This window comes from Hermetia illucens, chromosome 2 (assembly GCF_905115235.1).
Source record: "Hermetia illucens chromosome 2, iHerIll2.2.curated.20191125, whole genome shotgun sequence".
In the NCBI taxonomy this organism is placed as follows: Eukaryota; Metazoa; Arthropoda; class Insecta; order Diptera; family Stratiomyidae; genus Hermetia; species Hermetia illucens.
Window position 1 is genome coordinate 63,643,418 of NC_051850.1, and position 144,179 is coordinate 63,787,596.

The 144,179-nt window shown below is 40.0% G+C and overlaps 4 protein-coding genes across 5 annotated transcripts in view; 2 read left to right on the plus strand and 2 right to left on the minus strand.

Annotated features, from left to right (window-relative positions):
• LOC119649998 (39S ribosomal protein L20, mitochondrial) overlaps window positions 1-3,570 on the plus strand; it is a 15,235-nt gene extending 11,665 nt beyond the window's left edge. The window contains 1 exon segment of the mRNA XM_038052460.1: window positions 3,340-3,570. Coding sequence (XP_037908388.1) covers window positions 3,340-3,496 — 157 coding nt within the window. The 3' untranslated portion in view covers window positions 3,497-3,570.
• Window positions 3,540-4,344, minus strand: LOC119649997 (10 kDa heat shock protein, mitochondrial). Its single transcript, XM_038052458.1, has 3 exons — window positions 4,144-4,344; window positions 3,836-3,997; window positions 3,540-3,775 (listed from the first exon to the last, which is right to left on the minus strand). The coding sequence occupies exons 1-3, from the start codon at window positions 4,327-4,329 to the stop codon at window positions 3,635-3,637; spliced, it is 489 nt and encodes a 162-aa protein (XP_037908386.1). The 5' UTR covers window positions 4,330-4,344; the 3' UTR covers window positions 3,540-3,634.
• Window positions 4,345-9,723: 5,379 nt separating this feature from the next.
• Window positions 9,724-63,443, plus strand: LOC119649239 (cyclin-C). 2 transcript variants are annotated; one of them, XM_038051303.1, is made up of 3 exons: window positions 9,724-10,939; window positions 11,005-11,271; window positions 63,313-63,443. In XM_038051303.1, exons 1-2 carry the CDS (start codon window positions 10,352-10,354, stop codon window positions 11,221-11,223), a joined length of 807 nt encoding a protein of 268 aa, XP_037907231.1. In that variant the 5' UTR covers window positions 9,724-10,351; the 3' UTR covers window positions 11,224-11,271; window positions 63,313-63,443. The 2 variants fall into 2 exon arrangements, with proteins under 2 accessions (XP_037907231.1, XP_037907230.1); XM_038051302.1 differs by lacking the exon at window positions 63,313-63,443 and having other exon boundaries at window positions 9,725-10,939; window positions 11,005-11,454.
• Window positions 63,444-92,565: 29,122 nt separating this feature from the next.
• On the minus strand, window positions 92,566-93,878 carry LOC119648438. The gene is made up of 2 exons (XM_038050191.1): window positions 92,641-93,878; window positions 92,566-92,584 (listed from the first exon to the last, which is right to left on the minus strand). Exons 1-2 carry the CDS (start codon window positions 93,876-93,878, stop codon window positions 92,566-92,568), a joined length of 1,257 nt encoding a protein of 418 aa, XP_037906119.1.
• Window positions 93,879-144,179: the final 50,301 nt, after the last annotated feature.

The window sequence follows — 144,179 nt, forward strand, 5'->3', positions numbered from 1 at the left end:
AAGGAGAAAGAGAAGACGACAATGTTCACAAGCAGCAAAAACTGGGTTCCTCAAAACACCAATTGTAAAAGAATGGGAAGAGTAGGATCTACAATATCGATTGCCCGGAATGCGAACAGGTCTAAGTGAGACAAACAAAAAGACTTGTGGCTGCCAGGATCTGAAAACATCTAGGGTAATCAAGGGTTGCCTTACAAAAAGGTAGAGCAGCGAGCGAAATAAAATCGTCAATAGTCAAGCACATGGTAAACAGCAACCGCAACATCACCATGGATAACTACGAGATGCTGCACGTGGTACGAGGAACAGAGACATTGTACATTCCGTAAAGTTTAGAAATCTCCAGACTACCTGAGGGAAAAAGGATGAGTGCTGATCTTCAGCTTAATTTTAAAATAATTAACCGTAGTTTGACTTCCTTATCAAAATTACAATTGCCATGCAGTTGAATCTGTTCAAATGAGGTTACTCGATACCATAACTTTAAAAAGAATCTTTACTACTGTAGTTAACCTGTCGCTTTCTTTAACCTGTCAGCTCTACAATCTTGAAGATATTTGATTGATTCATGTCTAGCTTGATGGACAGCTCGATTAACTCCGAAATACAACACAGTGACAAATCAAATAATGTTCGTACCATTAATGTTTTGAGGCGCTATTTGCGGAGCTCTTTTGCTACTTCAACGTCCTCTTGCTCAGAATGATACGCTACTATAATCGTTTATCACTAGCCCCATCGAAATTGATAAGACTGACTAGGTTGCGCTATCACGCGTCTTCTTTAACCTGGCCCTGGATAAAGTGATTCGCGATGCAGATGTAAGTACGAGAGGCACCATCCTCTTCAACTCTACCCAACTACTGGCCTAGGCTGACGATATTGGCATTATCTCAAAAACAACCCGAGATGTACAGGCTACCCTTATCTAGATCGAGCAGACGGCACGAGATCTCGGTCTGCACCATAATGAGGGCAAGATGAAGGACATGGTGGCACCGTCAGCGCCAAAAACCAAAGAACGAACAACATCGAATCGTTTTGGTCAAACGGAAACAATAAAGACTTTTAAACCGTTGAAAATGTTTCCTATCTAGGGTCGAAAAGCACAACCGATAACAGCTATTACGATGAAATTCGCACATGAGGATGGACGATGCCATGGCCTACATAACGACGAAATCTACAAACGATACAATGACCGTCTTGTGGATAAAATCCGGTTCAATAGATTGCGGTGGGCGGGTCACCTAATCCGTATGAATGAGGTTGATCCAGCCCGGAAAGTTTATAAGGGCAATATCTATGGTAGAAAAAGAGGACGAAGCAGATCCTGGCTGAGATGGAGCGATGGCGTAGGTCAAAACGCCAGACAGCTTTTAAGGATATCGAATTGGTAGACCTTGCTGCAAAACCGGGATGTCTGGAGTTCCTTATTAAGGCAGGCCTAGATCGGATTCCAGTTGTTGCGCCGTTAATGATGATGACTAGCCCCATCTCCCTCCCCCAATCACAAAAATAGCTTTATTGTCTCATATTTAATTTTTAATATACAATAAGTAATTGGACTATTCTCCCTTTATTGCAAATTAGATTAAACTAAGTTTTGATGGGCTAGTGTGAGTAGTTACCTCCAAAAGAATATCGAGATTATACAGATTTTTATTTTATTTTCTCAATTAATTCACAATTCGGGTTATTGGCAGCCTCGACTGTGCTCATCACACTTGAATGATATGTAGGTGATGCAAAAGAAGATTCATAGAGTTAATTGAGAGGCACCGACAAGTTGGGGCTTTGCTTGGTTTTTCGAGGATAGACAAAGCTCTTCTCTAATGTTGTGTGCCCTCTCCAAATGATCCCTTAGCCGTTTTTTATGCTTTAAGAGTCCTGAAAGTACTATAGCCAGGGTTGTCAGAGTCTTGAAATCACACCCTGTGAGGAGGATTCTAGTTGCTTTTCATGAGTTGCACAATTCATCGTTTAGCTACTTAGGCAGTTGAATAATTGATTTTTCATAAGTAGAGACAGAAAAGAAACATCAGGGCGACACCTCTCCCACTTCTTGTTTTTAAGGTTTTGTGTAAAACAAAACCTTATTAAAAATCGATTCAATGTCTGTCTGTGTCTGTCACACGCGTTTTTCTCCAAAACGGCTAAACCGTTCCGAACGAAATTTGGTGGACAGATGGGAACTATGGAACTCCACGCATATAGCGAGTGGCATAAATTAAGGTGGAGTTTGAAGGCGGGCTCCCCATACATACAAAGGTTGGGGATTTTTTTCACCGGATATAGTCGTGTAGGATATCAAATGAAAGGTCTCGATCAGTACTTTCCGAAACTGGCATACGTTTTGGCGTGAATTGCAAAGTGCGTGATAAGGGGTCAAAATGTACGCACTTAAAGTGAGACAGGACTCATTTTCGGAAACTACCCAACCTAAAAATCCGAAAAACAGGAAAGTGCGCTTAGATGAAAGGCCTCAAAATATGTCCCATTCCAATATCTGCTCAAATAAACTTACTAATAGTATATTACCACTTTTTAGAAATTTACTGGAAAACCCCCCCTCATCCTAGGAAGGTTTCGTGATCAATTTGCCACTTCAGATGAGTCCCCGTGCAGACTCGGGTCTGATCGCCCTAATTAGGCTTTTGGAGCATTCGCCTACTGCATCACGACCGGCAAACCAAAGTGAATACAGCGTCTCCCAGTGCCACCTATGGAAGTTCTCCTCGACCACTTGGTTTTGGTTTGGCCGACAGGGTTGCTGCCCCGTCTTCCTCACCGCCACCTCTGAGCACCTGTGGTGCTGACAGCTGGAATTTCTCTAAATGTCGGCAAAGATTGCGGGAGTGGTGGATAAGTAAATTCAAGGGTTGAAATTTGCTCGAAGTAGTCCCGCCATCTGCGCGTCGCGCCACCTCTGTCGAAAAAGAAAATGTCTTTCTTGCGGTCTTGAAAAGGATATACTGATTTGCTCTCCGTCCCGAGTGTCCAGTTTATTGTAAAATTGTGTGGACGTCCGCGTAACACCTTACACTTTCTTCACTTCCCGGTTGGCATCGTCGTCATAAAGTCGCCAAAGTTTGTCGGAAACATCCTCATCCTAAAGCCAATATCCCGGTTGATGAACCGCTTACCACGGTGGGCAGGCCGCTTTGGGGATTGTTAGTTAAAGCTCAAGTTTTACATCACTGGTTTCTTTCGTTAACACCCGATGAAAGCAAGTGGTCCAGATTTACCATTGAATTCCAAATTAATTAAAGTTACTGAAGTAATTAAGATCACGCCTTAACAACGAAACACAATCTAATAAGCACTTTTTTAACGCAGGAAAATCTTATCGGACTTGGCCATCTGGGAGCCTCGAACATTCGAAGCGCTCGCGAAAATAGCACGAGAACGTGCGGCAATGGAGGGCTACGGAACCTTGCGAGAGCAGTCGGTCGTGAACAAAGTCTTCGGGATGCATTTGTTGCTAAAACCATAGAAGAATTGTATAGAGTGTAACGTAGAATTAAAGGACAAATAAATGATTTTCTAAAAACAAAAATTTATTCACTAAATATCCGGAACGAATAACAGATCAACTAAATCTTCATAGGAGACATATTAACACAAAATCTTCTTATTCAACCTTAGCCAAGATATCCGACTCCCTGTAGAGATGGTATTCCTTCTTGTCCTCTAGCTCGACCTTAGTGCCGCCGTACTCGGGCAATAGGACTCGGTCACCAACTTGCACGCCCAGCGCGACATGTTCTCCCTTCTGCAAACCGAGAGAAATTGATTAGAACGAACTGCGCAACATATTACATCAGAGACTCACATTATTACGAGATCCAGGACCGACGGCCACCACAGTTCCTTGCAGGACTTTTGCCTGTGCCTTTTCAGGAAGGACGATTCCTCCTTTCGTTGTGGTTACAGCTTCAGCCTTTTGAATTAGTACACGGTCCAACAATGGGATTAGTCGCCTTGCAACGTTTGCCTGGAAAACACGAGAAATATTCAGTCGCCGGTAACCTATACTTCATGGAAAAATCTCGAACGAAACTTGAACTTTGACTTGACGCAAAAACCGAAGGATTTATTCACGAAATTTACATCAAATCTCAGGATAGCGATGCTACTCACCATTTCTAATTGGATGAATTTATAATGGAATGAATATGCGAAAGATGTAAAATATGATACGGAACCAACCGACCGCACGTGCAAATCCCACCAACAGATTAGATGAAAGTCTGACAGCGATGTGTTCGCCCTGATATGAAATTTTTCCCGAGCACCCCAGTAGCCGAGGCTCAAACAAGACGGCATTGCCACTTGGGAGTAATAATTTATATTCACCACAGGGAATGGTGGTTTCGAAAGATATTAATTGTTTGACTAGTGAGAATCCAGAATCCAATTCCTTTTCTTATGTGCAATTCTAGTTGAACTGGTATAAATTGTAAATTATTTGGTTTGTGTTTATTTCCTTTTTATTAAAACGTACGGAGAAAGGAATATTATTCCATCGATCGTTTTCGAGAACAGAGCGTGTGACATGTCAACAGATAGTAAACAATTTTAATAAGGTTTTTCTTTATATTAATGAATAATTTTCGATGAAAACAGTCTAACAAATATAGATCCAAATAAAACAAAAGCAATTGAATTCGATGGACTGGTTTTCGAGAAATTGACGTCAGGGTGGACTATTAAATGTACATATTCCAAATGCCCTAAAATGCTATCGCTGTTCGTGAATAAGAATTCCTATTTGAATGAAGAATTAGACTTTAGAATATGCATATGCCCACAGAAAATTATTTCATTGTTAAAGGATGAAATGCCTGTAACCATTCTAAAAATTAAGAATATTTATTCCATCTAAAAATGTCGGCAATCTTCTTTATAATAAACCCTGGAAATTTCAAATCGAAATTATAAATGATTTTGGAGTTATAGCCTTTGAAGTATCCGTGCCTGTACAGGAGGGGAGCGCCAGACGCTTCATTCTCTCTCGCACCCTGATGTGTTTTGGACGCTGAACTGCTGTGTATATAGATATAGGTTTTTTTTTTTGCTCATACATGAAAGTCATGAAAGCAGAGTATGTACGTGTGGGATTCGCACCCACTAAAAACCACTCCTGGTTTCTCCAGCTCCATCTACCACCATATTGGTATTACTTCGCGGGGTGGGTATGCTTCTAAGTATTCGTCCTTCTGCTCCTTTCTGATTTCCTTCTTCAGCAACTCCTGCTGTATTTTTAACGTTTGCGGGGAAAACCGTAAGCCAGTTCTCTTTCAACCTCAGCATCTCCACAACTATATTCTCCGGGCTCACGCTCTCGTCCAACCCTTGGTTCAGATTTCTCCTCCCCGTTGCGAACCATGGGAGTGAAACCTCACACACACATCAAGGACAATTCGGTAAATCATCCAACCCAAAGTGGTGCAGATACTGCCTGTGGCAACCACTGTGTTCTGTGAGGAACTGGGCAACTCTGGGTTGTTCTCGCCCGGCTTCTGCTCAAACCACACCTTTATGTTGAGAATGAACCTGTGTGTTCACCGTCCCATCTACGTTGCCAGAACGACTCTGATCTTGCCGTATTCCTGCTTTCTGCGTAACCCTCATGCCCCATCTGATATGGTTCTAAAAGTACTGCAGACTCTCAAAGCCATCGGCCAGTAAATCGGATTCACCTGCTTCCGTCTCTGAGAGCTTGCAAGTGCCTTTGCACCCACAGGTGACGAGTAAAATAGAATGGGTCGCATAACTCCGGCTAGAAGCAACCTTCGACATTGTTTCGGCCTGTGGGTGGGACTGGCTGCCTTTTGACATTGCACATTCTAGGTGTTCCCTAAAGCTCAGTTTGGGGTCAATTATTATCCTCAGGTATTTGATAGTTGCCTTTAACTCGACTGTATATCCACTGACTTCTACTTTCATAGAATTTTTCTTTCTACGTTTGATTATTAAGACCACTTCCATATTCTCATTTGCCAAGATCAGCTCGGCTCTTTCTAGCCAAGATTTTACTGTTCTCAACCTACGCATCCTCTGGGTACTTTGATGTAACAACCACGTGATCTGCAAATAATACAATAATCGTGGTATCCTTTGGGACGTGAAGACAAGAAACCTATTCTACATGACATTCCACAACTGGGGACACAATACCGAGCCCTGAGGTACCCTCGCTATGGTAATGTATTCTTTGGAGCCTTCATCGGCCCCCTACTAGAGATTCCTCTTTGAGTTGAAGGTACTTTTGACATCCAATGCCAACACGGCACAGCAACTACCAGAAACCATACTCTTTGTCTGGCTGCCCCATTTAAGAGTCCACGCATTAAGGGGCGAAACCACATTAGGATACCTTTTCACTTACTTTTTTAGTGAGAAGAATTTTTCGGAATTCAATCAAATTTGGACACTATATTAGTCATATTCCGAACAACTTTGAGAATTTCTTCGAAAAGTTGAAGCTAAAAATAGAAGAGGTAGGCGACAATATTCCGCTGAAGGTCGTAACTGGAGTTCTCCAAATGCGGCGCGTGTAGCGACTCCAATTTTTATCTGAAACCAAAAAGCTCTAAATTTACATCACTAACTTAATTTCTTAGAATATGAACCTCAACCTCATGGATCATAACTTTTTTTTAAATAATTATACTAAAAAAAGTACCCTTAAAATAATGATTTTATTCCAAACATATGTTCATATTCTTGGAAATTTTGCAAACAGTTGTGCCTCCGAATTTCATAACGATCGGTTTATTACTTTTTGATCTGAAATTCCCGCAAATGTGAAAAACGTCGTTTGGAGAAAAACGCGTTTGAAAAGTTCCTTTTCGGATATGAAGACATTTATCGCTCTTAATTAACAAAATGCAGTTACAACTAGTATAAATGAATTCGTACAGGGGCTGACGTTGAGTATTTACATAATGCTACCAGATTTCGTAAGGATATAGAACTACTTCCTGGATTGGGGATCCTGTACCCGAGAATGGCTCGCTTCTAACCCCATAAAATCTAAAGCACGAATCTCGCTTTGAAATTTCTGCAGCGTATTTTAGCATAGTTAGGCTAACATTCTGGGCAATAAAAAAGGGGATTGTGGTAACTTTTTCATTATGGGGTACAGGTTCCGATTAAAACTGGAGTTGCTATACCTCCCGAATTTGGACAACTCTAGTTACGACCTTCAGCGGAATATTGTTGTGTTTATTTTATATGCAATTACAGCCGAATTGGTTAAATATGGAGGCGACCAACTACACCAAGTGGTTCATCAACTAATGCTCAAGATGTCGGACAGCGAATCAATGCCTGACGATTGGCAGAGACGCATTATCCGTCTCATACATAAAAAGGGGGATATCACGCAATGCAGCAATTATAGATATCACGTTGCTGAGTACCATCTATAAGATATTCCCTGCTATCTTGTTAGGCCGGATAGCCCCACAAGCCAAGAACATCATTGGCCCATACCAAAGAGGCTTCACTCCAGGCAAATCAGCAACAGATCAGATTTTATCTCCGCGGTAAGCAATGGAAAACAATATGGACATCAGTTGCACCATCTTTTTATCGATTTTAAAGCCGCTTATAACAGCATAGCCATGGTAAAACTGTACACGGCCATGAGAAAATTCGCTGAATAGCTTTAAGCTCTTGCAATTATCAACTTTTCGTTATTGAAACTTAAAACTCTTTTTCTGCAAACAAGACCAGTGCGATTCGGTGTTGTTAGTTCTTTGTTCTTTGGTGCTGATGTGGCCACCATGTACTTCGTCTTGCCTTCATTAATGTGCAGCCCGAGATCTTTCGCCGCCTGCTCGATCTGGTTGAAGGTAGAATGCACGTCTCGGGTTGTTCTTCCCATAATGTCAATATCGTGACTGTAGTTGGGTGGGCTTGAAGAGGATGGTGCCTCTCGCATTTACGTCTGCATCGCGAATCACTTTCTCCAGAGCCAGGTTGAAGAGGACGCATGATAGGGTATCCCCTTGCCTTAGACTGTTATTGATGTTGAATGTTCGCGAGAATGATCCTGTTGCTTCTGTCTGGTCTTCCACATTGGTCAGGATTATCCTAGTCAGTCTTATCAATTTATCCGGGAGTTTGAATTCTCTATATGGCCGTGTACAGTTTTACCATGGCTATGCTGTCGTAGGCGGCCTTTAGGTCGATTCAAAGATGGTGCAGCTGATGTCCATATTCCAAGTTTTTCCATTGCTTGCCGCAAAGAGAAAATCTGAAGTGTTGCTGATTTTCAAGGAGCTTTCTTCCGTTCCGTTCCTACCTTACATTCATCGTCGAACCAACGGTTCCAAATTTTCTTGCGGCTGGCATCAAGTATATTCGTAGCCGTATCAATGATAACGCCTTTCAGGTGGTTGTGAAGATCATTTGTTGATGCTTCATCTCCAGGACATCTGTTAGCTGCGGTTATTGCGGTGTCCATTTAGTGTTATGGACTGCTGTGTTGTGTTCAGTATTCACTCTCACCTGATTGTCAGAGGGGATTGGAGGCGGTGATGTAATTCGAGCCCGGATCACTATACCAACGAGATAATGATCTGAGTCTATATTGGCCTTGGCCTTGGATATGGTGCATTCCCGCTGGAACCGAACTTGTGTGATTATTTTGATTGAAAAAACAAATGCTGTTGAAAATCTTTTCATTGCTTGTCCATCAAATAAAATATCCGGAAAATTACTTTACACGACTTGAAAATCGGGGATTCATTCGGTCTTTATGCTGCCTCGCTTCGGGATAGTACTACTGCTACGTACCAAAAGCGCTTGAAAGTTTTTGACGTGGACTTTTTATATCATCATTGTCCGGATAGCTCAGTGGTTAGAGCACTGGGTTGTCATACGGAAGGCCGCGGTTCAAATCTCGCTGGTGGCAGTAGGATTTGTATCATGACTTGACGCCGGATACCAGTCGACTCAGCTGTGAATGAGTACCTGAGTCAAATCAGGATAATAATCTCGGGCTAGCGCAATGCTGACCACATTGCCTCCTACAGTATACTGTAGTGTACCGTTTCGGTCTTGAATGAAGTGCTCTAACACACTTCAAGACCCTGATCCAATATGGATTGTTGCGCCAACGATTATTATTATTATTATTTTATATCATAACAATTTTTTGTGAGGGTAATTGAAAGAAATAATCTATAGGAACACCATGAGGTATTAGAAAGAGTTCCTCTTAAAAAAAAGTTAAGCTACTGCAAAGATATCAACTAGAATGTTATTAAAAGCAATACGCAATTTCAGTAACTAACTCTCCTCTTGTTTAACAATGGAGGGTGGTTACTTCGAACATTTATAAAACAAGTCGGGAAACCGCAAGCTGAGCGCTTCAGGTATGAAAGGTTTTGTTTGCCTCTTCTGTGAGTCTATTTCAGTGTAGAACTATTTCATTTGTACGTAGCCCGTTATTTTTATGCATTTAGCATGTCTGACTACTCTACTTTAGTGTGATATTGATATTTAGTTGCAGTAAATTTACACGGTAAAGTCAATTTTGAGCTATTGTAACTTTGTTACTAATAGAGTGATTTAGAGCATGAATCACGTTACTGATATCGGTGACAAAAATGTAATTTTGGTGGACTCCGCTTTAAAACTGAATTAAAATTTATTTGTAATGTTTACAGAAAGACATTTATTTGTAATGTTTACAGAAATTTCGATGGACACACGATAATTTTTATTAGATTTAGCGCATAAAAAACATTAGAAGGAATCCTCAGAAAAGAAAGCAAATCGGTTTCTTGATTAAAAGACTCCAGCCCTTTGCACAAAAATTTTAATATGATCGAAAAGGGCACATTTGTGATTAGCGGTTAAACCTTTATCAAATTCTTTCTCGAACTTCTAGGCCATTTTACTACAATAGTGTGTGGCATCATTGCTCACAAAACTTGATTGCGTTTTGGAAGTCTACATTCTTTCATTTGTTTATATGTCGCAGTTAAAATGGGAGTTGCAGGCAATATTTCTACTTTGATGCCAGAGAAAAATGAGAATTGATTTGTCGAGCGAACTATAACCTGTTAATTGCTAGCAATCATGTGCAGCAGAAATAATTTAATAAATAATGCACAATGAACCGTTAACTGTCGAACTGATGGTGGGAAACGCTCGAATGTCTCCGGCGTGAAGTTAGTTGCTTCTCACCATCTGAGATAACCGGTCGGCGGTCGGTGGCCTGTCATTCGCGGTGTCAACAAAATTGTGCTGAAGTGATAACTGTACTGAGGACCGGCTAGTTGTTCGTGGGAATATCCGTGTTGCCTTGCCTTTTAAATAAGAACCAGTCATGGCGGGCAACTTTTGGCAGAGTTCGCATGCTCAGCAATGGATCCTTGACAAGCAGGATTTAATCCGCGAACGGCAATATGACTTGCAATCCCTGACCGAAGATGAGTACCAGAAAGTCTTCATCTTCTTCGCAAACGTTATTCAAGTCCTTGGAGAGCAACTGAAATTACGGCAGCAAGTTATCGCGACGGCAACGGTTTATTTTAAACGTTTCTATGCGAGGAATTCACTAAAGACAATAGACCCGCTACTCCTGGCTCCGACGTGTATACTGCTTGCATCGAAAGTGGAAGAGTTCGGCGTTATTTCGAATTCCCGGTTGATATCCACCTGCCAGACAGTGATCAAGAATAAATTCAGTTACGCGTACCAGCAAGAGTTTCCGTACCGCACGAATCACATTCTGGAATGTGAGTTCTATTTGCTGGAGAACTTGGACTGCTGCCTCATTGTCTACCAGCCTTACAGGCCACTCTTGCAACTAATTCAAGATATCGGGCAGGAGGATCAATTGCTAACGCTAACATGGCGGATAATCAACGATTCGCTGAGGACGGACGTTTGCCTGCTATATCCGCCATATCAGGTAAGGATTCTGCCTTTACGTCTAGGAAAAAGCTCTCACTTTGCGGCTGGATCTGCTTATTTCAGATCGCTATTGGCTGCCTACAAATAGCAGCCGTGATTCTGGGAAAGGAAAATTCCATGAAATCTTGGTTCGCGGAATTGAACGTTGATATGGACAAAGTGCAGGAAATTGCTCGTGCTATCATTACCTTGTTTGAACTTTGGAAAGACTGGAAGGAGAAGGATGAGATCCAGTCGCTGCTCGGAAAAATTCCAAAGCCTAAGCCAGCCCCGCAGCGGTAACATCATTCCATCTGAAAGGAGACCCGATGAGCGCCGAATCATCACCAGGTTTAGTTTTTTATTTTAATTTTAATTTTAAATATTGTATCGGATAAACCTTGTGGCGTTCGTACACGTCGAATCAATGGTTCATAGTTTAAGAGAGATTAGGCTGCATTTAGACTGAAGCTGTCCAATAGAACCCATTTGTATGTCAAGTCCTTCCATTAAATTAGTGTTTTTACAAGTTCAGTTATTCTTTTATGTATGCTAAGAAATATTGTATCATTACCGATGGGGTCAATAGCTTCCGAGCAATTACAACTTTGGATATTTGAATAAGCCTCGTTGGTCTATTGTGTTGTCTACATCTGGCTAGGAGTTATTGCGTAGGTAATGTCGGTAGAGATCGGGTTTTCACTCCTACTTCGGCAAACATGTTATTTATTGTTATCTTTAAGGCAAAGCAATGATCAGTTTATCCTTACAATAAGTATTCCATAGTAAAGACGAGTTTTGCGGAACGTCTGTGGTTTTATAAAGATTTTATTTTTGGCGTTAGTATTTCGTAGATGCAAATGAAAAAATATTTAAGATTTATGAACGACTACGGATTATCAGAATTGAAGTAGATCCAGCTTCAAACAAAACAGTTAATTTTGCAATACATGAAGGAAGATGTCAAATTCGTCGATAGCACTTTGTTCGAATAGGTTTTTGTCATCAGGTTTTCGGGTCGAAAAAAATTCCTCTTTCCCAACATGGTGTTTGTAGAATATTTTATTCTCGCCCTTTTTTCTATTTTTTGTGATACAGTGAAATGAGATTTTGCTGCTTATAGAGTAACTAATTGTCTTTTGTCATTCATACTCTGTCAAAAAAGTCTCCTTAAGTTTTCGTTTGTTATCAGATTGATTGAGGTGTTGGAAAACACTTAATTTTTTTGTTTTTTTAAATAAGGTTTTTCTTGGATTTTCTCCTGATTAGGGGGTCTGAGCCTCCTTAATAGAAAAGTTCCACAAATGTTAAGAAAAATCAAAAAATTTTTTATTAGCTTAAAAAAATCTTCAAACTGTTCTGAATCTAGTGGTTTTGGGTTCGGCCATGAACACACTTTCGTAACAAGTCAAGGTGGGCCAGTTGTCGAAATATAGGCTTTATTTCATCCATCACTGTCCTGCTCAGGTGAAACTGTTTTGAATGATCATACACCGTATTTTCATTTGAGAAATTTGTACCAAGATGGATTGCATAGGCTATGAATGGGGTCTTCATTAGACGATACAATGTGGAAAAATATTGCCTTTTGGCCCCAGCAACTTCCATCATCCCACTGGAGCCAATGAAATTTGCCTGGCAGTCGGCATCATGTTAATTTTTCAGTTTACCAAAAGAATGGCAAAAGTTTGACATTACTACTACGTCAATGACCTAAAATCAAATACAGTATAAAATTCTGACTTAAATAACTGGTTTTGTGTTTCCCTTACCTTACAAGTATCAATGGAGGTCTCACTGACAACACAATTCAGGGAAGTGCGGCCTCTCTGTTATGTCCCTACAATTGTCGTTTGTTTCCATGGCTTCATTACTGGATTCGCCATTGATTCCTTGGCCATCTCTTTGGCAGCAGAAGCCAAGATGCTGTCGTATGTGGCATGTTTGGTGATGGGAGGAGGCAGGTTCATAAGGCCGCATAAAATTTTGCCTGCAGTAGGACCTTTACCGATTGCCCTGAGGGCATAGGCGAACCTGACATTCAAAGTGTCAAAGTCGGTTTGACCACCTAAAAATATATATAAATACCATAAAAAAACAAAGTCAAAGAATAAGCGACACTTCCACAATAACATTATATATACCTTTTTCCGTGTCATATGTAATTGTAGAACAATTCCAGAAATTGTCAAATTTTGCATAATTTTTGCACAGCAATTGAAGTTTCGCAGCAAGACCACGTCTAAAAGTTACTGACACCTCGAGCTTACCATGGCAAGTTATACAACAAGATTTATTGAGAATTTCTATTCGAAACACAATGAACGCATTGATAAGTAAATAAAAGTAATCAGAAAAATTGCAAGAAATATTACTTACAAAATTTATAAAATTGTAATTTTAATTTCCCTCGAAGCTGTCGTACTCCTCTAAATGGTGACTCACTTTCGAGGAGGAAGAGGAAAACGATTTTCCTGAAAGGGAAGATTCCGGGGTGTTTACCTTTTGATGTACTTCCTGTACAGACCCTGTAATGGAAGGTCCGGGTGTTGGCTCTGGGGTAGAAGGTTTTTTTGATTTCTTATTTGTATATTGTACGTCAATTAAAAAGTGACAGAAAACGAGTTTTTAGATCATTTTAGATCGTAAGATATACGTGAACACAATCTTATTAAGATAGTCTTCAGGACACAATGTTGATTTTAGAATTGGCTGACTCTTGGCCGCCCGCGCTCTTTCTGCCTCTTCTGCCCCCAGCTGAAACCATTGGGTTTCGGCGAGGGAACATGTGGCGGGGCTACTCGACCATGGTCGACTGGCGGATGTCAAAGCGAACGCGGCGCTCTCGCTTCCTTCCAGTGCCCACTGTTTCTCGGAAGAAAGGCTTCAGCTTGACCAAGGAGATCGTCTTTGGCTTGACATCGATGTCCAGCCTGAACGTCTGCTTCCTACGCTCGAGGACCTAATAGAAGCCATCGTATGGTGACTGCAGCGGTTTCCGGATGGGATCAGTCGCTAGAACGTGTATATAAATTTTGAGTTTTTTAGGAGTGTGAGCCGTTGACTGCGTTTCACGAGATAGGGAAGGTGGCTTTAATTTGGGAACAGCTCCTCGAACTAAGCGCAACAACCCGGTCTCTCCGCTGGAGAGTCGTAGGTTCTCCCCGTACAAGAGCTCAGCAGGGCTGCAAACTCCTCGCGGATGGCTGTCCGGATGTCAAGCTGAACGAACAGCCAGACCTGCGACCAGGACGGCTCCCCGCGCGAGTTAGGTAGCGTTCTATCTCTATCTTGGAAAAAATATAATTTTTACACAGAAAAGAAAACACACTAATTTGTTTCACTGTAACTATAATTTATTAAAATACTATGTAAGGGTACGTAGGCAACAAAAACGGGTTTCAGAATGTTATACGGCGGACTAAGGAAATAAGCCATGCATCAGGTGGTTTATATTGCAACAATTTGCTGATACAACTATTTTGCTTAGCCCACAGGTTTTGCAAAGAATGTACTGAGCCAGATAAAATTTGTAATGTAGTCTGGTATGGAAACTGATACATTACTCGTGCCATAACGGCTGCTTTCAGCGCCCGAAGCCGACGTTCCGGCATTCCCTTGGACTGAGGGTTTGAATCTCAAGAACTGTCCGAGCTCCGAGAAAAAACGAGAACAACAAAGCCCGGAATCCATTCTCGACAGACGGACTCAGCACGTGACTGTGCTGTTACGTCCTTCAGAGGAATTGCCTCAGACCACCGCGTAAATCGAGCAATGGTGAGAGTATTTGTAGCCGTGCAAGTCTCGCAAAGGGTCTATAATGTCGAGGTGTATGGTGTGAAAGCGCTTCGTGGACTTTGAGAATACAACTGCTTCGTTCCTAACATGCCTAGAGACTTTAGACGTTTGGCATGCGATGCATCCTTTGGACCACGAATTCACGTCTTTGGTCATGGACGGCCAGAAATATTTGCTGGAGACTAACCGGTTCGTTGTCCGAATGCTAGGAGGCCTAGGTCCTTTTTCATAAATCTCACAATAAACAGCGGATTTTGAGCCGAAGATGGCGGAATCCTTGGACTTCTGTTGAAAAATTTACTGCGACTGGGATGTTGATCCCGGAGATCCGTCATAAAGCGTCGTCTTTACCGGGCATATGTTGAATGTCCGATGTTAACTGGCTGATGTAGGCCAAATGATATGAGGCTTTTGCGTTGAGGTAAAAGTTAGATGGTAATGGTCCGTGAACAAGGTGAACGGCCTGCCTGCAAAGAGAAAAAGGGATGTACTTGATGCTCAGATAATATCTTTGAGCGTGATCCTTTCGGAACTGGCAAAACGCGATGTTAATATTCTGCAATGCAAACCTAATAAACGTTGATGGTATTGAGCCACTGTTTCACTATGATATTGTTTAAAGTTGAATAATTCACGTTGCAAATGCAACATAGAATGCGATTTATCGTAAACTTGTTTAAGTTTCACCTTAAGTGTATTCCAGTTACCGAATTTCTCGTTCAAAATTATAATTTGCGCATTATCACGCACATTTATACATATGTACCTAAACAAAAGAATTTGTAAGGCTCCTCGAGCCAATGCCATAACTTCTTCATGTGTATATAAAAATTAAACGCACCGCTTTACCCTTGAACACAGGGATAACATTTTTCAAATCGTTGAAATTCACGTTACACCGTACGCTTTCTGTGCTACTTGTAGCCATTTCTGTAGAAGAATTCTGATCTAACCGAAGATCCTCTAAAACCGGATTAAATTCGAATTTATAGGTAATCCTATCACTCAATTCAGAGTCGGAGTCGAAATTGTCGCCTCGTTAAAGGATGACAATTTTCACAAATTGAATTTCTATCGTTGGGCAGATCTGCTTCGCACAGACTAAAGGTGTATTGCCTGATGGCTTCTAGCTTTCTGGACGGCAACTTTCTCCAAATTTCCAACGTTGAAGGCGATTTTATCATCTTTTCAAATAATTGGGAGCCTAGTTCGCTCCAAAAATACTCACGGTTGAAGTTTACTCCCAATTTCACGTCGCAAAACTCGCGACTACCCCACCGCTGCCACCAGATACTATTGGGACATGCGCGTGCTAGTACTCACTAATTATGCACTTGAATCTGTTTTTACAACAATGTTAGCCCGGAATATATGCCGGAGTTGACCAACACAATACCAGAAACAATTAACCAGATCAGATATAAAGGATATGCTCTGTAGTTTATTTAATGAAGTAACACGGACAAAAGGAAAGCTTAAATCTATTGAACTTAATGTATAATCTTTAGTTGCTTAGTTCATTATTGACACCTGCGCTTGTTTGCTTATTATGATGAACTGATTGTATGTTCTTCATTGTTATGAGAAACTTAATGTTTATACTTCTTTGCTACGGGAAGAAGGTACAGTTAATATGTGGAGAACTTAATTTTCCCACAGTGGTAATGCATGCGCCTAACAAGTACCATTTTCTTTTACCATATTAAGAATTAACAGAAAATAAGCGGTATTTCTCCAATCTGTGTGTTTAACGTGTGCTTGCTAGTGTAAAAATGTAAAAAAAAATAATAAATTGCAATGAGTGAAATCCTCGGCATTCTATTGACTAATTTTCGAGTTTCCCGTGTTAGATTACCTCAAGTTACTTTGAGGTAATCAAACATCGATTTTTCAGTGGTTGGACACGCCATTCTTACTTGGCATACGAGCTCCCCCAATAAAAGCTCAATTGGATTGGGATCTGACGATTACGGTAGCCATTTAATCGCTCGCAGCACAATTTTGTCTTTTCAATTGCAAATAGTTTGCAGAAATCCCACTGTCAACAATGAGATTTGAACCGTGACCTTCCGTACGATAGCCTCGTGCGAGTTTTGAATATGTCAGGATGCAGAGAAAATCCAAATTAATTTGTTCATAACGAAGAATACCCGAACAGAGCTGTAGTGTATAGTTGTAAACTACGGTATTAAAAAACCTACAACATAAATTGGACCTTTTTGCAACAACCCAACACATTGCACAGGTTTTAAGATCAAAAAACCACCTTTTTATGTAAAAAGGAAAAAAATCCGAGTATAAGTCGTTTCTCAAAAAGCACATGAGTTGGACTGCGAAGTGGAAAAAAATGTGGAAAATGAAAATAAATGAATTTAGTTGGTCTTGACCAGTGTTGAGTTTTTAGTACCAAACGTTAAGTAATTCATAGAAAAGTCCGTTCACGTGCTACGACATTATAGGAAGATATCGCGACATCCACGGGCGGACAAGTTCACGTTAAAGCGACGTATTGTGGGTAGCGACATTTCATCCTCGAAAATATCCAGGAAAACACTTTGTGTATGTGTTCAGTCGTCTGCCAAAAGTAAATACAACCCATTTGGATTTAGTAAAAAACATTATGTCTATAGGTAAGCCAATACGGTGTTTAAAACTCGCGACATACTTGCAGTCGTCAAGCACTTAACTTGAGGCTCAAAGTGACCAGAGTGTTGCTCATTCTTTGGTACTGGCACTGATTGAGTAGATCATGACAAGGAAGTATACTTTAATGTGCTGTACTTTAATCTGGTGCCATGCCAACTCTTATGCTCCGTATGCATTCCGCATCTGCGAACCTTAGCCTGGGTGAACATCTGTAGCATTTGTTCGACCTCCAGGTATGGACCTGCTTATGGAAGCAGCACATCTAAAAAAATCTTCCGAATTGCATACATAAACATTCAAATTTGAAATTCGTGTTTTGGTTTTCAATTAGAATCCGTCCGTTTTTCTTGTTGTGCAAATATTTCTGTTGCATTTTGTTATTTTCATTTTCTTTGCTTCCCTTGTGTGATCTGTATTGCGTGGGGATAAATGTTTTGGTGTTTTCATTTTATCCTCAGATACACGTTAAGATGTGCGTTCTTTAACGTTCTTTTTCCTAGAACAAATTTTGCAGTGTATGACGGTATATATGGACATGGCATAAAATACACCAGCAACAGAGGTGAACTTTTTCTCTATCATTTGTGTGCGAGGAGCTACGTGGTTAGAGCATAAAGCTGTTGTACCCACGCTCTCGGTTCGAATGTCACTGGTGACAGTGGAATTTGTATCGTGATTTGACGTCGGATACCAGTCGAATCAGCTGTGAATGAGTACCTGAGTCAAATCAGGGTAATAATCTCGGGCGAGCGCAATGCTGACCACATTGCCTCCTACAGGGTACTGTAATCTTGTAGTGTACCGTTATGGGCTCGAATGAAGTGCTCTAACACACTTCGAAGCCCTGATCCAATATGAATTGTTGCGCCAACGATTATTATTATTATTAAAAATACCATTTAGTATCGTGTCGTCACGATACCATAATTTTTCGCTTCCTGACTCTTTCGCCTGTTATTGGCATGAAAAAATTCATACATCAAAAATACATTTCTGAGAGTCTTTCAATTTGTGATAGAGCGACGCATTGCTTTATTCCTTCAAAAAATGAATTCCATCATGTAAAATGAAAGCTGGAAGTTGCTCTTATAGTTTTTATGGATAAAAACTGTTTTTTTCAGTAAGATGATGCTTCAATACATCTGAGTGTAATTATGCGCTGTTTCCAACGATTAATGATCTAAAATAATAAAAAACTTGTTGTTTCTTTTTCGTTGGTGTGGATATTTATTCTTGCGAATACCGATATTTCGAACCACTTGTTCCCTTCATCAGTGCTAACAAGTTTGCTCATCTGTAGGCTTATTAGTTGTATTTACACTAGTCTAAATCTATACTATATACTATAATATTATAATTATGGTTAAATTAGAATTTTTAAGAAAAAACTTATATCTAGGCCCTGTAAAAGAAAAAATGTTTAATTACATTCTAATGGCTAATTTATCTATCCTGAAACGAGAAGAGGTTTATTTAATTAGTTTTTTTCGGTAGTCTTCCTCTGTGAGAGGAATTATTAGGAGGCGGTGGATCATCGTGCCATAGGCAGCCATTTTGTGCTGGTAGCTGTGGAACGATGTGGCCGGGATCGTACGCTGAGTGCTGGTCGGTTTCCTGAAAATAGAAAAAGAAAATTGTCCGTTTTGACGTTTGATTAATAAATCTAAGAAAGGCAATCTCATGAGTGAAGGTTATTTTAGGGTGTAGCGTGTTGATTTTATCCAGGCTATTTTGGATACTTGGTTGAGGAATGCCAAAAATTGTGATCTATTAACGGAAACCAATCCGTTAAAAATTCGAAAGATTGAGTGCAGTAGGGGCTTTGGCGGATAATGAACGCCTAATGTCTCTATTTCCCAGTACGCCTGTAAAAGAGGCAATCACAAAACTTGAAGAGTGGCTACTACGTTTTGGTTCGACACCAGAATGGAGGAGAAAGGCGAAACAACATGCGAGGTTGGCTTCCCTCTGCATGAATGAAAATTATTTCACATTCAGGGGAAAATACTTCAAGACAACCTCTTTATGGCATCACGGGAGGAGAAAATGGAGCAGGATGGATTATTGCCAAGTATATGGTTGAGGTACGTGGATGACATTTTGACAGTGATCCCGGACACAAGTATCCAAAATATGCTGGATAAAATCAACACGCTACACCCTAAAATAACCTTCACTCATGAGGCTGAAGTCAACAACCAATTACCTTTCTTAGATTTATTAATCAAACGCCAAAACGGACAATTTTCTTTTTCTATTTTCAGGAAACCAACCAGCACTCAGTGTACTATCAATTAGAATGTCATTAAATATTTTTTTCTTTTGCAGGACCTATTATAGATATAACTTTTCTTTTTAATTCTAATTTAGCCATAATTATAATATTATAGTATGCAGTATAGATTTAGACTAGGATAAATGCAACTAATAAGCCTACAGATGAGCAAACTTGTTAGCACTGATGAAGGGAACAAGTGGTTCCCGAAATATCGGTATTTGCAAGAATAAATATCCACACCAACTACCAAGAAACAATTTTTTTATTATTAAGGTTTTGTGTAAAACAAAACCTTATTAAAATCGATTCAATGTCTGTCTGTCTGTCTGTCACACGCATTTTTCTCCCAAACGGCTAAACCGATCCAAACGAAATTTGGTGGACAGATGGGAACTAACGCATACAGCGAGTGGCATAAATTTAGGTGGAGTTTAAAGGGAGGCTCCCCATACATGCAAAGGGGGGATTCAAAAATTTTTTTCACCGGATATAGTTGTGTAGGGTATCAAATGAAAGGTCTCGATTTGTACTTTCCGAAACTGACATTAGTTTTGGCATAAACTGCAAAGTGCGTGGGTGAGGAGTCAAAATGTATGCACTTGAAGTGAGACAGGACTCATTTTCGGAAACTACCCAACCTAAAAATCCGAAAAAAATCAAGGTGGTGCGCCTAGATGAAGTCTAGGCCTCAAAATACGTCCCATTCCGATATCTGCTCAAATAAAGTTACTAATAGTATATTACTACTTTTTAGAAATTTACTGAAAAACCCTCCTTAAATTCATCCTAGGACTTCTGAATTTTGTACCAGCATAGGGGATAATATTTCGTATATATGTGCTAAATTTCATGGAAATCAGGCAATTAACGCCAAAGTTATAGCAGTTCAAACTTAGCAATTTCGCGCGAGTTTACTGCTTCCAAAGCCATGCAAATCAGATGCTGACGTCATAATTATCCGGAATAATTGACATTCGCGTGGAATATTAAAGTCACATTTATGAAGAATCTATTTATCTGCAGCCCTTTTTAAGGTTTTGTGTAAAACACTTATATGAAATCTAATCTTCGAGAGATGTCCCATTCCGGTATCTGCTCAAAAAATTTACTAATAATGTATTATCAACTTTTAGAAATAGACTAAAAAGCTCCCCTTAAGTTCATCCTAAGTGTACTAAATTTTGCACCGACATAGAGGACAGCCTTGTGCATACACATGCCAGGTTTCATGAAAATCCAACGATTAGTGGGAAAGTTATAGCAGTTCAAACTTATCAATTTCGTGCTAATTAACAGTATTCTAAGCCATACAAATAAGATGCTGACGTCATAATTAACGAGAATAATTGAAATTCGAGTGAAATATTAAAATTCCATTCAAGAAGAATCTAATTCTCCCTAGCCCTTTTTTATATTTGATGTTGGTTAAATTGTTTTCATTCGCTAATAATATTAAACTGAGAGCGTGACGCGTATGAGGTTGACCATTATCAACATAGGGCTTTCCATCAAATGATTTATTTAAATCTCTTTCTAGAAAATGAGAGCAATGGAATTTTTAGCTATATTACACGGAGCTGTCGTGCACTCGTCGCTCCTCACATCTTTTTCTTTTTCTGCAGCCTTCAGTTCACAAGCGGGGTCGGCTCGTGATGATCGGTTTCGTCATTTTATTTTATCAAATGCCTGATCAGGATGTAATCTTGAGACCTTTAAATCCCCATCCAGCGTATCAAGCCACCATTGTTTTGGCCGGCTTTTTAGTTGCTTACCATTGCTTTCGGTGTTCTGATCAATACTGGTTGTTGAATTCTCGTTAGCGTGAATTACGTGGCCACACCATCGAAAACGCCTCTCTTGCAGTTTTTCCACGATCGATGCAAACCCATATCGATCGCGGATATTCTCATTTCAGACGTAATCAAAACGTGTCACGCCACCAGTGCAATGCAACATCTTCGTCCCCATTATCGCAAAACGGCGTTCATTGTCCTTTATAGTCGGTCAACACTCAGAACTGTAGAGAGTGGCAGACGGACGACATTGCAGTAAATTTTAGATTTGGGACGTGCGCTGATACGTCGATCACAAAGAACACCAGTTGGAGAATGCCACTTCATCTAGGTTGCATTAATGCGTGAAACAATTTCATTACGCAGTTCTCCATTGGCTGATAGCGTTGACTCGAGATTTTTAAATCGCTGAGTTCTGGCAATGGCAGTAACCAATGGAGAACTACGTTATGCTCCTCACATAGGGAAACACAAAACCTTTTATACCTGAAGAGTCAAGCTTCCGGTTTCCCGACTTGTTTCAGCTTCAATACATGTTTCTAAAGCATCAATTCGAAAGCACAAAATATTAGTATAGGATCCCATGGAAAATCTGTGGGGTTACATTGTATTTCTCTTGTTCACTCTTTTGTGAAATATAGAACTGTGCGGTACAGTCAAGACAGGAACCATCCACTTTATCGCCGGCAGTGTGGACGCCTCCACTGGTGCATTGAGCTACCGCCGGCAGATCTGGCGGTCTGAACCGAGGCAGGTACGTTACGGTTCTTCTTTCTTGTCATAACGGTCGTAGAGAGCGGTTGGTTTATACATTCACAAAACAATCGAATTCATAACGCACTTTGTTCTCGTTTGAAAAGTGTTTATTGGCAACAATCATGATTAAAGTTAATATCTGCAATATAATAACTTATATTTTTGAAACTGTATATATAAAGGGTGATATCCATATTTAATTAGTGAGGGCTACCCAGAGGGCATCTACACAACAGTGTCGTGCAGCGGAAATTGTTCATAGTCAAGCAGCTGATCATATCAAAGCCAATTTGATATAAACAAAGTTAATAATCAAAAGTATAGTATCATAAGCACCATTAAACCATTGAACATTATAAAGGAAACCAGGAACACACAAAAATAAAATGTTTTCACATATTTTATATTTACGAAGAACAGAAAATATGGACTGTAAACAGTCCAATATAAATAAATCGATTAATTAAATAAATAAATGTACATACGTGTAGATAATCAAGCATTCTAAGTTTATGCGCTGTTCTTTATGAAAAAAATCCTTAATGTATCAAAAAATCGTTCTCTTCACATATTTATGAGAATCTCCTTTTCAATGGAACTTAAAGGAAAGTCGTCTTTGGGATTGGTGATTTCTCGACAATATTTGTTCACGTTTTAATGTTGAAAATGACCTTTCACCACTACCCACAGTAACTGAAACTGGAAAATAAGTATTTATTTAAAACCACTCGCGACATAAGGTCGAATTTGTAAATATTGTAGAATTTGATTTGCATTTGCTTTTTGGAATTCATCTGACGAATAAAATAGTTTTAGTTCATTTCTTGTTGTTGTTTCTCATTGTAATGTTCAACAAGCGATTCAAAGGTTTTCTCCGGAAAATTAAATTGAAATTTGGAAAAATATTATAATTCGTTTCAAGCAATTCCAAGAACAACGGATCTTTAAAGATATTGAATCGCTCACAAATTAATTATCTCTCGATTATCCAGCGAGCAAAATAGAACAAGTCAGGTTTTCAAAAAAAGAGATTTGCGGGTTTTTCTTTTTTTTCTTTCTTTTATTTAGTTCACTAATCTGGTTTAGCTTTCCGGAAATTTGTAGTCGGTCTGATTCTATTACATTCTTTATGAGATTAAAGGTTCTATTAAATTTATCATGTATCTTAGTTTGTTTGTTCGATAATGTCAAGATTGTTTTTGTCAATAACTAGTAAGTGACTTTCGATCAACGACCATTGTTCCGAATACCCAATTCATCATATTACCACCAAGATTAAGTAAACCTCTTTTCACTTTACGTGGGATTAACGTTCCAACGGAATTTCTAATATTTTCGATCTGGTGAAGTGTTGATTCTTCTTAATATTGGGTTCTATTGATTTTATTATCGATTTCAAACTATCAACAACTTCTAATATTTCTGTGGAATACATAATATGTAAAAATATGTCGCATTTGGTTACTAGCTCTGCTTCGTCTGTTTTTATTTGTGTTTCTGAATTGATTTTCTCGATAATTATCGTTTGCTGCGTAAAAGGAATTATCAGGCTCAATAATGCTAATACCTGAAAGTTGAAGACTATTAAGTGTGTTGTAAAATAATGATAGTGTTTATTCGAGTAGTTTCCCTTGGATGATTTCCAGGATAATCTTTTGTCGGAAAAAGTGCATATTTTCCTGGGAAAAGGTAATCTTTCTGTTTCTTGATATACAGTTACTCAAAAAAGTATCCGGACATGACCGTTGTATAGATATTTTCAAAGAAATATAAACAATTGTGGCACATTTGCTTAATGATTATTTGTTATATTTATCTTTGATTGGTTTATAATAAATTCCCAAAAAAAAAAATTTCTCAGTTTCCGCTTTAAAAAAAAAATAGCTCCGCTGTTAAGAACGCTACAAAAAATAAAGTCAAAAAAGTATCCGGACAGAAAGCGTTTGAAGGAAACTTACCCCTTTAATGTTAAATTTAATATCTTGTTGGACCTCCTCGATTTTTTATTACTTCCCTTAGTCGACTAGGCATCGATTTGACAAGTTTCTCACAAAATTGTGGACTGATCGTCGCCCACTCTTCCTTCAAAGCTTTTCTAAGTGTAATTAGACTTGAAATTTCGCAGTTTTGAATTTTTCTTTTCAAATGTTCCCACAAATGCTCTATTGGATTTAGATCCGGACTTTGCGCCGGAGTATCTATCACTTTTGGGCAATTGTACAGCCGCCAAAGTCTACAAACGTAGGAGTTATGTTTGGGATCATTGTCCTCATAATAACAAAAATGCTCCATTTGCATTTTCCTTGCGCTTTGAAGTAAGTTTTCCTTAAGGACTGTGAGATGCTGATATTTGTCATATTTCCCATTTATAAACTTTAAATTGCCAACTCCCGCTGCTGACATACAGCCCCATACCAACTGAGAACCACCGCCATGTTTCACCGTGCACTTTAAATTTTTCAAATTCAGCTCCGTATTTGGCTGCCGCCATACAAAATTACTTCCATCTGATCCAAATATGTTATATTTGCTTTCGTCGGCAAATATAACGGTTTTCCAAAAATCGTAAGACTTATTTATATGTGCAATAGCAAACCGTAGCCTTTTTTGCCGATTTTGCTTACTTATATAGGGCTTTTTTCTGGGAACTCTACCGTGGAAATTATTCTTTCGAAGAATATTTCTAATTGTTTCGACACTTGTAACTTTACCAAACCTCTTTTCCGCCTGAGCTCTCAACTTAACTGCACTTAGTTTGGGGTTTCTTTTCATTTTCCGCACGATCCATCTTTCTTCTCGGTCATTAAACTTTCGTGGACGGCCTGATCGCCCTTTCTTATCGATGAAACCCGTTTTTTTAAAGCGTGTAATTATTTCATGAACCGTCGATTTTTTCACTTTCACGATTTCCGCGATCGCTCGTATCGGTTTATTGTCCTTGAAAAGATCAATAATAACTTTTCTAACATCACTACTAATCTCCCGCGTTTTCCGACCCATCTTTATTAAACGTGTGTATACACAGAAGAATTAAATGCGCTACTAATCAATGTTTAATCACCATGTTAAATCAAAAGACAACTCAGTTGCAATATTGTGCATTTTCCAAGAATTCATCGCTGTCCGGATACTTTTTTGACTTTCATAACAAGCATGTATACATAAATTCTCAGAAAAACAACTGTACTAAAACAAAATGATGATTTTTTTTCGCTCATTCGAAAGTGTTGCTATAAAATATTATTATCGTGGAAAACGAAATTATGTTACTATTTTACAAATCTATGTTTTTCGCATTACAATTCTAAATTAACCATTGTCCGGATACTTTTTTGAGTAACTGTATATTCGGGGAACATGCAGCTGAATATGCCATAATCGTTCCGTTTGATTATTGAGGTATATCTTCAATACATTGTTTTACAAAATCTGATGTATTAAAGGGTTTTTTTTGTTTGTCTATTGATTCTGATATTAGATGTTCGTCTAAGACTTTTAATACCTTTAGATTCGGTTTACCCATTGAATCAGTATTGAATTCTCTTTTCCCCAAGGTGTATAATAGCCATCCATCAATGTGACTGGTTGGGATACACGGGGATCAATATTATGTCAAAAGAGAAGATATCCACTTCCGTGTCCATCACTTGACTTTTTCGTAACCCGATTCTAAAAGATTTGATACGAAAAATGTATTCATTGCATATATGATATTTTAGCTAAGTTTCTAATCTCACTGGTGGCAGGGAGATTTGTTATCGTGGCTGTATGTCGTATACCAGTCGACTTAACTGTGAATGAGTACCTGAGTCAAATCAGGGTAATAATCTCGGGCGAGCGCAATGCTGACCACATTGCCTCCTACACTGCACTTTAGTGTACCATTAAGGCCTTGAATGAAGTGCTCTAACACACTTCAAGGCCCTGATCCAATATGGATTGTTGCGCCAACGATTATTATTATTAATTTCAGAAAAACAAGTTGCTATTTGGGAAATTTCGGTGAAATGGAATTCCAAAGCAGTTAGTTCACTTTTGGAGTTAATTAGTCAAAATGATAACAACTACGAAAAGCGACACCGGGAGACTCAATTAACATGTTAAAAAGCAATTGCAACGATGTCACCAAATAATTTCAAGAATAGAAATTTTGCATGCGCGGCAAGTCTAGTTTTCGGGATTTTACTCCGTGGAAAATTTTCGTTTTAGGAATGATGGGGTCCTAAGTCCGCATCAACTTAATGCTGGACCGGACCAAATGGGAAGCACCTTACTCCCTCTTTCCTCGTCCACGGACCCCTCGCTTAGGGCTTGCACCCAAACTTCTCAAAAAAGTGAAGCGATGGCGGCTTTACGGTTTCTCACTCAACATCTGCGAGCCGCTACGGTCACGCTGCTCCCAGGGCAGAGGTGAGGCAGCGTCTGACGATTTGCCTCTGCCCTGGTAAGAAACCGTAAAGCCGCCATCGCTTCACTTTTTTTCCGTGGAAAATGCTAAAACGACAAACTGTTTTTCCCAAATTTTCGGGGTACTTACTCAATGGAGTGCATGATAATGCGTGTTTGATCTAATCTGATGCTCTTCTTAGCCAGTCGAGTACAATACACTAATAATTGAGTGGTCAGAGGCGGCACTTTGCTTCTAGATATACGCACATAGTATACAATTAATTGAATTGGTTGAAAAAAGTAAGTATAAAAAATTTAATTAACATCGGATATTTCCTTGCACTCTGGAACACGATTGCATGCATACCTCGACTTAGAATACCTTGTCTTACGTTATTTGGATTAGAATACTTAAATTTGAAATGCACCTGCTACGAATTTTAATGGTATTTACACTACTATACGAAAAGCTTTTTAGAAAATAATATTTAAGTTTTTTGCTGCTCTCAGAGGTACCATGTATATGTATAACATTGGACTAAAAACGATGAATGTATTCAAAGATACAAATTCGGCCTGACGAAGCTTACTTACAAAAGTTGTTCCCGCAGGACTTTACCATGTTTATGTTTACCATTGCGAGCATCAACTTTCAGGAAAGGAGCTACATGCAATGTGAAATGACAATCTGGGTTTGGCCGATGATCTAAAGCCCATTTAAAGTGGCCGCAGATGACCAAGAGGCGAAATTGACCGTGAAGATCCGCTCGCAAATATTGAAGCTCCATCGAAGTGCTCCGCCAAACAATCAACCATTTACAAAAAAAGGAATCTTGATTACTGCTCCATCCCAAAATTTTTTCTGACCCTCCGCAAAACCCTCTGACCTCCGCAAAACTCACGGATGGTCAAAATTCCATTCCCAAAAATTTAGTTTTTAATATTTTTTAATAATCCTAGTTTGCGGACTATAGTTAAATCTTTACATTAAAATGCCATTTACTTTTTTCTTTAAGATGATCGCAGCGCCCTCTAGCGTGGCAGCAGAAAACACCTTTTTTGGAGGTGGGTGTATAAATTACTCTGTATTTCAATAACAAACTATGCGATCGGGATGGAAAAAATACTATGCACGCTCAAGATATTAATAAATCTATGGTGAAAAATTTGTATCTATATCTTTATCCAGTTCTTCACAACAAATTTCTAAAAAAAGCCAAAAAACGGCCCTCACACGGGATGACCCTCTTAATGTACAAATGTATCTATTTGAATTAGACACTACCCGCAAACTCCATTAGCACGCATATACCATATACCTACATACACACATATCTGTTTAGAGTAATTGATATTTATAAACAAATGACTAAAAATCTTAAAATAATTCTTTGAGACACCCCATTCATAAGAACTCATTTCGTTGTGGTATTGACGAAATTGTGAAATGTTATCCCTTATACCCATGCCAAGTTTTGTACGTCTAGGATGGACATAAGAGGGGTTGCCGGGCAAATTTCTAAAATGTGGAAATATACTATTATTAACCTTATTTGTGTAGATATCGGAACCGGATATATTTTGGAGGCCTAGATTTCGCAAAATCACAGTCGTGCATCTGACTGTGATTTTTTTTCAGAATTTTCGATTGGATAGGTTCTAAGAACGAGACCTGTTACACTTTTTGGTGGTCATATTTTGAGCCAGTTTCGAAAAGTACTAATTGAGCCCCTTCGTTTGATACACATGGCCACACTCTGTGAAAAAAAATGTTGCAGCCTCGATTCACATGCCCTCCTTAAACTTAACACAAAATGGCGCCACTTGCTGCATGTAAAGGGAACAACAGATCACATACTCTCAGCAATTTTCGTGACAATCGGTCCATCCCTTTCCAAATAAATCGGGTGTGACAGACAGACAGACACCGACTCGATTCTAGTAAGGTTTTGTTTCACACAAAACCTTAAAAAAGATCGCAAGAATTCGATCTTCTTCGTTTGGAATCAGAAAACAAAGTGAGGATGAATCAATGAGGACGGAATGGCATAGCCTTTAGTTGACTGCCTCTGCATCAAAGATTCATCTCACTCGTCACTGAATCCCGACGAAGAAGAAATAACATTCGAGTTTTCACTTACTGAAAAGAGGAGATAGCCGTTTTACACACTCCACAGAAGCTCTAACGGCAAGAAACGCCGAACAAGATTTAAGGATTCTCCAGATGACTAGGATATCCTTGATCTGATGCCAGACCGATCCCTACTATAAAGCTATGCGTTTGCTAGCCAATAGGCTAGAAAATTCCTTAACGGAAGGAAAATTGATTGAATTACTACGTCATGGGCTGAAACCCGATGTTTAGAGGCAACTCTCAATTTAGCCGGAACGGTTCGGGAGTTGCATTCTGCGTAAGGTAGTGCCGCAGAGTAAGTTAGAGGAGCGTCTGTCATGCAGGCTCTCTAATAAATTGCATAGCTATTCGGCTGAATTTGCGAAGCTTTCCGACATGAAGTCCAACTCAGGAAATTTCCAGTCTCAAGATTGTGATTATGATTGGGCATATATATGTAGGCGGACTGTTGGGAGGATCTTAAAGTCTTCTGCTACGGTTGTGGGCTCCCAAAGAGGCGTAAACCTTTGTGTCCAAAATGTCGAGTTACAGAGCCCAGCCCTAGTCATCAGGGCGCTCTTGCAGCCAACTCAATACAAATTCCAAATTTTTTAATCCCTCATTTTCTCAACCGCGAATCTCAACAGCCTTCTTCTAGATAATTATATATATCTTATATAAGTATGTACATATATATATTTCCACTCACATACATATATATTTCTGTTTTACACCAAAATTAGCTTTTGCATTCTTATTATATTATATAGTATGTACATACTTCCATCTTCATATTTATGTGTAAGAATTACTTGAGTTGAATACATAGTTGAGTTCATTTATTAGATTTATGCTGCTTTTTCAGGTCAGATAATAAAAGTTTCCGTCTCTATATCTGTGTAAACCATGGGAGTGATGTACGTGTAACATATTTGGGAAAATGCCCTCATAAAACTCAGACTTTTTATTACACAGATTCTAGTAAACGAAAAGGATCAGTTTTTGGTGAGGAAATGCTTAGGACTACGGCAACCATTCCACCACTTATTGAGAGAATGATTTAAATTTGTAGATGATTATCTACAATTGAAATTATGTATTACTTCCGTGCGTTGTCCAGACCTCTTCGAAAAATACACTCTCAAACGCCGATGGAAATAAAACTTACCTACATCCTTTTTATCACTATCATTTTCAGTAGCAATCTTATTTCCAATAGCTGCAATCAAACATTTGAGCCAACCGATTGGTCGTTAGTTGCATCTAGACATTTAGAATAAATCAATTGGGTTAGTTGTAACTCAAGCTAGTTAGCTTTGTACTGATGAAGGGGGTAAGTTGCTCTCGAAATATATAACTACACTGAAAAATAAAAATTGTAGTTTGGAGGAAGGTACTGGTCTATCAATTTTAGGCTAGACTGCAAATAGCAGAATTTAACAGATAAGACGGTATTCGTTTTTATATTTTTTTATTCACGAGGGCCAGAGTGCTTACGCTCTGCTAGTACTCGAGGAACTAATGATCTCCGTTTCTACATCTCCTTAAATACTACGTCTTACTTACTAATGAATCGATAGGGAAATATACAACACATATTTCCTTATGACCCATAGTTATTATCGTATAAGTTAAAGAAACATCAACGATTTTAAAGAAAATTTAATTATTATTCGAGATGTGTAATCTACAATATACTGCTAAAGACTAACTACAAAAATTCTTACTACTAAACATGAAAAGTAGCACGAATTATTGCAATTTGCCAATTATGCATTTGTTTTGATTTCACCTGTATCGATGACCGCTGACTCAGGTGATACCGCGCGTGCTGTCTTTCCGGTCGATATCGATGTCTATGCTGACGTTAACTCTTCCCCCTCTAGCTTCCTGATGTCCTCATCAGGATCAAAAGAATGGACTACTGTAGATTTTTGGCGTACTCGAAGGTGGCGGGATACTGATGGTTGCCGGATGTTGATGTCGCATCTTATCGGTTTCTGTGTTTTGCGTGATACTGATTGTTGATCGATTTCCTCCCAGGAATTTGTTAATTAGGAAGGCGATCACGATGATAATTATAACCATGGCGAAACCGCAGTTGGTAAGTTTGACGATCTTATTTTCGGTTTTCATTAGCTCAATCTCGTGGAAATTGTTAATATGAAGTTCTTTGATTGACTCCAATGAAAGTATCTCTTTGTACTGCTTCTCTCGTGGTGTTGGTTGGAAAATTGCAGGTAGAAGCTGTAAGTATGAAGCATCATTAGATGAGAATGACTGGCCATTCAGATTGATCGTTGCGTTTTCGAATTTTATGATAAAAGTGCCATTTAGCTCACGGGAAGTTTCATCGATATTTACGGGTCCCTCATAATCATTTACGAGAAGTATGCCGGATGTAATTTCTTCCAATGTCGGTACTTGCTGTCCGCTAATTTTATTGCAACTGGAATCAGAGCTCAATAATAATCTAGGAATACAAGAAGTGTTACTGATATCTATTAAGTTCATTTGATTACATATTGACAACCTGTTTATATTGTTACATTCTTTTACAATGCTATAAATTTTCTTTTCATTTTTCAGAATAAACTTACTAAAGATTTCTATTATTGCATTTCCTTTCTTGACCGGTTTTACTAAAATTTTGGCAAATGTTTCTTCAGAAGTTATCGGAACATTAACAATGTACAATAAAGTCAGATCATTGGAAATAACCTTCACCTTAGAAAATGCTAAAGCTTCCTCCGGTGTAGAGTAGGGAAGTTTTTCTTTATCTAATACATTGAGAGCTACTTCTATCTCCTTTGGGGTTAACATCATTGTATTAATGGTTCCACTTTTGGCAAAATTTACAGCGTATCTAATATTCACAAGTTCTTCCTTGATAAGTTTTAGTTTGTATTGCGTGGAACTTACAAATTCTTGCTTATAATCTTGGCTGGTCTTTACAAATTTCTCAATTTTGTTTGCAACATTCGTTAACTTGTTTAGCTGTTCATTAAGGGATTTATTTATAATGACCTGCTGGTTGTTGTTTTTAAGTAGATCATTAATTTTGTCTTGTATCGTAACGTAATCCTCATGATCGGGACTGCCCGCTACCCATTTCCACGCTGAACCCAAAAAATTTAACGAACGTTTTCCTACTCTAGGTTTAAGATTATCCAACAATTCCCGAGTTTGTTGCAATTCGTGTTCTAAATATGGGTGTAAGGGATTTTCAACGGTAATGTCTTGTCTTAAAGTTCCTTCGATTTCTAGTAGCAGTCTGTCGTATTGTTTAAGGTCCACATCATGGACGATTTTAAAGTTCCCCGTCTGTATCTTTGCCTGTCCATAGTTTATTGTCACAATCTTGGTGTAGTCGAGAATTTCTACGCTTCCAGCCACAATATGAAGAATAAACCTGTGAAAAACAATTACGTTTTAATATTACTTTTATGAACAGTCTTGCCTGATTCCGTAATAACAGTACTATTCCTATTTTCCTGGACAACTTCCCTTGTGTACCTAACCGTCAATTTCGAACCTATTCTTTTATTATGCTTAATGTAAATGATCTCCCCTGGCTGATAATTTTTGATTGGTTTTCTTCTTTTATTATGATAAGTAATATCTTTCTCCTGTCGCCGTTTGATCTTTTCTATATTAGATAAACGAGCTTGCTCAAAATCTTCTGGACTGACCCTGGGGTTTCTCCCGAAGAATAGCTCTACTGGTTTTTTCTTTGTTGCGGAATGAATGCTATGGTTGTACTCGTTCACGGCACGCGCAAGAAGTTCGTCAAAATCGCGATGGGGATCCTCACCTCATAATCTCTGAGAGGGTTGAATGGAAACGTTCCCCTGGCCGTTAACTTCACTCTTATATGGAGGAGTTTTAAAGATGTTAATGCGCAGTTCGTTTTCTAACATTGATTTTATGGAGGCAGCGTTCAATGCTTTCTCATTGTCGATAACAACAAATTCTTGAACGTAATAGTAGAATAAGATATCTATTAGAGGGCGTCTGATATCCTCTATGGAACGGGAGGGAATAATTTTTGCCTGAGCGAACTTAGTTAATTTGTCTATTGCGGTGAGTACTAATTTTTTTTCAGTCGAAAAGATGTCTATGTGCACAGTATGACCGGGATAATTCGGAATGGGAGTTGGATTCAAGAAGGGTTTACTAGGGTGTCGGTCATATTTATTTTCTTTACAAATTCTACATTTTTTTACCAAATTTTTAATTTTATAAGACATTTGGGGAAAATAAAAGTTTTCCAAAAGTTGGATTCTGTTCTCCTCCGCATTTCTGTGAGCTCGCTGGTGTACGCGAAGAATCCTCTCTTCTTGCTCCATCTCATTAGGGATATCCTCTACAATTCTTTGCGCATACCGGATTCTGTAATCCCTGAAATGGCTGGGGTAAATTTCTTGGATTCTGCCCATATTTTCCTGGCTAGTCTGTAGTCCATTAATGGTGTTAGGATTAAGATACCTCTTGAATATCTGTATAAAGTCTGTATCGTTATACTGGCGTTTAGTTATGATATGACGAGTGTAGTTATTAAAAGAATGAATGATTTGATAACTGTCCTCCTCTCCGATTTTAAGAACTAGCTGGTTTCTAAATACGTTAATCGGTACCTCTACCGTCGGAATTAAATTATGCGAGGAACTATCATCGCTGCGCGCAGAACAAGATACGGAGTTGATGGCGTTTGCCTGAGGAGGTCTCGACAAGGAATCAGCTACGATATTCTCTTTCCCTGGCTTGTACCTTAGCTCATAATTGTACTCCTCTAGTATCGCTTTCCATCTTTTCATCTTACAGTTGGTATTCTTATTGGACAGCGCGTATGTTAGCGGTTGATGATCAGTGAATATTTTCACATTCCTTGAGCCGTACAAATAGTTCCGCAACGAGCCTAGAGCCCATATGATGGCCAACATCTCTTTCTCGTTTGTGGCATAGTTCTCCTCAGTGTTGCTCAAAGTCCGGGACAGAAAGGTTATGGGTTTGTTATCTTGAGACAAAACCGCGCCAATAGCATGGTTTGAGGCGTCGTCAGCTCGAACTCTTTTTCAAAATCAGGGTGCATTAAAATAACGTCATTGGAAATGAGGCAATTCTTCAAGTTATTAAATGCTTTTATATAGGTCTCTGGAATGGTGACTGAATTTAGTTTCCTAAAGTCGACCACAAGTCTGTATTTCTTCTGGCCTGATGCGTCGGTTTTTTTTGGAAATATCCAGATGGGTGAATTGTATGGGGATTTAGATGGGCGAATGACGCCGTCTCTTAGAAGTTCGTTGATCTGCTTTTCAACCTCGTCCTTCAGAGCCCTAGGATAGGGATAGGATCTGGTGTAAACAGGATCTTTGGTGGTAGTTCGTATTTCCCCTTTAACGTTAGTGGTGCAGGTTAGCTTCTGGTCAGGGTCAGCAAAAATACTAGGACATTTTTTAAAGACGTTCATCAATTTGGATACTTGGCTTTCGGTCATATGCGAAGTCCGAAGATTCAAATTATTAACTGTTTCTGAGATATGCTGCTTAAGGGGTATGGATATGCCTGGACCGATTGTCATAAAATTATCCTGGGTATAAATTACCACGCCTAGTTGTTTCAGAGTGTCGTTTCCAATTATCCCATCAAATGCGATGAGAGTCGGAAGAATGAAGAATTTCAGTTTCCCTATTTCTGGTCCAAAAAGTGATATCAAAGAGTGGTGGCTAATTTTAACGTTCCCTCCGACCGAATTTGCATAAAAGTTTTTTTCATTGAGAATTGGGTATCTAATATGTCTCGGCTGCACATAATTTTTATTTGAGCCGGTATCTATAAGAAATTTTAATATCTCTCCGCTCCTTGTAACGTGTTCGAAATAAGGTAGCGAAGAGGACCTTAGTCTAAAAAATAGACATCGTCCAAATGTTCTGGTTCGTCGAGTCCTTCTGTGTAGTCGGCGATGCTCTGTTCGTAATTGTCGTCCTCTTTGTCCATGTTTTCTTTGTAGTCTGTCAATGTTGGATCGGTTTCGTCCGTTTGTTCCGTATAGAATGTTCTCTGAAGTTTGTTCGGTTCATGATCCTGCTGTGGAACATTACGTTTCGGTGCAACGATCGGTGGTATGTTTCTCGGTCTGTTTTGATAGTTTACAGCCATTGACCTAATTGACCTATCCACGTTCATTGGTTCCGGGCGTGGTTGTGGTTTAGGAGGGAGTGGTTGGGGATTATGATATTGCGGTGGTCTCATCTGCAGATTATAAGAAGGGTTTTGATGCAGTCTTGCGTTTGGAAATGGCAGCTGCTGTTGCAAGGGTTGCCAGTTCATCCTACCATTAGAATTAAAAGATTGCGGATTATGTACTAATTCCGGATAATACCCTTGTCTGGGTGCAGGAACCGGTTGCGGATGAGAATTCATATTCCTTCTTGGAGGAACTGGTGGGGAATTTGAGAAATGTGGCTTTCGCGCCAAACCTTGTGAATTATTTGCATGTTGTGTACGATAGTCCATATTCTGCAATTTCAAGCAAAGGTGTAATGCCTGTGGCAGATCAGCAGGTCCCCTAACACTCAGTAACTTCGGTAGATCACCCTTTAAACCTCTGACAAACGTATCTAAGGCCTTATCCCTATAAGCCTGCGTCATGACGTTCATTGACTCTTGGCCGAGATCCATAGCAGAAAGCTTATTGAGAATCAGGGAGAGGTGATGGTAAACAAGTTGGTAAAATTCGGGAATATTATTTGTACCCTGAACCAAAGTAGTTAGTTGATATTCAAGGGTTCCTAAATCCCGTTTATCTGCATAATGAAGAGTAAGGCACTTGGATATCTTCTCCCAATTCAGGGGTGTATTGTAGGATTCCAGTGCTACGTCTGCATAACCCACTATCTTATTTCGTATTACGGAGAGAATGCCGTAATACTTGGGTGTTCCCTTAAGATGCTCATAAATCCTCAATATCCTGTCTACGCTTTTCTTCCATGAGCTAAATTCCCCTGCCTCTCCGGAAAACTGTCGCAAGCTCTTCACGACGTCCGGAATTTTATCCATGTCCGAAAGATCTCTATTATCGCCTATATTTATGGGAATATCTACCTCGTTATTTATATCGGAAGCTGGATTCATGAACGAGTGGAAAATTTGTCCTCCTTGAAGCTGCATAGCCTCCTAGTCTTGACGGTCTTATAAGATTATTTGGGTTCGACATAGAGCTGATTAATCGAGATTTTTTTTTTGTTTTTTTTTTTTAAATATCCGCGAGAAGAATTATTATCACCGATTTGCAATTCTAAATAACCGAAAATTCACACTGATTATAATCAATTTAACCGTTTGCGTATCCAAAAACCTTATTTAAAATCAACAACACCGCATTACAAACTGTCAATTAAAAGGGAAAAAAAATTTTACCAGCCACTGAAAATTTCAATTAAATTCAATAAAATCGTAAAAATCTACTTCAAAACAGAATATTACCTTCCACTATTTACTGTTTTAAAATTTCTCAATAAGTTTCCATAAAATCACAAAATATCTTTTTCATGCGGAATCTTTTTTCCACTTGTTGTGTTAATTGCTTGTTAATCTTTTTACACAATTGTAATGAGTTTCCTTTCCTTAATTTACTTTTCAATTTAATTATTATAGTTTTTGCTAAATTCAATTAATTTTAATAAGAGATAACTTACAGTAACCTTATCGTCGTTTCCATTTCCTAGTCTTGGAAATTTACTTATTTTTCGACAAAATCTCGTTGACTGGCTTACAATGATTATAAATTGGTTCGGACCACTACTTCGATCTGGATGGCTTGATCCTCTTCCTTCCTTTGGTTGTTAAAGTACTAAGGAGCCTGAATCCACGATGCTACACTGCAACTCGTGCGATTGGGTAATCACAGGTTAATTATTGGTTGCTTGGTTATCGCTTCCATACAATATTAAACTCGCGTTGGATTCCTTTGACATGGCTTGGTTATTGCTCGTAGAAAAGGATACCGAATGAAGGAAAAAAGTTAACACTTCAATTAGCGCGAGATAGTTATGTTGCTTGTGCAAGTGTGGTCCCTGCTCGGGCGCCAGTTAAAGAACCATCAACGATTTTAAAGAAAATTTAATTATTATTCGAGATGTGTAATCTACAATATACTGCTAAAGACTAACTACAAAAATTCTTACTACTAAACATGAAAAGTAGCACGAATTATTGCAATTTGCCAATTATGCATTTGTTTTGATTTCACCTGTATCGATGACCGCTGACTCAGGAGATACCGCGCGTGTTGTCTTTCCGGTCGATATCGATGTCTATGCTGAAGTTAATATGCTGACGTTAACTTATATCTTATCTTTAACACAGGGAAACTATACAAAACATGTTTCCCCATGACCTGCGATCTTTATTACTATATGGGTTAAGACTTTTATTACCCATGGTGATAATGTTCCAGGAAGGTCGGGGATTTGTTTACCCAATGTGATATTATTCCAGGGAGGACTACAGATATCGTTATCTATTGAATTGTTTGATGGTGGTCGCAGATGGTTGGCATCTGCTTCGTCGACTATGACTACTCCCCCTCTTAAGCAGATTCGTCCCGAATCTGCCGCAAGTTGCTATTGATGATTTTCAGGATGAGCTGCATTCTCTCGTCGTTTTGAATTGGACTGGGGGTATGATGACCTCATGATTCTCGCGGCGCTTGTACCTGCAGTAGCACACTGATCCCGTCATTGTCAACATTGTAAATCCGAAAATAGCAGTTGCAAGCCAGTAATTTGTTTTTTGCACTTCAAACTGGTCTGTCATTTGATCGATCTTTTGTAAATTCTTTAGGTTGAAACCGCTCGGTGTCTGTAGTTCCATTGTCGGCTTCTTGGATGTCACTGGATATAGCGTGCCATTTATGTGTACGTCATTCGAGTGAATAAGGAGGAAAGTTCCGTTAGTAGTCATCTCGCTACCGTTCTCGATGATCTTTGCATTGTTGTCGTTGATGAGTATTGTATTCTCGTCGATTTGTACAATTGGTGGAATGTGGTGGGCTGTCGTGGTGTTGCACGTGGCTGTGGCGTTACCGAAAATCTGCACTAAACAGTGATCGAAGGGATCCTTCTGGCAGATAGATAAACTTAAGACTTCTTTGCAATTTTTTAATGCTGGACTCACACGTAGAGATATGCTAATTAAGCAGATTTAGAATAGTATTATTATGAACTACGGGGAAAACTTTTACTAATGGACAAATTTCCTCAATTTTTGGAATTTTAATTAAATATTTTAATATGCTTTCGTCGGAATAGACTTTAACTTGTGAGGCTGTCATTAAATCATTTGGACTAATAGTAAACTTTGAATTAATCAAATCTCTTATTTCGTAATTTGCTAAAATAATAGGATTTACAATGTTTAAGCGTGCAAAAGTAACCGAGTAGACGACATTATCTATTAGACCTATTGCTCTTTTATTTCTTATTGAAATTAGTTGAAATAGGTTGGATCTTGCAGAATTTCCACCCTAATGGAATTAGGTTGAATCGTATTAATTTGAGTGGTTAATTCGTTAATTTTTGCAGTGAGTTCTGTATCGATCTCAATTTGTTGATTTTCCGCTATAAGCAATCTAGATTGTTTTTCTTGAAGTATTGTCCAGTCACTATGATCAGGAGTGTCAGTAATAAATTTCAATGCAGAGCCTATGAAATCAATTGATGTTTTTTGTTTGTGGAATCGCAAGGAGTTTAGTAATTTCGTTAAAATCAGCTTCAAGAGATGCTTTCTCTTCTTTAACTTTAAATAGCTTTTCAAAGTTCTGAATATTTTCTGCGATTACTTCGAATTCGGTTAGGTTCACGGTGTGTATTAAATAAATAAATTCTTGGTAAATCGCGACGTTACCCTTCCGGAAAGGTATATACATAACCGTTGAGAAGTCCAATAGTCATGCGTTGGTTGTGGTGAAGACTAGTAATCCGAAAAGATTTTTATTGAATATTATCTTTGTGAATCTTTTTGCCATCAACTAATACAGTTGTCCCTAAATCTTCTTGAACAATCTTCTTTACGTATCTCCTAGTCAGTTTTGTTCCTCGCCGTTTGTCTATTCTAACAAATATTTCTTGACTGGCGTGGAATTCACGGGATACTCGTTTCATATTCTGGATTTGACATTGTTTCTCTTGAGCTTTCTGGAGGAGAAATCTTACTTCCTTAATTTCCTTTTCAGGTAGGGAGAATAAGACGTCTACAGGTCTTTTTTTAATTACGGAGTGAATTGAACCATTATATTTGATGGCGGCTGTTAATATTATTTCCTCAGTGTCATCGGTGTGGTTCTCCATATTCAAAGTTCTCGAAATTTCAACAAGTGTTGAATGGAATCTCTCTATTTGACCATTACTTACGCTAAGCATTGCAGGTACGCTATAGTGCGATAAGTTGAACTTGTTTTTAATCAGAGATTCGATAGTTTGAGAACAGAATGAAGGTTCATTGTCAGTCACCAGTATTCTTGGTTTCCTAAAAAATCCAATAATCTTGAGTAGAGCATTCTTTATGTCGACTATGCATCGAGAGGATATACGTTCTACAATGGCAAACTTAGAGAACTTGTCGATACATGTGATAAAGTAAAGACCATTTGTGTTAAAAATATCCACGTGCAAGATCTCACCAGGGTAATTGGGGATTGGAGTAGGAGTCAACATCTCTTTCCTCGGATGTCTTGCATACTTTCCTTGCGCACATTTTCCCACGAAAGCCTAAATTTTCTGCCTAAGCTTGGGAAAGAAATAGCTATCTAAAATTTGCTGGTAGTTCTCGTTTGCTGAACGGTGTGCTCTTTCATGCTCTATAGCTATGGTTTCCACTTGATCGTTACTATTGAGAAGATCAATAACGAATTTAGTAGTGTGCCTAAATCGGACTGATGGAAATAGTTCCACTAATTCGTTTTGGATTTTTCCGAGCACATCAAGCGGACAATAAATTCCGTTTACAATATTATAGTTAATTACATTTTTAAGAACCATATATAATGAATGAAAATCCTTAAATTGAATATCGTGTCGGAGATAGCCGGCGAACGGTGCTGTTGTTTTTATTTCGGTTGATTCTGCCAGTGATAAAAATATTTGGTTTCTGAAACTATTTATCGGTTCAGACACGGTCCGAATGTACTGAGTAAAAGATGCTTCACTGTTTGTGCAAGTTCTGCTTGAACTTTATCAACAGATGTTTCCAATCCGTCCTGAGATACTGTGAAACTATGAAACTCTATACTGCTTTTAAAGAATGTTGATCTTTCCACTGCGATTTTCATATTAGCGTTAAGCAATTTTTTAAAAATAATTTCAATATCTTCAAGGTGTTTTTCCGCATTTTCCGAGAAGATTATAACATCATCGATATAAACGTGACAACGTACACCTATTTCACCACGTAATATATCATCAATTGCTCTTTGGAATATTGCAGGAGCCTTTTTCAATCCAAATGGAAGTCGGCAAAATTCATACTTCCCGTTGTTGACTGAAAAAGCTGTTTTCTCACGAACTTTTTCTGCTAAGGTATTTGATGAAATTTAGATTTCAAATCTTCAGTAGTGAAATATTTAGCCTTTTCAAGGTTAGCTAGAATTACTGAAATATCTGGTATTGGGTATCGATCAGAAATAGTTTTATCGTTCAGCTTACGAAAGTCGATAACTAACCATTGTTTCTGATTTCCTGATTCGTCGAGACCTTTTTTACATACAGGGCTCTTATAGGGTGATCGGCTTTTGCGTATGATACCAGCTTGTAACATGGAGTCAATTTCGTTCTCAACAAATTGTTTTGCGGACATTTGATATGGGTATGTTCGACAATAAATGGGTTCACTAATCATAGTTCTAATGGTAGCCACTACTGCCGTATTGTATGGTATAGCTTCGTTTGGATCAGCAAAAACGTTAGAATTACATCTCAAGATTGATCTGAATTCCGAACGAACCTCTTCAGGAATTTTACTACAAACCATCCTCAAGGTATTTACCTGAGCACACTTCATAAAGGAAAGAGGTTCCACGCCATTTTGGTGTCTAATACAGCTTGAACCTGTATCAACAGTAGCGCTGATTTCCTTAAGGAAGTCATAACCCAATATTCCGTCAAAGTCAACCAGGTTCGGTAGAATGAAAAATTCGGATTTCTGTCCTAGAATGTGAATGGTGCGTTTTTTTGAAATTTTGGTTGACCCATTAATTGATGAAACATAAAATGGATTCTGTACCGGTCTAATAAATTTGAAAAATGAAAGTTCCTTGATGTAATTCTTTGCAGCTCCAGTATCAATAAGTACCTTCAACTTTTTTCCATTAGCTGCTGTTTTCACAATAAAAGGTAGTCGAGGGCTAGTGTTCAATAAATGAAGTTGGTCAGTAACATCTGAATGTTGTTCATCATCTGAAACATTAAGATAATTCTGAGCTGAATTTGATCCATATTTCTGTGCACTTTGCCTTGTCGGGAAAAATTTGTCACTTGGTTTTGGTGAAACACTATTTGGTCCACTTGTATTAAAATTTGGTTGGTGAGTCGTCGAATACCTGTTCTGAGTTCTTTTAGAATTTAATACATTATTGAATCTCGAAAATGATGGATCTATATCCATAGGCTTGGGAGAAGGTAAAATCTGTTTCTTTGTTTGGGACTCTACCTTGTATTGTGGAAAATGTTTGCGAGGCATTGGATTGAAAGTTTTTCGTTCAGCGAATGCACTAGCAAAAGCTGACCTTTCTTGGTTCATTTCCAATTCTTGAGCCAACGCTAAAGCACTAGGAAGATCTACGGGTCTGGTGGAAAACAGTATATCGATTATTGGGCGATTCAATCCAGATACAAATACACGCAGTGTGTCGCTCCTGTATTTTTCATTTAGTAATTGCAATGCTTCCTGATTCTCGGAATATTGCATTAACGCTTTGTTTGTTATGAGTGTGAGCTGTTTTTCCACGGTATGGTAATACTTTACTATAGATAATTTACCCTGCCGGAGAGTTGAAAGTTCCTGCTCTAAGATCATGCAATGGTCCTTTATCACAATACGTATGGTCAAGTCTAACTAGAATAGCTTAAAAATTCAAAGGAGTGCCAATGGAAGACAAGACAGTGTCGGCTGCTCCCGTAATTTTATTACGAAGAATTGCAATCGCCTGATAATATCGATTTGATCCAACGTATCTCTCATAAGGCTTAATAGCCGCTTTGGCCGATTGTCGCCAAGAGGGGTATTTCTCAGTTATTTCTGAAAATTCTGGCACGGTTTTTACAACGTCCAGCAAAATTTCACATGGAATAGCGTCATTAATTTGTACATCTTCGTACTTTTTTACTTCTTTAGAAGGAATAGCAGAATGAAATTGGGAAGATAATTCATTTTTTTGCGATTGGAGTGCATACTGAAATCGCGTTTCTAAAGCGGCATCTGCTTCCGCTGAAATCTTTTGACTTTCAAAGGCAAATGCATTGATTTGCCCTTGCACTTCGAGTTGCATTTTAGATACAATCTCCGTAGTGATTCGGGTTATAAGGTCAGTAATGGTATCTGCGCTCAGTAGTATGGGTATGGGCGAATGATCTTATTGTGCTGGGTACTCGCTTTTCCAGTTGAGAGTTTAGGGAAAGTATAAGTTCAACTGCGAAGTGATCGGACATCCCTGGTAAAGTTTTGCATGTTAACACCTGCAGTGTGAGAATGGCGTCTGCGGACATTAGAAAATAGTCAAGTATTGGCAAGATCATCTCAAGCTGGTTTAATGGACTTTGATTATGGACCCATTTTTCGAGGGCAACCCCATTTCGGTTTTTTGCCAAACCGCCCCAGGAAGTGTGCCGTGAGTTAAAGTCCCCACCAAAAATTAGGTATTTAGATTTAGACTGGAGATCGCTCAAGATTTGTAAGTCTTGGTCCAGTTGTTCAGAGGGAGAGTTACATTACATGTAGACTGCAGCTATTAAGATGCGTCTATTGTCGTTAGTTTTAACTAAGGCCACTGCCGCGGAACAGGTCTGCAGGTTTTTGATGGAGACTTCCTCAAATGCATAGTCTTTTCTGACTAAAAGGGTGGTACCGCTGTTGGTGTCGTCCCGGGTAATGTTATATCCGGTAAAATTAACGTTGTGCCTGCTTTTTAAATGCGTCTCTGAAACACAGAAGAAGTCTGCTTTCAGGGAATCGACCAACTCTTGTGCGGTGGCACGTTGGGCGTGTGAGACCACGGACGCGGAGTTAAATGTGACGATTTTTAACTCCATAAACTCATCAAAAGTTGGATAGCGGCTAATTGTCGCTGTTCATTTGTTTGGGACGAAGCGAGAGTTTCGACCGCCTGTTTGGCTTTCATGGTCTCGCCATTTTTTTTTTGCCCTGCCAGCTCCCCTTCTGGCAACCATGTCCTTGTATGTCGGGCATCCGCGGTAGTGGGTGGGGTGTCCGGACTGGCCGCAATTGCAGCAAGTTGGTTTGTCTGTAGTGGGATTTGAGCATTCCCCTCGCACATGGGTTTTCGTACACCTCACGTACCGGTGTACGATGGAGCAATTGATGGCGATATGCCCGAAGTTTTGGCAGTTGTAGCACTGCACTTCTTGAATCGGCTTGACTTTCTCAAGCGAAATTTTCTGGTGAAGGATGTATTTCACCTGAAATGCTCCATTTAGATCTTGTTCTGGCTCGAAAGTAGCCATGAACAACCCCGATTGCTACTTCAACGGAAGCGCCGGGTTCAAGCTGTGAGGAAGTTTGTCGGTTCGCGTGACTAGATTTGACACGCTTTTCAACTTTAGGTGCGGGTACTCTTCGTTGAGTTCGCGCATTATGTCAGCCGTGTCAGTCTCTCTATGAAGACCATGGATGACTAAGGACTGAGTCCTTAAAGCCGGAGGGGTACTGGTCGTGGCATGCAATCCCTTTTCCTTAATAAGATTGAAGATCGCTGCATGATCCTCACGGCTTTGAGCAAAAATTAGGGTCCTATCGGTCCTCGTATTTTTAGGGTTGCTTTTAACCCTTTCTCTTTTAGTATCCTCAAGAATTGAGGAACATTAATTTTATACCCAGTGATGGGCGGAATTTTTGCTTTTTTTGGGCGGGTAGCCTGGGGGGACGAAGTTGAACTCGTCGCCTTCCTCTTCTTGGATGACGACGCACATCTCTCCATCTTGATGATGTTGTTGCTCCTTCAGTTATTGCTCGTGTTGTTGTTCATGTTGATGTTGCCGTTGTTCACGACGGTATTGTCGTTGTTCGTGTTCTCCATCTTGCAGATGTTGTCGTTGCTGCTGCTTCGGGGTTGCGATTGGCATCCTCCCTTCAAGGGATGCCAAGCGATCCTCTAACTGCTTTATAATTTTTTGCTGACAGTCCAGCTGCTAGACCATCGCAGCCTTTTCTTGCTTTAGCCCCTCGATTTTTTCGAGGAGGGTCGCGTTCATTGCTTGCAGCTCTGGGGAGCTGCGTTCTTCTTCTGATGTCCAGAACGTATACTTCCTTCTGGATTTTTGATCAGCTTCTGCTGTTCCGTTCGACCGTTCGTTTCGGGAGCTCGGAACGAACTGTTTATAATGTTTTATAGATGTACTATAAAACCGACAGGCTGAAAGGCTTCGAAAGTAACCGCCAGCTGCCGCAAACAAAGGACAGCTACCTGCCCGCTTCTAACTCTCGTCGGGCGGTCATATGTAACCCCTTAATATTTATTTTGAGATGATATTTAGTTTTGCAAGAATTACAGATTCAGCAATATTTAATATTTCGATATTTCGATAATATACTGTAGTTGTTGGAATATACTTTCTTCTCTTATTATTTGATTTTTTATAGAACCAACGGTTTTTTTCATATACTGTTGAATGATTTCTTCTTTCAAAGTGTTTTAGTGCCTCATATCCTGCCTGTGCTAGTACCGTAGGAATCAAGTCGCACAATGTGAAGTAAGTTATTGTGTGTCAGTATAAGTCTTGCTGGTCCTAATCAAATTGGTAAGAGTCCTTGATTGTTTCTCAGATCTTGAAGTTCCAGTCTCTGGCCGGTCAATATTCTGAAATTTTCGTCCGCATTCTTTGCTATATACTGTTCCGTTTTCTCCTATTTCTGGGAGATCTTCGCGATTAGCATTTCGTTTTTCTAGATTTATCAGCACTGTCTTGTCTAGTAGTTCTTTGATTTTCGGATATAGCTCAGATCTAAATTCATTTAATTTTCGGAGGCAATCATGTTTGTCATTGAAGGTAATGTCTCTGTCAACAATATGAGTCCTATCTTTAAACAGCTTATGAGTTTGGTAACAGAATGCCAGTGTGGTCTAAATCAAGGTGGTTTTCTTTCCGTTTTTGAAGAATGCTCCATAAACCTCCGTTAATGTTGAATGTAGTCTTTCAACATAGGAGTTACTACTGGTCTGTTGAAACAAAGCAAAATGGAGGTGGATTTTCCATTGACTGCAAAAGTCCTTAAAAATATTAGCGGTCATCTCTGAACCTTGATCGACGACCATTTTCTTAGGAATACCGTGGTGGCTTATAAAATCTCTTAATGGTTTTACTAAATTGAGAGCATTTTTAGCTTCGAGTGTGTAAGCTCAGGTGAATCTAGAAAAACGGTCAATGAGTGTTATAATTGGATGTCCGATATTTGTGTACACATCTACATGTACTACATCCAAAAGTTTGAGAGAACTTTCAGTTATTTGGGGTTTTATTTTGGGTGGTATTGTGACATATTTTTGAGTTTGATAGGTGTCATAACTGTTTATATTCTTCATTACTTTATTTGGAGGGATGGGAATTTATATGATCTTTTCAAGTGTAATACGGTTTCATTTATATCCCTGTGATTGTTATTTAGGTGGTACTCATTAATAAGTCTATTTTGTTCGTCTTCTTCTGTCATGTCTGTAAGAAAATGTGTAACTACTGAGTTTAAAGGTTCTGGAATTTGAGAAATGTCTGGAGTATACTTGTTGGGTCCATCTGAATGTATCATTATCACACATAGTTGCTGTAGCTTTGTTTGGAGGTAAATACTCTTTGAAGATCTTCTTTATTTATTTATTTAATGAGGACAATACACAGAAAACAAATTTCTTATTATGATATATATTGTCCTCAGGGGGAGGAGCAAGTGAATGGCTTATTTTACGCTTAAAATTAGAGAAGGAAATAGATTCAAAGGACCCAAGCTGTAGGGCCTTGTAGGACCGGCATAGCCTCGTGATCGGAGAGTGGAAGTAAATCTCGAGCTCCGCAAAGGGCACATAAAAAATGTCCGCACTACGTGTGTTATGAGACGAAGCGATATGGAATGTAATATCCGAGTTGGCGGAGCAGTCCATCAGACAATTGCAGAGTTTGAAAAGAGTACACATATCAAGGAAGATACGGCGTTGCTGTAGGGAGGGTAGATTGAGGGTGCGGAGTCGTGATGGATGATCAACCCGTGGAAGGTTCTTTTTGTAAAAGAGGGTCTTTGTGAATTTGCGTTGTACAACTTCAAGAGCGCGCAGTCACGAATGCGGAAGGGGGACCAGACTACACAGCAATATTCAAGAATGTTTATGACGAGGGTATTGAAGAGTTTTATGGAAGGCTGGGTTGATGTAAACTTTGAGGAGGACGATAAAAAACAGGAAGAGTAGCGTAACCTTGAAAAGAAACTTTGCAGGAACGGTATGGGAGATAGGAGGAAAGCCAGGAGATGACTGAGGGAGGGAAGTCTAGTAATGAAAGTTTAGAGAGGAGAATGTTATGGTCAACGGTATCAAAGGCTTTGGAAAAATCGGTATAAATAGCATATACCTCCTGTCGTGAATTCAAGCTTTTAGCAACAAAGTTGGCAAAGACCAGAAGGTTTGAAGCCGTAGATCTATGTTTCACGAAACCATGCTGCTCTTTGACAATGAGGATTACGAGAATTACGAGCGTGAGACCAAAAGGGTTTTAAGTTACCGCGAGCAAGGGCGGCTTCGACTCTCAATAAGTACCTTTTACGCGCTTTTCTGACCATTGATTCCACAGTAGAGCGTATAGCCTTAAAGTGAGCAAGGTCGGATCATTCTTAGAAGCCCGAAACTTTTTAAGAACTTTTATAATTCTTTATTCATTACATTTATTAAAAGTCGTAGACCGAACTTCAATTATTAATTTTCTTTTTGATCTGACGGCTGACAATGTATTCATTTTTAAACAATACAAACATTCATATGTCAAACAAATTAAATAAATAATAACCAATTATGAAAAGTGTTAACTTATTTAAGTTACTAGTTACGCTTTTCGGACGCTAAATACTTTTATCTTTTTTTTAAATCACAACAATAACATCTTAACATATGTACCCAGTTGAAAGACGCTAAAGCTGAGTTCAGACCGTTTGCGGAAGTTGAACTTAATGAATTTACGCTTGGTTTTGGGTTTAAACGAGGGAGCTTCGCTTCAAATTCAGCCACGGGGTGGTGAGCGTCAGTTTTGACATACGACATACGAGAGCAAGTGTTCATAAAGGAAGAAAGTGGAGGGGAAGAATGGGAGAGGTAGTTGAAAGGAATTGGAAGCCTAGAATGATTAGGCGAGCGGAGCATGGGGAGGTTAAAATCTCTGCAAATGAAGAAAGGGAGGGAAGGGAATCTAACAGGAAGGAGTTCAGACAAACTGCCAAATAATTCTTCATACAGATGAGAAGGGCAAGCACAGGGGACATAAACACAAGATACAATGAACGGGAGGAAGTTGGACGGGGAGACACGAAGAGCAACACAATCAAAAGGAAAGCCAGAGGAGGAGAAGACGAGTTCGACGGGAAGTGTCTTTTATTGCAATTAGGACCGCACCGCTGATGGACTTACGAGATATATCCCGGTCCCTGTGACAACGGAAAGTGGAGTACCCTTCAGGGAGCTCGGAGTTCAATATGGCATCGTCCAGCCAGGTTTCGGAGATACAGATGGCATGGTGTTGCTGAGCCAGCGCGAATAAATTGAAGGCCCCCAGCTTGGTTGGACAGTAAAGATGGATCCCGTTATATAGCTCGGCGAGGCAGGCGGGTTGCGCTGAAATTTACCCCCGAATTGGGGCGCTTGTATGGCTTGATGAATACACCTTCAGGCCAGAAAGAAGGGTTGCCGAGGACGTCACCTTCGTGTGGATAAGTCACCTTGAAAGATGCAATCACCCGGTCGGTGTTGTTGTCTTTTGTCAGTTTAACCCAGGACAGAGGAGAAAGTAAACCAACTTTGCTCTTTATATACTATAGAATAACGTCCGTAGAAGTTGCGAACACTAGCCTGGAGATAAAGCGCTATTTAGGTGGGGACGCCACCTTTAGCTTGGGGTCACTGGTATGTGTGGATGAAGTGCCAGGATATATGGCAGGGACGGGAAGTGGAGCTTCGTTGACGACAGGAACGATGTCAAAAAGTGGGGCGACTGTGTTCCGATTCGTGACTTGCTAAGGAGGCTGTGGATATTGTCCCGTTGTAGGCGTGATGGACCGAGACAGGATCGGAGGCTCGGTGGACCGTAATTCGTTGCATAGGGACCACTGAATCAGGGGTGTAGAGCCAGTGGAAGCAAGCCTGATGTAGGAAGGCATTGCAGATGAAATTAACTCAGATTGATAGGTCTGCTGCATAGAGTGCTGAGATGATGTTGGGGCTACACTGTTAGGCACAGTAAGAAGCGCCTTTTCGGAAGTCAAAATCTCGTCTAAGGAATTCCTAACTCGCCGGGAACACGTAGATAACGACGACTTTGTAGATCGCTGCATTTTTGGCATTGCACCAGAATTGCGGAATTCAGTGATTGTGCTGAATCGGGGGGGCTTGGTATGGTCATCCTTGGTAGAAGGAGAAATAGACACAGCTGAAGATACAGTAGAAGCCGCCGGTAGAGGGAATCCCTTCGACTTCGGTATCAAAGCAGAAGCCTCAATGGCGCGCTGAATGGCTACCAAGATCGCGGACTGTTTATTAAGCTGTATTGCATCTGACAGCGACGGCTTCGCGATTAAAAGGCAGACGCTCTTGCACTGAGCTGTATACAATTCGTTAAGGCTTTGCTGCACTATAAAGATATCTATACGCAAGATGAAGAATCCAAAACAGTAAGTTAAAGTGAGACCGTTATTGCCACTATCCCGGCTGTAATTTTCAAATTGAAGTCACCAAAAGAATCATTAAAAAAACACCAGTCACGAGGAGGGTAATGAAAAAGTAGTTAAATGTAAATGATAATTTCAGAGGCAATCGGTAATAATTGGGAAAAATTATGGAAGAAAGCAAAATCACAAGCACTCAGTTCACAGTCGATCGATGATGTTTGGTAATGTTTTCCTCAATATACATGGGTAATCAAAATGTGCGTCGTTTGTTACGAAAGATTGTGACTAAGGATATTGGAGGTATTTTATCTGTTTTCTCCAAGACCATTTAGTGGTTAAATTCGTTTAGTCGTCTTCATTGGCAGAATGGACGGTTGAGTTTGAATCTATGGTAGTGTTATTCGGGACATTATAGTTTATCTCCACATTGTGATTCTGCTTCCTTTGGTAGTTTGATTCGACTGAGAGCGTCAACATTTGTGTTTTAGGTGCCTTTTTTGTAGATTATTTGATATTTGTATTCTGATTTATTGATATTTGTATTCTGCCAATTTCATTTGCCATCGAACTAGCTTGGAATTTGGGTTTTTAAGACTCATAAGCCATGTAAGAAGGCTTGTGATCGGTTACGATTTGAAATTTCCGTCCAAATAGATACGGTCTGAAATGTTTTGTACCCTATACAATTGCCAGTAGTTTTTTTTCTATTATTGAATAATTGACCTCTGGATCACTTAACGTGCGGCTAGCAAAACATCGCTACCAACTGTCCCTTGTGATAATATAGCGCCGATTGCAAAATGGCTGACGTTTGTAGTCAGGATAAATGGTTTCGTGAAGTCGGGGTAATGAAGAATGGGATCATTTGCCATTTCCTTCCCCGCGGGACCGCCGCAAAGCATTACTGCGCGGGGTGGACTGCGCTTTACGCGACCACGCCTTCCGTTCTTCGCGTCCTCCTTGCGCGCTCCGCTCTTGCCAGTTCCTCTTGTATTTGTTTGATGGCGGTGTTCACCGCACACCAGTTTCCCTCCGATTTCAACATTTCCCTGACGATATTCTGCGGGCTTAGAGTGGTTTTCAGGGAGTTTTCCAGACTCCTCCTTTCTGAGAGAAATCGTGGACAGTGGAACATAACATGCTCCGGGTCCTCAGGTGTGCAACCACATTCAGGACACAAGGGAGAATCATCCAGCCTGAATTGGTGCAGGTACTTCCTGTAACCACCATGTCCTGACAGCAATTGCGTCAGATGGTAGTTAATCTCACCGTGTCGTCGCTGGATCCACTCTTCAATACGGGGAATCAAAGTGTGGGTTCAGCGACCCCGTTGCGAGTCATCCCACCGTTTCTGCCACTTTTCTAGCGACTCTCGCCTTGCCGCCTTTCGGCATTCTGCATCCTTTTCAAGAGGATTCATCTTCCTTGCCTCGTACAGGCAGCGTGTCTCACTTGCCAGAATGTCTATCGGGATCATTCCCGCAATAACACACGCTGCCTCGCCTGATATTGTTCTGAAGGCGCTGCACACCCTTAGCGCCACTAAGCGGTAAGTCATATTCACTCTCCTATGATTACTCTCACACGCTAATGCTTTCTCCCAAACTGGTGCCGCGTATAATAGTGTGGAGCGAACCACTCCGGCTACAAGTAATCTGCGACTGTACCTTGGACCTCCAATGTTAGGCATCATCCGCGCTAATGATACGCTGGTATTTGCCGCTTTCTCACAGGCATAGTCCAGATGTCTCCTGAAATTGATCTTAGCGTCAATCATCACCCCCAGGTATTTGATAACCGGCTTCGAAGTGATGACGTGACCACCAACGCGAATATTAATCGTATTCCTCTTCCTACGATTGGTAATCAAGACCGCCTCCGTCTTTTGTTCCGCAAGGTCAAGCTGAACCATCTCCAGCCACGCTTTTATGGCGCTAATGGTTTCGTTAGCGTACATTTCGACGTCTTCAGGTTCTTTCGCGACGACAACCACAGCTAGATCATCTGCGAAACCGATTATCGTGGCCTCCTTTGGCACGGGAAGGACAAGGACCCCATTGTACATGACGTTCCACAGGAGAGGACCCAACACTGAGCCCTGTGGTACTCCTGCGGTGACGGTGTACTGCTTGGATCCCTCATCCGTGTCGTACCACAGTGTCCTCTCCGAAAGGTAACTGTTGAGGAGCTTAGTCAAATAACTAGGGACACCCGTGTTAGCCAGTGAACTTTTTATCCACTCCCAGCTTGCGGAATTGAACGCATTTTTGATGTCCAACGTCACTACGGCACAGCATTTTTTAGACGACATCGCGTCTCGAGCCAGCTTCAAAACAACGTCTACGGCGTCGATCGTTGAGTGGGCTTGACGAAATCCAAATTGTCGCTCCGATAGTCCATCCTTGTATTCGATGATAGGGAGCAGTCTGTTGTAGATGACCCTTTCGAGCATCTTTCCTGCCGTGTCGATAAGGCAAATCGGTCGATATGATGATGGGTGTCCTGGGTGTTTATTCGGCTTCGGGAGCAAAACTAGTTTTTGCCTCTTCCACCGATTGGGGAAAATTCCTTCTATCATGCATGTCTCAAACACGCTGATAAACCAGTCGGGTCTGGTCTTAACAGCGAGTTTAAGGGCTCTATTGGGAACAGCATCCAGACCGGGTGCTTTGTTATCACCAATTCTCCGGCAAATTTGCATAAGTTCCTCCTCAGTTACCGCAGGTATGATGTAGACGTCGAGTGCTCGCTTGTGTTGTTTGCGCTCCCCTTTATCCGGGGGGGAGAGCGCCGTCACGATATCGAGCAGAAGATGCGGGCAGGTCAATTGTGGTGTTCGCCCTCTCATCTTCTTCATAACTATCCTGTACGCTGTTCCCCAGGGGCTTTGGTCTGCCTCTGTGCAAAGCTGCTTGAAGCATTCTCGCTTGCTGGTCCGTATAGCCTGCTTAAGCCTACCTCGAAGGTTCACATATGCTAGCCGTTTCTCGTCGAAGTCTGGTCTTGCTCTAGATCGTTGGCAGATCCTTCTAGCACGAAAACATGCATTCCGTAACACCGCGATCTCTTCATTCCACCAATAGTTTGAGCGCCTTTTTGCGAGAACTCGTCGCCTCGGCATAGCAGCGTCGCATGCTCTTGTTATGCGTCCCATCATTTGCTCTACCTTTTCCGTAGCCGCACCACCGGGACATTGGCCTCCCAATAGCATCTCTATGAATGCATCCTCCTCAAGCCCCTTCACGGACCCGCTCCGGTTTCCAGCCTCACGGGGACACGCATCGACGCATGGCCCATATTCGATCTGGAGGAAAATCGCCTGGTGGTCGCTGTGAGTATAATGCTCACTGACAAACCATGTCATTCTCCTCTCCAATGTGGTACTCACATATGTCAGATCGACTATTGAGCCCGACCCTGTTCCACGAAAAGTGGAAACGTTTCCCGTGTTGGCAAGCACCAAATCTAGCTCCGCGAAAGCCTCGAGCAGGATACGGCCCCTGGTGTTCGTAGTGCGACTGCCCCAATCCACGGCCCACGCGTTGAAATCACCAGCTATGATCTTGGGGTTTCGACTTCTTGCATCCGAGACTAGCATACCTAGCATTCCTTCGAATTCTGTTATCGTCGCGCTTGGTGGAGCATAGCAACTATATATATAGATGCCAGCTATTTTTGCCCTGACGAATCCAACTTCTGGAAACTCCATCACTTCTTGAATGGCCTGATTTCCACACGCCCATATTGCCGCCTTGCCAGTTTCATCTGCAGTCCAGGCACCGCTCTTATTGTTGCGATAGGGCTCGCTGATTATGGCAGCTTCGATTCCCTTCTCATAGATGGTCTGCGAGAGAAGGTCTTGCGCTGCCTCGCAGTGGTTGAGGTTGATTTGTATCAACCTCATTTTTTTACTGCATTCAAGGCTCGCCTAAACAATGGGCATCTGCTGCTGCCTGCAACGTGCCGACAGTCGACGCCCTTTTTTTCCTTGCAGAGCATGCATTCAGGCTCAGCTTTGCATTCCCTGAACATATGGCTCCCCCACATTTTCTGCAACATTTTGACCTGTCACAGTCACCGGTGCATTTCGCCGCTATGTGGCCGAATTCCAGGCATACAAAGCAGCGCTTAAGGGATACCTGCTCCCTGAGTCGGCAAACGACCCAACCTATTTTTACTTTCCCAGCCGCCAGCAGTTTGAACGCTGCTTCAGTTGGTAAGCTTATAGTTGCCGTTTGCGTGCCTCCGTACGCCTTCCTCAGTCCCCTGATTGCGGAATCTTGCAAGCCAAGTGGTCCGAACTGCTTTTCTAGGGCGTCACGGATATCCTCCTTGGTCGTAATTTCGTCAATGTCCTTACATTCTATGACAAGCTCCTGCTTTCTGGCCCGTACTTGAGCTTCTTCTCCTAAGGACTTCTCCACCTTGCCGAGGAAATTTTCTGCCGTTTTGCCCGGAGACTTCTTCAGCTCCAGCATCAAGTCTCCTTTCTGGGAGCGTCTGATTCGGCTAACGTTTTCTCCAAGGTCCATCAGCTCAGGATCGGATTTGACCTTCCTAAGGATATCGGCGTAAGTCATATCCCCTTTTTTGGAGATGATGATTAATTCGGGCCGTAATCTTCTTTTCTGCGCCGTATTTTTCCTTCCACCAACCTTGGTCTATGCTTCCTTGGTCCCTTTTTGAGGCTTTGCCTCCCTTGGGTCAATTGGAGCCGGCGCCACAGTTTCCACGATGTTGGTAACTTTGTTTCCCTTGCCTTTTGCCGGTGAGAGGCCTTTTTGCCTTTTCGCGTCCTGTGAGGATCCGAAAGAATCGTTCGCGCACTCTCTACTCCTCTTTTCAAGTTTACCGCCCTTTGGATGTTGAGGGGGTGTCACTTGTGTTGCCTGGGTGACGCTTGATTTCTTCGAGGCGTTTTTTTCTTCCTTGGCACCATTGTATAGTACCCGAATGGTACGGACCATGTTTTTGATGGCCTGGTGCACGTTGTGTTTGTCCTTAATAAATTCCGACAACTCTACTATTTTTCCTCCGAGTAGGGCAAACGATGATTCTTGCGGACTCTGAGATAGCTCCTCCGCTTGGTTTTCACATTGGGCGCTTACGTACTTATTAGCTTTCCGAATGCTTCCCTGATTTCCTTCCTTCATCAAGGTTGATTTCGGAGGAGATCGCGCTATCGTCGAGCTTCTCTTAAATGGATCAACCACTAAGTCCTGCGACATATTTCGACCAGGTGTAGTTACCCCGCTATGGGCTAATAACTGACCAGTTTGTGCCCCATCTTTTCTTGGGTTTTGAACAGGCGTTCTCGGGAGTGATGTACTCCTTTTAAATGCCTCTTTCTCCAGGCTACTTGTAGTATTTGATGGTGGCCAAGTAATCCACCACCGAGGCACTGCAGTCGAGGGATATCGACGGCCGGGAGCCTGCTTGCCCACTCCCAAAAGCCGCCGGTACTGGGTTTCCGAAGCCCTGCACCGTAACTTTATTCTCCTTCTGTTCCTCCATGTTTGGTTTTATTTCTGGGTATCCTTCCCATAGCCAATTTTTATCCACGGGCGGGCGTTTACTTCCCACCTACCCGGCCTGCGCATAAGCATGCCCATACACGCACACCTGCAAATGCGTATATGTGCATATTCCTACGCATCCACCGAGCATTCCCTTATCCGCACGAAGGGACGCGCCTGATGGGAGATTTGGCAACTCCGCACAGGTCTGTCTGTCTGTCTGTCCGTCACACGCATTTTTCTCGGAGACGGTTATAGCGATTGACACCAAATTTGGTGGAAAGGTGGGAACTGTGAACGCTCACACATACAGTGAGTTACATCCTTTTACGTTGCAGTTAAGGGGGGGTCCCCATACATGCAAAAGGGGGGTGTAAAATTTTTTTTCATAAAATATGGTCATGTGGGGTATCAAATTAAAGGTCTCGATTAGTACTTTTCGAAGCCGGTCTTAGTTTTGACATTTCTTGGAAACGTGGGGAGTGCGGGGGAACTACCAAACCGAAAAATCTGAAAAAAATCAGCAGGCTGCCACTATATGGTGCCTTAGCTCCGAAATACCTTTCATACCGATATCTGTTCAAAGAAAGTTAATAATAGTATATTACTATAATTTTTTCTAATTGGCTGGAAACCCCCCTTCAATTCATCCTAGCCGCACGAAATTCTGCAGTGATGTAGGCTATAATGTAGAGCATGATCATACCAAGTTTGATGGAAATCGCACTATTACTAACAAATTTATAATACGTCGAAGTTGTTGCTTCTTTGAAAATTGAAGACTATCAATGTCATATGCATATATTACGTGCTACGTACTAAGAAATACACAAAACCTTTCGTGCCTGAAGCGTCCAGCGTCCGGTTTCCCGACTTGTTTAAGCATTCCGTTAGGGGTTTCGTAAGTCTCGCAAAATTCTGGATGAATTTACGATAGTACCGTAAGAGACCAAGGAATCTTTTAATTTCCTTCCTGGTTCTTTGGATGGGGGATTCTCTGATTGCTTTAATTTTATCGAGATTGGGCTTAACTCCCTCGTGTGCCCTAAGAAAACTATTTCCTTGTGAAGAAATTTAGGTTTCAGATTTCCGCGCTTTAGTGAGTCTTCCATGCTGGACAAATATTGGTGTCTGGACTTACGTATTAAAGATTTGACCGAGGAACGAAGGGATTTGAAAAAAAACTAAGTCAGCAACGTTTCTAGAAGACAGGAACTTCTTTCTCGCAGTCTGTTTTTGACGTAGTTTTTTGTGAATTTCAGTGGTGAACCAGACGGGGTAAGAGCGTAAGCACTTAGGAGAGGAGGGAACGTAACAAGGAAGAAGATCAGATAAAATGGTATAGAAAGTGTTGAGTGCTTGGTCACATGTAAATGGAGAGAGCAGGGGGACCCAGTTGATTGACGCCAGGGCTGAGTTCAGACCTTCGAAGTTCGCCTTACGAAAGTTGAACTTGGTAGGCTTGCGAGCGACCGGAGAGTGGAGTCGGGATATCTGAACATCAAACTCGAGAGCAGGATGATGGGCGTCAGGGGCAACGTAAGACGGAGCATGAAGGGATTGGGAAAGATAACGTACAGGAAGGTTAGAGAGGACAAGGTCAAGAGTGCGATTTAAGTGGTTTCTAGAAAGGTTAAATTGGAGGGCCCCACAGGTGTACATGAAAGTGGATAGGGGAAGGGAAGGGTGGGTCGAGTTATTAGGGAGGGGGGGAAGGCCAGGTGTAACGGGCCAGGAGAGCATAGGAAGATTAAAGTCACCACAGAGGATGAAAAGAAGTGAGGGAAACAAAACGGTTAGGGCCTCTGATAATCTGTCGAAGAAATCCTCGTACAGAGAAGGCGGGCTTAGGCAGGGAAAATATACACACGATATGATAAAGGGACATACGTTTGGCGGAAGGACACGTATGGTAACAGAATCATAGGAGGAGGAGGAGGAGAAAAAGATGATTTCGGCACGGAGAGGGGACTTAACAGCTATTAGGGCACCTCCGCCAGTTGTCTTGCCAAGCGCAGCACAGTCTCTGTCACAACGAAAGACATAGTAACCTTCGAGGAGCTCAGAATCTAAAATCCTGTCATCCAGCCAGGTTTCAGAAATGCAGATGACATGATGTTGGAATGCTAAGGCAGGCAGTTTGAAATCCGACAGCTTGGTCCTTAGACCCCTTACATTTTGATAAAATAGCGTGTAGTTATTGGAATCATTCAAGTTCGGCGAGGCAGGCGGTCAGGCCGGAAATTTTCACGAATCTTAGACCTCTGATAAGGCTTAACGAAGACCCCCTGTGGCCAAAAGGAAGATTGGACGATAGCATCGAAGTCATGGGGATATGTCACTTTGAAGGAAGCTATCACTCGGTCAGGAGAGCCATCCTTCGTCAGCTTCACACAGGAAAGGGGTGACAAAGTTGAGTTGCTTTTGCTTCTGATATAGGCCAGAATTTCGTCGGGCGTAGTGGAGTACGCTAGCCTTGACACGAACAGCTGTTTCGGTGGCGAGGCGACGTTCAATTGGGGGCCGCTCGGACGACATGAGGTCGGAAGGGCCTGCGGTTCAGCGGTGGCGGGCGTCGATGATACGGAGGAAGCATGTGAAGTTCAATTGAGAATGAAATTACACGCACTCTGTAAAGATTCGGCAACAGTATAGTTTATTAGGGGAAAAAAAGTGTAAAGCGGGGTGTAGGAGGACCGAACTCAGTATCTAGCACACAATAGGCGAGCGTGTTGTCACAGTACCGCGTAACACTTTCTGTATCCTCGACAACAGGGAAACAGGAATTAGTAACGAAGATCGCCTAAAGATAGGCAAAAAAAGTCAGAGTTATTTACAAATCACTGCACTTCAAACAAAAGGTAATTGACCGGGGAACAGTAATTCCAAAATTAGATGCAAAATATTGTTTTCGGAAGAAAATTTTAAGTCTTCGAGGGCACACAAGAAGCGCGAGAATTAGTCGTTTCAACTGCGCGTGGTATTGACACAACGCACAGCACCAGGTTTCTCAGGGAAAGGCTCAGAGAATAAGGTAAAAGGAAACTGTAGAGTAATCGCGATAAAATGTCCGTTTAGCACGTCCGTTCGACTCAAGTTCTGTAGAGTTATCTGTTGATTGATTTTGTGTTTCGTGAGGATTGTCTTTATCGGTACGGGTTCCATTTGGACCACGTCACATCTTTAGGGACGTCCAAAAGGGGAGGATGTAAGTATATATGGAAGATCGCAACCCTGTTTATTGATTTCTAAATATCCAATTGGTTCCTCGAGGCTCTCAGTCATTCTGATCCAGCTTCGTGAATTTGGATATGATTGGTCAATATATCTATGATTTCACTATACAATTTTTCGATGGTTTTACTTTTTTGTTTTAATTCGTGGAGATCATGAATAAGGGATGTTTCATTCCTCTTCTCTGGGTAGTGAAGAGTTAAGTTTTTTTTATGTCGGACCACTTCAGCGGAATTCCCTACATATTTAGTACCCCTTCGGCTGGTCCAATGATTTTATTACGAATTACTCCTCAGTACAAGAAACACGAGAGAGAACTTCTTGTACGTTATTTATGAATTTGAATAAGAGTTTAAATTTGAATTCAAGTTGTGGCCAGTCCTTTATTACATCCGGTACACGAAGTGTATTGGCAATGTCAGCAATTTCAATGGGGACAATGTTTCCTTCGGCACTTGTCATTTTAATAAAGCGTAATAATTCGCTATCACCAAATAAAATTGTTTAACCAAATGCACTTTTATTCAATGAGATAAGTATTTTTTTTCCTTTTTCTTCAAATTATTTGTTTGAATTAAATTTACTTATATAAATCCTTATCCTTGGAATGGAAGGAAAGAAAGGAGTAAAAAAATATTAGAAAGGAGATATTCAACAAATGTCGACTTACGTAAAGTATGTTGCTAAGGTCAGGATTATGCTTTTCATATTATGTTTGTTTCTCTTCGGTTTTCCGATCACTTCCACTGAAATAAAGTTCGCACTGGTATTCTTTCTGCCCCTTCTTTTCACAATTCACTCAGTTCCTTTTACTATTTTTCCTAACTATTCGCTGATATTCCATCAGCGGTAAAATGAATTTTCGCTGATATTCCTTCAGCGCTAAACTATTCACTGATATTCCCTCAGTGGTAAAATTTCGAGTTTAGCTAAACTTTCACTATCTTTCCCTGGTATTTTTCTTGCACTTTCTTTGTCTCTAAAGTCACTTAAAAAATGTGTGTTTTTGCTCCCCATACATGTAAAGGGGGGATGTACATTTTTTTTTCATCGAATATAGTCATGTGGGGTCAATTAGTACTTTTCAAATCTGATATTAGTTTTGACGTGCATTGCAAAGTGCGCGAGTAAGAAATCAAAATGTACTGACTCAAAGTAGACAAACTATCCAATCCAACAATCCAAAAAAAAATCAGGGTAATGCGCTTAGATGAAATCTAGGCCTCAAAATATGTCCCATTCCGATATCTGCTCAAATAAACTTACTAATAGTATATTACCAACTTTTAGAAATTGACTGAAAAGCTCCCCTTAAATTCATCCTAAGATGAGGATTATATGGCAAGTTTTATGGAAATCCGACTATTAGCGTCAAAGTTATAGCAGTTCAAATTCATCCATTTCGTGCGAATTTACCGCATCCTAAGCCATACAAATAAGATGCTGACATCATAATTAACGAAAATAATTGACACTCGAATGAAATATTAAAATTCCATTAATGAAGAATCCTCTTCTCCCCAGCCTGTTCTGTTGTAAGTTAAATTCTTCGCGTTTGCTAATAATATTAAACTCAGAGTTTGAAGCGTATGAGGTTGATTATTATCAATACAGGGCTTTCCATCAAATCATTTATTTAAATCGCTTTTTAAAAAATAGGGGGCAATGGTATGTGACACGGAGCTGTCATGCACTCGCCGCTCCTCAGATCTTCTTTTTCTTCAGCCTTTGTCCCGTCCACAAGCGGGATTGGTTCGTCATGATTTGTTTCGCCATTTTATTTTATCAAATGTCTGATCTGGATGTAATCGTGAGGCTTTTAAATCCCCATTGAGCGTATCAAGCCATCGTTGTTTCGGCCGATCTTTTGGTCGCTTACCATTGACTTCGATGTTCAGACCAATATTGACAAGTGAATTCTCGTTAGCGCGAATTACGTGACCATACCATCGAAAGCGCCACACTCGCAGTTTGCCCACGATCGGTTCAACCCCATGTCGATCGCAGATATCCTCATTTCTGATGTGATCTAAACGTGTCACACCACTAGTCCAAAGCAACATCTTCGTCTCCATTACCGCAAGACGCCGTTCATTGTCTTTAATAATTGGCCAACACTCAGAACTATAGAAATCGGTAGACGGAAAGCATTTCGGTAAATTTTAGACGTTGGCTGATACGTCGATCACAAAGAACGTTAATGCGTGAAGCAATTTCATTACGCAGTTCTCCATTGGCTGATAGCATTGTCCCGCGATATTGGTCAATGGCAGTAACCTGCCCAGATCTGAGCGATTTAAATATCTCGAGTCATTGCTATCAGCGAGTGAAGAACTGCGTTAGGCTCCTCACATAGAGAAACACAAAACCTTTTATGCCTGAAACGTCAAGCTACCAGTTTCCCTTCCCTTCTTAAAGTTTCAAATTATTAAAATAAATGCATGTCGGGGATCAGAAAAAGGAAATTGGGAGAAGTATATTGGGAAAGGTAAGGGGTGTTCAAATGGGAGAAAAGGGGTGAATATTTTACGTTACCAAATACATTCCTTTTTAAGGTTGTGCTGGAGACGGCGAAAGAAGTAATGCACATGTAGCCGAAGGCGAGTAACTTACAGGTATTGAAGGAAATATGAAAAATGTACTATTTCTAATTTGAAAGTAATTAATCATGAACTCGAGGTTAGGTTTAAAGAAACCTCTTGATCCATAGGTTGAACGAGAGATGTCATATTGGATGGAAGATAATCAACTGATATGTAACCAGACACCATTTTTTTCTTATCTGGATGAGTTCTATGTTCAGTTGTCTAAGAACAAAATTACTCTGCTGTCTTCAGGCATTTTCAATTTTACGAAATTGTTCCTTACAATTGGCACAAAGTTTTTGAAGAACCTATTTCGAAACAATTCTTGATCTATCCATGCCCTTATTTGTGCTCCATAAATTACAAGCTATGATTTTAAGCCCTTCAAATCTCTAGGTTTCTTTGACTTTTCTATCAAAAAAGGATCTAGCTAATGAATGAATAAATTGGATGAATTGGAACAAAACAGTACTTAATAGTATCGATTTTTTATTTTTCTTAAAATGTTTAACAGTTTTTCATTCCCATCAGCTAGTGTTGAGTTTGGTAAACCATGCCACAGTAGGCAAGTCTCGTCGTTATTATAAACTTAACAAGATGTCTGCTCATTTTGAGACACTTTTGTTAAATTAAAATATTTTATTTTTATTTACAATATTTACAATTGCTTCCTTGAAATTCAAAAGTCAGAATCAACTTTCTAACTTTAATTTTCTCGACAAATCAAGGCCTTCTCCGCCACGGAGAACACCGGTGGTGGCAACTGTCAATCAAATTAACAACATTCGAAATAAAAAATTTAAATTTACTTACTTAACCTAGTTAAATATAACTTATCCTAACTTATTTTAACTTAACCTACCTTAACATAACGTACAATAAATACTTAACTAATATTTACAATAAGCACATTACAATTTCCTGTGCTTAACCTCTATCCACCCTTACCAGGCCAGGAGTGTCAAAAAGGGTGAGGATTTTGGGTTTAGGAGGTAGGGTAGGGATGAATTCACGATTTGGCAGGGCCTTAAGTATGTGGCCAATGGGGAGGTTTTACCCTATTGGTAGAGATGCCGAATTAATGAGTTGGGGTGGTCCTCCGTTCTTTCGAAGAACTTTTCCAATAGAGTGAGAACGTATCCTCGAAGTGGTTTCACTTGGCTCACCTATATGCTTCGGCGTTTTTGCCGACCTTTTTGGTCTTCCAATTGTATGACAAGCTTGTGCAGTCTCTAAGGATTCGGCATTCGAATGCCTCACATTTTGCCAAGGCATTGTTGGAGCATCGGATCCAAGCTGGTGCTCTGTAGCAGATAACGGGTCTTATACAGAATCAGTTTAGTTTTGGTGTTGAGACCTTCTGTCTTGCGAAGTAAGTAGTGGATGCCTAGCGAGCTGAAGGTGAGGTTTGAATTTGAGGAGTTCATGCAGTATTACCCCCAAGTATTTGATCGAGCTAGATCTGCTCCCTGTGGTGTTCCCGATTCTCATTTTCAAGCGTTTAGCTTTCCTGTGGATGCCTCTAGAACTTAAGTATCTAGATTTTTTCCTCGTTGATCTTGATTCTCCAACTACGGTAGTACCTGCAGAGATCTCCAATGTACTTCGCAACCGTTTTGGCTGCCCTGTTGGGGTGGAGGTTCGATGCGAAGATAAGCGTGTCGTCGTGAATCAGGTCAACGCCATTATCGGGGATTGGAACGTCAGCCGTGAAGAATTAGTGTGCGATACCAATCACCACTTTAACTTTTGTGTGAAATACTGATCACTACTTTTGCGTGAAATAAATTTCGAATGTTGTTAACCCTGCGGCATCACAAAGATATTGTAAAAGGTTGGCTCAGAAATGGATCCTTGCGATACTCCCGACGTTACCGGCAAGAGATCGGAGAATTCATTCCCCACGCTGACAAAAAGAAACTTAACGCAATTTTAGTTATTGGGACTGGGAATTCATTGTCTGTTAATTTATATAAAAGTCCGTTTACCCACACGGAGTTAAAGGCCTTTTCTCAATCTAACGCACATGCTACTATCGGGTTGTTGTTGACGTTAAGTCTTGAGACGACTGTGTCGTGCGTGCTGGGTTCCGTGTTTAGAGCGGAATCCAAACTGGCGGTCAGAGATAATGTTTTTGAGGTTACAATGCTGGACTAGCCCAATTGTCCATGCTTTCTCAAACAGTTTGCCAAGATTAGATAATAAGGAAATGGGCCTGAAATTCTTTGGCTCGTTGGAGGTGCCTTTTTTCCGGATCGCAATAATTTTTGCAACTAGTTTGAAGTAGCCGTTATTAATGCAGTTTTTGGAAACTGCTAATAAAAATTTCAAGGAGGCTCTGGGGAGGTTGTTGATTACGAAATTCGGGATTTCGTCAGGCCCGGCTGACTTTTTGGTTAAGTTGGTGAGTTGAGGTAAACTCAGAAAATGTTGCGAGTCCGATGGCTTAACTGATGTGTTGGTCGTGGTCAATTTATATATAGCCGGAGGGGAAGTGAGCTGAGTCTCAAAAGATTCCGCGAGAACTTGCGCTTTCTTGGCGTCACTGCAAATGTGCTCCCCGTTCTTGGAATGCAGTTGAGGAGCTTGAGAAGGGGTTGCCTGTTTGGGAGCGTTAACACTTCTAACACTAACTTAAGGCTTAGTCTACTTCTTCCTCCGGACGAAGTTGATTGGGTCGTCTTCGTCGATGATCAGTTCCGGATACGTTGCTGGCGGTCCCACGCTGCCCATATCACATGATTCTTGTCGGTGCTGCTGCACTGGTGTTTTTTCCGTCGGTTTTCCTGATGATCCGGCTCGCACTGTCTCTTGCAGTGCTGCTAGCTGCTGCTGGAGATAAATTATTATCTACTGTTGGCACTCCAGCTGGTGTGCCATGGCCGCCTTTTCTCCTCGGAGCTCGTCTAGCTCCTCAAGTCGTGATGGTCCATTTCTTCGAAGATAACTCTCCAGGGAGTATAACTTTTGACCTCTTGGCATGACGTCATGTGGGGTTTGACTGAACCTCCTGATTCAGAAGAATTTGGCTTTTCGGATTTTCATATTTAATTTGCTTTTTTTCCAATTTATCAAATTTTCTTGCAAGCTTTTCTGCGGATGCATTTACGTTTACGTTAACTGTTTTACTTTTTAATTTCAGGCAGAAATAGATTAAAACGAGAATCAAAATAATAAAAATTACAGTGGAAATGGAGCAAATAAGCATATTTCCTTTGTGATTGAAGTCTATTAATTTTATTTCTTCAAGTTTTTCCGAATTTTCTAACTTTATATCTTCAAATGTTCCTTCGTGTTTTGTATAATTTAGGAAATTTGGTGCTGTCATTATTATGTTCGAACTATACAAGTCCATTTGTATACAATTTTTGGTTTAAATTTACGGAGCAATTATGAAAACTTATTACAAATTTGCCATTGATTTTGAAAAGATTTTCGTTACAATTATGCTTTACTTCGCCAATAAAATTTTCTTCTACGGAAGTAATATTGCTTACTTTACTAAGTTTACAAGTGTGTTCGCAATTAATTGGGGGTTTTAATTCTTTAACATATTTGCTTTCAGGAAAGTATTGATCTTTGAATTTGATTACAATTTGGTTTGGTAAACCTAACTTAGCACAATTGTTAATAGGAATATTGCGCAAATAATAAGTAAATACAGGTGCCTTATAAAAGATAGGAAGTTAAAAACAATATACAAAATATTTTCGCGCTTTTTGCGGATATTGAAATAGATAGTTCTTGTAATTCATAGAAATCTATTGAATTTTGTTCGACTTCCATGCGGTCCAAAATTGAACGGGACATTATTTTAAAACATGCGGCGTTCACGTTATCAATAATTTTATCAATTTCGTACCTTAGATCAAATAAGGTGTTTTTATATTTTAAATAGTAAATTTGCAAGTTTACATTATTTAGATAATTTGTCGTCTAGGTGGAAAATTATTTGAGTTGATCCTGAATGAGGACAGTCCGGTTTTTAAGAAGTTCAAGGGTTTTCTCAAAACTGTCATTATTCTTGATTGATTGATCTGATTGGCGAATTTTCTCCCATTTTTGTCACCGACTTCTAAATGTTCTAAAATTTCCTGCCTGTCGTCATTATCTATAACTCCGAATAAAAATTTGTGCAACCCTCCAATGGGACCTACTAAACCTCGCTTTGTGCGCTTAAAATTAAAGTTGTAAATGTTATGTGCTTTTCCGAATCAATATTGTCGATTCGTTGTAATAAATTTACTTTTGCTAGTAAATCATTTATTTGTGGCTTTAAATCAGAGAAGTATTCGGTTATAAATTTATAGCCATTGTTCGAAATTTTGACTTGAATTTGGGATAGTGCCATTAGTGTATTTTATGCGATATTGAACCGCTATTAGACGTGTTTGTTGTCGTTTAATCAAAACAATTCCATGGTCGGACTCTAATTTTTCAACCGGGATGTCCTTTAAAATTAACCGTAATGGATTCCTTGTAGAAATTTGGAGATTGGTGTAATCTGCAATGACAAAACGTTTTGGACGATTTATGTTAATTAGTGCTACATTTTCCAAACCTCGTTTTTGTTTTTTAGGTAGATGTTGTTCTAGATTCGATATATCTTTCGCGAGCCTGATTTTGTTTTGAAATCGATTTTTAAGGTTTTGTGCAAAACAAAACCTTATTAAAATCGATTCAATATCTGTCTGTCACACGTACTTTCTTCCAAAACGGCTAAACCGATCCGAACGAAATTTGGTGGACAGATGGGAACTATGAAATCCCACGCATACAGCGAGTGGCATAAATTTAGGTGAAGTTTAAAGGGGGCTCCCCATACATGCAAAGGGGGGATTCAAAAAATTTTTTCATCGGATATAGCCGTGTAGGGTGAAAGGCCACGATTTGCACTTTCCGAAACTGGCATTAGTTTTGGCCTGAATTGCAAAGTGCGCGAGTAAGCAGTCAAAATGTACGTGTTAAAGTGAGGCAGGACTCATTTTCAGAAACTACCCAACCTAAAAATCCAAAAAAAAATCAGGGTGATGCACTTAGGTGAAATCTAGGCCTCAAAATATGTCCCATTCCGATATCTGCTCAAATAAGCTCACTAATAGTATATTACCAACTTTTAAAAATTTACTGAAAAACGCCCCCTAAATTCATCCGAGGACTTGATGGAAATCTGGCCATTAACGCCAAAGTTATGGCAGTTCAAACTTAGCAATTTCGCGCGAATTAATTGCTTCCAAAGCCATGCAAATAAGATGCTGACGCCATAATTAACGAGAATAATTGACATTCGCGTGAAATATTAAAATTCCATTCAAGAAGAATCTAATTCTCCCCAGTCTTTTTAAGGTTTTGTGTGAAACAAAAACTTATTAGAATTGAGACGGTGTCTGTCTGTCCGCCTGTCTGTCACACTCGATTTATTCGGAAATGGCTAGACCGATTGTCATGAAAATTGGTGCGAGTATGTAATCTGGTGTTCCCTTTATATACAGTACGTGACGCCATTTTGTGTTAAGTTTAAGGGGGCTCGCCATACATGTGAATGGAGGAGCAAATTTTTTTTCACAGAATGTAGCCATGTTGGGTATCAAATAAAAGGACTCAATTAGCACTTTTCGAAACTGGTTCAATTTTTGATATTGGGTGAAACATAGGGGAGTGAGAGCTCAAAATATGACCCCCAAAAAGTGCAACAGGTCTCGTTCTCAGAACCTATCCAACCGAAAAGTCTGAAAAAAATCACAGTGGTGCATTTCTATGATATCTGCACAAATAAAGTTAATAATAGTATATTTCCACATTTTAGACATTTACCCGCCACCCTCCTTATGTTCATCCCAGGAGTACAAAATTTAGCATGCGTCTAATGAAGAGCATAATGCACAGTTTGGTCAAGTTTGAAGAAAATCCAAATATTATTAACGAAGTTATAGGGGGTGAAACTTTACCATTTTTTGTGAATTTCGTGCACTCTATAACCTGCATGACGTCATCATCACATATCAATTCGTCAATACCACAACGAAATGAGTTCTTATGAATGGGGTCGGAAAGAATTATTTTGTTTTAGTTTTTTAGTCATTTGTATGTGAATATCAATTACTCCAACCAGACATGTATATAGTATATGCGTGCTAATGAACATTGTGGGTAGTGCCTAATTCAGATAGATATAAGAAGTAAATGGGAAATATGGGTACGATCAATTTATATACGTGCATATATGTGTACAGTATTCGGAAATAGGCAGTTTGTTTGTTTGGGGGAAGCGAAATATCTATGGCTGTAATATGTACGTATGCCTCGTAGTTTGGAAAAATATGAAGGAATAGGTTGGATTTGTAGCTATATACGGATAGAAAAAGGTGGGTTGAAATTTCTTACATAAGATGGACATAAAACCTTTATACTCGAAGCGCGAGTTTCCGGTATTCCGACTTGTATTATATTTGATGTATGGGGAGGTTACTGAAGCTGACAGCACTGAGCAATTTAAACATCTGGAGTCAATGCTGTCAGTCAATGGAGAACTACGGTGTGCTCCTGACAAAACACAAAACCTTTTATATCTGAAGCGTTAAGCTTCCGGTTTCCCGACTTGTTCTTTATTGTGCTCCATGGTTTCGAGAATCTTCATTTTGTCTGCGAAACCATGATGGATTTTGAAAGGTTCTTCATCAATCGATGAATGAATTTGGCGATTATAAAAGTATATAGAAGTAAATAAGCGTGATTTAGAGGACTTGATGCAATCGTTCGACATCGCTATTACCGGTATGAGAATGAGGTTTTGTAAAATGTTTTTCAATATTATGATTGTTACAAAGTTCTTTTATAAAGAAATTGTTGAACTTTTAGAGTTTGTGCACTATTTTTGATTATTATTCAACCAACAGACAAAGAAATTCTTCCGGAAAACCACACCCAAAAATATAGCAGTATCAGTGGAACACAACTCTCAAATAGTTATCAATGATTCTCCCATTGAAGTAAACGCTATATTATTATTAGACTTCCTCACAAAATTTAAGACAACAATCGACTATTACTTAAAAATAATTGAACATAATTTCTTAAGGTGTTCTTGACAAAAACGTTGGATGCAGAATGACAGCAATTGTTTTTCCTGTTATTCTGCCCCCAACTCATGGCACAGTTTCGCCGTCTGCCCTCCACTCCTGTGCCGAGTTTTAGAAATGTGTGGAGCGCCGGTGGCGTCGAAATAAATTTCGAATGCCGCGAATCCTGCCGCGAGTTATGTGTCTGATAGACACGTCGAGTAAAAAAATAAATGAAACAGAATTTTGTTCAGAAAAAGAACCGTTTATTCCCGTGCTAAAAAGACTAGTGTCTTTCATTTCATTCTTTACAATATTTTATAACATGATTATGCTGATTTTGATAATGCACATCTGGCATGTGCTACATAGAGTTTGTTAGCCGGAATGAATGTATTTTATTTCATTACTGTTAAAGTGCAATATTGCTTTTATTAGGTGCATTTGGTGTATTTGATTACATTTGATTGTGGGAAATTAGGTGTCTATGCGATTTGTTATGGGGACATAACTTCTCCCCCCCCTGGAAGAAAGCGATGGCCAAAGAAACTGGATCTTTGCAGGTTCGTTGGTCGGAGCTATGACAGGTAGAGTATGTTGGCCTGAGTTTTTGATAGTTCGTCTAGAAAAGGCATAATATATTATAAAAACGACGAGGATAATGCCTGTGGTTGCAGAGAGAGGTAGGTGCAGATCCATTAGTTCGAAGTCGGTTATCGAGTCCTTCTCTAGGCGCAAATTCGTGAACTGGTAGTCTCCTAGACGTTTGAATTGAAGGTGATTATTAGTGGGCGATGTAAAGTTTATGTTGTTAAATGCAGCTGGATGTATGCTGATCTCGTCCCAGAAGGTTTGTATTTTGGAGCTGTATGTAATGCTGTTGATCGAAATCTCGCAGTCCTTGAAGTGGATTAGGAGGGTTCCCTTCGCTTTAAAGTCGTTAGGTCCACAGGTAGTATTAACCATCGTTTCCGGAATACTGATCAGCAACAAGTGATTTGGCTCTGGTTCGAAAATCTCGATGTCGTTTTCGCGATCGTAGATGTGACATTCGGCAGGCTTGTGATTCAGGATGCTTGCTACGCATTTTGAATGAGAGACTTTTTCCAAATTAGTGGTTTCGAGGCAATAAAATGTCCCCTCGATATTCTGACATTTACTATCAAGTTCTTGGATATGTTCATGCCCAAGGATGGCATAGGGTTTTGTTAATATTGTTCGGGTTTTGTTAATAGGTAGGGGTATAAGGTGAAATAAGAAGTATGATTCTTTTGAGAGGACCGGGATTCTTATGTTGAAGATAATATTTGAGTTATTTAAGTAGGCTTGAAGACTTATTAATTCATATATGTGTTCATCGGATGTAATATTAATGTTTTGTTCTTCAAATAGGCGGTATAATTCCGTTAGTTCTTGAGGATTCAGTATCATTTTGGATATAATGTTAAATTTTGCTAGAATGATTGCTTCTGAAATCCCGTTTAAGTGGTTATCAAGTACGTCAATGTTAATATTAATTTGATTCATATACTGCGAATATTTTATGTTTCTATTATCATTTCGAATTTGGTTTTTGGAAATTTCATTAATATGTTTCAAATAGTCAGTTATTGTTTTTTGTTGTTGATTTATGTGTGCTGTAATGTTACCGAATCGTTCAATCATTTGCCCGTTTAGTTGGCTTTGTTGAGTTAATTTAGTTTCGAGTTGTCTTTCATTATCAAAGATTTTATTTATTTCGTTATTTATTCTTATCGCGTCGTTTGCATCCAAGTTCCCCGTAATACCTTTTATGATAGTACCTAGTCCGTCTATTAGTCCTCTTTTAGTCCGTTTGTGAGGCATCATTGCATCAAGTTTAGTTTTAACTTCGTCGACCTTTCTTTTTAATATTTCTACCATTCCTGTATATTCTGTAGTATTGTCGAAAATTGCTAGAGAGTCATGTATATTGTCAATATTTTCCTTGTATTTATCGAGTTGTACGATGTGTATCAAGTCTTTGTAGGATGTTATCAAACGTGCATTTCCCAAGTTTATTGGAAGTAGTCCATTCCTATGTGTCAGGTCCTGCAGGTTCATCGTCTGGCTGGTTACCATAGTCAGTAGGAAGAGTTCCCTGAAATTTTCGTTTTCTTTTAATTTTGGACTTATGTAATTTTTGGTTTTTGTCTGTAATAACTGTAACAAGATTATTCTTCTTAATTTTGTGTTTAGTAAATCTTCGATTCAATTTGTTTCGTCTACACTCTCTTCTAAACACTACCGATCCTTCATTGTAATTTTCTGGGTTTTCTCTATTTTTATTTAGTTTTGTTAATCGTCTATTGGTTTGATCAAGTAGTAAACGTTCTATTTCGGGATAGAGTTGTGTTTGAAATTGTCTAAGTTTTTCTAGATATTCATGATTACTAGTGTACTTCGCGTCTTTGTCAAACTTGTAGGTTCTGCCGTAGAATAATTCAAAGGGAGTGTATTTCGTAGCTGAATGGATAGCGTTGTTGTAAGTGATGATTACTTCATTAAGTATTCTTCTGGGTCCTTGGCTCGGTGTTTGTCGTGTATTATTCTGTAAGTTTCAGTGATAGTCGAGTTAAGTCTTTCTACAGGTCCGTTGCTGCTTGTCTGCTGGTAAGAAACTAAGTAATGATTTAATGTATATTGTTTACAGAAGTCTTTGAAGATAGAAGATGTAAATTCGGTTCCTTGATCGGTTACGATTGTGACTAGATTTCTGGGAATACCGTGTAGACTGATGAAATGTTTGAGTGATTTAATAATATTTAGGCTGTTTCGGGTTTCGAGAGTGTTGGCTGCCGCGAATTTCGAGAACTTATCAATGATGGTTAGTATGTAGCGTTTGTCTATTGTGTATATGTCCATATGGAGTACGTCTAAAGGTTTTTTTGGAGGATCTGGGGTTTGGTGCTTCGGTTTTTGAGGATTTCTCTCATATTTAAGTGTTTGGCATTTTTCGCAATTGTTGATTATTTGTGTGATTTTGTTCTTCATAAAAGGAAAGTAATATTCTCTCTTGAGATGACCAAGAGCCTCATTTATTCCTCGATGATTACTTTTTAGATGGTATTCAGTAATTAAAGCATTTGTTCATCGCTCTCACTTATTTCTTTTAGGATTTCCATGCATCTTACGACCTTAAAGTTTTTGGATTGAGAAAAATAGTTTGAATGAGTTTCCTGTATTATTCTGAAAATTTCTTCGGTGGTATATATTGCAGTTAGTCTATTGGGAGGAATAAATTTTTTGAAGATGTCGATAAGGTTTGTTTCTTGTATTCTTGCATTCGAATGATACGTCGCTGTTTATTTCTGAATGGCATTTCGAGAATCGTTTGGGGTCTATTGTTAGTTTTTTCAAGTACCAATTGAAGAGGGAATTCGTTTAAAGGGCGTTCAGAAATAGGGATTCCTGTATTAAGGTTTTCTTCTGCGGAATGCACAGTGGAACCCATAGTATTTTGTGCGGATGTACCTGGAGTACCATTAACATAAACTTCAGTTAAGTTTTTATTGTTCGTCTCTTTATTGATTTTTATTCGACTTAAGGCGTCTGCGTTACTGTTCTGGCTACCCTTTTTATAATGCAATTCATAATCGTACTCTTCTAGCTTGAGCCTCCAACGTATCAGTCTAGAATTTGGATCCTTTAGATTCATCATCCAGATAAGGGGTTTGTGATCTGTCACTATTGTAAACTTTCTACCGAAGAGGTATGGGCGGAAGTACTTAGTGGCCCATACAATTGCCAAGAGCTCCTTTTCGATTGTCGAATAGTTGATCTCGGTATCAGTCAAGGTCCTACTAGCATAGCAGATTGGTTTATCACTGCCGATTGGCCCTTGTGATAATACACCGCCAATTGCAAAGTTGCTCGCATCTGTTGTGAGCACAAAGGGTTTTTTGAAGTCCGGATGTTGAAGAAGGGGATCGTTGGTGAGAATATCTTTACAAGATTTAAAAGTTCTCAGATAGCGATCGTTTAGATCAATACGTCGTCCCTTCTTTAGACATTCTGTGAGTGGTTTGGTCAATTTTGCAAAATCCCGAATAAATTTACGGTAGTAGCCGAGTAACCCAAGAAGTGATTTGATTTCTTTCGGGGTTCTCGGAATGGGAAAGTCGGTGATAGCCTGGATTTTGCTAGGATTTGGTTTAATACCTTCTGTTGTGACCAAGTGGCCAAGAAAAGCTATTTCCTTTTTGAGAAACTCGGACTTATCGAGTTGAACCTTAAGGTTTGCTTGACGAAGTTTCTGGAATACCTTTCGAAGATTTTCTACGTGTTCCTGCAAGGAGGTAGAGAATATAATAATGTTATCTAGGTACACTAGACAGATTGTTCCTTGCAATTCCTTTAAAACGTTATCCATGACTCGTTGAAAAGTCGAAGGAGCATTTTTCAGCCCAAATGGTATGCGAACATACTCGTAATGGCCACCTTCGATCGTGAAGGCCGTTTTAGAAACGTCGCGTGGATCTTAAGTAATCCAATTAAGTAATTATGATTACTTATTATTTTTATTGAAATATTTAAGCGAACTCAATGCGAATTTTATACAGCAAACTCAACGCGAATTCTATACAGTAAACTCAACTCAAATTCTATTTTCAAAAAGGACTTCCATATTCTTTAGCAATTTTCAACTTAATAATTAAATTCAGTGACAGGTCTGAAAAAACATAATTACTGCGATCTTCCACTCCCTTGGTGTGCCACGCAAAGTGGATAGATCCGCGCCATCTATTCGCTCGTAACATTGGTGAAGTTCTATTAATGACAAAAATTCGTCCGAACAACACGGCAGAAATAGAACTTCCAAGGACTGAGAAATCCTTCCAAAACATCAGTAGACCGTACGGCAAGCGATTTTCACGCGTTCGCATCTACAGTTGAGTGTGGAGTGCCGTGGTAAACATCACGAAAACGTGTCACATCTCCACATCCCGAGTCGGAGCAGAGGCAAGAAAGAAAAACGCGAGAAAACCTTCTCTACACAGTGTACTGCGCGACACACGTCGGACCCTCACCAGAAGTGGATTTTCACGCGACTTCCCGTACGCACGCCCTCCTGCACAACACCTTTCACGCACCGAACTAGTCATCATTGCCACAACGATCAACAACGGCAACAAACGGACGTCCCCAGCACCGCCAACGCCGCAGCTACAGCCGACAAACAACGAGGAGTTATTCTTAAGAGAAGTTATTATTCATTTATATATAATATATTATTTATTCAGTTAAAAAAAAAAAATAGTAATAAAAAAATTGAAATCGCTGCAAGAGACGGCGTGCAGGTGTTTAGCATCGCGAGTCCTCCATTCTCATTGGTGGTGTTTTTGGTCTGCGCTGGATAGCGTCCGCTTCGTTTTTTCTCGTTTCGTGCGTGCATTTGTGGGTGCGGCCTGCCGTGTCGGTGTAAAGTTCACCGCGTTTCAGAATAAACTCACCGCGTTTGCATTTCAATCTCGTACTTTTCGTGAAACAAGATGTCTTTTGACAATAAAGACGCAGCAGGCCCATCGAACCCGCAAGTGACCGCCCTCGCCGTACGCGTTCCTCCGTTTTGGCGGCGGAACCCCGAACTGTGGTTCTTGCATCTGGAAGCACAGTTCCAAATGTCCGGCATCACATCGGACGCGACCCGTTTCAACTACGCGGTGATCGGCCTGGACGAAGAGTCCATACTTCTGGTGTCCGACGTGGTGAAGTCGACATCGTATGTGCAGCTCAAGAGCGAGTTGATCAGGCGCCTGTCGGCAAGCGAGTCGGCAAAATTAGACCACTTGCTGGCAGGTTTAACCTTAGGTGATCGAACTCCCAGCCAATTGCTTCGTGAAATGAGGCAATTGGGTGGGAGTAAGATCGGCGAAGACCTGATCAAGTCGCTCTGGCTGCGTCGGCTCCCGGAGGGCACCCAGGCGATCCTCGCTTGCGTCTCCGGTTCCTTGGAGGAACTGGCAGCGACGGCCGACCAGGTTCAGGAGGTGTACGTACGCCCAACCTTGGCGGCCGTTCAACCACCGTCGGATGAGGTGGGTGAATTGAGGCGCGAGATTGCTGCATTAACAGCCAGTATGGCCGAGATGCGGGCGACGTTGGACGCTCAGCGTTCGGGCGCCAGATCGCGAGCACGCTCGCGGTCTGCCATCCGAAAAGGGCGATCAGGTAGCAGGTCGTCAAGACAGTCCACGGACCCAGGGATTTGCTGGTACCACCGCAGATTCGGGGATAAAGCGACAAGATGTACGCTACCGTGTAGATTCTCTTCTACCGCAAAAAACTAGGTCCGCGGGGGGTTTTGGCGGCGGCCACCCAGAACGCAGCACCACGTCGCCTAACTATTTTTGACCCCCTCAGCAGGCGCAACTACCTCGTCGACACGGGTGCGGAGGTTTCGGTTCTTCCCGTACCCCAGCATCATCAACTTTTCCCTCAACCGCTCAAACTTGCGGCAGCAAATTCCTCTCGCATAAACACGTACGGGTATAGGCAAGTGGACGTGAGTCTTGGCTTGCGTAGGACGTTTTCGTGGCGTTTCATCCTGGCGGATGTCAGCTTCCCCATACTAGGCGCAGACTTCCTGTGTCACTATGGATTGCTGGTGGACTTGCAAAACAAGTCTCTTATAGATTCCACGACCAACCTTAATACGTCGGGACATATGGTATCTCACCCAGGCAATAATCTTTCCGTTCTTTTAGAAGACATTACCGACTCTCGTGTTCGGGCACTTCTCCAAAAGTTCAGCCAGATTACTACCAACTGTAGTCTCTCCAAACCAGTGAAGCACAATGTGCAGCACCACATTATCACTACTGGTTCCCCGATCTTCTCGAAGGTGCGTCCTCTACCATCTCAGAAACTGGCAATTGCACGGAAAGAGTTTGAACAACTCGTTCAACAGGGTATCTGCAGGCCCTCAAACAGCTGTTGGTCTTCCCCACTGCATATGGTCCCTAAGCCAAACGGCGAATGGCGCCCATGTGGGGATTACAGAAGGCTAAATGCACAGACTGTTCCTGACCGATATCCAATTCCACTCATCCACGACTTTGCGCATCACCTCGCGAATTGCCGCATCTTTTCGACCTTGGACTTAACCAAGGCTTATCACCAAATTCCAGTAGCTCCTGAAGACATTCCAAAGACGGCAATATGCACACCCTTTGGACTCTTCGAGTTCACCCGGATGACTTTCGGATTGTGCAACGCGGCGCAAACCTTTCAAAGGTTCATTCACTCAGTCCTGCGAAACCTCGAATTCTGTTTCGTATATTTGGATGATGTTTTGGTCGCTTCTTCCACTGAGTCTGAGCACTTAGCCCATCTCGAGTGCATTTTTCAACGTCTCCTTGAGGCCGGTTTAGTCCTAAACGTTGAGAAATGCAAATTCCTTCAACAACAGGTGAGATTCCTCGGCCATTTCATTTCCCCTGAAGGAATACAGCCCGACCCAGACAAGGTGCAAGCAATCACAAGCTTCCCGCGTCCAAAGACAGTGAGGGAGTTGAGGAGGTTCTTGGGCATGCTAAACTTCTACCGTCGTTTCCTGCCCAAGGCCGCCCATCTCCAGTCCATTTTGAACGCGTACTTGTCTGGCCCCAAAACTAAGGACACACGAGAGATCGTGTGGTCTGAAGAGGCTATCTGCGCGTTTGACAAATCTCGTCAACAACTGGCTGACGCTACACTCTTGGCATTCCCTCTGCAAGATGCACCCCTAGCCGTTTTTGTTGATGCCTCTGACATCGCAGTAGGTGCTGCCCTTCACCAAAAGGTGGACCAAGTTTGGCAGCCGTTGAGCTTCTTCTCGAAGCAGTTGAATCCCGCTCAACGGAACTACAGCACCTACGATCGCGAACTGCTCGCCGCATACCTGTCCATCAAATACTTCCGTTTCTCCCTAGAAGGCAGGCCGTTCACAGTGTTCACGGACCATAAGCCTCTCACGTTCGCTTTGAAACAGAAGCCCGACAAAGCGTCCCCTCGTCAGCTTCGACACCTGAGCTTCATAAGCCAGTTTACGTCGGACATCCAGCACGTGTCCGGGAAGGACAACATTGTTGCTGACGCTTTGTCTCGTGTCTCCGAAGTTAACACCCCCGCCTCACTCGATTTCTCGGCTATTGCCAAGGCGCAAGTGGATGACGCAGCACTTCAGAGCCTCAAGTCCAACCCCAAATACAAATTTCGGGAGTTGCCCATCTTCGGCTCAAACCTCTCGCTCTGCTGCGAAGACTCGGAAAAGGGACCTCGGCCATACATTCCGGCCACATTTCGTAAGGAAGTGTTCCACGCAGTTCACGACTTGGCGCACCCCGGCATCAGGACAACAAACCGGTTAGTCACCGGAAAATACTTCTGGCCCTCCATGAACAAGGATATTAATTCCTGGGCCAGAGAGTGCATCGCATGCCAAAAATGTAAGGTCTCCAGGCATGTTAGGAAAGAAGTGGGCTCATTCCCCCGCACTACCAAGCGTTTCCACACCATACACCTCGACATTATAGGGCCTTTGCGAGACTCGCATGGTTATAAGTATTGCCTCACAATCATCGACAGGTTCACGCGGTGGCCTGAGGCAATACCTCTGAAAGACATCACGGCGCAATCATGTGCTGAAGCCCTCTGTCGAGAGTGGATACCTCGCTTTGGCGTCCCTGCAGTGGTCATCACTGACCAGGGAATGCAATTTGAGTCCACCCTTTTCTCCGAGTTAGGCAAACTCCTTGGTTTTAAACGCCAGCGGACTACGGCATACCACCCACAATCCAATGGGATGTTGGAACGTTGGCACCGGACGCTGAAAGCCGCCATTATGGCACGCGACGACCCGTCCTGGACGCAAGTCTTGCCTCTCGTCCTACTCGGCCTTCGTACAACCCGCCGAGAGGAATTTGCTGCCAGCCCCGCGGAGCTGGTTTACGGGGAGAACCCAAGACTCCCAAGCGATCCGGTCTTCGACAAGAGATCGGGTCTCACGGAGTCGGGGTTGGTGCGTCTGCTGAGGGACAATCTCCGGCGCATCAAGGCGACACCACCCACTCGACACTCGTCCATACCTGCTTGTTCGCCCAAGGAACTGGACACATGCACGCATGTGCTGATCAGGACGGATGCCGTCCGGAAGCCGCTGCAGCCTCCATATGAGGGCCCGTACCGCGTTCTCGAGCGGGGAGAACATTTCTTCCAGCTCGAGATCGGTGGTCACAAAAAGGCGGTCTCTTTGTCCAGGCTGAAACCCGCGTGCGCCCCGAAGCAACGTCGTGTCCGCTTTGTGGATTAACGGCGAACGAAGTTCGGGGATCAGTCGCTGAAACCCCCTAGGTTTCATCTGGGGGCGGAGTGATGTGGCGCGGCAGGATTCGCCAATTAAGTAATCCAATTAAGTAATTATGATTACTTATTATTTTTATTGAAATATTTAAGCGAACTCAATGCGAATTTTATACAGCAAACTCAACGCGAATTCTATACAGTAAACTCAACTCAAATTCTATTTTCAAAAAGGACTTCCATATTCTTTAGCAATTTTCAACTTAATAATTAAATTCAGTGACAGGTCTGAAAAAACATAATTACTGCGATCTTCCACTCCCTTGGTGTGCCACGCAAAGTGGATAGATCCGCGCCATCTATTCGCTCGCAACATTCGAAATAAATTTCGAATGCTGCGAATCCTGCCGCGCCACAGATCCATCTCGATCTGATGGAACCCACTAGCGAGATCCAATGTCGAAAAGTACATAGACTTCCCTAGTTTGTCCAAAATGTCATTAATGTTTGGGAGTGGGTACCTGTCCCCTATTGTTTTCTCATTTAATTTCCTGTAGTCTATAACCAATCGCCATTTTTCTTACCACTCGCATGGAACTATCCAGACAGGGGAGCTCCATGGTGAGTAGCTGGGTCTAATTATGCCTTGGTTAAGCATTTCGGAGATTTGATTACGTACTTCAGGTTTGTGTATGAAAGAATATCTATAGGATTTTGTATAAATGGGTAGTTCATCGGTAGTTCTGATGCGATGTTTCACTTGGTTAGTGAAAGTCAAGTCTTGTCCTTCTCGGAGGAAGATGTCGTCAAATTCTCTACAAACTTTGAACAAGCCTTTCTGTTCTTCGGTATTTAAATGTGACACTCGAAGAAGGTTAATAATATCCTCATGTAGAGCCAGTGGTGACTGATCCCTGTCATAGCAGATGTTTAGGTTATTTATTTTTTCGTATCGGTTTGAGAGTTTTTCCGCCATAAGGGGATGTTCAATTAAAAGGATTTGTTCTTTTTGTGAATGGTTAGAAACCTCAATTGGTGCGTACCAATTAACCGCGCTGTAAATTCCTTCCGAGATTGCTAGGTTAGGGGAGATTTTAGTTGATTTAATATAAATATCTCCATTTTGTATGTCAACAGGAAGTTTTACGATTACTTTTGTTTCGGGTGAAATTACGTATTTGTTAGACATGAAGTTCGGTTTGAAGTTCAAAGGGAGTACGGCATTGTTAGTCGTTACCACCTGGTTGCCTAGGTCTACTTTAGCTCCGAGGTTACTCAAAATGTCTATCCCAAGTAGCCCATCAAAATAACCGTGAAATTTGAATATTAAGAAACGCGATTTACCGGGTTGGTTGAATTCAGTAAAATTTGGTAAGATAACTTCTTCTTTGACTTCGTGTTTAGAAAGAAGAGTGCTAATCGAAATAGGTTTAATTGATTCTATATCACTCGGATTGATATATTCGGGGTTGATGAATGACGAAGATGCTCCTGTGTCGATTAAAAATTTTAATGGACGTCCAAAAGGGGAGGAAATGTTAACATAGGGTAGTAGGTTACCGTGTGTGTTAATATCTAGGTATCCGATTGGGTTGAGGAGGCATTCGTACGAAAATTTTCCTCATCAATATTGTTTTCTTCGGAATTATTCTGGTTGTAGTTTTCGTAGGGATTAAGAAAATAAACGTCTTCCTCATCATAGTAATATTGGGAATAATATTGTTCGAGATTATAGGGTACGCTAGTTGGGTTACCTTCCTCACTATTAATGTTTAAGAGGGATTCCTTTTGGGTTTTAGAGTGTGAGCTAGACTCCTGTTCCCCGACATTGAACAATTCTTTAGATGTAAAATTAGCTGGTCCGGTTGACCGGAAGAAATTACTTCCTGGTTCTCTTTGCTGTGGATGGTTTCTTCGAATTGTACCTGAGCCTATTTCCATTGGTTCAGGTTTTGAAACCGGTCCATTACTTGGTCTATTAGGTATAGAAGGTCTTTGTTGGAAATGAGGATAGTTATTCTGAAATGGAGCTTGTCGTTGGAATTGCTGAGGATACTGCGGAGGTCTAAACTGTTGTTGCCTGACAAAAGGATTTTGAAGTTGCTGATACATGCCAAATGGTATTTGTTGAGGTAAAAAGTTAGGTCTGTATTGTTGATTGAACGGAGGATTCGAGAACCCTTGTGGGGGTATTAAAGGAAACAAAAGTTTAGGTTTAAACACATCCTTATTTTGTTGGGGAAACATGATGGGTTTCAGCGGGTTAACTGGCCTTGGGTTTAATAGACTCCGGTTCGAATCTGACTTAGTATAAAGTATATTCTGCTCTTGTATACAGCATGCGTAGGCTTCTGCTAGAGTTGTGGGTTTCATAGCCCGAACGGTGGACTCAAGTGGTTCTTTCAATCCTGATAAAAATGTGTTTAAGCACATCTCTGCGAAAAGAGATTTTTTTGCAGAGATCACATTTAGGTCACTTTCATGAATACATACATGATTATTCATACTACTAAGTATTTCGATAATTTCACTGTAAAATTTTTGCACCGAATCATTATTTTGTTTTAACCCATGCAAGTCCCTTATTAAGGAGGTCTCATTCCTTTTGTTTGCGTAGTGAAGGGTGAGGTTGGTTTTAATGAGATTCCAATCTAATGGTGTCCCATACATATTGAGAACTTCGTTCGCTTCTCCAACAATTTTGTTGCGAATGGCCCTCAATAATAACTTGCCATATGGAGTTCCATTTGTAACATCGATAAGGGAAAGTATTTCGTCGACGTTGCCAAGGAAATCAAACAGTAATCGCGGGTTACCCTCGAATCTTGGGAGATCCTTGATTGCGTCAGGTACCCGTAATGAATTGAAAATATCTATGGTTGTAACCTGAGGTTGCGAACTTGTACCTGGGTTAGCCATTATACTATATTCTATTTTGTTTTCTTCTTCACTTTCACTAACTAATATAGAGAAACTTCGTGATCTGAATAAATTGGTTAATTTCGAGATTGAGCCAACGATTGATTGATTTGGAACACTAAGATTATTTTCACTCGCGGGAGATTTTATATGACCACTATCGGATTTATATTTTCTTAATTTAGTAGGAGAGTTATTACGTCTAAATAGCCTAGGAAGCGTGTTATAGGGTTTTGAGGATGGGGATTTCGATTTGGATGGAGAGGCATATGACCAAGAACTTGTTCTCTTAACACAAAACAACTCGTAAGTTTTGCGTTTCAGAAAATTAATTTAAATAATTTTTATAAACAGCTTTGCTATGTTACATTAAAATTTAGTTAAAGAAATTGAATATCATAAAACTATTGTCTAGAAAAGTCACGTTTTAAATGGAATATTTTTAAACAATCTATGCCGAGCCAATCAATTGAATTTAATAACGAGTATTAAAACCTTATTCATAGTAAAGGTAAGTGAAAAAATCACTTTTTTTTTTAGGTGGTTACGTGTGTATGCCGCCGCGGTTTGGAACAGAAGAGACCGACTTATTTCCATGCGGTCCTTACTGTCCCAAACAACGGCATTTTTCCACCGCTAATTCTCCACTCCCCCGGTGCGTTCAGAAAATGAGTGAGTGGAGAGTTCCGCGCCATCTACCCGTCCGCATCCGCAACATTCGAAATAAATTCCGAATGCTGCAGATCCTGCCGTGCCACAAACTTACTTGACTCTCATAATCCTTGCTTTGTTTGCTCGAGTAGCGATATGCTTTCGCTGAGCCTGCTCTGCGCAACAATTATCCTTCGTCACTTGCACTTGCACAAATTAGCACACTGAACCGTAAGCGATCAACCGTCGCGAACCGATAATCCTTCGGAATGGTTTCTGCGTACTAGGAATCCTAAATCGTACCGTCCTCCGCCCTGACTTTTGCGACTGTGCCAGTTATGTGTCTGATAGACACGTCGAGTAAAAAAATAAATGAAACAGAATTTCATTCTTTACAATATTTTATAACATGATTATGCTGATTTTGATAATGCACATCCGGCATGTGCTACATAGAGTTTGTTAGCCGGAATGAATGTATTTTATTTCATTACTGTTAAAGTGCAATATTGCTTTTGCATTTGGTGTATTTGATTACATTTGATTGTGGGAAATTAGGTGTCTATGCGATTTGTTATGAGGACATAACTCGCGCCACAAACTCATTATCAGTAACAATCTTATTAGGTTTACCGAGTCTAGATAAAAAAAATAGTAACGCTTCCTTCAAGGGAGGTTTGGATTGATTAGGTATGATAATGGCTGATGCATACTTCGAAAACTTATCTATGCATGTTGCAATTTTCATACGGTCAATGAAAAATACATCAACATGAAAAATTCGGTTGATTTCTACTGGATTAGCAGAATGTTTGGCTTTATTACAAACATCACAATTATTAACATATCGAATAACTAAGTTTAGTAAGTCAGGGTAGTAGAAAAGTTGTCGGATTCTTCGATTCTAAAGGTTTCTTCGATTCCTCCGTGACCAACTTCTCTAGTGTGAGACGTATGTATTTGGTAAATTGCCTCGTCTTCTGATTGGAGATCTTGAAGCATTCGAGGTACTTTGATAAATTTATAGTAATTATCAAATACTTCTTTCAGTTTCAATTGCAGTATATTGTAATGATGATCATTAGGATCGGAATAGATAGCGATATTTTTATTTGGTGGTAATTTAGAGATTAGATCAGAAATGTATCCACCCAAGTGAAGATCTTGTTCTTTAATTTGAATGCGAGTCTTATTGACTGGATTAGGGTAACTGTTATTAGATAATATTAGTTGATATTTATATTTATTGACATACAGTGAGCGCAATTTCTATAGGCACACCCAATTTTTTTTCAATTTTGAGATGAAATTCATGTTAAAACAAAATATTATATTCAAAGTAAAGTGGACACATTTATTTTAAATTATAATACAAACAAAAAATAACGAAATAAATATTATTCTTAAAAAAATTAACAAAAAATAGCATTTCAGTGCGTAATTTCCATAGGTGCACTTTCATTGTAACACTTTTACCAATGGAATAAAAGACATCAATCAAACTTTAGTATTTTGTTTTTGCACCATTATTTCTTATTATTTGAAATATTCTGTTTGGCATTGAATTAATAAGGGTTTTTAGTACATTATCATCGATTTCCCCCCAGCACTCTAATATTTTCTTTTTTAATTCAGCGACTGAGCTAAACTGCCGCCCATTTGCATAAACCCTTCTGGATAGTATTCCCCAAAGGTTTTCGATTGGGTTTATGTCGGGACTACGGGAGGGCCACTCCATTATTTTTATGTTTTTAGAATCTAGGTAAGATTTTGTGAATCGGGAAGCATGGACGGCGGCGTTATCTTGTTGGAAAATAAAATCTATGTTATTTTTCTCGTCTAAATATGGGACAAGAATAACCTCTAACAAATCGGTGTAAATGGCTGAGTTCATTTTTGTGGGTACTATCCTAAGACGAAGTTTTCCATGATAGGAGAAAGCACCCCAAATCATTAAACTTCCACCACCAAAGTTTCTGCTCATACGCGGAGGGTTATCTTTTCGTAGGTCGTGCCAGTAACAACTAAACCCATCGGGGCCATCTAAATTGAATTTCTTTTCATCAGAAAAGATAACTGTTTTCCATTCATCTTCCCATTTCATATGTTTCCGTGCAAAATCTAACCGGGCGGTTTTATGGCACTGTGTTAGGTGCGGAGCTTTCGCGGGTTTCTTGTATTTTAAATTGATATCGGCCTGCAAAATTTGCTGAACACGCCTCTTTTTGATGGGAAGATTCAGTTTGGAAACAATTTCAGCCGGACTTAATTTATTTTTCGTCGCTTCATCCTTAATTTGTGTGATGAGCCTGTTTCCAACTTTTTTGTTTCCTTTCGGGTGCTTTCGGGCGGCGTATTTTTCCCCTAATTTGAAAAAATTTCGGATAACATTTAATGATCTGCCGATTTCCTTTGCTATAGCTCGCATACTGCATCCCAGATTCTTCATAGTGGCTGCTTTTACTCGTTCTGTTTCAGTTAATACTTTTCCACGTGGCATACTGTTGTTGCTACTGTGAGCGTCAAAAATAAGTAAACACTTAATTTTTTCGTATTTAAGCTTTAATTTCATAGCAGTTACTGATAAAAATTAACATGCTTCATCACCGGTTAAAAGTATTATATAATAGAAGTTTAAATCTGAAAAAAAGTTAAACAAAACAAAATACCGTTTCAAAAAATTATTAATGCTTCAAAATACTGCTGATTTTACGCGTCAAAAGAAAGTATACAGAATTTACTTCTCTAAGAAATAATATCCAATAATTAATTAGAAATAATTTTTAATATTTAGTTTGTTTTCCATGTGACTTTAGAACAGCATTCAGTCTTTTAAGCATTGATTTGACAAGATTTTTTGTAATATCTGGAGAAATGTTATTCCATTCTTCGATTAAAGCCCTTTTTAGGTCGTCCTTGTTGGAAATGCTTCTTTGTCTGATTTTCCTGTCAAGGTGCTCCCACAAATGCTCGATAGGATTAAGGTCTGGGGACTGCGGTGGATGATCAAGGGTTTTTGGCGTTCGGTATAACAACCATTCCTTAACAATGTGGGACGTATGTTTCGGATCGTTATCGTGCTGAAAGATCCAGTTTCCCGACAGCCCCAATTTGTCAGCACTAGGAGTGATATTGTCCCTCAGTATATTTAAATAGTCTATTTTAGTCATTTTAGACTCGATGAAAACTAGATTTCCAACTCCGGATGCCGCCATACATCCCCAGACCATAACTGAGCCTCCACCGTGCTTTATGGTGCTTGTAACGCACTTGTCGAGAAATGCTTCATTTTTCGCTCGCCATATTTTTGGTGGCTTTTTCGCCCTAAATATTTCAAATTTACTCTCATCGGAGTATAAAATGTTTTCCCAAAAGTTTGGAGCCTCATTTTGGTACTTTCTGGCGAATTTTATACGCTTCTTTTGATTCGCTTTAGAAATATAGGGTTTCTTACGTGGCACTCTGCCATGTAGACCATTTTTGTGGAGCGCTCTTCGAATTATGCTTGCACTCACTGATTTGCCTGAAGTCTCAGCTATTTTCTTTGATATGTTTACTGCACTTGAAACTGGATTATTCCTTACTTCTCGTACAATTGTCCGCACTTCGGAGTCAGTAAGCTTCTTAGGTCGCCCAGATCAATAGTATGACGAGTCGTATATTTATCTATAATTTTTTTTATCGTACAATGATTCCTTCTAACGATTTTTCCAATTTCACGCAAAGATTTCTTTTCTTTATGTAAATCTAAAATTATTTTTCGTGTTTCGTTTGTGGTTTGCTTACCCATTATCTTAAATGTTATACTTTTGCACTTATTCAAACAAAAACAAAGAAAATCTACGAAAAATATTAGTGCACTATATTTGCTTACTTCATTTATAAACAGTTTCAAAGAAATTTGTGTGATTCCCGGAAATAATTAAAAACAAAACGAGAAGTGTTGCCACTGTATACTTTCTTTTGACGCGTAAATTCATGAGTATTTTAAGACAAGATGAATTATTTTTGAAAATGTTTTGTTTTGTTTAAGTGTTTGTGCTGACATAAACTTCTATTATATGAGCCTTTCAAGCTATGATAAAACATTTTAATTTCTATCAATAAACATTGTGCAATAAAAGTTTAAATACAAAAAAGATGGGTGTTTACTTATTTTTGACGCTCACAGTATATAAAACAATAATATAAGACTATGGATTTTAATCATTAAACCATTAAACAATACTATTACTAATAACACACCGTTTTTTGTACGAAAAGCCCCCTCTAAACAACACACTATAAATTTTTTTTCGTATGCACTTATAGAAATTGCGCAGTTGAAAACGAATTTTCACCATAAAAACATAGAAATTAGCACAACTAATCAGTTGATCACATTGCAAATGTCAAAACGCCTTCCCAGCAAACCCGAGAACAGATATTAATGCAAGTGGTCATGATACAGCAAGCGTTCTTTGTGCCTTCCTTGAAAATTTTTAAAAATGCCATAGCACCTATAGAAATTGCGCTCACTGTAGTCATCCTTTGTTGAAATTAGGATGTTTTGGTTTTCGGGTTCTGAATGAATAGTAACACTATCGCTGCCTATTCAGGCCTCCAAATACCCTCCATATAGTATATTACAATATTTTCGGGAGAATTGAGTAAAACCCCCCTTGAGTTTATCCTAGTGTTGCAAAAGGTAGTAGCATAGAATATATGATAATATGAGTCATATTATCCCTAAGTTTGATCAAAATCATACTATCACTAACAAAGTTACAGTAGCTTAAAGTTGACTTCACGTGTAAATTCACTGCAACTAAATATCAATATCACACTGAAGTGAGTAGTCTAACATGCTAAATGCATATACATAACGGGCTACGGACAAATGGCATACTTCTGCACTTAAACATACACACAGAAGAAGCAAACAAAACCTTTCATACCTGAAGCGCCGAGCTTCCGGTTTCCCGACTTGTTTGTTTTTATTTTTAAGATGTTTAAAGTTTTATTATTATGAGAGTCAATTTTTTGGAACAATTTTAGGGCTTTATCTTTAATAAACTTATCTATAGGTTCTAATCTCAGATCGTTATGTATATTTATATTTCTTATGTAGTGCGGGACATTAAAGATTTTTCTTACAGCTATGTCCTGATATATTTGCAATTGTTTTTTATATGTCTTACATGTTTGGTAAAAGACACTGCTCCCGTATAGCAGGGATGGACGAATTCTTTGTTTATAAAGTAAAAGTCTTAAAATTTAGTTTCTTAGTTCTAATTAAAGGATAAAGAGAGTTTAACGTACCTGTGCACGCTTCGCGTTTCGACTTGATATGTTTTTTCCAGTTAAGTCGGTTGTTGAAAGTTAGTCCTAGGTATTTCGCGGTTGTCTTCCATTCGATGGGCTGATTGTCGATTTTGATGTTTCCCGGTTTCTGCTTTCTTTTTCTTGTGATGAAGATTGCCTGAGTCTTCTCCGGGTTTATTTTGATTTTCCACTTCTTGAAGTATTCCAACGTTGTGTTGGCCGCCTTCTTGAGATTGTCTGTGATGGAGCGTGTTTCGAAGTGTGGAAGGTGCATGTGTCGTCCGCGAATAAGGAGATCCCTGTGAGGCGGTTGAATAGGCTTGGAATGTCCGCCGTATATACTGTGTATAACAGCGGTGAAAGCGGTGATCCTTGGGGTACTCCTGTCTCTATCCTTCTTTCTGTTGATTGGTGCCGTTCCAATGCCACCCTAAAACTTCGATCTGTAATAAAGGATTCGATTAGTATTATCAGTGAATGAGATATTTTAAATTTCTTCAGTTTGGCTACGAGGCCTGCGTGCCAGACTTCGAAAACTTTCGATATGTCGAACATTATTAGTCCGGTCAATTTCCGCTTGTTTATTCCACTGCGAATGTGCTGGACCACTCTAGCCAGTTGTAGCTCGCATGAATGCTCTCGTTGAAATCTATATTGTTCCTCTGGGATGGTGTTGAGCGCGGTGAGTTGGTCCTGTAGTCTGCTCCATATTATCCTTTCTGCAATTTTTCATATTGCTGGAAGTAGGCTGCTGGGTCTCCAGGAGAGTGAGTCCGCAAAAGCTTCGGCCTTTCCCTCCTTGTGGAATTCAAGGCCGTTGGGACCATGAATTGTAGGTATTCGCCTTCTCGAGCCTCTTTTGAAGTATTTGGTGAGTGGCCAGAAGTTGTTGTTTCCTGGCTCTAAGTTTTGGAGGATGTATTCCCATTGTTCGTTCCGGAATCGGTCGATGTCTTCTCTGATGACGTTGGTGAGCCGATTCGCCCCTCTTTTCAGATTGGGATCTCCTGTGTTTCTTCCTTTTTTTCTGATACGGTTTCTCTCCCTTATTCTCTCTTTAATATTTCTTGGAAGCCGGTGGTATTGTTGGTCGTTTACTTCTGCCTCCGTTGTGCTCTCCTGTTTGGCTGAACTTATGTGGGCGGTTAGGTTTTGTATTTCTGTCCCTACCTGTTCCGATGTTTCCAGTTTTGTCGTTGTGGTGTATTGTGTTAGAATGTTGCGGTAGGTGTCCCAGTTGGTGCTTTTGATCATTGTCAGCGGATTTTCAATATATATGTTGTATATTGAAAATAGCACCGTTTTGTGGTCCGATAAGAGGTCGTCCAACACGTTGATTGTGATGTGGTTGTTGAAATTCTTTGTTAGAGCCACACCGAATATGGTGCCGGTTGTGCTGCGTCCATAATGTGTTGGTTCCTCTGGTGCGTGAAGAGTTGCTCCATTTGCGTTTAAGAAAGTGAGTAGTTCTCTCCCCGCTTTGGTGTTTTGTGTTGCTCCCCAGCCTCGATGACGCGCATTGAGATCCTCGGCGAGAAAAGTCGGTTTGTCCTTGTTGAGTAGCAGTAGAAGGTCCTCTGGAAAATTAACTGCTGATGGTGGTCGGTAGGCTGATATAATTTTTTCATCTCCGGTTCCTGCCCTTGCCTCGATGAATGTAGCTTTCATCCCTGTGATGGGTGGTGTTTCCAGGCGGCGATGCTCGATGTTTCTCTTGATGATGACTACGGTTCCTCCTCCACGGCCAGTAAGTGGTTAAGTTGTTTCTGTATATTTCGTAGTTGGGTATTTTAAGTGGGTCTGTTGATTTGAGGAACGTTTCTTGGACGAGTAGTATGTCTCCTTCTGCCTCGTAAAGAAATTCTTTCAATTCTCCCATTTTTCCTTTTACGGAATTTGCGTTCCACGAGAGAATGTTAAGCTTAATGCTTTCCATGCTGATTCTTGGTGGGGTCGCCTAGAGGGATCTGCGAGTTAAACAGATTTTGAATCATTTTTGGCATCATTGACTCCATCATATTTTGGATCTGTGTTTGTATGCTGCTCAGCACTTGATCCATTTGTACGGGCTTCGGGTTCGCTGTGGAAGAGGGAGTTTTTGATGCTGTTGTGTTTTTTCCTGTCGGCTTGTTGGTTGGTTGGGACGTGGGAAAGGGTTAGATTTTGCCATCTGGGCGAAGGTTTTCTTTATGTTCTTGGGATTTGTTGGTCATCCGTCGTAGGTGGCTAGATGTGCCCCCTTGCAGTTGGTGCAGGTTGCCTTCCGCTCCTGTTTCCTTTCGCATTTTGAGTAATGATGCGATCCCTCGCACTTTATATGGCGAAGCAGTTGTTCGCGATTGCGAAGTTCTCGGTTTTTGTGACTCGCATTGTAGATACCGGTTTCATTTTTCGACATTAAAACTTTCAGTAGCCTGAAGGGTCCGTTTTTCATTTTTATGAAAAAGCACTTGATTGGATGGAATCCCTGTTCCTCTTCTCCTCTTCTTCTTTCACATCCTCGGGCGCTATTCCCTCGAGCCCCCGGATTATTATATTAATATTCTTCTCTTCTGGGAGAAGGTATGTGTGGAATTGGATTCCACTTTCCCTGAAAAACTTTGTGAGCTTCCGGTGGTCACTCGGCTGCTCTAGAGTTATCCTTACTATAAGGTGGATTCTCCTAGCTTGAAGGATATTGATTTTCCTTTTCCTTAGCTCCTTTTCTATTGCGGGCCATTTTGACGGCTGCCGTAGAATTACGGGTACCGTACCTTTCTCCATTTCTTTTGCCTTAGGACTTTCCTGTCCTGTGGGCTTAGATTGTTTTTCTGGTGACTTCACTACTTTTTTTAATATGGGTGGCAGAGTCGGCACTGGTTTCGGTGGCGGCAGAGGTAGAAAGTCCACATCTTCCTCCTCCTCGGTGGCGGTGTTGTCCGTGTTGTCGGTCGACATTTCCTCTTCTGATGAGGAGTTACTCTCTGAGTCCGACACTTGTGGGCTCTCGATCCGTATTCTCTTCCCGTTTTCCCTCTTTTCGCGGTTTTGTAGGTCGAGCGACTTCTGCAAACTATTGATGAGGGCTGTCAGACTCTCGTTTTGCTTCCTCTGTTCTTCGATTTCTTTTTTAGCAGCGGCTAGCTGCTTCGTTATTTCATCCAGACTTCGCCGCAAGCTGGCGATCAAACTATTATCTTTGGTTTAGGCCGATAGTAATCAGACCTCTGGGGCTTTCTGGACCCTTGTCTCCATTCTGAATTTTGGTTCGGCTGAAAATTTTTTATTCTCAAAGAACTTATCACTGATCACACTTATCACTAGAAGTTATCCACTGCTGTAAGAAAGAAATAAATTTGTTATTTAAAAAATCTCGTAAAACTTTTACCAATTTGTTGCTGTCCAAATACGTCTGCTTCGCTCGGCTGCTCTCTCGAGATGAACTTTGTGGGTTCAATTCAATTCAATTCAATTTATTCAAATAGTGACTTACAACTAGACAATGGTTACTTAATGCTAGCTTATTAACGGCTAATTGATCTTAACTCTATCAAACGGGTGACTATTACATTGTTTGGCCAACCCGACCTTCTCTGTAATTTACTTTACTTAGTATATTATTCTTTATATACATGAATCTTGACAATTTTGTAGTATAATCTTGGCTTTTTCAAAACTGCGCCCGCACTAAAGGCGCGAGAAGGTTTAAATTTACTTACTTAACCTAGTTAAATATAACCTAACTTATTTTAACTTAACCTAGCTTAATCTAACATAATTAATCCTTAACTAATATTTACAATAAGCACATTACAATTTCCTGTGCTTAGCCTCTATCCACTCCTACCAGGCAGGGAGTTTCAAAAACGGTGCGGATTTTGGGTCTGAGGGATGAACTCACGATTTGGCAGGGCCTGAAGAATGTGGCCAATGGAGAGGTTTTACCCTGTTGGTAGAGATGCCGAATTAATGGGTTGGGGTGGTCCTTCGTTCTTTCGAAGAACCTTTCCATTAGTGTGAGAACGTATTCTCGAAGTGGTTTGAATTTGGCTCGCCTGTAGACTTCGGCGAGACAATACCCACACGGAGTCGAAGGCCTTTTCTAAATCTAACGCACATGCTGCTGTGGGTTTGTTGTTGACGTTAAGTCTTGAGACTGACAGTGTCGTGTAGGTAGCTGAGTGCGTGTTGGGTTCCGTGGTTAGATCGGAATGCGAACTGGTGGTCAGGGATAATTTTGTTGAGATTACAGTGCTGGACTAGCCCAATTGTCCATGCTTTCTCAAACAGTTTGCCAAGGTTGGATAATAGAGAAATGGGCCTGAAATTGCTTGGCTCGCTGGAGGTGCTTTTTTTCCGGATCGCAATAATTTTTGCAACTTTCCACGTGGATAGAAAGTAGCCATTATTAATGCAGTTGTTGAAAACTGCTAATAAAAATTTCAATGAGGCTCTGGGGAGGTTCTTTATTACAAAGTTAGGGATTTCATCAGGCCCGGCTGACCTTTTACCGTTAAGGTTTTTGGTTAAGTCGGTGAGTTGAGGTAAGCTCAGAAAATGTTGCGATTCCGATGGCTTGGCTGAGGTGTTGGTTGTGGTGAATTTGGTTAGCTTCTGGGAGTTCTCAGAGACGAAGGCCTTGATTGTTGAATCAACAATCGACCATATAGCCGGGTTGTTTTGAGGGGGAGGGGAATTGAGCTGAGTCTCAAAAGATTCCGCGAGAACTTGCGCTTTCCTAGCGTCACTGCAGATTTGCTCCCCGTTCTTGGAAAGAGCGATATTGCGGGATTTATGTTTGCCGGTTAGCCTATTGATATGCTGAAACATATCTGGCCCGGGCTTAATATCTGCTAGTTTCCTTGTTAGTTCTTTGTTGCGGAAAATCGCCACTCTTTGCCGAATTATTGTACTCAGACAATTAATCCGGGAAAGCAATGCTTTATACTCAGCATTGGTTTTATTTCCGTGTTTGTGGAAAATCCGTTTGAATTTCCTACGCCATATTTGCCTGACTTTCATATGGAGCATGATATCCTGAGGGACTGAGTTATATTGTAACTCGTCGACTTTGATAAGCCTTGTGTTTCTGCGTGTAGCAGTATTAATGGCATCAGTGGCCAAGGTGATGGCTTCGTCGATCTCTATGTCTGATAGATTGCGGTCAGTTGCAAGTTTTTTCAAGTTCAGCCTTCGTGCAAGGTCTGACTTGAATTTGTCCCAGTCAGTGTGGGCGAAGGACCTTACGGTGGTCATCACTCGCTTGCGCAGTTGAGACGACGAGGAAAGTTTAAGTTGTACTGCGAGATGGTCAGACATGCCTGGTAGAGTACAACGTTTACAGTTTTTGCACTGACCTTAACTTTAGTCTGCTTCCTCCTTCGGACGAAGTTGAATGGGTCGCCTTCGTCAATGGTGACTTCCGGATATGTTGGTGGTCCCACGCTGTCCATATCGCTTGTTTCTTCTCGGGTTCTTGATGATTCTTGCTGGGTTCTTGATGGTTTTTCCATTATTGATGGTGCTCCCACGTTGTCCATGACTATTAATTCGCAATTTGCTGCTTCCATTGATGTACCGGCTCGCACTGTCCCTTGCAGTGCTGCCAGCTGCTGCTGGAGCTGAATTATCAGCTGTTGGCACTCCAGCCGATGTGCCATCGCTGCTTTTTCACATCGGAGCTCCTTCAGCTCCTTCCTTAATGATTGATCCATGTCTGGGGGGCCCGTGATCCCCTCCTCCTCCGAAGACAACTCCCCTGGCAGGATTACTTTAGATCTCTTGGCGGACATTACTGTCCCCAAGCCCGTCCTATATCGATGCCGAAATCCTCAAGAATTTACTGAAAAAAGAACAATTATTTGCAATTGTACTGTAGTATACAGTGTCTCAATAATATTGAGATGCACTGTAGCACTCTACTTCCTTTAGATCAATTAGTTAATTGATTAATTGCTCCACAGAGCACTCCGCTTATCGCTTTTGCACTTAACTTCACTTTCCGATTTTTATGATTCTCTAATCAACGCTCCCGCTGCACGCGTGTCCACAACGAGATCTCGAAGTAAACTACCTTGTGGGTGGATTTCCGGCCCTTTTATACCTCGCGCAGTGATGCAAACTCAAAAAAAATAAAATAAGTAGAATTGAGGAAAAAAATAAGTAGATTTGATGATAAAATAAGTAGATTTATTTTTGTGCCATTAAGAGCCCTGTTACCTCAAAAAAATTCGTAATATTATTATAACTTTAATATATTCAAAGCATTAGGTACAGAACACAAAAAACATAACATAATTCAGAATTAATGATAAAATATAACAATAAATAAAATGTAAAATAATTCATGCAACATTGAAAAACAAAACTTAATTCCAAAATAAAAAAGGAACCAACAAAATAAAAATTCAATAAAAATTGAATTAAGTTATTTGGGAATATCGTACATAGCTTTATTGCACTTTTTTCTCATCTCAGTAGTCACTTTGAAATTTGTGCAATCAGAGTTTTGTAGTTTTAGTAACCCTTTCGTTTGTAAGCATGCTTTAATGGTTGCATTCTCTAATCGATTTCTGATTTTTGTTTTCATTAAATTTACTTGGGAAAATACCCTTTCAACATTTGCAGACGAATGTGGGAAGGGCAAAATAGCAAATACTAGTTTAACTAAATTCGGGAATGCTTGCTCGTTACCAATTTCAATGCGAGCAACCATACGCCAAAATCCTTCAATGTCTAAAATTTGTTCTTTATCTTTTACGAAATTTATCAGAGTACGGTATTCCGAGTCAATTTCTTGTATATTGTCAGCTAGTAAACGTGGGACTTGTTGTAAAAGTGGAGCTATCGATTTATAGGTACAAGCGTATACATTGTCAGGTGCGATTATGGAAAGATTCCTAAAAAAAGAGTTATTCAAATCGAATCTTTTTAAAATTTGCAGAACGGCCTCAATATAAAAGTTACGACACTTATTCTTAAAAGTATCTATTTCAATGACATTGATTTCATTCGTAATTAGAAAGCATTCAACTTTTATACCGAGGTATATACTTTCCAAATCTAACAAACATTCTGGAGGGAGATTAAATTCTGAGGTACTATCTAAAAACATTGTAATATAATCTTTCCTTACAAAGCACTCTAACAATGTTACTACTATTTCTTTAACCGAACTGTGGAACTTATGTATCTGTGAGCTTTCTGATTGAAAAAGTTTATTTAATTTAATGAAAAAAGGAAGTGCGAATTCTAAAAACAATAAATATAATTTAGTTATAGGATCTTTCAGCGACGTTAAAATATTTTTAGCTGTTTGTAGATTTTCCTCTTTGACTGCAATAGAAAAGTATGCTATAAGCACATCATACTGTTCTATTAAGCGACTTACGACTGCAGATAATGATAACCATCTCGTTTGAGAAGGGTGTAAAATTTTATTTGCTTTGAATTCAAAGAAATATTGTAAGGAAGAAAAATCTTTAAGACGTTTCGATGAACTCTTCAAATAATTGAAAATATTACGCGCCAAATCTTCTACTTCGCCAGGAAGTTTTTCGCATGCGTATGAGGCGCATAAGTGAAAACTGTGACAAACACATTTAAGAACGAACAGATCATTTATGTCTGCTTTCAATAATGTAGATACGGAATGATTCCTACCCATCATAACATTGGCTCCATCAGCTGCGAAACCAATCATGTTTTGTTTGTACATGATATTATTCTTCGTGAAACTATTGATTACAGCAGAAAACAGACTACTAGCATCTGCAGATTCAACTTCAATTAAATCAAAAAACAAGTCATGTACTTTACAATTTTTACATACTCTAACCACCAAGCACAAGGTTTTTACTAAAGATATATCTGTGGACTCGTCAATAATTAAAGAAAATTTATTGGCGTTTAACAAATCAACAATTTCTTCTATGTAAGATATTCCCAAAACGTTCCGTAAAATGTTTACCATTTTCGTCCTAGAACACTTTACTTTTTTGGCAATATTCGAATCCGGGGTAATTTTGTTAACGAATTGCGGTAAGTGACCCATTATTTGGAATGCCAAATTATGTTCCGCAACAAATACTGCCATCATAATCTCGGCATCAATAACAGCAGTCTTGGATGCTGAACTAAATAATGGTTCAATATTTTGTTGCACTAGGTTTAATGAAATCGTTCCAGCGTTTTTTGTATGTATTTGGGTGTTTGCATGGGATTTAATTGCACTTTTACCCATCTTCCCTATGTATACATCTACAGAGCACACTTTACAGAATGCATAATGACAGCCTTTTGTTCCCTCAGATAACCATTTAAATTCACTTTCCCAGTATTTTACGTACTTTTGTTCATATTTCTGCTTTTTCCATTTTTCACATTCCTTATCCTTTTCCGGACTTTCATTAATTCCTTCGGTGCTTTCCGAGTCAGGTTCAGAACTTGAAGATGCCCGCTGCGAGTCCTTCGAAACTACTTCGAAAATTTTTTTCATTTTCATGCCTAAAATTATCTTTCTTACAGTTACATGCTAAACTTAATTTTCAATTCTTACTTACGCAGCTTACGATTACATGAATAAATTTAAATTCCAATCTCATAGAATTCAAACGAAACCGACCGGCTCACCGGCGCTAAACAAAGTGCGAACAGTTAAACAAGTAAAAAACACAATCATGTCATGACACACTCTGACACACTTTGACACATTTTCCAACTGCAATTGATACACATGCACGACCTCATGTCATGTCATGCATACACAAACCAAGTGACAAGCCACAAGACTTGACCGTTGAACAACCATGGTAGTCTTTATACTACTGTTTTTAGTTCAGCATCAAGATCCATTCTACTCTAAACGAAAATTGTTGTAATATAACCTTCTACTTCAATGACTATTTATGCGCTTTGCAAAAATTGAAAAATCAATCATAGCGTGTAAAAATAAGTAGATTTCATGCAAAAATAAGGAGATAAGTAGATCGAGTCGAAAATAAGTAGATCTCCTTATAAATAAGTAGAGTTTGCATCCCTGCCAGAAAGGCATGTCAACACCTTACTAGAAAACTACTTTGCGCCTTTGACAAGATCTTCTTGGCGACATTAGAGTCATCTGTTAACAATTATCGTAACTAAATATTCGCCGTACTGTTATACAGTTTTGGCGTCTTAGCTAATTGTCATAACTACGATGCACATTGACGTCACACATAATTTTCCAAAGTGATTTTCGTCTTCTTTCAAAACGGTGTTCATCATCCGTTGAAAGGTAGCGGCGTATTTTTTAGCCCAAAAGGCATTCGCAAATATTCGTAGTGTCCATTATGTGTCGAAAAAGCAGTTTTCGCTCGATCACTCGGTTTCACTAGAATTTGATGGAAGCCTCGTGCTAAATCTATGGTCGTAAAATAGTTAGCTCTACCTAACTTATCGAATAAATCCTCAATATTCGGGATTGGGTATTTGTCACTAACTGTGATACTGCTTAATTTCCAGTAATCGGTTACGATTCTCCATTTGCTTTGTCGGGAATTGTCTACCTTTTTAGGCACAATCCAGATCGGTGCATTATATGGAGAATCCGATTGTTGGATTATTTTATTTCTCAGCCTTTCAGAGATTTGTTTTTCCACCTCCATTTGATGGACTATAAATTTTAGTGAAAATAGGCTTATCAGAAGTAAGCTTTTTTTGATGCATAACGACATCAGTTGAAGTCAGGGCGTCCCCTTCTTTGTAGAATAAATGATTAGAATGATTTATTAGCTTGAGCAATACAGTTTTTTCTTCGGAATTTAAGGGATCTGTTTGTATTAAAGATTTACTTTCACTTTCGGTTGGAGCAAGTATTGAAATATTGGCACAGAATCTATTTAAATGAAAGCACAATTGTTCTCTTCTATTATTAATTTTATTTATTCTTTGCTATTAAGCAAGGAGTGACTAACTAACTTGAAAAAGGTCTATCGAAGACTGTACTTATTGAACAAAACTAGCAGATATGTAACTATATGTACCACAAGCATTTATCTAACTCATTTTACATGCACACTTGTATAAACAGTAAAAGAATGAGTTCCGGACTTTTATCTCTTTTCTATGAAAAAGGTTTATTAGGGTACAGTAATAAAAGTAGAAAAGAATTAGTTTTTGTATGAAATGTAAAAGATAATATTTCAACAGCAAGTTGCTCTAAAGTAAGACGAAGACTTTTAGAAATTGTTTCGGGATCTTGATCCTCGGTCATAAACGGAACCTTTTTATTATTTATAGTAATGAAACCATCAATATTATTAATTACTGAACGAGTTGGAACTAGAATATTTTGTCCGAGAATAGCATCAAATTTGGGATTTGGCAAATTTGTGAGTTTCCATGGGATGTTGAATTTAGGCAGATCGAACTCTGCCGGAAAGTTTGTCTAGGTCCCTTGGTGAATAATTTCGTAAGAGTGAAGACTAATTAACCTCATGGGTTTTTCGAGATTGTGTGAAAATGATTTCGGAAACAAATTGTTATTGAGAAGGGATGTATTGCATCCAGTATCTATTAAGCAACGAATAGTTTTATTTTTTATTGCGATGGGAATTATGGAAAGTTCCCATTATGCAAGTGTTCGAACGGTTCCGAGGCAGATACTGGAAAATTTTCTACCTCGTTAGTGTGAAATGTGTGCATACTTATGTCGGTTACGGTTATTGTTTCCGAAATTATTAGGTTTAGCCGTTCGCATAGTTTGATCACTATCATATATTGGTTTTGCTGATTATTATTTTGTGTATGACGGTATTGTCTTTGTTGTGAAATGTTTACTGTAGAACTAGAGAAGTTATTTTTGGCAGGAAAATTTTGAGTATTGTTTTGAAAGTTAGGTTGTGGCACATAATTTTGTTTAGCATAACCAGTTTTGCTTTTGAAATTTCTATTTTTATTTTCGGACGAATTATCAACATTTTTAGGAAAACTACGCGTAGCTGTTGAATTTCTTTTAAGATGGAATACGCATCGTAGAGCGTAGCACATTGTCGTATTTCAGCTAACATAACTAGTCTTATATTCTGGGATACAAGCTTTGAAACGAGACAAAGCGAAAATTTCGTTAACTGCGGTTGAAAGTGAGGAAACTGGGCCTTTTGAGGATCCTGAAGGTATTTAGTATTAATTTTGTTTAATATGTCACTTATTTCCGTGTACATTTTATCTATGTGGGTATTGAATTGAAATTCGTCCAGCCGTCTGATTTCTTTTAGAATTTCATTGAATGATAATTGAAAGTGCGGGATATTCTCAGGGACACTAACACAATTTGTATTCGATTGTTCCGAACTATTTTACAATGTATTTAAATTATTCGCTAACATTGCCCGAAGCTGGGCTGCACTATCACCTGGTGTTGACATTTTTTAACTTATAATATATCTATAACTAACTCACTGTGAAATAAATTCGCTGGTCTCTCTGCAGGAACTGTGGGTCCTTCGTAATTTCCAGATTCGTTGAGTAGTTCCAAGATCCGCCACTCCGTACTAAAGCTCCACCGATGAAAAAATGTTTCTATATTTGTGCTGTTTTTAAAATCGGCGCTAGACTTAAAACTTGTGTATTTGTGCGGCTTTTAAAGTCTGCACTGGACTTACAATTTATATAGTTGTGCGATTTTTTAAGGCTGCACCAGACTTAAAATGTTTATACTTTACGTTTTTTTTTGTTAAGAAAAGGAGGTGGATATTGTTGACCTATTAAATAATGTGCGTTTATTACTTATATATGCTACTACTATAGTGTGTGCGGCACGCTGTATGGCTTGTGAACAACTACTGCGCATAGCTTGAAACGCATAGACTCACCGAGTCTCTCTCCCTCTATACACATCCTTACATACACTGTAAATGTATTATATATTCATATTTCAACAATTTTAATTCCCAACTCGGAAATCCGTTGGATTTACCAGACGAGATTGGACCGTATGTTACCCACTCAAACGTATGGTGGGAGGCGAATTTTTTGAAAATTCTGCCTTTCGCGGAGACGATGCAAAGTCTCAACTCAATGTTTACCGACTGCGCCAATTGTGTTCTTAGGGGTGTGAAAGCGTAAGAAAAATTATTAGAAAATGGATTTCAGTAAATAACTTTGTTTTTTTTTTTTGAAAATTGTACTTCTAACGAGTTTTATGTCTTAACAATTCCAAAGGTTGGCACGAAGTGTTCTAATTCTATTCTGTACTTAAACATTACGCTTTTTGTTTGTCAGCATTTTCAATTGCAAAATATGAATTCCAAATTACATTAGAAAATAATTTGACACCTCAGTGTAAGATAAATCGGTTGTTGAAGACAAGATAGTTATTAGGTTTCAATAAACAAACTCCGCCACAAGAATAGAAAAGAATAAACAATCTAAAATGAATTTAAAACAATAAGCAATTTTGAATGTATAAATAAGTCGGGAAACGGGAAGCTGGACGCTTCAGGTACGACAGGTTTTGTGTATTTCTTATTACATTGCACGCAATATATGCATATATTACGTGAGAGTATTCACTTTCGAGTGACATTGACATTTATAGTCTTCAATTTTCAAAGAAGCACCAATTTTGATGTATTATAACGTTGTTAGTAATAGTGCGATTTCCACAAAACTTGGTAAGATCATGCTCTACATTCCTGCCTGCATCAGTGCAAAATTTCGTGGTGCTAGGATGAACTTAAAGGGAGTTTCCAGCCAATTATAAAAAAAATATAGTAATATACTATTATTTACTTTATTTGAACCGGTATCCGTATGGAAGGTATTTCGGAGCCCAGGCACTATATAGTGGCAGCCTCTTAATTTTTTTCAGATTTTTCGGTTGGGTAGTTTCTGAGAATGGCCCCCTTAAAGAAATGATCACTTTCAACCCCCCTCATTCCCCACCTTTCCAACAAATGTCAAAACTAAAACCCGCTTCGAAAAGTACTAACCGAGACCTTTAATTTGATACTCCACATGACAATATTTGATGAAAAAAATTTGACACCCCCCTTTTGCATGTATGGTGACTCGCCCTCAAATTCAACGTAAAAGGATATAACTCACTGTATGTGTGAGCGTTCACAGTTCCCACCTTTTTACCAAATTTGGTCTCAATCACTATAACCGTCTCTGAGAAAAATGCGTGTGACGGACAGACAGACATACAATAAACCGATTTCAATAAGGTTTTGTGTTTACACAGGATGCCGTATTAGAGGAAATTTACTGTATTCCATAATGCATTTAAATTAAAATTGTTTTCCAGGTTTCGATTGAAAAAAAAGACAATCTTTACGTTTTTTATCGATTTATTTTACAATAATTTTTGATTATAATATTCGCGCCGGTCGGAACTGCGGAGTTCGTTACAAAAAGAGAGACTAATAACTACATTTTCTTCTTTATATAAGTTTAAGAAAAAATGGATTACTTGCAATTATTAACAATTGATTATCAAACATATGACTACAGCAAATATTATCGTGCTCAATGTGGGACAATAAAGTAACGTCCGTAGGAATGCAGAGCATGCAATATTGCTATTGGTAAGCGATGCACTTATGGAAAATGCCATGTAAGAATTTGGTCAACATATGCAGAGGTGATTGGCTAGAACCTACGCCAATAAATGGATAATGCAAACAGATTGACTGGCAGATTATAAGTGAAAGAGGAATGAAGAGAGGATGATAACTTTTATGGGATAACCCTGGTCTCTGTTGTTTGTGTGCTTATCTCAATGGCCTCATGATATTTTCGAGGGTAATGCGAGGAAGAAAGAGAACTGACGCCCCCATCCCAATTAGTGCTCCGCTAGGGCTGACTCTGTGAAGTAGTTGTCTTTTACATCGCTTTCATTCTCCTTAATCCAGTTACGTGTAGAGGGTGTGGTGGTTGCGGTTTCCAATCCTCTTGAGCGAATAACGAAGAAAAAACTCGATTTTACACTTAGATCAATACGTAGCTCGAACTCAGACTTCCCTAACAGGCTGTGAGTCAGCGTATTTATACATTTATTTTCTATTCCTTTCTCTTTCTTATTTCTATTTACATAATGTCCTTAGTTACTATCCTGGAAAAGCCAGTTATATATATCGCTAAAAAAAAACCCAGGATACATTCCTTTAATTACGGGTTTTACTCTCCCGACAAATTCGCGTAAAACCCTAATTATATTTGTGACTGTTTATTGCGGTGTGTTTCGTAATAACGTATTGTGATCTTGTATCGGGTTCAGGTAAAAGGGTTTCCCGGGGGATATCCAACCCATGTGACGTAACTATCCGTTGTATCGTTCTACTAATCCCTCATATGTAGACTTTCCCGCAGTAGCAATTCATTGCTACGCGCCTTTTGTGTGAAGCGGCGGATTTTCGTTCTTCAGGGTTTGTAGCATTTGCCCTATTTTGATCGAGGCCCTGATGGAGGCGTAAATTTTGTTTCCTGAGAAGTCTCTCGATTTGTTCCGCGTGCCTTTTATGTAAGGTAATGCCGTGGCCGCTTTTGGTTCGACTTCGCTCGGTGAATCGGCGTTCTCTTTGGGACTCCTTTGCTTGTTAATAACGTGATTTATTTCCCTGAATGTATATCCGTTGAGAATGAGTGCTTTCCTTACCGTTTTCAATTCGTGGTGTAGATGCTTCTTGTCTGCAATGTTTATAGCCCTGTGAATTAGAGAAATGATGATTGATTTTTTTTTGCGGTGATGTGAAGTTGCATGTAGATACCCATTCGTGTGCGCCGGTTTCTTGTATACAAGTTAAACAAAACTTGAAGTTGTTTTTTTAAAAAAAACTATTTATTGGCTGACTAGCAGCAATTCATTTACAGAGTAACAATCATACTGATTGAACCATAATTGCCAAACTCTATTTAACTGTGCGTAGTGCTGATGCAGAAAGTCGGTGCATTTGTTAATTAAGTTGTCTATGCAAGTATCGATCGATGAACTTGTTGACACAGGTGGTCACGCGCAGGTAAAATGTTCACATATACTAACCGTTTCTCGTCGAAGTCCGGTCTTCCTCTAGATCGTTGGCAGACCCTGCTAGCACGAAAACATGCATCCCGTAACACCGCGATTTCTTCATTCTACCAATAGTTTGAGCGTCTCTTTGCGAGAAATCGTCGCCTCGGCATAGCAGCGTCGCATGCTCTCGTTATACGTCCCATCATTTGGTCTACCTTAACTGAAGCAACACCATCGGGATTTTGGCCTCCCAATAGCATCTCTATGAATGCATTCCCTTCAAACCTTTTCACGGACCAGCCCCGGTTTTCAGCTTCACGGGAACGCACATCGATGCATGGCCCATATTCGATCTGGAGGAAAATCGCCTGGTGGTCGCTCTGAGTATAATGCTCACTGACAAGCCATGTCATTCTCCTCTCCAATGTGGTACTCACATATTACAGATCGACTACTGAGCCCGACTCTGTCCGACGAAAAGTGGAAACGTTTCCCGTGTTGGCAAGCACCAAGTCTAGCTCCGCGAAAGCCTCGAGCAGGATACGGCCCCTGGGTTCGTAGTGCAACTGCCCCAATCCACGGCCCACGCGTTGATATCACCCGCTATGATTTCAGGGTTTCGACTTCGATTCCCTTCTCATAGATGGTCTGCGAGAGATGGTCTTGCGTTGCCTCGCAGTGGTTGAGGTTGATTTGTATCAATCTCATTTCTTTACTGCATTCAAGGCTTTCCTAAACACGGCGTCTGCTACTGCCTGCAACGTGCCGACAGTCGACGCCCCTTTTTCCATTGCAAAGCATACATTCAGGCTCAGCCTTGCACTCCCTGAACATATGACCTTCTCCCCCACATGCATCTAAAGCAGCGCTCCCTGAGTCGACAAACGACCCAACCTATTTTTACTTTTCCAGCCGTCAGCAGTTTGAACACTGCTTCAGCTGGTAAGCTTTTGATTTGCGTGCCTCCGTATGCCTCCCTCAGTCCCCTGATTGCGGAATTTTGCAAGCCAAGTGGTCCGAACTGCTTTTCTAAGGCGTCGCGGATATTCTCCTTGGTCGTGATTTCGTCAATGTCCTTCCATTGTATGACAATCTCCTGCTTTCTGGCTCGTACTTGTGCTTCTTCTCCTAAGGACTTCTCCATCTTGCCGAGGAAATTTTCCACCGTTTTGTCCGGAGACTTCTTCAGCTCCAGCATCAAATTTCCTTTTTGGGAGCGTCTGATTCGGCTGACGTTTTCTCCAAGGCTCAGCTCAGGATCGGATTTGACCTTCCTGAGGATATCGGCGTAAGTCATATCCCCTTTTTTGGAGATGATGATTAATTCGGGCCACAGTCTGCTTTTCTGTGTCGTATTTTTCTTTCCGCCAATCTTGGTCCATGCTTCCTTGGTTCCTTTTTGAGGCTTTGCCCCCCTTGGGTCGATTGGAGCCGGCGCTGCAGTTTCCACGATTTTGGTAACTTTGGTTGATTTCCCTTTTGCCGGTGAGAGATTTTTTGCCTTTTCGCGTCCTGTGAGGATCCGAAAGAATCGTTCGCGCCCTCTCTACTCTTCTTTTCAAGCTTATCGCCCTTTGGATTTTGAGGGAGTGTCACTTGTGTTGCCTGGGTGGCGCTTGATTTCTTCGAGGCATTTTTTCCTTCCTTGCCATCATTGTATAGTACACGAATGGTACGGACCATGTTTTTGATGGCCTGGTGCACATTGTGTTTGTCCTTAATAAATTCGGACAACTCTACTATTTTACCTCCAAGTAGGGCAAACGATGATTCGTCCGGACTCTGACAGCTTCTCCGCTTGGTCTTCCCATTGGGCGCTTAAGTATTTATTAGCCTTCCGGGAGCTTCCCCGATTTCTTTCCCTTATCAAGGTTGCTTCTCTTAAATGGATCAAACACTCCTGCGTCATGTTCCGACCAGGTGTAGTCACCCCACTATGGGTTAATGAATGACCAATTTGTGGGGCATCTTTTCGTGTGTTTTGAACAGGCGTTTCTCGGGAGTGATATACTATTCGATGCAACGGCCAAGTAATCCACCACCGAGGCATTGCAGTCGGGAAACCTGAAGCTGGGCGCTGCAGATATGAAAGGTTTTGTTTGCTTCTTCTTTGAGTATAGTTGAGTGCAGAATTATCCCATTTGTACGTAGCCCGTTATGTATACGCATTTAGAATGTCTGACTACCCACTTTAGTACGTACCAATCGAGACCTTTCTTTTGATACACATGACTACATTTGGTGAAAAAAAATTTACACCCCCCTTTTACATGTATGGGGACCCCCTCTAAATCTTAACGTAAAAGGATATCACTGACTGCATGTCTGGAAGTTCACAGTTTCCACCTACTCACCAAATTTCTTGTCAATCGGTATAGCCGTTTCTGAGAAAAGTGCCTGTGACAGAGAGACAGATTAACATTGAACCGATTTTAATAAGGTTTTGTTTTGCAAAAAAAATCTTAAAAACCCATAAAATTATTGTTGCAGTTAATTGCAAATAATTTTTGCACAATAACAAACTAGGGACGTATCCAAATCAATTGAAACTACAGAATGTTTTGTGCCGAAATTAAGATATTTGAATTTAAACATTAACGTCGATACCTACTTCTGCCAGACATTTTTAGCAAAATAAACACTTTCACACCGTTGAACTACTACAACTCGCAACTACTACAACTCGCAAAGATGTTGTTGAAACAAATTTCAATACGCATAATTGATATATTTACCTTTCGAGCCATACATGCATAAAAATACGCTCTTCATTTGTTTATAAACATTCATAAATTTATCGTTATACATATCTGAAATAAACTAGGTAGTTCTAAACCACAAATGAAATATATAAATTTTTTATTTTTGTCCACTAAGGGTCGCACTGTGCAACATCTCAAACCTATGGTCTACCATATAAGTTTTTACTAAAAGTGAATGCGCCTTATATGCTCACCGTGAATATTGACATCCATCCGATAGCTTGGTAAATGGTGCGGACGGAGTTCTGAAAGCGCTAGACTATGGAACCAATGAGCGCACGGGTGAACGTAAAACTTTTCGCTTTTGGCTACAGTTTTCTGATGTTAAAATCGGTAAAACCAAAAGGGCATATTCGAAGCTAAGCTTAAAAAAAATTGGACTCCAATTGAGTATATTTCTTCAATGATTAAGAGATGGAAAGCATCAAATTTGAAATTTGAGGGCACTGCTTCCTGTTGTTCCGGCTGAAGCAATTACAATACATAAAAGCCAAGGATCAATGATAGCTAAAGTAGCAGTACATTTGCCCTCAAATTACCACCGAGCATTGACGTACGTTGCAGTTCAAGAGCTTAGTTAGTTTAGTTAACTGGGGGGAGCCGCAGCTCCGAGCACTCAGGCCATTGTTAGGCCCATTGTACTATCCCCGTAAGTTGTCTATTCAATGGCTATCCGCCTACGGTGTTCGCAGGTTTTAGCGAATCTTAGAACATTCTCCAGAGGCAGAGAGTGTGCAGATTCTTCATTGAAGAAATCCTTGCCAAGGTGTCTTCGTCTGAGGATGCCGGGCAGCTGCAAAACAAGTGCAGGGCCGTCTCCTGCTGCTCCTCACATTGGCTGCATTTAGCCGAAACCACTACCCCAATCTTTTCCATATGGTAGTTTAAGGGGCTGTCCCGTCAAAAGCCCTCCTAGGGTTTTCATGTTCCACTTCTTAAGGGACAACAAAAATGCCGCTCTAGTGACCCTAGGCTCGTTCACAAGTATTTTTGCTTGCCGGCAAGAGTCCTAATTTCTTCACTCGGTTGCGTGAATCCTTGCAATTTCTCCCTTCAGAGTAGACTTGACAATAGATGGTCGGATTCCAAGAGCTGGTTCTGGCCCCACCATTGTGGATCCAGACCCTCAGCGAGCCAGTCTGTCAACCTCCTCATTACCGCCGATGTTAGAGTGCCCCGGCACCCACATCAGGAATGTTTCGTTCAGTCGGTCAAGTTTCAGCAGCACCTGATAACAACTCCAAACCAACTGGCTTGATATGTCGTTGCCATTTAGTGCTGATAATGCCGCCTAACTGTCGGAACAGATTCGAATGGTGCGACCCCTCCATCTTTCTCACAGATATTCTTCTGCTGCCAATGAAATGGCAGATATCTCCGCCTGGAATATGGTCGTAATTTATCCGAGGGGTCGGGCCAGTTCTATAATCGGATTCTCCGGGAACACCCCTGCGCCCGATCCATCCTCCATGACTGACCCGTCGGTGAAGATTATTAGGTCTGTAATCTGAAAAGACTCATGGCCACTTGTCGATCATTCTTCTCTTTCGGTGATTACGACAGTGTATGTCTTTTCAAAGACGAATCTGGAAACCATATGATCGGTCGGCATCAGGGCTACCGGATGTTTTTCAAGGAATTTCCAGATAGACGCATGACCGTTTGATTGACCGCCTTTCCACGCCCCAATGGTATTGAGCCTATATGCGTCGTTGGCCGCTTTCCGTTTCACCTCCAAGTGAATGGGGGGTAATTTTAGGATAGCTTCAAGTGCCGCCGTCGGCGTAGTACTCATTGCTCCAGTAATACTTAGGCAACCAAGTCTCTGAATCCGCGTTAGCAGCTTCCTGCTGTTAGCAAAGGTCAGTCTTGGCGACCAGACGATGCATGCATACATCAAAATGGGTTTTATTATGGATGTATACATCCAATATATCCGTTTGGGTGAAAGTCCCCAGGTCTTACCTATCGCATTCCTACAGCACCAGAGCAATCTGCAGGATTTCTGATATTGTTCCTGGATATGATGCTTCCACGTTAACTTGGAGTCGAAATTTACTCCTAAGCACTTGACTGTTTGCGCCAGCTGGATTTCCGCCCCTGCTAAGGTGGGTAGCGTATAGCTGCCCCACCTGACGTTCCTAGTGAACATACTAGTCCAGTGTTCCTAGCGTTCACCGTGAGTCCATTGCTGAGGCACCAGCTGTGGATTACATGCAGAGTTGCATTCAAGCGGTCACATACTGTGTCCGCAAACTTGCCGGTAATTATTACGGCTAGGTCGTCCGCAAATGCTTGCGCGAAGACTTTTTGTCCTCCAGGAGCCACAGCAGGGTATCCATTACCAAGAGTCATAACAGTGGAGAGAGAACCCCTCCCTGTGGGCAGCCGCTGAGGCATCCTGCTTCAATAGACTTCTGGCCGTCCGATATGTGGATTTTTCTCCACTCTAGTATGTGAAGGATTTAACTGATTAGCAGCGGTTCGATTCCATACTGTCTTGCCGCATCACAAATTGCCGCGAATGAGGCATAATTGAAGGCACTTTCGACGCCTATGAATGCGCCTAAGGCATATTCTTTTTCGGACATCACCTTTTCAATTTTTGCCGTAAGTTCATGGAGTGCTATCTCCGTGGATTCGCCTTTCTCAAGAGAGTTAGTCTCTTCGCAAAAGTGTCTCCAAGATGATCGTTTAGCCGATCTTCTGCTCTTCTTTAGAGCCTCCTGTGCCTCTTTATAGCGATTCCAAGAGCTACTTTCTCGGAAGGTTTATTCCTTATAAATCACAAAGAGTTTAAGCCTCCCGAGCCACCTTCACATTTAAGTCCTTTTTCAGTGGAAATAAAACGGTAAACTGAACAACCATTGGTACAAATTCTTAAGAGAAGAAAGAAGTCCAACAATACGACAAATCCTATTTCACAATGTCCAGTCTTTAAGAAAACATCTTTCGGACATATCTGCTGATTCAGAATCAGATATAGTAATGCTAGTGGAAACTTGGAGCTGCGCCACAGACTATTACATACTGGATGTATTTATTGAAATCGATAGAGTGGATGGACGTCTTGCAACTGCATCAAATTGCGGCTATGGAACAATTGTCTGGGTGAAAGATAATATTTTAAATACTGGTTGACTTAGGTGGAAAATCTAAAACTAACCCAATTATAGTTTGTGGTGACTTTAATGAAAATTTCATTAGTGGAAAAGAAACCGCAATTGAAGCATATTTCGCGAGCAATGGTTTAAGACCCACGATTCAGAATATACCCACCACTAGAGGACATACTCAAATAGACAACATTTTTTCAAACAATTCAGTTGATGCGGGTTTGTATGAATCATTTTTCAGCTACCATAGATTTTTATGGGCGCGATTTTAGACATATATACAGTATGCAAAATTCGTACACCCATTTTTTTACCTATTATTTGTTATTTTTAAGTCAAATATAACATTAAGAGATAAATAAATTGTATATTATTATAGCAAATGAAGAGGTTAATTCATGTACATAATAACAAGTATAAAATATATTTTAAACTTAATAATAAAAACAGTAATTCATATAAAACTCAAAACAAAATTCGTATTCGTACACCTACAGACTTCAAAAAATGTGCTAGAAATATAGTTTTAGTACTTCGTGGGAAATCCTTTTTGTTTTATTATTGCTCTAAGCCTATTTGGCATTGATTGAACTAATTTTTGGGTTAAGTTCGGTGAAATATTTTGCCATTCGGTCTGCAAGGCAGTTTTCAGGTCTTCTTTATTCCTAATACTGTAATTTTTTAGATTCTTCTTGAAAATAGACCATAAATTTTCTATTGGGTTAACGTCAGGACTCTGTGGAGTCGTGTTTAAACACTTTCGACAATTGTAAAGTAGCCAAAGCCGCGTGTGAAGTGCCGTATGCTTCGGATCATTGTCCTGTTGAAATATATACTTCCTACGAATTCCTAAATTTTGTGCACTCTGATGTAAATTAGTTTTAAGAATTTGCACATATTGCTTCGCGTTCATTATTCCATCAATAAAATGCAAGTTTCCAACACCAGAAGCTGCAAAACATCCCCAAATCATCAACGAACCACCTCCATGCTTAAATGTAGGAAGCATGTTTTTTGGATATAGCCTCGTATTTTTTTCTCGCCATATACGAACCCTCAGTCCGACAACTTTAGATTAATTTTGCACTCGTCTGAAAAAATTACTCGTTTCCAATAACCAAAATCCTTGTTTAGATATCTTTTTGCAAAGTTTAACCGTTTTCTTCTATTGACATTATTGATAAATGGCTTAGAAGCGGGAGTTCGGCTCTGTATACCGAATCTACGCAAATAATTCCGAACACTTTGGGGTGTAATTTTAATTTGGAACTGGTTTTGCAAAAGTCCTGCTAATTTCACTGCACTTATCGTGTTATCCTGTCGAATAACACGCCGAACAAAGGATTGGTGTCTCCTTGACAAAATTAATCTGTTTCCATTTCTTTTTTTCTTCTCGATTCTACCAGACGAATTGTAAATCTTTACTACAGATTGAATTGTCGAGTGACTCCTATGCATAATTTTTGCAATTTGTCTCAAGGATTTACCATTCTTGTATAGCTGTATCACTATCTTACGATCACTGTTCGAAAATTCACTACCTTTTCAACTCATTTGGAAAATTTGTTAAAGAATTAACTCTTTATTTGTAATTCCCAAAACACTTTAGCTCGAACTGTCAACCACACTTTTTCAAGAATTTACCGTTAGAATTTTACAGTGCAAAATGATTAATATCGTACAGGGATTGAGTTCAAGCCGCTAGTCGGGGTGTACGAATACGAATTTTGCTTCGATTGAATTTGGAAATTGTTCTCTTGAACAAACGGATGTAAATAAAATTTAAGATTAATGTTCTATAACAACTACATACATATTTATGTAAAAAATTGTTATATAAGATTGAACGAATTTTCTATCATTTCTCAGAAATAACCCAAAAACCCGCAAAATATAGGGTGTACGAATACGAATTTTGCATACTGTATATGCATTTACCAGTGAAGTCAACATCGACAAACTTGTAGTCCAACAATGCTAAAAGATTATAAGCATTATCTACTTCCCTGACTTCTTTTGAAACATAGTTAAATATAAATTTTTAAGTGCAATTGCCAATTTGCTATGAAATCGTGCATGATGAGCTATTGGTATAACTTATGGCGAATCCCCTCCCACCCAATCCATCCCATCCCCGCGGTTAATGTTAAAGTATAACTTAACGCTGATTTCATTTTCGCGGTGGCACAGTTCCTCATTGTAATCATGAAGTTCTAATATCTTGGAAGATCATAAACGAGCGCGAAACCGCTTCTGTAAGGTTTAGTGACGAACCACACATAGTACTATATTCTCCTAAATTTTATGTGTGTATTTCCCTTCATATTTTCATACAACTGGATTTCTAATATATGAATATTTCATTCCTGAAGCGCCTAGCTTCCGATTGCAAATTTGTTCGTATCTGTTTGAAGTGAACTTCTCTAGATTTCCTAATAATGTTCGGCTTTTAATATGAAACATTTCGAATTAAGTATAATCAATAGCAATAGGCTATTGAAAAATGGTGTGCAAATGAATTTTAAATGATCATGCAAGTGCAACTGTCGTGCACTTAAAGTGCGTCACATAGAGTAACACAAAACCTTTCGTACCTGAAGCGTCCATTTTCCGGTTTCCCGACTTGTTTTAGTATATCGAAGTACTACTTTTCGGCCACTGATCCCGCAAGCTACCAATTCCGGGTGCGGATATGCAGACCAAAACAGGACATCGCCAACCCCGTGCTTCACAGTTGTTTTGATGTTCTCTTTGATATACTCATTATTCGTTCCAAAACTTAGAATTCTTATTAAGGTGCCCCCTGGCAATTACCTTTGCTAGACTTTACGAGTTGGTTGTTGAAAAGAAAGGCTTCTTCCCAGTTACTAGCGGCATACGTCAGACTGTTTCAACACTGCATGACTTTACCAGTTCATCAAGAACCTCAGTACGCTCGTCTGACTCGCCAAAGATTTTATTTAGGGCTTTTCTTCCCTTATTTTCCAATCGATGTTCGTGTATAAAGTACTCAATCATGTGCTGGACAGTAGACATTTAAATTGATAATTTCAGCAAATTTTGGGAACACTCCGTCCTTTTCTAAAGTGGTGAAGTTCGCGCTGCCGCAGAATCGGGTCTGTCAATTGAACAACTAACCGCGAAACTACATCGGGCTTTTGAGTGTGAAATTATAAAGAGACGCCGCGTTCTAAATAAAAAATTCGTCACCTTAAAAAACCAATCGAGTCCGCAAGTAAATATGATAGTAATAACGTCGCGCATATTGATAACTAAGTAATAAACAAAACGAATATTGAACTGACTGATAACGAAATGAAATTGTTAAATAACGGTCTTGCGTTCGCGGTACCACCAACCAAGGTTGTCGACGAAACAGTGGTTAAGGATGTCGACGAAACAGTGGTTAAGGAGGCGGGTATAAAATTCTTGGATAACGAAACCAAGGATGAAATTCATTCGGGTCTAAGTAAAATCATTCGGAATAACGCGCCGTTAAAAATTTGTAAACGCGATTTAAAAACAATACGTGAACTTCGTGATAAACCGCTATACCTTCTCAGGGCAGACAAAGGGAGCTACCTCGTCGTTATAGAAAAAGCTAAGTATGACCAGGCTGTTTTTCGAAAATTGGAGAGTGGAAACTTCTTCGAATTGAGGAACAACCCGCTGCCCGAATCTATCAAAAGGGTCAATCGAGCGTTGAAGGAAGCTAGTATGGTATTCCCGAATATTGGGCGACTCCGAATGCCTAATCCTGCGCTTCCAAGAATCAGATGTCAACCGAAAATCCACATGGAAGATGATGAGATGCGAGAAATCATTGCGGACTCGAACTCACCGACGTACAACATCGCCAAGTGGTTGATTAATGAGTGCCAGACCCTTGGGACGACGAATAGTAAGTGCTCAGTTGCGAGAGGATGGGTGATGACGAGGTGATGGGGTCGGTCGATGTGAAGGCATTGTTTCCCAACATCAGTGAAAGAGTCAGTTTTCGATCTCGAGTGATGGCTGAGCCAGTTTGGATTTGGCCCGGAGAAGAAAATTTCGTACCTATGCAAACCTTGCCAGGCTCTGCATGAACGAAAACTATTTTACATTTCGAGAGAGATTCTACAAAACTACTCCGGGAGTAGCGATGGGGAACCCCCTCTCGTCATTACTGACTGAAAGGTTCATGTCATCAATCGAAGAAGAAATTGAATCGAGGGGAATAATGCCTAAAATATTTGCGATTGTTAGAAGAGACGATATAGACACGGTCATCTCCTCTATAAACAAAATTTATCATAAAATCGAGTTTACACTAGAGGTAGAAAAGGATGGGGCTCTACCCTCCCTGGATCTAAATAAACCTACAGCAACGCAGAGGACGATACCAGCAACTTCACACCACACATTTTCTTAAAAACTGGCTGCCTATAATTGCATGATTCACCGACTGAGTACATTCCCCTTTTTCAGAATACGGTTTCAATAAGGAACGACAGCATAATAGTTATCTGCGCATACCCCCTAAACAAGGATGGCTTCCATAAAGAAAGAATGTTCATACTTGATACAGCAATCAAGAATGGTTACACGGTCGATATAATCGAAAAACTGATTAAGAGAAAGCAAGACCAAATATGGAAGAATCAACATTCAACATTGTTCGAGCAAGAAAGCACTCTAGTTGATACAAAATGGGTGAGCACACCATTGTCCGAAGACTTTTATAGAATAAAATCCTTCCCAGGAAAATACAATATAAAAGTGGTCGGATCCAGCAGAGACGCAACCCTTAAAAGACAATTAGGGAGCAAAAAGGACTCATTAACGGAATCGGAAAAAAGTGGAATTTAGAAAATCAGCTGCAATGATTGCGAGATGGTCTACATTGGCCAAACAAAACGCCTCATCACAACTAGGTTCCAAGAACACCTAAAGGAAGTAGAGATGGGAGAAAGACGAGGAGCCAACACGGTGCGTTCTTCGGTAGCGATGCGCGTCATCGAGGAGGGTCATTCTGTGACGAGGCCAAATTTGGAGCTGGTACGACAAGTGAATAAGCCACACATCTTGGACGCATGGGAGAGCTTGGAAATATTGCGAAGGGATGCGGCAAAATTGATGAACACAGATGGAGGGAATTGTGCGTCGAGGCTAATTAAAAAATTCGCTGACAAACATAGGGACCGCACTACCCACTAACTATTGATAATTGATGGCTATCAACCCAAAAGTTATAAGATCATCCCTACCTGCATGTGGATCTTTTTACGTTTTTCTCTTTACCTTTTAGAATGTGTACCCACATACGGATCTTTAAGTTTTAAACAACTTTTTATAATTTTTCCCTACATTCCTTTAATTTGTTTTATTTAAAATCAGGAAAAACTTCCCAATGATTTAGTAGCTTAAGTACTGAGGAAGAGAGTAAGTAGCTCTCAAAATTCGTATTTGCTAACTATTAAAATATATTGTAGTAGGAGAAAGCTACCTAGTTTTATTTGTATATAATTAGTGACACCGCTATTAAGAATGGGTATAATCCTCAGACTATTGAGAAATTGATTGGAAGGAAAGTCAAGCAACACAATAGGCATGCCTATACAACACTATTTTGGCAGCAGAAGGAGGTAACCACCAGACGAATAAGTATCCCTATTTGACAACATCAGCAATTGGGTAAATAAGTACCAACTGGAAGTCGTAGGTTCGAGTCGATCGTCTACTTTGCGGAATTTACTGGGAAGCGTCAAGGATCCTTTGGCAGCGGAGGAAAAAAGCGGGATTTACCGAATAACGTGCAGCGACTGTAATAAAATATACATAGGACAGATGAAACGCTTGATAACGACTAGATTTAGTAGTGTTCGGAAACAAAAGGCTAATAATTTAATGTTCTTTTTTTTTTGTTAAAAAGTAATTTAGGTAATTAGTGCTTTTAGTATAAATAGAACCATATAATCGCAATTGTTTTCAGTAGCTTTGTACTGATGTAAGTTGCTCCCGAAATATATATATACACAATAAAATAAAATTGTGGTTTGGAGTAAGCTACTGGTCTATCAATTCCCTTGCTGTCCCTTTATTAGAAATTTGCTTACTGAAGATGCGTGCATGCATGCGAGTTCCGATATTACAGTGAAGTCAAATTAAAAACGGCTACTGTATAAATAAGCTAGGACTTATGAAATTCGAGCAAAAATCATGTGTGTCGCCTTCGAATAATTTGTACAGTTACGTCACTGTGGATTTACGTGGGTACCTGTCAGGCGCATCTAATTCCACGGTCTTCTTAAGACACGGATTGAGCCCCGCTGAGATAAGCACAACGGTACCAGTCTATACTGAGTGCATGGCTCAGCATTCGCCCTTTCAAACTCGGGTCTGGCCTTTAGAGCATCCGCCTACTGCATCACCGCCAGCAAACCAATGTTATACAGCAGCTCCCGTTGTTGCCACTATGAAGGTTCTCCTCGGCCACTTAGTTTTGGTTTGGCCGACAGGGTTGCTGCCCCGTCTTCCTCACCACTACCTCTGAGCGCCAGTAATATGTACAAGCGGAAATTCAAATAGACACTTCCGAATGAAATTTTTCGTTATATAAAATTTCAGGAAAGGTCAATATCATAGATGAATTAAATGTAAGCAATTAGCTTTTCGCAAAAAAAAATCGATTACGCGCTAATTATAGATAATAATATGAGTTTTCCAATCGGAAAGTTTCAAAGATTTCAGTCTTTAATAGAATCTCGTAAGTATTCAAATAAAGTAATAACTGATCGCGTTCCGATTTCTATTCAATTTGCGGATACTGCTTATATTCCTTTTTTTCCACTTTACTAACTAATTCTACCAAAACTGCAAATTTCTGAACATTCCCAAACACTCCATTATCTACAACCAACACACGACAGTCTACAACACACTGGTGAGCATAAACGTGTCTCGTACGGAGATCGCGGAGAGCCCGCTGACGTCAGCTAAAGACCCTACTCCACATGTCTACCTATACTTCCTTCTTCCTTCCTTATTTTAACCCAATTTATATTCATCATCAACGGCGCAACAACCGGTATCCGCTCTAGGTCTGCCTTAATAAGGAACTATTTTGTAAGAGAATATTATGAAATGCACGTATAGTACCGTCCTCTATATAATTGGTGCCTAATATATTGCTTTTGTTGTAAGTAATCGAAATACATCTTCTCCTTGTATACTTTTAGCCATTTTAAATAACCTAAGAGAACTATATTAAGCGTTTGAAATAAAAACAAAATATACAGCAGCTAGATAGCTCTAACTCGGCTTCCAGTGCAGCGTGGGCGCTGTAGCACTGGCCTGACCCGTGGGGAAGGTGGAGAAGCTACGAAGCTATCCTCCTTATTCCAATCTAGGAGAAGCTGAAAAGCTATACTCCTTTTGAGTAGCAAGAAAATTGCTGGAGCTCAGTTAGATATGGAATAGAATTTATTTGCAAATTCTCGGCCTTATATACAATTTCAAATTCTTACGGGACTAATTTCTTACCTGCCTAAATTATTATTCCTATTTTACAAAATATTGGGTCGGTGTCATAAGTTGCAAGTGCACGGATCATTGTGCATTGCTATAGTACATTTTACTTGTACAATTGTACTGTGAATTCATACTTTGTTAATAAGTTTATGGTTTGTAAATTATTATTATTACTAAGTATTATGACACCGTGTTATGTTGACCGATAGGTCAATTGAATGAAAATATAAAAAAGGATATATTGTATAATGTTTATTAAAACTAAAATATAAAATTTAGTACAAAAATTCAATTGGAGGTTCTTCTCTTTCTTGCTCCGTCTCGTCCAAGCGCTCTACACTGAATGAATCGAATTTTTAATAATTCTGTCCAAAAAATACTACTGCCCCAAAAATACACATCACTACACCTGAATTCCCACAGGTGCTATAAAACGCATCGTTTGCAAATGTTATGCGGTTTCCGCTGGCGAGTATCATATCCCGCCGTAATGTGAACGACCGTGGGACAAAGTTAATGCGGAGGTCGCGACGCGTGTTTAATTGCAAACGATTGTGAGAGTATATTTTTGGTGCAAAATGACATTACATTATCAGTTACATATGTATATTTAATATATGTAACACGACCACCCTTAGTCTAAAATTGCTCTGAATTTTTTTTTACGTAATCTATAGGAATGTACATATACACGAGTATGCCCAAATTTCTTCTTCTTGTACAAATTTAATAATTGAGGCGCATTGATCTTGGTCTAACCAATCGATCATCGTTATCGTTTCTGTACTCTGTTGGTTCTAATGACTCTGTTGATCTCTAACAAACTCTTTCATTTTGATGTGTGGTTTCCGTTTTGGTATTACATTTGTAGTTAAAGCATTTTTTGAAAATTATGAAACTACAACTGTTACTTCGATAACATTTTAGAGCAGTGTATGTTATTATAAAAGTTGCCAAAAATACAATCAAAATACTGAATATGCTGTTTTCTCTAATAAATTTCGGCAAAGGTTTCACTGCTTTCTGCCAGAAGCTCATATTTTCGGCTATTTCAGAAGTTAGGTCTTTAATTTCATGTAAGTTATTGGTGGAAAGTTTTGACAATCTGGATACGCCTGATTTGATTTCGTTTAGGTCCAACAAAGTGCAACATTCATAGAATTCTATTATTTTATCTTGTTTCACTGTTATTTCTTTTACATCTTTTTCAGGAAGATAATCCAGTGTTACTGTGTGTATCGTACATTCATCAGTTAGAGTCAATAAGTTTGATCCAATCAAGTTAATTTTTTCGGAAATGTTACATCTACATTCATATTGAGTTGTCAAAGAATTTACAGTTATTACTTCTAAAGTCGTAGTCACAGTAGATATACTATAGGCAGTACCCTTACAAAAATGACCCCAGTTGCGAATGTGCTGCAAAAGCTTATCTGTACACATGAGAGACGTTAAAGAAGGACAAGGCATAATCTTCGTCAAATCGTATTGGTAAGAGAGAGATGGTAGACATATTTGCTTGAACGAAAAATTATGTGTCATGGCTTCTGTCAGATTTGTATGTTTTTGCATTTTAATTCCAAAAAAGAGAAATTGCTGAATGGGAAAAAGCTTTTGAACGACATGCATTCTGCGTAGCCTCAAGAAAATTCAATTTGGAACCAGGCGTCGTATTAGGCCCATTCATAAAATGTGTGCGCCATGAGAATTTCATAACAAAAGTTGAAAAGCGAAAGTACATGTTTCATTGTTTACTTTAGTGCAAATAAAAAGTAAACAAAGATAGTATAACGAAACATGAGTTTTGAGATGTGAGAAAGCGGGAATTTTATTTGAAAGTTTTTAATAATGAATTAAAGTTCATTTCAAATTAACTGCACTTTTTTGGAAAAATGAGTGGGAGAAGCTTAAATGTAGAATGTTGAAAATGTAATGGATATATGTACATAATTTATAAATGTTGGCCACGCAAACTTCGTTGTTTACTTGAAAGTGGTAGGAAAAGTGGCAAAAGGAACCGGCAATATGTAAGAAAAATAAATAGCGGTTATTATAATTTTGTTATACACTTATATCTCATACACGAGTACAAATAAAAAAAAAATAAGTAAGAAAGGTTCAAAATCTATAATAGGATAAAAATGTAAGAAAGTTGAAGTTTGCGTTTAACAGAAATTCAACAGCTCACCTTGCCTCTTTTGCGTACAGCACCACCACGTGAAGGCGAAGCAAGGATATTGAGAACCAGAGGTTTTGAATGCACTTAGTTCTCCTTTACAGTGCCGCCCTCCTCCCTTCCCAATAACTTTTAATCGAATGTTATTTCTATCTACCAAAATCTTTCATTTGGCTATTTGCAAGTGTGTTTTTAATTTTTCGATTTTCGCAATTAGCGCTAGGCTATATGATGGCTGTTATTTGACTCCTATGCATTAGTCGATGATTAGCTCGGATTTCTCCCATGAGGGCTAGCATATGTTTGTGTTTATTTGACATCGTGAATAAAAAAGGCATTGCGAGTCTCTGTAAGCATTTCTTCCTAATTGATGAACTTCTAACGAAATATTAATGGAAAGTGAAAACAAACTGAACAAATGGGTAGGAATTGTCTATAATATAAGATGAAAAAGCGAAATAATAGTTCAGTGAATTTACCGGCTAATTCATTAGATCTTATCCGTGAATTAGTTGGAGGATCAACACATTTTTGTTTTCGCATTTCCCCAAGTCTTTCCATTGACGGTTGCTGTTCTATTATCTTTAAAGCAAGGATTAAGACTTTTCTTTAGAAATGCCCAACTACGACGAAGACCAGAAGAAATAGGCAGCATTTGAAGCCCCTAGCGAAGAATGGGTCCCAGGAAAAACAATCAGCAATTGCATATACAGATATGCCACACAAAATGAGCGCACCTCTTCACCGAATTGGAAAAAAGAACCAAGGAACTAGTTGAGAATTATATAATAAAGACGGACTCATAAGTGAGAAATTTAAAATAAAATCTGTAAAAATAAAGATTATAGGCACCTGCAACCCGCAAGGTGCAAAACCGAAGAAGACAATTATCAGTCAAAGGCCCAAAAGGGAACACAGAGGAAAGCTTGCTGAAGAGGACCGTTTGTTCGGTTTGCAGAATGATACACTTGGGTTACAAACCGAGTGCTGAAAATGAACTCATCAAGGAAGCGGTATTAGCAAAAGTATCCAATAACGTAATTGAAAGCATGGGTTTTCGGTTAGTTACCAAACCTCACGTAAAGTAGAGAAGTAAATACGGTTAATAAACCTGGATTCTAGCAAATTTACCAACTCTCCCAATTAACCCAAGTTAAATAAATGCCTAACGCCAACAAAAATAACTCTCTCCTAATAAAGTTCGGTTAAAATGAAATATTGCCTTGGAAGATATTTACTTTTAGCCAAAAAAAACGAAAAAATGGAAGACAATCGTTCATTTGAAGACTAACAAATTACCTCCTAATTCAAACCAAGAAAAATTCGCTTGCCTAAAAGTAATCAAAATTATACAAAAGTAAGCCATGAAAAGTCTGTTAACAGAATGTAATTACAACCCAACTGTAATATATATAGAAGATTAAAAGATTCCACACAGAAATAATATATACAAATATGTAACTAAAACCAACAATCCCCAACTAGCTTCAAATTTAATGCCTGCTACCAATAAATGTAAATCTGCGAAATAGAGGCAATCCTATCAAGAAAATTACCTAATTACCTTAACTACCAAAGGATAACTGCTATACTGAACAAAATACGCCATAATAAACAAAAGTGGTCTAAAGAAGATGCACTGGCAGATATAGACGCAGCAATCAAATGCATGGTAATGATAGAAAATGCATTCGCATCTAATGAAAAATTTGTGAAGCGAAAGCTCAGCTGAAATCCCAAAGAGTTCAAGAGTTCGACAAGAGAAAAGAGGAAAACTAATTCAATACTAGCAAGCATTGCATTAATGTTAGGAGGCAGTAAATATGGAAGAATAAGACAAATTGATCACGAAGAAAGTATATACAGGACATAAGAAAAGATCTTCATGAAGTTACTTTTGGAAGACGAATGCCAAAGTTGTCAAAAAATCAAATTGATGTAGGAAATTATCACGCCTGTATGCACGGAGATAGTTCTCCAGAGAAGGGAAGAAAATGAACAATGAACGAATATAAAGAGGTAATAGGTAAACTGATTGAAGTAAAAAGGCCTGAATTTAAAGTAATAAAGGACCCCCACGGAAAGTAATGAGCAAAGATCTTATGTTTTTAAAAATAATTTGCCGACCAAAACTAATTGTAACATATCAAAACTCTTCTGTTATCTATCTACTCTACCTAAACTCATTATACCTTATCGTTCCCAGTCATATTTCTGAAATTAGACGCACCTAATAGATACCCAAAATTATACCGGCTTTTAATTCGTCACGTCAATTCATCCTTCTAGCGTTCTTTATTGTTTTTGATGATTCCATAGTGTTGATGAAGTGTTCTGCCCTTGCAAGTACTGCTGGAATGTCCAGTTGAGTTTCGGCCGGCCTTTTCCGTTTCCTGTTAGGGTGATTTGCTGAGATTTGCGTTGTTTTTGGTTTCTACCTAATAATTATCCTCGATCGTGCAACTATTGACTAGTCAAATTATCGTAAATTGAAAACAAGAAATTCCTGCAGAAAAATTAAAGAGAAGTAGGGTAAACAATCCCTTCACGTTAGAGTTCCCCTAATTGTAGGTTCAAATATTCAAAGGGAAATATATAGAAGAAAACAGGGAAAAGAATTCCATTTTTGTTTTTACGTTTTACGGCTGCATTCCTTCCACGTTTGAAAGTGAATCCCTCGTTGCACATAAAACATGTGATCCAGAACCATCACGTAGGCCGCTATTGAATTGTTTCAAAATATTATTCACCCTAACTGCCACAAATATTCTCAAAAGAAGAGTTTTGTCTCCCTTTTCGCAGCATGCTATATATGGTACTGCCCCTAGCGCTGCTATCAATGATGCGTACAGCATTTTACTCGCCTTCAGGGCTCCGAAGTGTTTGCAAAACTCGTCCTCTAGTTGCAATAAGTAGGTCATGAATTCTTCTGGGGCATAATATAGATTGCACCCTTCATATTGCCGGAAGTGTGTATAAACAGTTTCCGCTGAATCGGTGATGGTGTGTTGTTTGCTGCACGGGTGGCTCTCCTGGAAACGTTTATAACCTCCCACATAGTAGAAGGCATTCCTTTCATTTATGTCCATTTCTTGAATGTCCCCAACACTAGGCATTGCATGTATTACAGGTGGAGCTGCTGTTACGTTGGGTATACTAAGGCTGACTGTTGGTAAACTTCATTCTGTCTGCGCTTCGCAATTGCCTGTTTTTAAAATCTCTAAATATTTCAGGCTGAATAATCTTTTAAACGCAACAGTAAATTGGAAAGGCGTCGGGTTATGGTTGTTGCCTCCTCGTTTTCTCAGCACACCAAACGTATGTTCGAGGCCATCCTGGTTGAGATTCCTCGTCAAGAGAAATTTAAATTCTTCGCTTTGCAAAGCAGCGAATATTTGTTTAATGCTGTTTATCGAAATCAGCCATCCTTTAATGCATTTTATTTTAGTTGTAACATCCCTCTCATTGTTATCTAAAATTTTTATAGTTTCCAGCAACGCTTTCATTTTATTTAGATGGCTTTCTTGCGCACTTGTTCCTTTATACGCCCGTCTAAATTTTTTTGAATCAAATACCTTCCAGGAATTACAAATATCAAACAGCGCATCGAAGTCTTCCAAAAATTCTGCGGTCTCTAATGCTTTGGCAGATATTTCGTTGCAACTGGCTCTCGTATAAATTCCTGCAGCAACCGTATGACTAAAGACTTGGGTAGTCAGTTTCACCTTCATTTTTTTGAAATTTGAAGGGTATATGTGATGTCGAGTAAGTTTTGGCGCCAATTTAAATCTTTGCTTACAATCTTTCTTATAGAACTCGACGATGTGCTCCCAACGGGCTTCTTTTCCATCATTGAACATCATAGGCGCTTTCATTAAATTATTTCTTACAGACCTCATCAGATGGGGTACATCAAACATGAAAAATACCTCTTCTTTCGAGGCTCCCACCGTAAAGGACGTGTGCTCAGGGGAAATGCACAACAATTTTGCTAAGGCGACAAAATTGGGTCCTTGGTCGCAGACGATGCCTTTGGGATACAACCCCGCTTCACGCAGCTTTTCTATGCATGAAAATAGCATTTCCTTCAATTTTTTTGCTGGGCAAGAGGTATTCACAAATGCGTAGCCTAACAAGTGTTTATATTGGTGGGTTATGCCTCTTGCCATGAATGCAACAACCGATTTTGCAATAAGCGAAGATCGGATCTTTCCATCATCTTCGAACCCGACTATCATGTCTCTGCCTCGATCATATTCCAAATGGGGAAGTATACTCATTTCGTCGACGCATATCATACAAAGCCTTGTGTTGCCTGGCTGGTTCATTAATTTCAACTTTAAACTTTCAAAATAAATGTCATGAAGGCCAGGTCTGCTTCTGCTCAAGTTTTCCATTTGAGCTTCCACCAACGTTGCCAATTCGGGGGAAAGATACTGTTTTGCTTTCCTTATAAATCTTTCCTTCTCATTTGTCTTTGGCTGCCGCCGTCATTTGCCTCCTGGCAAGCTGGCAACATCTTCCATTTGGTGGCTTAGGCAAGGCGAACAACTTCCACTGGTCGATGATTCCCTTGAGATCTAATAAAGCGAACAAAAATTACAAGAAAAATAAAACCAATGGGAAAATAAAGATGGAGTGGATGGGGAAGGATATCAAAAAATAAAACAAAAGATTAAAAAGAATACAAAAAATAAAAAGAAATTAGAGCCCGTTTTGCAATGTGAACATGATCTCCATACATTGCCGGGATGTGAGAGCACGCTGTTGCCCGCCGAAGTACTACCTGCCTGCAAAGAATCTACATTATTCGAATTATCAATTATAATACCTGTGGGAGGGGTGGGGATCGCAGTTTTTGTTAAAAATTTCCCTGATGGTCCAAACATAGTAGGACGAAAATGTTGGTGGCGCACATAGTGGCGCTTTCCATTCTGAATATATTGGCGACAATCTAAAATTGTTAGCCATAATGCGCGGCTAAAATAAAGAATATATAGTTCCACAAGGAATTTAAGCAATTCATATTTATCGTCAATTAAGGGCATGGAAGTTTTGTACAATGACTCTATTAATAATAATAATAATCGTTGGCGCAACAATCCATATAGGACCAAGGTCTTGAAGTGTGGTAGAGCACTTCATTAAAGCCGTAAAGGTACACAACAGTAACACTATAGGAGGCAATGTGGTCAACATTGCTTTCGCCCGAGATTGTTACCTTTATTTGACTAAGGTACTCTTTCACAGTCGTGACAACAAATCCCTCTGCCACCTGCTTTACACATATGAAAATAGCTTTTCATTTAAATAATTGCTTTTTATTAAACTAATAAGTCAACATATAACATAATATATAAACGCATCCACTGAATTCGACCCTAAAAAACGCCACACAATATCAATGAATTATCTCCAAAAAAATATTCATTTGTAGTTGCCGTGTATTAGAATAAGCCGATATCTGTTTATCCCACAACTAATGTCTTCTCGAAATCGATGACGAACTGGTAAAGTACAGATTTGAACTCCGCGCCATGTTCCAAAATCATCCGCAGGGTGTTGATGCGATTATCTCAGATAGACCCTCACCCGAGAGGAGGCTCTCCAGTTTCGGCCAGCATATTCAAATCGTGTCATTAAAATCATCGGTGTGCTCCTTTACATGTTTGTTCCATCATTAATAGAAACTAGTCAAGAAATCGGAAGCTACACGCTTCAGGCATCAAAAGCTCTGCGTTCCTCTATGTGAGGAACGATGAGTTCCGTTCCGTGCGTACATCGTTAAAAATACAATTGGATTTTTTTAAGAACATTTACACATTTATACATTTAGGTCAAAGTGGTTACCTGCAAACTACTGTTCTGATAATGACCAGCCGCGTGCAACATTATCAGCAAATGTGAAGCAGTTCACCTACGTGCTCCTTTTTAGATAAAACATGGAGGACTACAACTTAACTCAAGAAATTAAGAAGCATGCGGTTATCGTCGCTATATGTGTAAATCACACTGATCTAGAAATCTCTAATTATCTTAACTGCGCCCGATCATTCGTTCATAAGGTTCGCCGTGAATTGGAAGCATCAGGCGGCGATACACAATCTGTAGCAAAACGCGGAAAACACGTGCGACCTTCTGACACTGTCCGATCTGCAGAATTTAGTCAGAAAGTGTAGATAATCATTGACGAGGACCATTCAAAATCAATCAGGGCCCTTGCGAGGGAGCTTAATGTTTCTGACCGTCTTATCCCTCGACTTGTCCAAGCAGATCTCCGGTATAAATCCTACCTTTTGCGCAGACGACAGTGTATGTCGAAGCAAATACGTGAACAGCGAGTTAGCTGAGCAGAACGCCTTCTAAACAAAATGTAACACCCTGAAGCGCCTGAGATATTATGGTTTTTTTCTGTTGAAAACAAATTTGACCAAAACCAAAAGGCTCCTTCACACAAAGCGATGGCAATGCAATATTGGATGGCTGATAATTTCCATGACCACATAAAACCGAACTTATGGCCGCCTAGCTCCCCAGACCTTAATTCTCTGGATTATTATGTATGGGGTGTAGTTGAGGGTGAAACCAACAAACATCCTCATAGCACTATTTCTTCTCTGAAGGCTGCAACTAATACCGTTATGGTCGGGGCATGCAATCCTTTCCGGACCCGGATCGATGAATTTATTGCAACTAATGAAAATTTTATTGAATGAGTTTATCAATATATAATAAGTTAATGTTGTGTGAAAAATTCGTCAAGTTTCATTCATTCATGTTCAAACTAAAAGCTAATTAGTTTTACTCTCAAGTTATCCTTAAATACCGTACACACCCTGTCCTTCATATTTTCTTACACTTTAACAATTTATTCCTCAATTGGTTAAACGGTTAAGTCGGCATTTCCTATTGTCGCTAATACCAGCCGAAATGCCGGCTCAGGAAAAATTTACGGAAATGTGAATTTGAGAACACTTACGTTGCCAAATCCTTCGGCAGTCGGGTAAAGCGGGTTCCTCCCCTGCAGTCTTTGACAATACACTTCATTTTGCTATTTAAAATTAATTAATGACAACAAAATGTTTCCACTTTTTTAATATCACTTGTTGTTAACCGTCAATTCTTCCTTCAATTTGACAAGTGATTGGCGCCAAACATTTTAACGATACCTACTCATCTGGTAATATCACATTATTCGTTCGGTGAGCTTTTGCTATTCTGGTACTACTGCCGTGCTCACCCATATAGCAAAAATTTGTTTCACGTATTCACTTATACATAAGCAAAAACTTGCCAATCTCACCAATACATTGGCAAGTCCGGGCGGTATGTCAAACACAGCTGGTCGGATTTTCGTTACATCTCCCTCATGCTCAAGAGCGAAACTATTGGAAATCGTGCGTACTCGCATTGATTTCCCCCCTTGAGGGGCAAGGGGGAGTGAGGTAGCTGTCTAGTATCTAACTGTGGTCGTAGTATTTATCGTTCTTTGTTAAGTGGTGAAATCGAAATGCGTAAAAAGCTAAAACTGAGACAAAATATGAGCTCTATATCTTTCACTTAGTTCGTATTCGGAATGTGCAATGAGAGTGAAGGTGTCTCCGATTCATTGATTTTCAATGCGCAATCGAATGAAAACTATGTAATTACATAATTGTCGTGGAAAAGGTTTAGTTAAACGTGTAGGACGAGCATACTTGTTGCCATAGCTTGCAATCCTACACAAATGAGAAAATCGGGAATGGATCTTGACGGAGATCTTCCAATAATACATCTGTGTGGTGAATATGTGTGTGTGAAAACAGGTTTAGCTTGAAACCCTTCCATTTGTCCAGTTTTACGCTCTAAAGTAGATAAGAAAGGATCTCGATCAGAGATAGTGGAGAAGTGGTTAAAATAGAAGATTATAGAAGAAAAAAGATCTCGGTCGAATAGATACGACGCGAGTAAGAAATAAAAGACAAATTGACGGACTTTTTTGTGTTTTAATATTTGAGCGTTTAAGTACTTTACATTCTGTTTAAAAAATAACCTTGAAATACCGTTCTCGTCAATTGAGGACCTTAACGGTATTGGTTTACATATTGCTTTATTGGCAATGTGTTTACATTATATATCATTAATGTTAGCAAAAAATTCTTTATCATTTGATACAATCAGATATTTATTAAGGTTTTGCAACGTAACAATTTTGTTCTCCTTCACATATGGAAAAATTAGAGTCATACATTTGAAACTCTGGCGCTATTACTGTGTCCAGTTCAATTATAATGAATATTTTCTTTTCTAAAGTATAAGCATTCAAATTTAAATCTTTGGTAATATCCTTGTAATTACTTATTAAAGGAGTGATTGCCAATTCATGTTCCTCTTTTAATTTATTTCGCTCAGGTTCGGGTTCAAGAATAAACGGATGTAGAATGCCGGATTGAAGAAAAAGTAAGCTTTCGCGTAAAATTTCGCTTTTTATCATAGATCAATTATTGCGATTTTATAGGAAATTTTTGAATAAAGTTCTTCATAATATCCTTCGAGACTCAGCCGTTTCTTATGCTCGTTCGTAATACTACCAAGTTTTTCGATTTTGCTAATGATTTCGTTAATTTTTCCCTTAATACTTCTTTGTTCAGAGTCAATAAATTTAGCCTGACGATTAATTTCTCCCATTAATACCGAATATTTTATCATACCTTCCTTAATATTCGATTCATTATTTTCGATTTTGTCAAGTATTTCTTTAATTTTATCGGCACCGTGGCATCCATTGTACCAAACAATACCCTTAGCCCTGATCCTACCCAGTTAATTAACCCTCTTTTTGTTCTTGATTCACGTTTTAACCTCATGTTAGGCGTAACACCTAATAGCCCATAGATAGTGTTAAGATTGTGAGTCAATCTTCTGAGTTGTATTTCACCATTTGAATTTTAAGGTTTTACACTGACTTAATGTATCCATAAATGTGACACTTATTCCCTTTATAATGTGTCTTACGCTATTAATTTCCACTTCCAAGTCTGATAAATCTACAATTTTTATTAGCCTAATTTGTATGTCCGTAAATCTGGCTTCGGATATGTGTTTAAAGTAGATTCCTTCCCTCAGGGATCGTCAGCGATCCTTCACGGGTCGTTTACGATGCGGGGAGTGGCGTCCCCGAGGTGCCCGAGCAAGTAGTTCTGACCCCCTAGTTGGCATAATACTTGCGTCCTAGGTAGTAGCCTCGAGAAAGTTTCTCGGTGAAGAGCGAGCTGCTAATGACCGATACACGCCGGGACACACTGGGAGTCCTCGGAGCCGTCGACAACTCCCTGTCGACGTCAATGGGGCGATGTGAGCCTAGCTCTGCCAAGGTGGTAGTTGTGGCGTGTATTAGGAGCCAGCCCCTTCGGGACTCTGGTCGGATAGTGTGCATTGAACCGGTGTTAGTAGACCGCGTTGCCCCGAGCGAGCGCTGATCTGTCCGTGAAATCCGGGATCAGCTAAGCGTAACTCAGGCCTCAGGGAACTGGGGTAGGGGCTGTGTCCCCGAGGGTATACCCGCTCCTGACTATTGCGGTCCGCTCCCTTGCACACGATGCGCTGGTAAACAACTCAAATGGAGAATAAAAACGAACGAAACGAGGAGATAGTGAAAATGGAGAGTGAGCTGGCTGCGTTTATTCGCAGCACGAAAATGCGCCGTTCGCCCCAGCGCCCAGCAAAGGACGCAACAAGGGCTGAAATGCCCGACGAGACATCGGGACGCGCAGACGGAGGGAAAGACTCGGAAAGTGATGCGGCACCTGCAACACAGATAGGAACCCAGACCATACCGCACAGTGCTATAATTGGGGAAAGACGCATAGTGGAAACTGCCGAAACTAATAAAATGGTTTCGAATATAAGCCAAGTGGGAGGACTGTCGATTACTCTGGCGCAAGCTGAAGCGAAAAGACCTATTAAGAAATGCACGGTAGTTGTGAAGCACATGCGATCTGCGACGTTCCTCCAGAAAAACGTCGGCAAGGGGGTGAACATGGAAAGTAAGACAAAATCCGCAGGAAGCAGAAGCAACCGCGCTTCCCGAGGAGAACACCACGAGTACCAAACGGATCGCTGACAGCCCATTGCAGAGCGAACGAAACGAGGAGGAACGAAAGGAGGAAGGGACATCTGAAGGAGACTTCACTCAGGTACTCTCCAGGGCTGAAAAGAAGAAGGCGAAGAGGATCAAAAGACAACACGTCGTGCCATCAGAAAAACCTCTGCCTAAAACTAAGGCAGACACGAAGGACGGAGTACCAAAAGAAAAGGTTGGGAGACGAAGGAGGACTAGACCGCCAGCTTTGCTTATTAAGCCGACGGAAGGCAAGACTTTTGCGGAAGTTCTCAGCGAAATTCGTTACAAAATCAAATCCGAAGACAACGGAGCGGAAGTGTTTTCTATACGTAAAACGAAGGGTGGTGGAGTCTTACTCGAACTAGGCCCGAAGACTATAAATAAAGTCACGTTCTGTGAAGCAGTCAAGGGGCATCTAGGAGAAAAAGCTTTGGTTTCCAGCCTAGAATCCACGTGTGCTTTGGAAATCCGAGACCTTGACTGTCTCACGGAAAAGAACGAGGTAGAAGAGGCCATCAAACGCGAATGCCCGGAGGTAACCAATGTCCGGATTGGTATCACTTCCACGAACTCCCGAGGCCAAAAACTCGCTGTGGTGGAAGTTGCCGAGCAATACGCGAGAAAGCTTCTAAACAGCGGGAAAATAAGAATTGGTTGTGTAGTGTGTAGGATACGAATTCGGGCCGCCCCAACCAAATGTTACAGATGTTTGGATTATGGGCACACGTCTGCAAACTTTCGGGGACCTGACAGAAGGGCAACATACCATAAATGCGGTCAGGCAGGCCATAGTTCGCTTTATGGATGAAAAGGAAAGCTGCGTCCTATGCAGGGACCGTGGCACGACTGATGAGAGCATTACGCACACTGCGGGATCGGAGCGGTGTCCAGTTTTCAGAGCAGAACTGGAAAGAGCTAGGATACGGTCAACATGATTCGCATCCTACAAATCAATATGCACCGGAGTGCAACCGCTCACTAGTTGCTAGCGCAGTTCGCTGCGGAGACCAAAGCTGATTTAGTACTCATAAGTGAGCAGTACCGAAACAAGGGCCCCGTTTCATGGCACCCAGGCATATCAGGTACCGCTGCCATCTGGGTTCGGGACGGCACCCTCCTGGGAGTTCTTGCCCAAGGCCGAGGGGACGGCTTTGTCTGGATTCGGTGTTCAGGGATAACGTTTTTTAGTGTCTATCTTACGCCGAATGAGACGATGCCGGACGCGGGGGTCACGCTGGAAGGTACTCCTGGGGGCGGTGGTGCCGCAGCTGACACTGTCGTAAATTCAGTTATGAACCTGATAACGTCAGTCTGCGGAGCCTCCATGCCCACGAAAGTCCTGGGGGTTTAATGTGAGTACCTACCGTGAAGGCTTAATCCCACGGTCCTCTTCGGACACGGATTGATTTTGGGACTACAATCAGAGCCCCGCCATGCAAGCACAGCGGTCCTGGCTTATACTAAGTGCAGGCTCAGCATTCATACCAGTGGATGCGAGGCCTATCTAACACCTCTGCCGCAACTAAGGGGTACGGCACCCGAGTTGTACAGCGCCACTCCACGCTTGAGTTCCGAGGAGCTCTGCCCGCGATGTAGGCATAACCACAACCACCATGAAACTCCCACTAGGGGGCCAGCCGCAAATAATCGGGCCGAGAGCACATCCTCCAGGATTTCTCCTGGAGCATATGTTCTCAGAGGGCCATCCCGGTTCCCATGGTACCAGATAACCTCCGATGAGGCTTCGTGGCAGAGTCACTTCAGATGAGTTCCTTGCAGACTCGGGTCTGATCGCCCTCCTCGAGTACGAGGGGTCGGAACTCCCCAACGGGTTAACTGGAATCAGCCCGAGGCGGAGAACCGCAACGGAACCTTTAACCAGCTAGCCACTAGGCCATTCGCCCATCAACTGCAAGCGAAGCAGCGTCGAGGAGCACTCTCCTTCGTCGGAAGGCAGCATTTGCGAATGCATTAGCGCGTTTAAGCGCCCCACTGCTAGCAAGGCACTGGCTAACATCGTAGATACCGTTCAATACGTGAACGCCCATGTCGTCTAGATTGCGGATGTCACTGTACGCTGGACAGACACAGAGAACATGTAACCAGTCCTCCGAGTCAGCCCCATACAAAACACAGCCCTGACTGGAGGCAAGGTTGCGCTTGAAGAGGAACTCCTTCAAGCTACCATGTCCAGTCAGGAGGAAGCCCATCTCATGCCCGAAGTCCACAACGGAACTTCCTCTGGCAGACACATTCCTAACGTACTTATACGTGACCCGACCTTTCCCACATTCGTTCCATCTAAACTGCCACTTAGATGTTACATTCTCGTTTAACGACTTCTTGACCGCAAGCCCAACCCCTCCACCTGATCACCAGCTACTAAATCTGTTTGCAGCAAAGATACGCCCCTCCTGATCCTATAGGCCGTGGCACGCCGGATCGCCGCACGCCGGATCGCCGCACGCCTCCAGATCAAGAAGAGGAACACCCAACAAGACCTGCATGGGGTCGGTCGAGACCGTACGACATACAGGAAGACATGCTGACAAGCGTAGAGCAGCTGCCTGCCCTTCACCGTCAGTGCCAAGTCATACAAGATAGGGGACCCATACGTGGAACACGCAAGGAAGAGCCCCACATAAATAGATCTAGCAGCTCTCCTGCTTAGACCCCACTCACACCTCATCACTCGTCTCATCATACACACCAATTTAGTTAAGCGTAGCCTGAGCTCGTGCAGGTGCGCGACCAAAGACATGCGTTCCGCGATCGTGACTCCCAAGTAGTTCACTTTCTGCCGGATTTTTAAGGACCCTCCGATCAACTTTACACAAGGCGGACGACGTAGGATGCCTTTAAGCATCATCCCGACGGTCTTCTCCGCTGAGATCGCGACACCGACTTTACTGGACCACGCGTTAACGATGCGCATGTATTCGGCAGTCTGCTGCTCGAGCTCGCGGCGAGTGCTCCCCTCAACAAGAATGAGAAGATCATCTGCGTAGGCAACACATTTAGCCACGGAAGAAAGCTCACCCAACAGTTCGTCTATCATCAGATTCCATATAAATGGACCTGCGATAGATCCCTGCGGGCAGCCGCGCTCAACATTCACCCACACACGCTCATTGACACCTTGGACGAATGCCTTTCTATCGTGGAAGTAGCTCTTCCACAGAGCCAATTCCCGGCAGTCACATTCACAAATTTTGGACAACAGAGAGGACCAACTTAGGTAGTCAAATGCGCCTTTGAAATCAACAAATATTCCAAGGACGTATTTGCGCCTCTTGCATTGACATCTGCATCGCCTCTTGCATTGACATCTGCATCGCGCATCACTTCTTCCAGGGCCAGGTTAATGCGAACGCTTGATAGGGTATCCTCTTGTCTTAGATTGTTGCTGATTTGCTTGAGTGAAGCCTCTTCCGTATGGGCGTATGGGGCTATCCGGCCTAGCAAGATAGCTGAGAATATCTTATAGATGGTACTCAGCAAAGTGATACCTCTATAATTGCTGCACTGCGTGATATCACCCTTTTTATGTATGGGACAAATAATGCTCCATCACGAGTCGTCAGGCAGTGATTGGCTGTCCCATGCTTTGAGAATCAGTTGATAAATCGCTTGGTGTAATTGGTCGCTTCTATATTTAACCGATTCGGCTCCTGGCGACTTATGGTTTTTAAGCCGGTTGATTGCACGGACTGTTTCTTCCATGCTTGGTGGTGGCAGCATTTGGCAGTCGTGTTCTTTCGACGATATTTTTTGAGCAGTTCATCAAAATACTCAACCCATCGCTCCAATATGCCCATTCTAGCGGAAATCAGATTTCCCTCTTTGTCTCGGCAGGATGAACATCAAGGTGTATAGGGCTTCATCCTGCTGACTTGTTGGTAAAACTTCCGCCTTCTGTGCCTGGTGCGGCTGGTCTCTGTACTTTGTAATTCACATACTTGTTGGTTCTCCCAGGCTTTTTCCGTTTATATTGGGAATCTTTCATTTTACCATGGAGCTCACCAAACCTGAAATTTTTACAATTTTATCACCAAAAATCTCTCTCGCAATTTAGTTTTATTAATCGTTCATATTTTTTGTTCGCTATTATTCTTGAAAATCACATAAGATTTCATATTTTGCATTCTTTCATATTTAAGTTTTCAAACACATTGAGCTTCGCGTCAATTTTAAATTCTTTAAATCTAACATATTCAAATTTATATCCACTCCTCTAGCGTATGAATGGAATAAACATTTACTTCTTAGTACATTAGTTAACATTACACATTTTTGTAAAATGACCTTTCTTACCACAGTTTCCAGTCCTTGGAGCACCTCGCTTCCTCACCTTAATGCACTAGTCCTTTCTGATGTGTGGGCCTACATCCGATCCTGAAAAATAAACAAGGGGATTCGCACGTCTACCGAAATAACATCATTAGAGCTAAACTGAAAATAAAAAGAATAACGACTAGACCGTGCCCATGGAACCGTAAAAGTACAGATCCGAGTGTCGCAATCGAAAGGGAGGATCCACGGCAGATCACATTCTCAATCGATGTTCCTCTTACCTCAGATGTACAAAGAGGCGCGACCTTCGAGGTTTCCTCCCGGCCTTCGCATCCCCAGGCCATTCTATTAGAGGATGCTCCTGTTTAGTAGAGGGGGTTAAAGAGGAATAGGGAAGGAGGAAGTCCTCAAGTAAAAGAGAGATTCAGTTTCTCTCCTTATTTGTATTTAGTGAACAAAGATAAAAAAATAGAAAAAGAAGAAGATTTCAGTCTATTTCTTTTCTTCATATATACCATTTTTTCTAAAATAAATAAAAAAAATTATATAATATAATCACTAAATATACAAGTAACAGCTTAAACAGAGCTCTCTCTATTAGCGTCATCAAATTGTGAAATGGTCACAAAATTAAATGTCCAATCGTCCCTAGTTATGTACCGATTGTGGAACCAAACTCCTATAAAGAATCGTTCTTGTTGAATGATGTTGAACGAATGTGCCAGTTAAATTAAAATAATTTTTCCGCCATTTAGAGCCAACCTCCCAAATCAATTCTCTGATTAATTTCTTTGAATTTATGTGCTTGGGTGTTACACAGATGTAATCTGTTATGTCTGAAATTGGGCTCGCTTGACACCACTCACCCGCTATCAATTAGTTTCCATTCCTCAACCTCATTTAACTTCTTGTACTTCGATCAACACTTCTCGAATTCCCAAACAGAATGAAATTTTTCTCCAAAATGACTCACTGTTCCCTCGAAATGGACCAGGTGAAAGTCACTTCAGCCAAAAACGCCACACCTCAATGTGCTTCCTTCATTCTTTCAAAGCTTTTCGTCTGCCCAAAGTGATTATTAATTATCCTGAGCATAAATTTTAACGCTTATTCTATGGCAGACTGCATTTCTCTCACAATACCAAAACGATGCTGCCTCCTTCAAGACCTTCGGATGAAAACGGTTTAATTTCGGTTACAACGGATAAGTTGGCGAATGGGTGGTGCAGGTCGTTTTCTTCGAACATTGAATCTGCCACCGATCTTGCTAGTACCAATTCTCTACCTTAATAACCTAATTTCTCGCCAATGATATTTTTTATTTTTATTTATTTTCATTAAAAAAACATTCACAAAGAACAAAACCTCTGAAGCCGCCGTACTAAATTGAATTCAACTGAAGAATTTCTAGGAGCGTTACCGATATTTGAAGAAATTCAACCTATCAACGTCACTGAAGTCGTGGAAGCAATGAAAAGAATGAAATCGGGGAAAGCAACAGGACCTGACGAAATCGCATCGGAGCTTTGGAAAGCGAAGAGCTGGGCCAACAATGTGGCTCAGCGAATTCTTCAATCGAACTACTGAGGAAGGTAAAACACCATCTGAGTGTCAAAAAAGTACCACAGTTCCAATATGAAAAAAGAAATGTAGTCCAGCAAAATCTTCAAATTGCCGCCCGATTAAAATGACTGTGAATTAAGCCGGGTTTGTCAAGAACGGCGGCACTACTGATGCAATACACACTGCGCGGTTACTCATCAAGAAACACCGTGGGGAACATCACCCTCTTTATGGTACATTGCATTTCTGGATTTGGAGGAAGCGTTTGACCATGTGCCACACTAATTCATCTGGTATGCTCTACGATGACACCTAGTGCCAGAAGAGATCGTGTGCTGAGTTCAATTGCTCTACCACGATCCGAAAAGCAAAGTTAGAAGTGTGCCGAGTTTATCAAAATTGCTTCGTGTCTCTCTCGGTGTACATCAAGGAAGCGTCCTCTCACCACTCCTCTTTGTTCTTGTAATGGGCATTGTCACCCGACCGATCCCATTCAAACAGGCACTGTTGAGTATCGGAGTAGAGCAAAAATCCTTGAGGTATTTGCTTAAGGCTCTTAGGCCACCACAAAAATTACCGATCCTTGGGATGGGTAATAGGGCTAGTAAAAACCAGTAATTTAAAATGCGCAAAACGCATTGATTATGACTAGCCTACTTTATCCGTTCTCATTTATTTTATGCCTTTATTTTGTATGTATAATATAAAATTTTCGATGATCTGTTTCTCGAACATACCGCCCACCAAGAATCTCTGGGTTCTTAGATACTTATTTCATTATTTTCTGCTGGTGTTGGATCGTACCAATTTGGTTGTTGGGTTTGAGATGATTGCTGCGGCTTACAGAATGACTGCATGTTCTTCTATAAGAGTAGGACGGTAACGATACTGGCTAAACCACTGGAGATAGGTCTATTAGAAAATTGAATGCGTGGGGGTACACTTCCTTCCATGCCATATTCTTGCTTAACTCCTGATTTTTATATCTTCTCCTGGGAGTTCATCGTTTATTGGCAAAGGACACAGTTTCACTACTGGTCGCTTTGTGATATGTCCGTTCATTTTAATTGTTGTTACCCGGACAAATCCATCTTGTCCTGGGTGTACGTCGATTATTCGTGCCAGTGGCCACTTCGTGGGAGGAGTTTTCTCACTTTTTACCAGCATGCCCGGTTGTAAATTGGCGATTGGTTTTAACCATTTTGGATGTCCCTGTAGTCTGGACAGGTATTCTTGATGCCATTGGTTGCAGAATTCGGTTTATAGTTTTTGTGTTAGTTGCCACCGTCGTAGTTCCTTAACGTTGTTTGGTGTTTTATCTGGTAGTGCGAACATAGAGCTTCCGATTAGGAAGTGTGCAGTAGTGAGCGCATCTTCGTCGCTAGCATCGCTGCTTAATGATTTTAAAGGCCTGCTATTTAAGTATGCTTCGACTTGAACGCTGCGTCCCGATGATCAGCTGCCAACCCTATCAGCCGGTCGCGCTCATTTCTGACTTCGCTGATCCTGACCATGAACTTGACATTCAACGCCGGCTCAGCGGAAACAAAAATTAACACATATTTTGTATTGCTAAGTGTATGCACATTCGCTCTAGCCCTTTGTGGCTACGTACATTCAATAGTCCGTATCCGGGACAAATTTAGGTACTAGCAAACAGGAGCAACGTACATTTTTCCCTTGCAATATTCGATGGCAATTAAAAATTGTTATTAAGTGGAATTGGGTTCTTGAGTTTAGGAGAAAGCTTTTTGGACCTAAAGGAATATCCCGATAGGAATTATGAATTGTGAACGGGACAAAGGCTGAAGAAAAAGAAGAAGAAGAAGAATCGGGGAAAGCTAAGAAATGTTATAATGAAAAAAAAAAACAAAAACGAAGGAATATAATTATTTTCGCTAATGACGAACACTTCTAACTCTTTTAAATTAAAATAGCCAGGAAAAACTTATAGGATTTATTTAAACAATTTGTTGACGGTCCCAGGAAGGCTAACTTACTAATTAATAATATTTATTTAAATGCTATCTAAAAGCACTTAAAATCAACAAAAGCAAAAAAGACGCAACATAAACACATATCCGATCTTTTTAGGGAATTTGTTTATATTAGATTAAAGCGGCTCCTATTTAATGGATTTGCTCAAAGAAGATTGTTTATGACTTTTAATTAGTAAGTGTTGATTGGTTTTAAAGGCGCGTGGAGTTACTAATGGCGTAACTCGTGTTCAACGGAGTATTAAATCAAATCAAATCATCTGCATTTATACTTACACTGTCTTTATTCACTGGATGTTGAAAAACTCAACACTGAATTAAACTGTATTTTAATTTTAAATTTTTCAAAAGAATACTCTTGGTTGAAACTTAATGAATATTCACTATTACTAGCTGATCCGACAGACGTTGTTGTGTATTACAACACTGCCATTCCCCATCAACTTCAAGTTACTTGTTCTCAATTCAGGGCTACCAACGAGCTTTAAAGCGGCCACAGACGACAAACCAAGTTGGTGACCAAGTTGTCGGTTGCAGTGCGGTTGCACGTCTGTGGAGAAATTCTCCATACAAACTCAGGTTGGGGCAACGGTTGCAGCAACGGTTGCGCGAACATCAAAATGTTTTGATATTTTGTGGGCGTGGCCTCTAAATGTGAATCGATTACGAATCGGTTCGGTGTGTGCTTGATCATTTGAAAAGCTTTCGAGCGATTTTAATGTGCTGCGAACGCTTGAGACGTGTTTTCTGGGTAGGATTGGAAATGGAGATTAGATTGCCACTATGTAAAATTAAAGTGCAAAACTTTTAATTACCCGGTCGCTACAAGTTAATTACGATAATGTCTTAGTTTTCTTCTTTTTTGTTCGCTCATATGCTTTTCGTAAAATGCATTTAGCTTATTTGGAATGTAAAGACATGTTCTGTGGTGTCTTATGATGTTCCTTATCCTTGAATATTCAAACAGATGTGCATTTGATACTTCATACATTTCATTATTGGTTTATGACGCTTCGGATGCACTTATTTCTTATCGTTCAATTGAATGGTTCATAATTCTCGTTTGAACAGGTGTTTAGGGTACTCTATGGGGATTCTATGAGTTGAGCAACAGAAGCCGATTTATACTGGATGTACTTTCTTATAAAAAAGACGGAGTTGTTGTTTCGTACGGCTGATTCCCACCGTTAATTATTTGTATATGTTTACATCAACTCTTAAAGAAAGAAATTACGAAGGGAATTTTACTTGAAAGAGCAATGATCCCTCTGGTCTACCTTAATCCTTTTATTAGGTTGTTTAATTGCAAGTAGGCGACGAATGGCTGTGTAGGTTGAATTCCCGTGCGGCACATGCCTCGTAATTAATAATTATGTTCTGTATTAACGAAAGCTAAACACCGCGTTTGGGTATTGTTCAAATAGGAATTTCGTTTTTTAAAAAAAAATGGGTTTGCGATGTACCTGTACTCTGTAACTTTGCCTACCATTTTCTGAAAGTGAGAAATTATAGTGACGCTTGTCCTTTGCGCTTATCTTGAAATTAACTCGTTAATTAAGATCATCATCATCAACGGCGCAACAACCGGTATCCGGTCTAGGCCTGCCTTAATAAGGAACTCCAGACATCCCGGTTTTGCGCCGAGGTCCACCAATTCGTTAATTAAGATGCAACAGGTAATCACAGGAAAATCATTTAAGATACAATAATCAGTAATTCGCTTAATATACCGTTAATTTCTTTGTATTTATAAACATGCAATTAAATTAAATTATGCGCACTGAAAATTAACAAGTTGATCCATCAAATATTGGTGAACGACGACGCAAATATACATTTTGATATGCTTATATTTGTACTTAATCTATAGGTAAAATGGCCTTCTATAAGCGGAATAGCTACTTCTATAAATATAATTTAATTGTTTGGAACCATTTATTAATTTTTCAGGAGAAATCTAAATGTATATGTTATGACAAGAAAAACAAAGCATTAAATGCAATGTTCAAAGGTGGCACATATATTTCCCCATTTTGCTTTTGTAAATAAGCAAATTATTTACCATAGTTTTCTCATTTTTGCCTACGGTTGACTACAGTAAATGTTGCTGAAGCCTTAGCAATTTCAAGTGAACATAGCGGTGAATAACTTTGCCTCCTTCCTTTCTGTTATTATTTAATCATATAGTTACATATAAATACGTACTTATAAAATCAAAAATACTAATTGTTGTTTTCATTTATAAACAAACTTTGCCAAGGCACTGCTCCAACTCCATTAAAATACTTTGTGTATTTGATTCTTGTTTCTTTTGCTATTAAAATTGCATTTCTCGATGCAGTTGGTTGAAGTTCAGAAAGCTGCTGGCTGTCTTGTCTCCAAGCACCCAATTGAATATCACCATTATTTATGTGTTCAACATCAACACTTCCTCTTAAGTAGACCGAGGGGTTGGTTCTCCTTAAAAAATTGTGGAGATAACAACATGCTAGAACTATTATGGTAGCTTTTTTATTGTTCAAATTCATGCGGTTTATAAGTATGCGGAATCGCGTTGCCACAATTCCAAATGCATTTTCCACAATTCTTCTAGCCCTGTAATTGTATACCCTTTCCTCTATTGATAGATTATTGCGGCTGTACGGTTTCATCAAATTCCTCAATGATGGGAAGGCATCTTCCCCCACAAAAACAATTTACAATATTGGCATTTACATGCTCACGACGTCAAAGTGTTACATCGGACTATACAAACCAACACAAACACTCAATAAAATTTAGTAAATAAGATGTTGGAATGCACAAATAATGTAACATATCAGTTCCAATAAACTAATGCCGAATTCCAATAAGAATGCATGGCTTATCGGAACTAAAGAACAACAAACAAGGATCGTTTTTGGTAAGATTTACATAATATTAGCCTGTCTACATAATATTAGTCTCAGCTCACATTAGATTTGTTACTTTTCCGTTGCAATTTAAACTTACTAGTCAATTAATGGCTTTCAAATTGAACATAAAGACCATCGTTTTGGTTATCTTAATCTTTTTAATAACTAATATAATTAGCCTTTTTATTCTAATCTCAGATTTAGATTTGGGACCAATTCGTAGGGAATTTCTTAAGGTTGAAGGGTTCAGGAAAGGATTGCTATGTAGTTTATGTCTATAGTCAGACTTTTTCGGTGTATCTTTTTTTTTTTGATGCTGCGTCTGTAGTCCTTATACAGTTGGTACGCAAAGGAGCACCCTACTGTTGCAGTGAGGATGATGAGAATAGTTTCAATTCTTTCTGATTGTACGTCGACCGTGTCTACTATGATTGTGATCGTCACCTCCCCAGTATTATCAACGTGCTTATCTTGAGTATTTCCCATATTACTGGTTTGGTTAAACGGAAAAGAGTACTATAAGAAAATTGATGAGTGTGGCGGGTTTTTTATTTGCAATTTGTAGTGGATTTGTTATTATTTGTATGATGTTGTAAGGTAGATGTTATTGCAAGTTGGCTAGTTGCAGTGGGTCAGTTCTTTTTAGTCTTGCGTAATTGTTGGAAAGAAGAATGTCTTTAGCTGTAGTGTTTGGATGGTTGGCTAATCTTTTGATATATTTTTTGCTATACTTTTTCGCTTCTTTTGCAACCTTTAAAGTATTGGTGTCGCGAAGAATTATTTCGTTCTTAACGTACCTGGGTGCACCTAAAATTGACCTAATAATTTTTTTTTGTACGCGCTCGATTATGTTGATGTTCGACTTTTTGGCTGTGCCCCAAAGTTGCAAGCCATAGGTCCAGATTGGTTTTAATATAGATTTATACACCATTATTTTTGTTAAAGTGTTGAGTTTGGATTTTTTGTGCATTAGCCAATATAGCTTGCGGAATTGAATTTTGATTTGGTTGCGTTTATGTTCAATGTGAGATTTCCAGGTGAGCCGTCTGTCTAAGTACAGCCCAAGATATTTAACTACGTTAGAAAGATTGACTTTATTTCCGTTTATGGTGACAGGTCTGCATGTTCTTTTTCTCAGCGTGAAGGTTATCTGCTGTGTTTTGTTAACATTTACACTGATTTTCCAGGTTTTGGCCCAGTTCATTATCGTGTTGATGTGTCCTTGGATTTCTCTGACGGCTGTTAATGGATTAGGATGGCTATATAGGATGGCGGTGTCATCAGCAAAGGTGGTGGTCAGCATTTTGTTATTTGTAGGGAGATCTGAAGTGTAAAATAGATAGAGAAGTGGTCCAAGTACACTACCTTGGGGTACACCTGCTTCTATGTAGTGAGTTGAGCTGAGCGCATCCTTATATTTTACTTTGAAGTTTCTGCTATCTAGGTAGCTAAATAGTATAGCGTGAAATTCTTTAGGGAGGAGGGCAGTTATTTTTATCTTGAGGCCTTTATGCCAGACTTGATCAAAGGCTTGTGCAATATCTAGGAATATACCTACACAATATTCTTTTCTTTCTAGGGCTTGTTTAATATTGTTAATGATTTTGTGGATTTGCTCGATCGTTCCGTGTTTTTGTCTAAATCCGAATTGGTGAGGGGGTATGATATCTTTCTTTTCTATTACCTTTAGAATTTTGTCAGATAGAAGCTTTTCGAATAGTTTAGATAGGGTTGGGAGCAGACTTATTGGTCGGTATGATTCAATTTTTTTTCATGTCTTTTCCTGGCTTAGGGATGACTGTAATCCTGGCGTGTTTCCAGGTGTCAGGATAGTAGTTAAGACGAAGAATTGCATTGAAGATAAATAGTATTGCAGATTTTCCTGAGAGCGGAAGTTCCTTTAGCATTTTCCCTGATATGCAATCATGGCCTGGGGTTTTCTTAGGGTTAGTTACTTTAAGTTTTTTGAGCAAATCTGAAAAATTGAATTTTAGGGGTGTTAATGGGTTAGTTGTATGGTGGTTAGGGATATCAGGTGGGGTGCTATCACCACCTTCCGTTTTGAATACTTTTTCAAAATATTTAGCAAAGGCCTCAGCTTTTTGCTGGTTAGATATGATCCAGGCGCCTTGCTGACTTTGGATTGGAGTTTCCGCTTGTATTGACTTTTTAATTCTTCTTGTTGTTTTCCATACTGCGTAATTTGTGTCTGCTAAATGGCTTAGTCCAAGAACGAATTTTTGAATGTTTTCATTTCTTTCTTTGATAAGTTCTTGTCTAAGTGTTTTGGTTGCTTTATTCAGGATTGCTTTTGTTCTTGGGGAGCGTAGCTTTTGCCATTCGCGTTTTGCTTTTCGTTTGGCTTTAAGCAATTCTTGGACATTCTGAGAAGTATCGGGATGGGATATTTTCGGGGATTTATGGTTGGGAGTAGCTAATTCGATGCATTCTAGTATAGTGCTAGTCAGATATTGCAGTGCGTTGTCAATGTCCGTTTGAGTTTTAAGTCTGATTTGTGAGCAAAAGTTTTTGTTGAAAAGTTTCTGAAACTTGTGCCAGTTGGTTTTGTTAGTGTTTAGTTTGTCTTCTTCTTGGAAATTTGTGGCCGTAAGTCTAAGCACGAAAATGGTTGGTGAATGATCCGAAGAGAGGTCGATCGTAGTAGTGGCCCTAATGCGATTGGGATTTAGGCTTTTAAAGATACCAAAATCTATACAGTTTGGGATTTTGTGGGGGTCGGATGGCCAGTAGGTGGGCAATCCCCCTGAAATGCAATGGAGATTGTTTTTGTATACAGCGTTTAAGAGCTGTTTACCTCTGGGGGTGGTTAGGCGTGAAGCCCAGTGTGGCGACTTGGCGTTAAAATCGCCCGCCGCGAAAAATCTGGGTCCTAGAGTATTGAAAAATTCAGAGAATTGGTTTTCACTTATTTTGCTTTTTGGGGGACAGTAGACAGCAGCTAATCGAATGATTTTTTGATTTTGATCGGTAATTTCAACTACCGAGCTTTGAATAAATTTTGAATTAACACTAGGTACAGGAGAATATCTTAACCTATTTCTTACTAGCACAGCTGTTCCTCCACATGGCTTGTCTTCTGGGTTGTTTTGTAGATGGGTATTATAACCGTTGATTTTGAAGCGGTTGTTTTTGCTGCAGAGGTGCGTTTCGACTAACAGCATGACATCAATGTTGTTTTCTCTGAGAAAGATTTCTAGCTCGTTGCGATGTTTGAGAATACCGTTTGCGTTCCATTGGGCGATATTGATGCTGCTCATTTACCTAAAAGTTGACTAAGTATTTCTGTTTGTTTGTTTAAGGTTACCTGCATTTGATGCATCGTATTTGTTAGCTGTTGGATGTTGCTTGCGAGTGTTAATAGTATTTGAGTTGTGGTGTCAGGAGTGCTGGTTGGGCTGGTTGATATCGGAATGTGTGATTGTCTAATTGTCGGCTGAGGGAAACGCAGCATTTCCGCATATGTCGGCTGGGGAGGGGTGCAGAATGTTTGTTGGGTACACGGTTGGCTAGTAAAATTTGTTACAGCTGGTTGATTGTTTTGCGTTTGATGGATATGTTGAAGTTTGTAGGTTGTTGGCGGGGAGTATTTCTTCTGAGCCGTTAGTTTATTTATGGCTGAGTAGACAGGGCAGCCTCTGTAATTTGCGGTGTGGTTGCCTCCGCAATTGCTACATTTTTTACTATTGGGGTCCGCTTTGTTGCTAGGGCAAGCTTTAGCTTCGTGTAGTTTGCCGCAGATTACACAGACTGATGATAATTTACAGTAAGCTCTGGTGTGGCCATATTCTTGGCAGTTGACACTGCACAGGGCCTGAACGTTTGTGTGGTTCTTCGATAGTTATCCTGCGGTGGAGTAGATATTTCAAATTGTATATTGGATGAGGTTTCCCTTTGGGCGGCACACTGGTTTCGGGTGTTAACTCCACAAGAAACATAGGCTGTGGCTTCTTTGATCGATTAATTATGTTGTGCACGGATTTGGTCTCGAATCCTTTTGCTTTCAGTTCTTCAGAGATTTCTTGAGGTTCGACAAGGTGGTCTATACCTTTGATGACAGCTTTAAGCCCCTTGGCACTCTTCAGCTGGTAGGTGTAGTATTGCATTTTTTTACTGTCCAGCCAGTTTACCAGAGCTGTATATTTCACTTCGCTAACAACTTGCACTTTAGTTTCTTTTATATCTCCTCTTTTGAGGTCAACTATGTAGAAGTTATCTGCTCCAACTATTTTTCCGATTTCGGTGGTTAATTTGTTGCTGGCCGCTTGCCTGATGTAAATCGGAGGTGGTTTTGTAGTTTTTCTTATGGTTTCGTTGACGTCATTGCTTTTGTCCGCTAGGATGCTATAGTAGTTGCTACTGCCGGGATTCGTTGTGGTAGTGTCTTCGTTTGGCTTAACTTGCTCGTTATTCGTGGTTGGCTTTTGCTTTTTTTTACCAGTGATGGTAATATATCTTTCCATCCCGGTTTGTATTTTTTTGTTCAGTGGCGGTGCCTCTTGATCATTGTCACTTATATTTTCCTCGGATGAGGTTTCCATGTCGTCATTCTCATTGCTGGTCATTGGTAAAGATGAGTTGACCTGTTTTTTGCTTTTCTTGCGTTTAGTTGTAAGATAAGCAAAATGAAACGACAACGACAAATAAAGACAAATTTGAGACGCGAGAATCAATTTTCTGATTAGGCTTAGAATGCGTATGAGCAGAAAGATGCATTTTAATGAGTCCACGCGATAATGTATTTCAGATAATCCTAATGAGCGTTTCATTTTTCTTATTTAGTCAATAGTTCAAAGGTTGATTTTAAGATAATGTTGTCCACATATAAGGACACGAAAAAGACAAGTAACGAACAGCTTAGTTGTTAGAGTTGAGTTTGACGATTGGAAATAAAATCATATTAATAAATAAATCGTGCGTTTTCACTTTCAAGAAAACATATATCTCGCCACAATAAAAGAGAGCGCGCAACATAGCGAAGCTCACGACGCAACGATGTACACTCTTCGACATTTCGCATCGTAATGACCATTACGGCTCGACGATGTGCACTCGTCGAGATCTCGCAACGAAATGAAGTTGCCGGTCGGTTGCTGCGTCTGTGGCAAACGAACCGCAAACTTGGTCACCAATTTGGTTTGTTGTCTGTGGGCGCTTTAAGACCATGTCAATCAAAGCTGCGAAACCCATTAGCACCATCAGCCAGATGATGGTAGAAATTTTTTGTTTCCCTTTTTATGTATGTTGAAAGTAGGCATAAAATCATCTCAAATAACTATGTTGCGTCATCATCATTTGAAAGCAATTATTGCATTACAGGATATGACTCAAAAATTGTATAGGATCCGGCCCTTTTTCGAAAACGTAGCTTTATTGAAAACAAAACCTTATTAACTTTACTGTCTCTCTGCCACACCTATTTCTTCAGAAAGGATTCAAGGGAAGCCTCAAACATGCAAAAGGGGGGTCAAACATTTTTCTTCGCCGAATAGAGTCATGTAGGGTATCCAATGAAAGGTTGCGATTAGTACTTTTCGAAGCAAATATTAGTTTTGACATTGATTACAAAGGTGGAAGTGCGGTGGTCCGAAAGGGGTCGTCGGAAGGCAGCACGTGCGTATACAATAACGCATCAATGCTAGCAAGACATTAGCTAAAGTCAAAGATACCGTTCACTACGTGAACGCCCATGTCGTTCACTATATGAACGACCAACGGATGTCACTATACGTTGGACAGACACAAAGAGCATGAAACCAGTTCCCAGTGTCTGTCCCACAAAGAACATAATCCTGATTAGAGGCAAAGTTGCGGCCGAGGAGAAACTCATAGAAGCTGCCATGTCCCATCAGGAGGAAGTCCACTAACTAAATCGGTTCGCTGCAAAGGTACGCCCTTCCTGATCCTGTAGGCGGTGCTAAGCCAGACTACCTCTAGATCAAGAGGAGGAACACACAACAAAACCTGCATGACGTTGGTGCGGAATCCGTGCGACACACAGGCAGTGATGTGCACATCTGTATTTGTAAATACGAATACGAATAAAGTGAATATTTTGGTGTTTACACAAATGAATACGACTACGACTATATGCTCACATCCGAAAGTGAATACAAACGTATTCGTATTTACGAGTATGAATACGACTTTTTTTTTGTTGGTATTTGCTTGAATAGTGAATATTAGCGCCTTAATGATCTCATCATGTTGTGGAATCGGACTTAATATGCAATAAGAAAATTAAAAGGCGTTGCAGGTGTAAACAAAATAGTATGTACATATAAACTCGAAAGATATGAAAAATTGTTTTGTGAAGAGAAAACACTTGAAAACAAAGACATATTCTTCTTTTTCTGCGCTTGTGTCAGATAAATGTCTGTGGCTGCATGAGACATGAAACAGACAAAGTCTGCTTCTATATCATATGAATGTCTGTTTCTGTATCACACAAGTGTCTGAGTTTGCCTCAGTCATCAGAGAGTCTGTACCAGACAAAAGGCAGACAGATGTCTGTCTTCTTCTTCTTCGTTTTCTTCAGCCTTTATCGCGCGGAGTCGGCTCGTCATGATCAGTTTCGCAATTTGATTCTATCAAATGCTTGATCTGCATGCAATCGCGGGACTTTTAAATCCCCATTAAGCGTATCAAGCCACCGTTATTTCGGCCGACTTTTTGGCCGCTTACCATCGACTTCGATCTTCAGATTAATCTGGGCGAGTAAATTCTCGTTAGTGCGAACTACGTGACCATACCATCGAAGATGCCTTTCTCACAATTTTTCCACAATCAGTGCAATTCCGTATCGATTGCGAATATCCTCATTTCGGATGTGATCAAAACATGTTACGCCACTAGTCCAACGCACATCTCAATTCAGAGGGAATTTATCGTCAATAGTTATTTCATTGAGACGGCGATAGTCTACGACTAATCTAAATTTTTGTTACCCTGAATTATCTTGCTTTTTCGGGACAACAATAAGAGGACTTGAATATTTAGAGGAAATCTTTTGAATTATTCCTTGTGCCTCCATTTCGCGAATTTGCCTACGAACTTCCTCTTCGTGTTTGGGGTGATACCTGTACAACTTCGAGTTGATTTGCTCGTCGGTGATTGCTTTAATTTCGTGTTGTACGGTATGAGTAGTTGTTAGCTTATCACCTTCTTTGAAAAATAGGTGATCAGACCTTTTTACAAGTTTCACGATTGCAGGATATTCTTCGGTATTTAAGTGGTTTAGATTTAGATGTTGTAGATAGTTATTGTCTATATGTTCCAGTTGGAATATTTGGTTAACCCATTCAACACGGCAGCCATTTCGGTGGCTTCATTCTGGAACTGAATTTTTTTTTCGGACTTTCTTATCCGACGGTAAA

Bases quoted from the DNA above. Each gene is read 5' to 3' on its own strand.
- LOC119649997 (XM_038052458.1), bottom strand. From the start codon at position 4,329: ATGCCGTCTTGTTTGAGCCTCGGCTACTGGGGTGCTCGGGAAAAATTT. The intron at 3,998-4,143 runs GTGAGTAGCATC...CGTGTTTTCCAG, and splicing joins AATTCATCCAATTAGAAATG to GCAAACGTTGCAAGGCGACT. The intron at 3,776-3,835 runs GTGAGTCTCTGA...CTCGGTTTGCAG, and splicing joins GTCCTGGATCTCGTAATAAT to AAGGGAGAACATGTCGCGCT.
- LOC119649239 (XM_038051303.1), top strand. From the start codon at position 10,352: ATGGCGGGCAACTTTTGGCAGAGTTCGCATGCTCAGCAATGGATCCTT. The intron at 10,940-11,004 runs GTAAGGATTCTG...TGCTTATTTCAG, and splicing joins TGCTATATCCGCCATATCAG to ATCGCTATTGGCTGCCTACA.
- LOC119648438 (XM_038050191.1), bottom strand. From the start codon at position 93,878: ATGAAAAAAATTTTCGAAGTAGTTTCGAAGGACTCGCAGCGGGCATCT.